Source organism: Crocodylus siamensis, chromosome 6, assembly GCF_052110815.1.
Source record: "Crocodylus siamensis isolate JL-2025a chromosome 6, ASM5211081v1, whole genome shotgun sequence".
Classification (NCBI taxonomy): Eukaryota; Metazoa; Chordata; order Crocodylia; family Crocodylidae; genus Crocodylus; species Crocodylus siamensis.
Genome location: NC_143400.1, coordinates 41385965 through 41514027, shown reverse-complemented (window position 1 = coordinate 41514027; position 128063 = coordinate 41385965). Strand labels below are relative to the sequence as shown.

The 128063-nt window shown below is 43.5% G+C and overlaps 2 protein-coding genes across 13 annotated transcripts; both read left to right on the top strand.

The window, feature by feature from the left end:
• The first annotated feature begins 8730 nt into the window (after positions 1-8730).
• SLC23A2 (solute carrier family 23 member 2) lies at positions 8731-83277 on the top strand. 5 transcript variants are annotated; one of them, XM_090054527.1, is made up of 17 exons: positions 8741-8829; positions 13422-13750; positions 38418-38700; positions 45407-45505; positions 51729-51845; positions 54634-54791; positions 60600-60688; positions 62534-62604; positions 63773-63954; positions 69534-69654; positions 70706-70862; positions 72565-72712; positions 73323-73428; positions 75469-75598; positions 75760-75897; positions 77068-77163; positions 77673-83277. In XM_090054527.1, the coding sequence occupies exons 3-17, from the start codon at positions 38596-38598 to the stop codon at positions 77903-77905; spliced, it is 1950 nt and encodes a 649-aa protein (XP_089910653.1). In that variant the 5' UTR covers positions 8741-8829; positions 13422-13750; positions 38418-38595; the 3' UTR covers positions 77906-83277. The 5 variants fall into 5 exon arrangements, with proteins under 5 accessions (XP_089910655.1, XP_089910652.1, XP_089910656.1 ...); XM_090054529.1 differs by lacking the exon at positions 13422-13750 and having other exon boundaries at positions 8731-8829; positions 62540-62604; XM_090054526.1 differs by lacking the exon at positions 13422-13750 and having other exon boundaries at positions 8731-8829.
• Positions 83278-90823: 7546 nt separating this feature from the next.
• Positions 90824-124409, top strand: RASSF2 (Ras association domain family member 2). 8 transcript variants are annotated; one of them, XM_090054534.1, is made up of 12 exons: positions 99560-101195; positions 103108-103347; positions 103496-103571; positions 105879-105954; positions 106813-106964; positions 110580-110668; positions 113138-113298; positions 113627-113728; positions 114272-114323; positions 114491-114612; positions 117978-118075; positions 119399-124409. In XM_090054534.1, the coding sequence occupies exons 3-12, from the start codon at positions 103528-103530 to the stop codon at positions 119466-119468; spliced, it is 966 nt and encodes a 321-aa protein (XP_089910660.1). In that variant the 5' UTR covers positions 99560-101195; positions 103108-103347; positions 103496-103527; the 3' UTR covers positions 119469-124409. The 8 variants fall into 8 exon arrangements, with proteins under 8 accessions (XP_089910663.1, XP_089910658.1, XP_089910664.1 ...); XM_090054537.1 differs by lacking the exons at positions 99560-101195; positions 103108-103347 and adding an exon at positions 90824-90967; XM_090054532.1 differs by lacking the exons at positions 99560-101195; positions 103108-103347 and adding an exon at positions 91007-91129.
• The last annotated feature ends 3654 nt before the right edge of the window (positions 124410-128063 follow it).

The following is a 128063-nucleotide window of genomic DNA, read 5'->3' as shown; positions in this document are numbered from 1 at the left end:
CTGGCTGCTATTCCAGTTAATGGGAAGTAGTTCTGTGAAAAACACTACTTCCCGCTGGGTCTTATACTGACAAGCATTCAGCAAGTTCAGTTCAGCAGAGCGTTTAAGCCCTGATTTGTTTGACTTGAAATGGGACCTAAGCTTATGCTTAAAAGTGAATAATGACACAGCCCATCCCTCTTCAGAAAGTGTGCATGTTTACAACAGAGGACAACCTGGGAAGGTTTCTTGTTTTTGTGCTTTAGATCATGTGTAAAAATTTGCGACTGATATTTTAAGGTATTTTCAGTATAGAGGGCTATGCAACTTTTCCATGAACTAGGAGAAGGAACTCGGCTTATAAATACAAGTCATTAGTTCTGAAGGTAGACAAGGTCCCCTTAGAGATTGGATCTGGGACCTGAATACAGGTCTCACTCCTCATTCAGCAAGTCAAATCCCAGATACCACTTGTAGCCTGGATATGACAGCGTCAAGAAAATCAGCTACTCCTCCAGAGCATGAGCTGTCCCATCTAATCAGGTTTACTGAAAATGTCCTCTATTACTGTTACCCTCTGTGTCTACTGGCTGTAGTTGGATCTGTGATACCTAGCCAGTGCTTTCTGAGAAGGCCTAAATTGGGAAGAGCAAACGGTTACTGATGGATTTTGAGCCAAAGCCACTGGCTGCGTCAGAAATCCATTTCCGTTTGCAGAATACAATGTGTGTACAAAGATGAAGAAATATCCTCTTGTCCTGACTTCATTTGTGTAGGTGGTAAAAGAAAAGACATAGTAGTCCCTGATGCTTTTTCTTTCTATTTCCTCTGCCACTAATTCAATGTGTGAATTTGAGAAATTGTCACTTAAGGAACACTTTGGTGTACCCCTTGATAAATTGGGCATAGCATAGTTTCATAGTTGCTAGGGTCAGAAGAGACCTCAATAGATCATCGAGTCTGACCCCCTGCCCTGGGCAGTTAGCTTTACTGATCGCTTTGTCATGTTGACGGCTCATAGTTGACTCCAAAATTAATATGATTCTGAGATCCCTTTCTGCTGCTGTGCTGCTGAGAAGGCCATTCCCTAGCCTATAGGTGTGTTGGTGATTCCTTCTTCCTAGATGCAGCACTTTGAACTTGTCTTTGTTGAACTGCATTTTATTCGTTTCTGGCCACTTTTCCAACCTGTCCAGGTCTGCCTGGATTCAATCCCTTCTCACTAGTGTGTTAATTTTACCCCATAAGGTTGTGTCATCCGCAAATCTAGACAGAGTGCTCTCCATGACCTCATCCAAGTCACTGGTGAAAACATTGAATAGCACAAGTCCAAGGACCGAGCCTTGGGGGACCCCACTGCCCACATCTTTCTAGGTCGATGCCGACCCATCCACCACCACACTCTGGGAGCGACCCTTAAGGCAATTTGCCACCCACCTGACCGTTTAGTCATCTGTCACAGCTGCTCAGTTTGTTTATGAGAATAAGATGAGAATGAGATACTGTATCGAAAGCCTTCTTAAAATCCAAGTAGATGACATCTACCTCAACTCCTGCATCTAAGCATTTTGTGACCTGGTCATAAAAAAAAAACAAGGTTAGTCAGGCAGGATTTACCTGCTATGCACCCCTGTTGGTTATCCTTTAGCATTATTTTTCCTGCTGGGCTCTCACAAACGTGATCCTTGATAATTTTTTCAGAGGTTTTCCCAAGGATAGTGGTGAAACTAACTGGCTTATAATTACCCGGATCCTTCTTCCTCCCCTTCTTGAAAATAGGGACCACATTGGCCCTTTTCCAGTCCTCAGGGACTTGACCTGAGCACCAAGAGTGCTCAAACAGCCGTGCCAACTGCTCTGCAATGACACTGGCCAGTTCCTTCAGCACCCTTGGATGAAGCACCTGCTGACTTAAAACACATTCAGCCCTTCCAAGTGTCCCTTTACTAAGTCGATGTTGATGGTTGGTAGGCTGGTGTTCCTTCTGTGTCTATCTCTAATGCAATTGGGAGATTTGTCTTGATCTGTGTTCAGGAATACGAAGGCAAAAAACTAATTGAAGAGTTCAACCTTGTCCATCCTATCTGTCACCAATTGCCCTAGCCTGTCGTGTAGGGGTTGTATGTTACCCTGCACCTTCTTTTTGCTCCTTATATACTTGAAGAAGGACTTTTGGTTGCCTTTAATTTTTGTCATCAGTCAAGTTCCATTGCAGCTTTGGCCTTTCTGATGGACTCTCTGCAAGTGCAAGCCAAGGAGGTATACTCCTCCTTGGTACCTACCCCCTGCTTCCACAGCCTGTATGCCTCTTTCTTTGCCCCTAGGCTTTCCTGGATTTCCCTGCTCAGCCAAGAGGGTTTATTGGCCCCTTTGCCCCCTTTTGTACGCAATGGGATTGTCTCCTTCTGTGCCCGAAGGATTGTTCCCTTGAGGAATTTACCAGCCTTCCTGGACTCCCATTTTGCCAGTGCTCTTGATCTTCAATGCCTCCCTAATTAATCTCCTGATCACATTGAAGTTAGCCTTTGTCAAGTCTAGCACTTCTGCGCTGCTGGTTACTTTACTTTTCCCACCCTACACCAGATATTGAATTCCACCAATCGATGGTCACCATCCCCTAGGTTACCTTGTACCTGCAGATCCCCCACCAGGTCATCCCCTGTAGGTAGCACCAAGTCCAGCACGGCATTTCCCCTAGTGGGACCGTATACCTCCTGCATTAGGTGGAGGTCCTGCATGCAGGTTAAGAGCTTACATGAGCGGTTAGATCTGGCTGACTACTTCTCCCAGCAGATGTCAGAGTAGTTTAAGTCACCTCTGACAACCATATCTCTTGACCGTACAGCCTTTGAGAGCTGCCTTGAGAATTCCAGATCTAGCTCATCCTCCTGGCACTATGTCTCCCTCTTGGTTAGCTCTGAGATCCCAATAACAAATGGTTTTAGACCCTTGTATAAAAGTGTTGTTGTTGGTGACAGCAATCTGCACTGACTTTAACTAATCAGACATTGCACCATTGTTAAGGGAATCCCGTTATCCCCATGTTACAGCTGGAAAAATGAGACTTGGATAACAACAAACACACTATATCACACACCAACTTGGTATTTTCACATGATATAACAGTCCAGCTCAGAATATCTCTTTCCTGTCTCATGAGTCACTCAGGGAATTTGGAACAAATGATTTTATCCATTTTCCACTAGGTGGTGTTATATGGCATCATTTAAATATAGGTTATTCATCTGAGGTTTTCTTTATGGCCTGCTGTCAGTCCAGTCTGGTCTGTCCAGTCCAGTAAGCTGTCCCAATCACTGGCTGCTACCATATGCTTTCTCCTCTAAGAGAGCGTGAAGCCAGGGAAGGTAAGTTATGGAATAACTTTCTCAGAGGAAAGGTTTTTTTCTAATACAAGCCAGCTGGTGCAACACCCAGATTCTAAACTCTTACCTGTCTCATGTAATTATACACGTTTGCATGTAAATGTATAATCCTTTCTTGAAACCTACTGAATTCTTGTCCTGAATAACATTGTGTGGATGCGAGTTGCACAGATTAATTATATTTAATGCAATTGTATTGTTTTACAGAACTCTTGGTAGAGGTGATATCTTTTATTCGATCAACTAAATAGTTGCCATTTTTAAAAATTTGACTATTGTTTTTTACTATGCTGACAGCATATAATTCAGGACGGGAATGAGCTAGAAAGCTGGGGGTTTAGAACCAACTTCTTTAAGTGTGTTCAGATCTGAGGCTTTGGTTTGGCCCTTTAGAGATCCCAGATCCAGACATTTTGGGTGTCCAGAGCTGGTGATTCAGTACTACTTTATATCTAATTTGAAAGAGCAAATAGAAATTCAGGTTCTCCCCAGTTCACTGTTTACCCAGACATTGGCTTCCCCTTACTGTAAGCATGAAACCAATGTAGTGTGCAGTTTGTTTCTGAACATCTGTTTTGAAACCACTCTGGTTTTTGACAATAAGGTCCATGCTTCTTCTCATTTATCCAAGGCTTTAATGCAACTCCAACCCAATTTTCACAACTGTCTCATTTATAACATGGTAAGGTGGACTTTTTTTTAATGTGCGTAAAAGCACCAAAGTCTTAACCTGACCAGTACAACAAACACCATCTTACAGAATTTCCTAGTCATGGGAAAAGATGCTTCCTGACTTTTTTCATGCCTTGATAGATCCAATTTGTTTTCTAATCAGGCGGTTAAGGTTGTTGCTTACAAACTGAAGGTTCCTTCTGATTTTCTGTGTTTATCCATTGTGTGGAGACCTGTGTTTGTTCCAAAAAAGAAGCAGTGCTTGAGCTTAAACTGGAAATAGTGAATAAACAGTGGAGATGTCTGCCAAAAAGACCTCAGCACTGAAATTTATGTTGGTAACATACTTGCCGTGTTGTAAGAAAATCCTGACCTTCCATAGCCATGCCCTTACCACTGTATGATTACAGCGGCCTGGAGAAACAAACAAGGTAATAATACTGGCATGCTTGGGAACGTGCTCATAGATGTTTCCTTCAAACTAATGCAGCAATATCACTTTCTTTGACTTGCATATGGAGTTGGTTGTGGGCGTTCTCTAATTATTGGCATCTCTTGCATTGATATTGCAGGGTTTTTGGTTGTAGCTGTGTTGGTCTAAGACATACAGGCAAGCGTTTTTGGGTTGATGTGATATCTTTTATTAGACCAGTGAGTAGTTGGAAAAAAGTTCTTTGCAAGCTTTCGGGCGCAAGCACCCTTCTTGGAAGAACTTTTTTCTAACTACTCAGTTGGTCTAATAAAAGAAGCTTGATTCACTTTGATCTTTACGTTGTAGATGTGGAGGGGCATATCAGGCAATTAGAAGAAAGGATGAAAGAAGGAACTGACTGTGGGCTTTGAGCATTCTGGGAGTCACTGGCTACAGCCTTGTCCAGCTAGAGATTTTTTGGTGGTCTGTGCTGTACAGGATGTGATTCTAGGCAAAAGCACCTTTCTCATGGGATTGCCATACTCCTGCGTGATCCACGCCATTGTGTTACAATATATTGTGTCCTGACCATGATTATAAGCTTATTACTGCCCTGTTCCTTAACAAGGCTAAAACTGGATTTGATTTGGTTTGCCCAGGCAAAAAGCACATCAATTGTGGCACGATTAGGAAATGTTGGACTATGGCACTAATAACAGCATAGATAAGGCCATAAGGCCTGAGACTCAGCATCCATCCGCATTCAGAAACTGGGGCAGAGCCACAGGGCAGGTTACATCCAGGTATAAATTCAAAGGACATATGGTGATCATGATAACATGATGACAAATTTGTAAGAAATGTTTACGCAAAGAAACAGATAGATTAGATGCACTTGCGTAAAAGCAAACTACGAAGGGATGCTCCGTCTCTCAGAATAGCAGATGTTTGCACACTGATTGACTAAGCACTGTTAAGTGGTACCAATACCCTCTAGACTTGTTTTAGTGGGATACGTGTATAGAAATATGTCTATGACTCTTCTAAGTCGTTTATCCAGTGATTCATATGGGCAGAAAAAAATACTGAAAATGTTTATAAATAAATCGTTCCTTGCTGCATGTTTCTACCAGTGTGGTTTCTGTTTTCAAAAACTATTGAGCAAGAGTTCATGCTTACATAATGTAGCAATGAGAAAGAGGATTTATGGCATTTTTAATCACTGAACAAACCCTAACTTTTTTTTTTTTAGAAGTATTGGGGTCATTTGGATAGGGATTCAACTTGTAGGGTCTTATCTGAAACATTGCAGTAGAGGAAGCCACCTGGAAAGCTGTTTGTTTATGTATGAAGGACAGAGGGCTGAGCAAAGCATAGGAGGATTTGAATCTGTGGTCTAGGGACTTGAGCTATGCCAAGTTCATTGTTTGGAGCAATTAACTAGCTGCTAAATAAATACATTCTCTTTCTTGCTCTAGCCCAAATTCTGGGGATCTTTAACCACCGTGTTTGGCTCTGACACATGCACTCCCATTCCCTTATACAAGTGGTTGAAGGATTAGACTTCAATCTGCTTTCTTACTTGCATTGAGTAGAACGTTATACCACAAACTAGAAGGATGACATTAGACCTTTTATTTGTAATTCTAATGCAGTTCTTGACCCACGTATCTCAAATTCAAACAATGCCGGAAAAAGAGAGGCATTTATCTGCCACCCATATTCAAACACAGGAAGTCAATATAGGAAATTTGAAGATTTGAATCAGTGAATGCACCCAATCAATCTTCCCACTGCAAACTTCTGCCATCTGCAGACCTGCCTAGATTTTAATCAATCAATCTTGCACTGGTAAAATGTCTCCTGCGTCAGGGCTCTGCACTAATTTACTGTAACAAGCAAAGGCCATTAACATTTAAAAAGCTGCATTTTTAAAAGAAATGACATAGGCTTGATTTAATACTGGGTGTGCTGTGAATCAATTTACATAGCTGGCAGCAGAGAGAGAGAGAGGTGCATCATGGACAACATGGAGAGGGTCTAGAGGAGGCCACTCACATGGTCAGGGGGCAGCAGGGCAGACCCTATGAGGAGAGGCTACGGGACCTGAACCTGTTCAGCCTCCACAAGAGTAGGCTGAGGGGGATCTAGTGGCATGTTACAAACTAGTCAGGGGGGACCAGCAGGCACTGGGGGAGTCCCTGTTCCCCCGAGCACTGCCAGGAGTGACCAGAAATAACAGTCACAAGCTGGCAGAGGATAGATTCAGACTAGATATCAGGAGGCGCGAGTTCACGGTCAGGGCGGCTAGGATCTGGAACCCACTTCCAGGCAAAGTGGTGCTGGCTCCTACCCTGGGGGTCTTTAAGACAAGACTTGACAATCACCTTGCTGGGGTCGTTTGACCCCAGTGCTCTTTCCTGCCATGGCAGGGGGTTGACTTGATGATCTACTCAGGTCCCTTCCAACCCTAGAAACTATGAAACTATGACTTATCCCTACCCTATAGTCTTTCCACATGGTTCAGTTGAAACCCATTTAGGGGTTTAACAATGTGAGTAAGACAGTGAACATGGAATTAAGTGCTGTAGAAAGATAAGATGCGCAAACCTGCCAAATGCTTCATAAAAGTTAGGATCATCTTAATTATCAGCTTGTGGTTTTAATTTGGGGCCAAGAGGTGGCAGGGGTTAGAAAGCTGGTCAGCAGTTTGGTAGCTGAACTCTGTGTAAACTGCAAGTGTTGAAGTGTAGGGGCCTGAAAGTCAACAAAGCTGCAGGTCTAAGTGAAATGATATAATGGATTACAGTTACTGTCATTGGCCTAGGAATGCAAGTTTTTCGTATTGACTCAAGTTCCTCAGATAGCAGCAAGGTACCCTAATCAAATAACCTGTGGGGAGGATTCACAAGAGAGGTCAGAATCAGTCAACGTGACCTCCAGGTTTATTGACGGTAAATTAGCATGCCTGCCCTGGGTAGCAGTTTCACTGCAGGAGAAAGGCCGTCACAATAATTATCTGAGGCTAAGCAAAGATGGTTTGGGCATGACTTCCCAGAAACACAGCAAACAGGGCTGGGAAGCTACCCTTTTTAATAACAGCTGAAATCCCGGTATAAGAAGGTGAGATCAGAAGCCAGGGCATTAGGAAATAGGGTGGTGTGGGAGCAATAAAATGACTTAACCTGGCAACTAAAGAGCTCCAGTTACTTACTCCAGTATCACTTGGGGCCTTGCTTCTGGAAATACTTTAAATGTGAAGAGTTGGTATTTCTAAACCCCAGTTCTCTCAAGATTTTGACGTTAAAGGTAAAATTGTAATAGGGTGTGTTGTGTTATTTTTTCTGTGGCTGGACCAGACCAAATCTAATTGTAACCAGATAAAGGGATAGTGCTGCAGCAGGCTGGTTTTACCACAGTCATAGTCCCACCTGGGTCCTTCCACCACGGTGTGGTTATGTCAGAAGGTTTAGAAATGGGGAAGGGAGAATCTGAGGTAAGGCGCTTTAAAAAAAAATGGCATCAGGCCACAGAGCAGCTTACAGAACAAAGTGATTTGAGCTTATTATCTGCCTTGTCTCCTACCGGGAAAGGTCCCTCTGGGGTATAGCTGTGCCCCAAACCGCTGTCCTCGCTGTGGGGTGCTGAGGGAGACGGTGCTCTTCATGCAGAGGCCAGTGCCCCGGGCACGACAGGGAAAGATGTGCGCGTGGGAGCCGGTGCAGCCACGGGGACAGAGCAAAGGCTGACATGAGCAGGCCGGACATCCCTTGTTTGTTGCAGGTATTTGCTCCCTGGTGCTGTGTGTGTGTTTCTCCACACCAGCATGCACGTGTGTGTGTGTTTCCCAACACCAGTGTCCCTAGGTGTGTTTCACACACCAGGATTTCCTCCCAGCGCTGTGTGTGTGCAAGTATTTCCCCACACCAGTATACATGTGTGTATTCAACACCTGCGTGTATGTGTTCCAGGCACCAGTGCATGTGTGTCTATTACCCAACACCACTACCTCCACCGGTGCGTGTGTGTATACACCGGTGGGGGTAGTACTAGACACACTGCATTATCCCAGCAGATGTGTACATTTCCCCCCACCAGTATGCATGCGCATATATTCCCCCCACCAGCGTGTGCTTGTACCTGTGTATTTCCCCACTTCAGTGTGTCTATATTTACCCCCGGGTGCAGACGCGCCCGCACACGAGCGTGCACGGCGCCTGGCGGGGACGGGGCGGTCCCCACGGGCCCCGCCGCCATGTTGGGGCGGGGCCCGCGCTGGCCCCGCCCCGCGCCCCGCGCCCCCCCTGCCCCGCGCCGCTCCGCACTCGCCGGGGCCGCCGGCGCCATTTGCAGCAGCCATCGCCATCGCCATCGCCATGGCAGGTGAGCGCCCCCGCCCCCCCCGACTCGAGCCGCCGCCCCCGGGGGGCCCGCTCCCGCTGCGGCTCCGCTCCCGCAAGGGCCGGGCCGGCGGTAGCTGGGGCAGGTGCTGTCGCCTCAGCCCCGGGGGTGGCCGGGGGCGCGGGGTGGCCAGCTCGGCCCGGCTCGTGGGACGGGGACGGGCCGCGCGTGCATCGCCCGGCATCACTGCGTGTGCGCGCGCGCGCGTGTCCGTGTCCGTGTTGTGCATGCGGCACGGGCATGGCCACATGCGGAGACCGCTGTCCGTGCCTGTGTTGTGTGGTGTGCGTGTGCCCGTGCGTGCATTGCAGACCCCAGCACGCGTCTTCCACCCGCGTGCCGGCCTGCAAGTGCCTCATCCTCCTCCCCTGGACCTTTCTTTTTGGAAGCGCCCCGTCACGTGGCGGGAGCAGGTCGGGTCCCGGCCGCACGGGGTTTGGCTTCACACGGAGCAGCAGGCTCCTGGGGTGCCTCCCCCCACCCCCGCCTTGCCGGAGCCGGAGCCGCCAGCAGAAGGTTCTGGCAGAAAGGGGGAATCCCTGAAGTAACTGAAACAGCCCAAGCATTGGATGCACTTCTCCTCTTCCCCCTCCTTTTTGTCACGTGATCACTTCTGTGAACTGGAGTGAGCAGGTCGAGGAACAAACCTCAGCTTGCCAGTCCGGTGCCTGTGTGGACTTCCACCTGCCGTGGGTGGAAGTGAGCATGGCCCTGGTTGTTCGTATCCCTGTCTTAAGGGGGCCGCTAGGTGTGGTAGGCACGCTGGGGCTTCAGGTCAGCTCCTTGGAGTGTTTGCAGTGGGGTAGACCTGGCTGCAGGCTGGAAAGCCCGCCTGAGAAGTGGGATAAATGCTTGGTCGGCCAGCACGTGCTGCCTTTGGTGCTGCGGCAAGATTGCTACTTGGGTTTTTAATGCGTAGCATGATGGTGGGAAGAAGCAGAGAGTTCACCCTGAGATGGGTGGGAAGATGGAGATGTTTTAAAAATATGCTGAGGTGTGTGTTTAGTAGTGGTGCACTGATATGTTGGTTGCTTGTCAGATCGGCACTGATAAAAAGGAAAATAACATTATTGGCTTTTTTTGGCCACTGTAGCTGATTATGTTTACCGATAGTTACACCTTCTGGCCAGGGTCCTGGACACCTGGGTTCTCACTCTTCCACAGGGCTGGGGCCCCTGGGTGCCTCGGTTCCCTTGGGAAACAGCGGGCCGCTTTCTAGCTTGCAAGGGGTCCTGCTTGGGGCTGTCATCCATGTGTGTGGCCACATACATACGTGTGGCTAGGAATATAGATGGGAAGCGTGGAGAGCAGCTCTCTGCAGGAAGTCTGTGGAGAGGAAGGGGCATGGAGGAGGGAAGGGGTGTGTGGGGGCGCAAATCAAGGCACCCATGGTGAGTGAGTGGGGCAGGGGCTATGGGTATTGCCCAACCAGGGTGGTGCATGGGGCCAAGGCGGGGAATGGGACAGAACCACCGGCTGGTCATCCAGGGGGTGCGGCTCCCCCTGGAGGAAGCATGGGAGGTGTATGTGCCCCTCTGGATTTGTGCGTGGGGCAGATGTGGGTTGCTTGCTCTGGGCTCTCAGCTCTGTTGCCTTTGCCCCAGGAGCCCACACACGCTGCATGCCTCTTGCCCACCTGGCAGCATTTGGGGGGGTGGCAAGTTGTGTCCCCCACTGCCAGCCATGTGGCTGGCACTGGGCTCCCGGGGCAAAGACAGCAGAGCAGAGAGCCCCAAGCCTATAGCAGGCAGCCAGCATCTGCCCTTGCCTTGCTTGGCTCTGTTCCACTTAAAAGCATCCCTATGCTTAAAAAATAGTGGTGGCAGCATGTGAACTAAAGCTCATTCAATGAGTTTTAGTCCAAGTGCCCTGCCACCATTTTTAAGCATTGGACATATACATGCGACTCAGGAGGCTGCTGGAGCACCCCAAAGAAAAAAAAAGGTTTATATATGTCAGTACTTTAAAATGTCTTGCATTTTAAAGTAAATCAGTTATTGGATCGGCATTCGCCAGTATGGTTGGTTAATAATCAGCTATCAGTATCAGCCCAGAAAATCTTTATCTGTGCACCCCTAGTGTTTATTTTTCCATCACACTTAATAACAGCATTAGCATTTAAGTAGTCTCTCCCACTGCTTGGAAGTTTACTGAAAATTGAATTCCAAGTGAGGAATAAAGGTCAACGCTTTGCAGTTGGTACAGTTGTCTTTTGGCTGGAGACTTTTCCTAGTGCAAGGGGAGTGTAACAGGACAAGAGCAGGTGAGAAGCTTTATGAAGGTTTATTTTTCATAATGGAAGATGATTTTTCCTCCTTGCGTTTCTACAAGGTTTTGTAGAAAAGGACAATAGCAGGAGATGCTGCAATTGCAGGGTTTCAGCATGTTAATGTTCAGTTTTCCAGTTCAAAGGGATATAATTAGATCAAGCCGATTTATTGCTTTTCTCTCTCCTTGTTTACATGAAGTCCCTCCCCCCCCCCTTAAATTGTATATTTGCATTCATATCATTATAGCAAAAATTCCCATACGGACGCTCTTATTCCAATATAAAATGGCTTTTCTTGGTTTAGGTTGTGTGTGTTGGGGAAGGGTTTAAATTGCCTGGTCACACTTTTTCCCTCCTTTTTGAGCATGGATTCCTGAAGAAGTGATGGCTAAACTGCCATAATGATTTCATCTGCATCACAGCATTATCTTCTCTTATACAAGGGGAAATGGAGTAGAACAGCTCTTGTGGAATAAGCTGTTCTGCAGTTGTTCCCTGCATGGACACGGTATGCTAAGACTTAAGTCCAAGTCTCTGTCCAGGGAGCTATTCTGGAATAGTTTATCTTACAATAGTTATTTCCCCTGTGTAGATAGCCCAAAGGAAAAAAGAATAATAATAACCAACCCCTTAGTTACTGTAACTGTGGAGCCTTTTTTTAAAAAATAATTTCACTTTCATATGTGTTTAATAATGCATTTATCTGTAAAGCTTTACGTATTCAGAAAAAGACTATTCAAGATGTTCTTAACCCTTCTGGAATCTTTCATGTAAATGAAATTCAGTCTATAGCTTGCACCAGTATGTGATGCGAAAATGAAATGCACTGAAATTTATTAGGAATATTTGGGCAATTGACAAAAGGAAATTTCCTTAAATAGGTGATAGTCCCTGTGCAGTTGGATCTGTAATTAATATCTGCTGCTCTCTCTAACGCCCAGAAGAATGAATGCTTATGAACTGTTTTAAGAATTCACAAAATATGTTTGTTATATTTAGAAGTTGCAGGAAGATGAGATTGAAAGGCAGGGTAAGTAAAGGGGTACACACCATGGTGTAGTGGAAGACAGGAAGTCCTTATGTCATTTAAACCAAAAGCTGTAGACCACATTCTTTTGCTGTTCCTAAAGCTGAGATGCATTAAAATGGCTTGTTCACTTACTGTATATTGCATATAATATTACTGTCATTATTGTGGGGTACTTTTCCTGTGGAAAGAGGAAAAGGGTGGTTAAAGGCTTATTACAACTCCAGCCTGACCCTGAGGAATAGGGTTGAAACCCTAGCATGATTACGTTATTTTCAGACTTAGGAGGGCAAACAAGTCAATTTAGATTTCTGCACACCTTCCATATCATGGCAAGGAGTTAATTAAGCATCTATCTTTAGACGTCCAGATGCTGTAGAAAAACAAATCACTCTGTAATTTCTTATATTGGCTACTTTTTTAAGGAATGAGTCTAAACTGTCAATTTACTGCCATGAGCAGTTGGCCAAAAGAAGAAGAAAAGCACATTGGAAGTGGGTTCAGGGTTTTAAAACCTCGCCTCTGCATGAGATTGCATTTTGCCACCGCAAACTTTATGGTTTTACTGACATGACACACAAATGGCTCTCATGCTCTAGTTTTATTCCATGTACTAAAACGTATTTTTCAGCTTCATTGTCAAATATGATATCAAAATGCACTCATCCCTTTGCAGGACGTGGCAGTCCCTTATTCTGTCCTTCAAAGCTTACCATCTAAATATGTGCTCTTAAAGAACTTGACTTGTTTTTCTTTGCTGAATTTTGTCATCTGTCTGGTTAATGTTGAGTCATTTTTTGTTCTGAGGTGAAAGTATATATAGAGTCTTGTCTGCTGCCTTGGCTGTGCATCATCACTGGGCCCAGGCTACCTTGGCTAAACAGATTGAAAAAATAGGGTTCAGCCTCATTTAGTCTTTGTGGTGGCTTAGTTGTCTTTAAATTTGCAGAGTGGTCACAGCCACACAGGGCTGGTGTTCAAAAATGCATAATCTGGTTTTGTCCACCTTGGCTGGCTAGATGATGTCAAGACCCTGTTTATTTTCAACTCGTTTTAAAACTTAATTTATACAGTAGTATCGGTGGCTGGGCCTGAGTTAACTGCAAAGCTTACGCCTTGTCAGGTTCATAGTTTTGAACTGATCAAAAAGATTCTGTCCTAATTCTTGGTTCCCAAGCTAGGGACTTAATCTGGAGAGCGTTGCTTTGCTTTGAAGGAAAAGTTGCTATCTAATAATTCTTTCCATCAAATAAAACTCTGTCATCTTTTGATTTTTAGTGTTCGGGGGATACCAGAGGTTCTCCCACTTGAGGCATCAAGACTGAAGTTTGTTCTCTAAGTCATACAGGTTAAATACAGAACAAGTCTGATGTTCCTGAGGACAGGCTGTACGTCCTTCAGTACCTTGGTATAATTAGGTACCTCCATGAAGATCTGGATCTTCTCTCACATTCCGTAGAGGACAATGTATCCTTGCTTTTCTATACAGAAGATGTTTTGATCCTGTGTTTGTGATGTCAGAGTGCTGGAGAAAATGATAATGGAAGCAGGATTTTAAATAGAGGGTAGAGGAAGATTAGCCCTGGTGGAATTGCATTTGAAGAACTGTAAGTAACAATACAGTCCTTATCTATATTCTTGGGCTTTTAGGCTCCATCTACTGTAAAATTGACGGTTTAATGATGATGTGTGTTGGGGGTGGCATTTATGCACATGCTAATCATTTTTTAGGTGTAAGAGAATGTTTGTTTATTATCTGTCTTGTGATTATGGAGGTGCGGTTTTAATTCAGTAAGATTCTGCTAACATTTTCAAAATGTGTTTGCTTTAGATTAAAATGGCCCTGAGTTCCCTGTCACATTGGTCTGAAAGTGGAGGGGAAAGTTGTTTAAGTTTTCCTGTTGGGTCAAATCAAGCACTGTTGAGAGGGTTGGTGGAATGTTCTGAGCGTTCCTGAAGGTCGTTGTCTGAATATGTCAGATGATCTTATTGCTGGAGTAATTTAAATAGACTGGAAACATTTCAAAATATATTGTAGAGAACTATTTTATATTGGCAGGCAAGTAAACTTGTTTGCCTAATGATTATTTCAAGCACTTCCAGATATTCTTATGGCTAGAGATACTTAAAAAGCTTGAGCCCTGTTAGTGCATCAAAGGCAGGAGTAGCACGTTCACTGTGGCTTTTGCTTGCCATTCCCAAATAACAGAGGTGGGTTGTTTGAAAGTATGTTCCCTAAAAGGGCCTTTAGTGTGGTGTTAATTCTTGCTGTAATATGGTGAAAACATTAACAGTGGGCAGTGGGAAGTGGTTTTGTAGAAATAAGTATATTGGGGAAGCCCTAGTATGAACTGTTTTGTTCCTGGTATGTTAAGCAGTACGTCCCCTAAACTTAATCTGGGCAATTTTTTTCCCCCTGACATGGTAGGTAAAGTGCTGCTGGCCAGACTACACTCAGTTTTCAATACTGCAAGCATCAGTGATGTTGAACTGGTATTAACATCCTACCATTGGTAGGCTATAGAGTCCTTTTGTGACGCTATCAGTATAGATGGCTGTTATTTTACTACTACCATTGTTCTTAGGTATTCTCTCTGGTATTATTAGCTTAGCAGTATTATCACTACCTGAGTTAAGTGTGTGGTTTGGAGATTTTCTATTTTGTGATCTTGATTAAATTTGAGGGTAAAAATGAGGTTGCACTATCTGTGGGCATGTAAATGCTTTCTTAAAAAGAATCTTGATGATTTTTTCATGATCTTGTTATTTGTCCCTTCGGAAGATAAAGGAGCTAGTGTAATTGGAATAAAATGTCACAAACCAAAGTGGTAATACTTCTGTGTTCCTTTAACATGTTTTTAAATACAGTTTTCCAGTGCCTCAAAATCAGATAGCAGTTGAGAGTTGATTGTGTTGTGATAAGATTTAAATCTGCCTAGACTTTCATCTTTCTAATGGGAAGATAAGCCTACTTTGGTGTGCAGTCTTAGTGTTTGAGTCCTGCTTGCAATAACAAATACAAATGATAAATGAGGCAGAAAGAAAGAAAGGGGTCCTTTATACAGAGATTCCAATATCTCATCCTGTCAGATGTGAGAAAGGAAACTTCCCTGTGTGGACTGTTAGAAAACTAGTTTCTTGTAATATTTCCTTTAACTATGCAACTGATGGTTATGTGATGAGAAAATAGGGCTGTGGTGACTTTTTTTTTTTCCTATTTTTTTGAAGCCAAAAACAGTTGTTTTTTGGAAAGTAATTTACTGATCCCTCATTCAGGAACCAGCTGCTTGCTCATTATTTAATCTACCAGGGGCTGAAAAGATCGGGTCTTTTGTGACTACATAGGGGAGCCAAAGGAAGAATTCATAAAATAGCAACCTGAGCAAATCCTTCATTGCCCCTCTCATCTAGTAACATTTACAAGAAACTGAGGCTGAATAGCTGGCTTGCATCCTTGCTTAGGTTACACTTACTGCTAATATTTAGCAGTGTAGAGGAGCTTAATGCAATGGAACTGACAGTGGCTACTTACAGCAAGATTTCATGACCACTGTGAGCCCATGTTTTAGACTCTAGTATACTATATTCAAGCTATTCCAGATCTCAGAGCTCTTCGGTTTTAGTAGTTAGAACAATGCACCCAGAATATTAAAGATGCATTTTATTCTGGAAGCTGTTGTGACAGATAATGACTTGTTGAATGGCATGTAATATATCTATTGTGGAGACAGTACAGCTTGTTGGTATCTTTAAGAATTGGAGTATCTGAATTGGTCTTCTACCTTAAATTAGTCAGATGAGAAATTGCATTGAAGGAAGAATGTGTGAACGAAGTGTGTTGCTCTAAGAAGGGACTAGGAGCAGAAGAAACTTTGCATATAAAACTATTCAAAGCATATGGCCAGTGAACGATGCAAGTTAAGTGAGGTTAGGTAGAATTTTAGCAGTGTCGCTAGTGATGTTACAGTAGAAGTCCTATATTAAAATGTTTCAAATCAAGTTATAGGCAGAAGCACAGTAAACGTATTTAAACTTAATCCACAATAATAAGTGAATAAATTGCTAGTCTACCAAACAATTTGAAAAAAATCAGAAAAAGTTTCTTTAGTATGTTGAGAAAAAGAAAGTTGTCATAAAGAGCTAGCCTAGTTTTAAAAAAGTGCTTCAAGGTTTTACTGTCCTTGGTGTCATTATAGGCAGTCTGAACACTGTCAAAATATTATAATTACCTTTGTGATATTTCTTGATGAGCCATCATGATACAAATAGAGTACTTCCATTTATCTATCTACTCAGTTACGTTGGTTGGAGGAAAATTGATGTAAGGCCATCCTCAAAAATCTCACTGCATGTTGGACTATTTAATGCGTTATAAATCTGAATTAGGGACTTACGTGCTACAGAAAATATTCAAGTCCATCTTGCACCTCTCATTATTCCATGTTAGACATTTTACTGGTTTTGCAGGCTATGTATCAGTCATGTTTAAACAACTTCTTGTTACTTTATGCTTTTTGCTTTCTACTTGTTCCTGCAGTGCAATAGCACTGCTAAATTTGTGATGACAAGTTAATTCCAAGACAGCAAACTCTTTAAGTTTGGCAGAAGACAGGGCAAAATGGCACCCTTTAGACCGGTGGTGGATAAAATATGGCCCACACACTGCATCTGGCCTGCAGAGAGATTTTGTCCATCCTACGGCAGGTCCCTCGTTCCTGCCTTGGCCAGGTGCTGTGATATTTCCCACTTGCCCCTGGACATGCGCGGGGCTAAGAAGCTCTATGCAGCCCAGGGAGTGATAGCTCCTTCTAGTTGCCACTGTGGCTGACCCCAGGCCTGTGGTGCCACTGGGGATCTGTGTGCACAGCCCTGACCCTGGCCCACCCCATGTCCACTCCAGACTCGGCCTGGCAGAGCGGACCAGCTGGAACCCATATGAACAGCCCCAACCTGGCCCATCCTGCACCTGCTCTAAAGTAAACAGTGGCGGAGGCCAAGCAGAAGCTGCTGCTTGGCATGGGTGGTGGTGGTGGTGGGGTAGCAGCCCATCCCCTTCGCTACTGCTGGGCTCTTTTTGTTGCAGCTGCCTGAAGCCTGCAGCTGGCTGCCCTGCAGCTCCTCCTCTGCGTTGCCACTGCTGCCGCACTGGGTAGCCTGGAGGCAGCAGTGGCGGAGAGGAGCTGCAGGGCGGCACAGGCCGTCCGGGCGGCTGCAGCAAGAAGGGCCCAGCAGTGGTCGGAGGGAGGGAGTGCTTTTCTCCTGTGCAGAGTATCAGCTTCTGCCCAGCCACTGCCGCTGCTCAGTGTGGGTGCACAGTCCGGAGTAGGTGTGGGGTGGGCTGGGGTTGGAGCCGCGTGCACAGTTTCAGGCTGTTCCGCTCTGGCTGGGGGGAGTGCAGAGCAGGTGCAGGGCGGGCCACGGTCAGAGCTGAGGCTGCGCGCTGTTGGCGGCGGTGGGGAGGAGCCGCAGGGTGCACAGGCTCCTGGCTGTAGTGGGGGCTGGGGTGCTGACCAGCCTGCGGTAGCTCCCCAGAACTGCCTATGTGGGTCACGGACCCAAATAATTGCCCACCGCTGTTTTAGACTAATTTTTTTAGGGAAGCATAAGATTTTGTAAGACTTCATGAGATGCTATGTATAACAGGGCAGATTGGAGGTTGTAGTGATGGGGTGGGGTGTGGGGGAAGCTGGACGATTGAGTAAAGGCCTTTATGTAAACATAGCTGAAATGGGAGTGAGAAGCAGGATTAGTTAAATAAGTGCCTGTCTTCATAAACAGTCTTTTATAACTTCTTCCAATGTACGGGAGATACCCTTGGGCTACAGAGTCATGCTCCTTCTCTTTAGTTCAGTAAAGTTTGTTCCATATTTAGCCCAGTAGAGCATGTTTCCTCCCTTTAGCTCAGAACCTCTCCCTAACTGAGATCTATTTCCACATCTGGACTGTTTTCAATTCCATCCTCCGGTAATAAGTAATTCATTGCCTTAGCACATTGAAATTGAAGCATAAACTTAGAAGTAAGTTTTTAGTACTTGGTTGGAGAGTATGTAGTGCTCATGTCATTGAAATTGGTTAGTGGCCTTCCATGGGATGGGAGAAGTGCCCAAAGCCGAGTTGTGACTCAATTAGCTGGCCATATTATTTGAAAAAAAAATGGGTCTGTCACAGGGATCAGTTAGAAGGCAGGGTAGATTTGCACCTTATGGTGCAGAATTTCTCAACCTGTTGGTCACAAGAAAGAGTCAAGAACCAATTTAAAAAATGGATCAACAAGCTTTAAAAATGGATTCTCCTTTAAAGGAGAAAAACAGGTGGATTTTCCCTTGCAGGCCAACAGAGTTCCAGCCTACTTGGGCTGCTTGGGACCCCCCCCTCCATTCGCTACACCCCCATCACTTCCTCCCCAGCACACTGCAGGGCTGGGGCCTGGGGTGGGGACATTAGGTCAAAAGTGAGGGACACTGGGTCAGGACTGACCACTGATGTTTATAAATGGGTCTTGGAACAAAAAAGGTTGACAGCCACTGTTATAGGCTAACCAAAGCAGATTATATATAGAGAGAGAGAGAGACGCGCGCGCACACACGTGCGCACACACCCCATGAGCTTTCCTGAACTGTGTAAAAAGCAGAGTATAAAGAGGAAGTAATTAGAATATGAAAGATGCAGAGAAAGGAAGGGACAGTGTTGGGAGAGATGAGCAAAAAAGGAACAAAAAGCATCACCACAGCTAACTTGAGTAATGTAATAAGAATCTATCCCTGGTTAAACCATACTCAACACGAATCCAGTCTGTGGATGATTTCTTGTCCTGTAATTTCTGGTTCAAATTGGTTTTTAGCTGTTCTCCGACACCAACATTTTAATGATCAGTTACCAGTATCCGAGGCACCAGGAAGATCATGTGTCCTTGGCTTCTTTTAGGGCTGGAACTCCCAACTGATTTAGATTTTCTAGCTTAGCACAAAAACTAACTTTTGGGGGTGTTGTTTTGGGAGTGTAATCCACAGCCCTGCATTGGGTACCTCGGCTCCCTTCACAATGCATGGGAAGAGCTGTGTGCTGGAGGATGGAACTGATGGCAGCGAGACTGTGGAACGGATCCCTGTCAGGGACAGCCTTACAGCTTGAAACCTTTTTTGGTGCAAAAAGGGAGCAAAAGTTGTTCCTTTCCTTTAAAGGAAAGTAGGAAGAGGAGATGGTGGTTTGTGTTCCTATTCTTATGCAACAGCTTATAAGAGTCCACTTACCTTGGTTATGGAAGACCTGAATTTGCTGCCTTACTTAGCTGGGGGCACTTAAAACCTACAACTCCTAGGGCACTTTATGAGCCACCCACATGTGGGTAGTTATTGTGTGAGGGCACTTTCCATTTCTCTCATTGAAGCTGTGCCACTCGGCCAAAAAAGAAGAATCCAGGATTGACTAAGCTAAAGAGAGGGAATATGACAGTAGCCCAAGTGTGTTAAACTCATTTGGCTCCCCAACTCCCAGGGGCAGCACTGGCAGTGATGGGGCTGGCAGCAGAAGAGGTGTAAACAGCAGCAGCAGAGGCTGCAATGGATTGAAAGAGTAACAGGGGCTAAAAGCGATGACAGTAGTGACAGCTGTGGATGTGGCAGCAGCAGGTGCAGTGGCGGTGGGGCTCTGGTTGGGTCAGCTAATTCAGGGGTGCAGCAAGTTACAGCAGGCCGAGCAGGGCTGTGCTGACACAGCCCACATTTGCTCCTCTGCTGCCAACAGCTATGCCCGACCCCTGAATTCGCTGGAGCCCCATGGGCCTGACGTTTACCCCTGCTGTAGCTCAGTAATCATGACATTCTTTTAGGAAGGGGAACATCAACTATGGTGAATCCCTAGTACAGAAACAATCCTGGCAAGAGAACCCAAGTGTCCCCTCTGTCAGGTGGGTGCCCTGAGTGCTGGGTTATGGAGTAGTGCTCCTTCTCTCTGGCCCAGTGAATCCTGTATCTTTCCACAGTAACCAAGTTTCAAAAGTAGGAGTGGAGAGTGCCCTTACTCCAGAATAGTCTATAGGCCTCGGGCTGAGGTGCACCTTTGGGCAAAGACCCCAGATCTCTCAAATTCGAAGTGAGTGCTCTGACCATTAGCCTGTTGTATAAAATTAGGGCACCAACTCCTTCTCTAGCTGTCTTCTGAATGAAGGTGACCATGACTTTCTGTGTCTTTGTGCAGAGTTCAGTTTAGGACGTGTGTTGCAGGCATGCTCAGAGATGTCTGCCATAAGGGGTCTAATCTAGTAGGCAAATGGAGCAGTTCTTGGCTCACAGATCCTCCGGCATGGCATAAATGTTGAGCTGCTCAGATTCATTGATTCGGATCACTGTCCCCGATTCGAATCGGCATCGGAAGATTCAGAGAATCAGTGATTTGAACATAGACACAGCTTTAAATGTTTTGTCAACATACCTCAAGGTAGCAGGTGGCTCGTGAAAGCTGTGATGGTAGGGCAGATGGAGCGTCCCACGGAGAGCGGAGGGCCCCCCACATGCTCAGTGGCGAACCCAGAAGTGGACCGGAAGTACTACCACTCTGGACGGCCTCCGGCACCCCCCTCCAGCTCGGTGATCAACTGCAGGCAGATCCCAGGGGCACCCCCAGACCCGGGAGGCATCAGTTGCTGAGCCGGGGGACCCCAGTGCACTCACCAGCAGACCTGGAAGTGGACCGGAAGTGCTTCTGGTCCACTTCTGGGTCTGCTGCAGAGTGTGCTGGGGAGCCCCCGTGCTCCTGTGGGACACTCCAACTGCCCCACCATCGCAGCATTCGCGAACCGCCTGCTACCCAGAGGTGTGTAGAAAAAACATTTAAAGCTGTGTCTATGTCTGAATCGCCAGATCTCTCTGAATCAGTTTGCAGGGTTCCAGTCCGATTTGGAAAGATTAAGGGGTCCTCTGATTTGATTCAGAGATTTGGCCACCAAATCAGGCTAAATCTCTGCTGAATCGAATCAGGGGCCGAAGCTTCACACAGCCTTACCAGGCAGCTCTGCCTGTCTTTGGCACATCCTTGGTTTCACTCGGTCAGCCCTGCTTTGTGTTCCTGGGCCCCCTGATCACCCTCCCAGCCCTTTCGTGACCTGGGGCTCATGGATCTCAGGATCCCTGCTCCCCAGGCCCCTGTACACCCTGCAGGGGCCCGCTCTCAGCCACTCTTGGGCTGTTGGCCCTCTGAGTAGGTCTTGCCTCCCCTTGCTAAATTTCTAGTACAACTTTATAATGAGCACCTTAAGCCTTCCCTAGGCTTAACATAAACCAGGGTCACCTACCTGTATAACTGAGTCCCTGTCTGCCCCAGGCACCTTCCCTTATTTCCTGGATTGTAAAGTGGCTTTCTTCCAGGATTCAGGAGCCCTAAGTTCCTCACTTCTTGGCTCCCAGAGCTGGATGGCTGACTGGCTCAGGTTTAGGGCTTATATAGCTCCAGCACAGCCTGCTGCTGGTCAGGTGAGTCCTTAATTGCCACCACCCCCCTTTTAGTACCCCCACTTTGCTGCCATTGAAGAGGGCACAACCCAGTGCCCTGCTACAGGTGGTCTTTTAAATAGTAAATTTTTCGTGACCAGCTCTAGTTTTGACTGATGAAGGTAAATGGTACCTTGTCCATTCACTTGTCATGACTTCCATTTTTGGATTCCTAGTTTGTTTGCAGGTTTCTGTCAAGGTGAGTGAATTGGCTCCCCACTTCATTTTCTTCACCTGCTAAATTAATGTGTGAGTTGGGAATTGCTGGTACTCTCTTTGGATCGGGGTGGGGGGATTGTTTTTTGTTGTTAAATAACAGTTAACTCTGTGTGTGTGTGTGTGTGTGTGTGTGTGTGTGTGTGTGTGGAAATCTATCAGTCACTTGCCATTGTTGTTGAACCATCACTAAGCAGAGCCCTGTCATCAATAAAATCTGTATCTTGTGTACTGTTTGGTAAGCTGCACAGTGTCTGTGTTTGGATCTGGCTGATTTTTGTCATAACTAAGTCAGCAGCAATACCAAACCACAATGAGAGTGTGTCCCTTGGATATTATCACCCGTTTAGGTAAATATTTGCACTTAAAGGATGCTCAAAGAAGCAGTAGTTCTAAATCTGTTCTAAACTATTAACTTTACAGGAGAATTGGAGCAGCATTAGACAATGTCAGTGAACAAAAGGAATGGTTTGTTAAAAATTGAAATGGTTATTTTCCTTTATTACACGTAGTTGCTACCCCCCCTTATTTAGGCTGTGAACTTCTGGCTGAATGTGGTTCTTGCTCTAGTCACTAATTTTCCTAAGTATATCATAAGAAGCCATCATTACTAGCTGCAAATGTCTTCAGCTTGGAGTCTTATGAAACTCAGTTATACATAAGTTGTCTTGAAACGACATCCACTTTTGCATCGCATTTTCAGAGATCATTTTGCTTTTCCTGCAGGCACATCAATGAGTCTGACACTTCTTCAGTTCCATCATTCTGTCAACCTGAGCAGGAAAAGTCAGAGTTGCCCTTCAGGAATTTCCTTACTTGCTTTGAAGTCATATCAGCAGCTTGTTGTGGCCAGCTACTTGAAGGCCTATTTGGATTAAGTTCTATAGGATGCCACCCTGTTTCAGTTCCCTTTGGGTAAAAACCTTGAAAGAAATTCAGAATTGAGGCTTAAGTTCTTATTAAATGTATACAGAGGGGAAAATTCATCGGCCGATCCCTTTTCAAAATTCAGCCTTAGTTATAGGATATGCTTAAGTTTTCTGGTCATAGCCATGGCCTTATTCCTTTATCAGTGCACTCAACTGGGAGCTGGGATGCTTGGGGTCTTGCTAGGCCATCCTCTCCTCTTCCAAATACACTGTTTCTCACTCCTCCAGTCTTTCCGGTAAACAGTTACGCAATTTGTCAGGTTCAAAATATGAAGACTTGCAACATTAAAACGATACCATGTCTTGTAGTATGGAAGGAAATTGTATTCCCTTATATCAAAGACCACAATAGTAATTTTCCCCACTAGTTTCCTATTTTAGTCTTAGTTTTTTTCAGTTTTGTATATTGCTGAGAGTGTTACCATTCTGGCTCTCTTCCCCGATGCTAAGAGACTTGGGTACATTTGCTCCCTGAAGTGAAGTGGCATCTCTGATGTACCTGCTTCCCTCCCCATCCCCCTTTTCCTCCCATGTTTTTTTGCTCTTCGTTTCCTCTTCCTCTCAAGGATTGTGGTGGGTTCTCCATTATTGTAAAATCAAGATTGGATATAAATTCTAAAGCTCCCATATCAAACGAGAATGAATTTAGACAGGTTTTGTGACTCCATGATGCATGAAAGCAGAGTGGTCCCTTGGTCTCTTGCCTCTCTTTCCTTTTGTTGCTCCTGCTTTCTTGTTGGGTTTATACTGTGCAGATAGCCAACATGGTAGTATTAAGATTTGACAGCTCATAGGTGTGTTAAGCTCTGCAGTCTAGAGGTGTGATGTTCTGTAGCATCCCCTGGAGAACTCTACAGTAGACTAAGAAGGAAGTGTAGTTAAAGAAAACTGAGAATCCTGTTTGATACAAAGCAATAATCCCTCTGCACAAGCAGCATAACTTGGACTATTTCTCAAGAAGCTTTCCTGAAATGATCTTGTGGGAATGAAAAGTCACTGAGTGAGGAAGGCATAAGTCTGCCAGGTGGATAATTGGAAAGAAAATGAGAAAGTGTGCTAAATTTTCAATTGACTTTTGGCTATTCTTTGAAGATTGAAGGGGCTTTTTAATTTCAAATGAAAGAGGGGTGCGTTACGGATGCTTTAGTGGTTAGCAGTATTGCAGCAAGTCCTGCTTCCTTATTGAACCTTGATCGAGGTAACGAGTTTGAGGAGATGATTCAGCTGAAGAGGACTCTATATTTATTTCCTTTGCTTCTAACACATCTTCAGAGTTGCAATGTTCTGTTCTGTGTGATGGGTCGGCATTTAGGTTTGGTGTTTTCTTTAAGCACCCATGTAAACAGCATGTTGATGTAAAGACTGTTAAGGCTTGGACTTGCATTTGCTCTTAGAAAATGAAAATAACAGTATACTATATTAAATATATTCTTAAAATATAAATATATATAACATACATTATTTTCCAGTTCTGTGCATGTTGCATTGTGTCATCTTCTTTCTTCACTAGAAGAGGTTTGAACCTCAGTGGAACCCTTGTAGCACGGACCCATTTTTACTGGCAAAGTTTTTTGTTGGTATAACTTACCCAGTTCCCTGACTGAAATAAGCAGTGCCAGCAAAACTACTTTTTGGCTGTTTTACCTATTTTTTGCCATCATAAAAAGTTACATCCCTAGCAGACAACATTATACTAGCAGAAGTTTCAAATGTAGACTTGTTCAAGTTTCTAAATGTTGCCAGCAATGTTGTCATCTCTGGCATTGGCCAATCTAATGGCAGACTAATTTGATGAAACCTAATGATAGACTTATTTGATTAAATAAATATGGGTTTTTTGCCTAGTATCTTTGGCAATAGATTGGCACATATATGCATCTTTGTGCTGCATCTCATCTGCAGCTTGATCCAGAAGGGTTTAAAATACTGGTAAATGTCAGGTGTTTGGGGAGTTCTTGATTTCCTTCTCGAGTAGGAGATGACTTTCACCACTAGATGAGTGGTGTTCCCAGTTCCAGCGATAAGTTTTCTTTGAGTACCATCTGTTCTGTTGTACATTTTTGTGTGGGTAGCAGATTTCATGGGACTGTTGAATCTCTCTTGCTTCGCTGAGACCAATGATGTCACTGAAACTTGAATGAAATAGTTAATCTTTAACCCAAGTGCAAAACCAGGAGTAATGGTCACAGACTCCTGGAAGATTGATTCAGGCTCAGCATTAGGAAAAACTTCTTCACAGTCAGGATGTCCAGGCTGTGCAATAAGCCCCCTCCAGAGGTGATGCATTCACCTACCCTGGAAATCTTCAAGAGGGGATTAGACAGTTGCCTTGCTGAGATCACCTGACCTCCAGTTGTCTTTCCTGCTTGATGCTGGGGGTTGGACCTGATGATCTTCTGAGGTCCCTTCAGCCCTTACGATCTATGAATGTTTACTTGTATGCTGCATCTAACAACAGCAGGCGAAGCCTTCTTAAAACATACCCTAGGGCAGGGGTGGGCAGAGTTTGGCCCATGGGCTAGATCAGGCCTGTGGTAAACTCCCATTTTCTAGTCTACCCTGTACCCACTGATGAGGGTGGGACCCATGAAGGCAGGATGTGCAGCCGGGCAGCTGGGATGGGCTGGGGCAGCACCCAGGAGAAAGATAGGCATGCAGGGAGACCTGGGATCTAATGGTGGGGACTGTGTAGGGCCAGGGGAGAGCTGCAGCATGCTGCCTGCAGACCCCTGCGACAAGCGCGGAGGGAGCAAGTAGTAGGTCTGCCCCGGCTCCGGCCCTGCGCTGTTACAGCCACAAGATCCTGAGTCTCCCTGGCCTCGGAGTAGCTCCCTGCCCATGCCGCTACCTGCCAGTCTCCATAGAGACCCCAAGAGTGCAGGTCTGGGGCCGGGCCCTGGCTCTACAGCCCTGGGCTGTCATGGCCCTGCTGCCCCTGGGGTCTCCACGGGGCTGCTGGGAAATGGAGTCTGACTGCCGGCCAGATCTACCATTTTACCCACCCCTGCCCTAGGGCCTGTTTCTGGAAGTAAGTGGAGATCCAGTAAATGTAGGGCATTACCTTTTCAGATATTTAGGTGCCATCTCACCTGTGATTTTTTTTTTTTTTTTTTTTTTTTCCGTATAAGTTGAGTCTGCGCCCTGCAGTGTTAGCCATCTTATCTGCACGAAGGCTGCTCTTCCCTCAAAGAAACTGAGGTTAAAAAAAAAGAAAAAAAGAAGAAAGTTGAAAAATAAATCAGATTTGAAATACGTATGCTTTCCCACCAAGAAGGAATCCAAGTTCTTCAGATGTATGAGGATGGATAGGGCCTCCGTTCTTTTGGAGAAGGAAGTGTCAGATGTGACTAATCAGGTTGTGTTGGGAGCAAATATTTATCAAGTATTAAGGATCACTTATTACAGTCATATGTTGCAGGCTTTCAGAATAATTCTGCTAATATAGTCCTCTGCTTATAATTTACCCACTGCCAAGCATAGGAGCCCTAAATGTTTTCATATTCACAAGTGCTTTTTAATTGAGATGACAAGACTAGATTTAAGGTCTTGGAGCATTTGCTTAGAAGTGAAATGACTTCTCTGAACAGACAGCTTTACTGTACTCGAAATTGTAATTAAAATTTCTCGAAATTGTAATTAAAATTTGAAGCCCCAAGGTTAGGTAAATGTCTGCAAGATCAGATTTAGGTTTTTTCTTCTAGGTCTTCAAAATTGTGAGGAGACTTGAATCGATTAGTGTAGTTAATAACATATAATGCTACCCTCCTGTTAAACTGCTTGCCCTCGTGAATCTGCCATCGTGATTTTGAGAGACTACTTGACATGGCAACCCTCTACTAGTATTAGAGACCCTCTGTTTGCCTTGATGAATCAGATTTTCCCCCGTGACTCCCTAGGCAAAAGGATATTTCTCTTTGTTAGAAGTTCTGCCTTGAATAAGAGCAGGCTGAAGCAGTTGAATGCTAGCTAATACACATGAAACTTGTGGGGTTTTTAAAGCAGGTTTTGCAGCTAAGTTTGAAACATCCTGAGAGAGAGAAGTCCATTAGCTAATTTTTGGTAATAACATTTTTCTTCACTTGTTATCCAAGACTTGATGGACGATCAAAGGAGTCATTTTGTAGGCAAGAGTTTGCATGCATTACCTCATTATCCTGCCTTATTGGTATTTGTGATAGCGTAGGCTGATCATTGTGCCACACCTGGTACAAGCTGTACGCAAACTTCTGTCGTACTTAAATAAAAAATACAGTAACGTTCTGTGGGAAAGTTCATGAGGAAGACGTTCCACAAAATGTGGGTGACTGAACTAGTACGGAGCCAATAAGTCAGCACTTCATATTGATTATGTAAAGAGTAGCAAACAGGCAGGGTTAAATGAACCTCTGTGTTCGAGCATGTAATGTGAAGGTGTGTCACTGAAGTGCATGTTGGCTTAAGACAAAGTAAAGCAAAGGGAGAAGATTCCCAGGGTTTGGAAATCGTTGTTAAAATTGAAAGTTGTTGCTTTCGTAACTGTGGCATTCACTTTTGGTCTTCAGTGGAAAAAATAGCTGTGCATTTGCGTAACATTTAAATTGCTTAGCAAGAGCTGGGAGCTAGGTGGCGCCATTGATTTGTCTTCTGCCACTAAAAATCTTGGTTCAAAATCACTTGAAATTGGAAGTAGGAGTGAGTACGTTGTTCAGTTAGCAGTATGCAATACTTGCCCATCTATCACCAATGCTAGATTCGCGGGGGTACTGCACATCTGTCAGAAGGAATCTATGGTTGGGTTCAACTTTCTTAATTGAGATTTACCACTCTATCAACTGAGTGCAGTGAAGGGTAGTTTTTATACAGGGGGCACGTTTACAAAATCCAGTGCATTTAGAGTGTTGTGCCAAACAACATCTACACTGTCGTGGTGGCTTCAGTGCTGATTGTAACTAACTAATGCGGGAAGGGTAATGCAGAGTATTTAGCAAATGATCATTGTAATTGAAAATTATTGTGGCATGGGTGCACTGTAGGGAGGGTTTGAAGAGTAAAAGACTTGGGTATGCACATCACCAAACTGCATGAGTGGAAAGGGCACGTGGGTGAGAGTGAGCAAAGGAGGTGGGGATCAGGGGTAGGAGTGACGTTTGGCTTTTTATCTGTGGTGAGAAGGGAGTATAGCCAGAAGTGAAGGCTGATGGGTAGTAGGCGACCGTTGACCTTCTGGATCATGGTGTACACATAAGAGGACTAGACAGGTGTTTGATGAATCATCTTATACAGAGTCCTGCAACTGTCACACCAAGACCTTCCACACGTACATCTAGACAAGAGTATGTAGGAGTGGAGGCCACCCGAGACCTAACCCCCCCGTCCCCCCAACACACACACACGCACACACACACTTTTAGACCATCGAGATAGAATTCAAAGGCCAGACCAAATTCCCATTGATGGTTGTATTTTCAGCCAGAAGTCAACAGATAAGAACTGCTGCTGTCTGCCTTGCACCTCAGTTTCTATCAGGGTGATGTCCCTCAGTCTTTCTGCAGCCCCAAGGCAGTAGGGGCTAGGGTTTGGGGTGGCCTATACTCCCCTTATTCTGGAGGTTATGACCTTGTGGTACTTCTTAGGAGCTACCCTGCCACACATAGCCCAACTGTGTTGTCACCAGGTCCTCCAGTCAGATGCAGTTTATGGTCGTACTCAGGACCCAGGTTCTCATTCATGGAGACGAGGGAAAAACCTTTTCATAACAATTTATATAATGTGGGTTTATGCAAGTACTGTGCATCATTTATAAGGGAAGTGGGAGGAGAAAGATACTGTCATTATAGTTATACAGGTTCAGGCACTGAAATATTTGCACACCTTGGTTTGTGTATTTTGGCTGTATTCTGCTTCTTCTCTGTAATTCCAGTATATTTAAGCTAGTTTATCATGCCTAAACCAGTGCCAGCAATTTAATGTGGTTTGTGTACATTTGGCTATTACTCAAAGCCCTTGTATGTTTGTATAATTTTTCTACTTGGGTTAGAGGCATGTAGTACCAGCTTGTGACCATGTGGTGTCTTTCTTTATTTTAGCTGTTGTGTAATGTACATAAAGATTCTGATTGGATAAAATAGTTACACAATGTGGGGATCCCATTCTGATTATAAAAATCCTTCGTCATTATGTCTACAACTCACAGTCTACACAGTTGCTGATTGCAGAGAACAGGAGAGACTGAATAGGCTAGCTGGTACAGAAGAGCTGCAGAGATTAGTACAGATTCTTTAAGGTAAGGTTAAAGAATCTCCTGAATTCCGTTCTAAATTTTGAAATGAATCAGTTGCAAAATCAGCTGCTTAAATCTAGGTACTTAACAGCATAGTAAATAAAAAGATCATAAGCTGTAAAACAAGACGCCCTTCAGATTTTAAGAAGTCACTGTCATTTGGATTTCAGGAATTTAACTAGTTTTATTTATTAGAAATGTAGAAAACTAGTTTTGTTTATTGTAGAAAATTTATTTACTGTTGAAAATTAATCAAGTTGGAGCTGCAAACAAATGTTCAGAAATGCCTAAGCTATTCTTAATCTGTAAACTCATTGTTCATAGCAGCATATACTTGCTTCTAAAATCATTTTTAAAGATTCTTGAAATTAGTGTGAGTGAAGATTGACATCTTAGTGTTTTTTCAGTTTTTTGAGTAAAGATCTTTGGATGTTTAACAAAGAAAGGAAACCCCCTGTTCCTCAAGAATCTGACCACTAAAACGTTCACAGACTGACGCTGGTTTTAGAAAAGAAATTAGAAAATATGAAGATATGTTAGGTATGAGCAGTTATTAGGGTTTTTTTGTGAAATTGACCTGACTGGATTAGGAAATAGTCTGTGGCTAGAAAGTGAACTCCAGCTTTTGGAGTATGTGTATTTTAATGGCTTGTTTAATAAAAGGGGATCCCCTCTTAGAAGGGAGTCATTTCATCAAGGGCGAAATGTGTCTAATCTTCTAGAATCAAGTAGCTTATGTTAATAAACTGTCAGGTAGAAATCTAGAGGGTGTTAAAAGGTGCAGTGTTTACTAAGGAGGTTTTCTGAGTGCATTAAAAAGGATTTAACGCCATGTGTAGCATCCAGGAGAATTTGGAGTTCTCTAAATTTCTGGGTAGTCAACCTTTGGGGACCAGATAGAACATGCAGTATATAAAATTATATGAATTGTGCCAGAACCTACCCTACAAGGAATACTAGGTGTCGTGCTTTCTCTCAGATAACGAGGTTTATCTAAAGGAAAGTCAGCAATTCAGTTAATTTTCAGATTTTGTACTGTTTAACTTAATTCAATTAAATGCTGATCTCCCAGATACTGTTTGCCGTCTTTGAAATCTACTTCTCGAGTTAGTTTTGTAGGCTTCCCACTTGATCTTTCATTAACGTCTCATCTGCAGGTGAATTTAATGCATAGTAGCTGCAAAGCAAAAAGGGATTGAACCAATCAAGGTTAATAAAGCGGTTTGGTGGGAGGGTAGTCGCATGTTGAAACAGTAAAGGATCAAAAGAAAGAAAGGATGAGAGATTCAGTTGTAGAGAACATCGTAGTGGAGACAAGTTGGTTCTTTGTAGAGCTGGGTGAATTTTTTGGTGAATAATTAATTTGCTGAGAGTGCTGATTGTTTAGTGAACTGCTTCCCAACCTTTTGCGACAGCGAACCACTGACACACCTCAAAATTTCTCGTGGCCCAGCATTCACTTTTAGCTTCAGATTTTGAAATGAAGAGGCAGTGGTGAGGATAGTATCATATGGCCTGTTAGCATGCCCCAGTAGAGGACAGCTTGGAAACAGTTGTTTCACTGGCAATTTTATTTTGCTTTTGCTAAGCAGTGCTTAAAAGCTTTGAAGTAAATATTATGGAAAACTGTTTTTGTTTTGAAAGGCATTGAAAGCAAACAAATTGTAACAATTCTTCTGACCAAAGAAGGTTTTGGGTTGAAAGCTAAGGCTGTGCAAAGCTTCAGTAGCTGATTCGATTTAGAGGAGATTTGGCCCGATTCGGGGATTGAATCTCCGAATCCGAATCAGGAGACCAATTAAACTCTCCAAATCAATTTGAAGCATCCCAGTCGATTCGGAAAAGTTTCAGAAAAGATTTGGCTGCTGCAGAGATTCGGCCATAATCTAAACAGGCAGCTGACACAGCTACCTCCAACTGGTAAGTCTGATGGGGAGGGAAGCGGCATGGGGGAGGGAGGGATTGGGGCTGGGGCAAGCTGCCCAGCCGAGGCACATTACTTAGGGAGGAGGGCAGGGGTGTGTGGCATGCAGGTGCAGCAGCGCTTGGAGCGGGGGCTATGCCCTGTTGCCGCTTGCTTAGCAGGGTGGGGCAGGGCGGGATGCAGGCACGGCTCCTTCCAGTTGGAAAGGGGCAAGCAGCAGCAGGGCATAGCCCCCACTCCCAGCACTGCTGCGCCCGCATCCCATTCCCTTCTGCGCTGGCTGGCAAGCGGCGGCAGGATAGAGCCCCCCACTCCCACCGTTCATGCAGGCATGGTAGCACTGGGAGTGGGGACTAGGCCTTGCTGCTGCCCAGGGGGAGCCATGCCTGCATCATGCCCCACCATGTGCTGGCCAGGCTCAGTTCCCCCTGCTGGTTTCAGCACCAGTGTTCCCTCTAAGCTGAGTGCTCATGCCGCACTGCCAGACACACCTGTGTGGCCATGCAGCTTAGAGGGAACGCTGATCAGCACGTCTGTAGAAAGCAGTTGTGGTCATATGTAGCCAGAGTACTATGTAAAAGGTGACTTGGATCAGGAAGACGGAGCATGTGTCACTATCTTGGAATGTATTTTTAAAAATCTGTGCTTAGGTTAGAGAAAAATAAATGCAGAAATTAGGTACGAGTGGTTCGATGGTTGTCTAAACCAGTAACAATCAGAAGGAAGTTGCCATTCCGTAATTAGCTAGGGCTTGCCTTGCTTTTTCATTTAATTGACTATCTGGAGGTGCCCTATGCTGTAAGTAAACCTGGCTAATTAGAGCCTCAATAAAATTTCATAGTTGTCGGCTTTACTAATTCAGGCAGTTCTAAAACCACTCTAATCAGTTTAGGTCAGTGTCTGTTGCAGGTGGAATCTCTTCCAGATTGTCCCTTAGCATCCACCCCAGCACCCGCTTGGATTTTCTCTGGCAACTCGTATGGCCCTTGTACACATGACGAATATCGCTGTCACTTGTTACATGGTAAACTAAAATACATCAGATGTGTTTTCCTTTGCTACGTAAAAAGGTCAGTTAAATTGAAATACTCTGACGAAGGTGTACACTGTTACGGAATTTAATCACAATATGCCCCCAAACGTGTACACTGTTATGCAATTAAATTGCTAAAAGGGGCAGTTAAACTTCTAAAAGGGATAATTTCATTATATGTACAAGGGCCCATAGGTCTTAGTCTGAGTTGCCTCCTACCCATCTCTTTGTAAATGTCTTTTGGCAGTCAAGTTGTTGGGGACCGTGTGTACGGTATTATGGAGCAGCATCATCTACTTGACCTAGTTACCTTTTGGATCACATGTAGCAGACTGTCCAGTGTTCTTGTTACTCGACCAAATTTTTTTTCAGCTAACTGCTAGATGTAGCAACATATGAAAGCATGTCCTTAGAGTCCATGATATATTCTTCTCTGAAACAATGGTGCCATCTTGTTAACGTGGAATATTGGCATGCTGACAATGAAAGATACCCAGTGACATTTTCTGCTTTCTGTCAGCTTTCAAACTATATAGTGCATACGAGCAGGTATTCTACTCTGCAAGTCCCTGAAGTCCATGCAGCAACGATTTATTTTCAAACTTTGTAGCCTAAGGTCAGTAGTGATGTAAATTTTCTGGAAGTTTTGAAGCCATGGGGAGAAAAAAATGAAATTTTGGAAAAAATTGAAATGTATGCAATACTTATTTGCTTAGCACCCTTTATAGATCTAACTTCGCTTTGTTACTATAAGAACATAAAGTATGATGTATTATGTATAACTTGGTTTGCTCGTAAAATTATCATGTTTGATATATTTATTAAAATTTAAAAGCATAGTTTATTCAGACAATAATTACAAATTTACTAACTGAATTTACTTTAAAATGTTTTTAACTTTTGTTACAAATAGAGCTACAAGATGCTGAACTCTAAGGAAGCTAGCATCTCTTAGTTTTTGCCAGTTTATGAGAAGCAGGCAAAAGTTAAAGTTGAAAATCGAAGAAATAATCAACATTATAGCAAAGCCAAGAAAGTTATTCTGGACTTAGTCTCCTCCAGTGTCAAGTAGATACAGAAAGCACTCTTTTTTTAGAAAAAGAGTTGAGGAAAAAGCCCCAAGACTCATCGAATACAAATTTTGCTACATGAAACTTTGTCTAATCAGTCTCAGTTTCTGAGCTGCCACGAGCAGCAGTTTCTGCTTCTTCTAATCCTTCATTCTTATCATCTTCATGGACTTCTGAAAACTCAAGGTTTTCCTGGATTGAGACTAGCTTCTCTACTCTTTCACAGGTTGGTTTATTCCTTGATTTGGTGTGAGTATTTCCAAACATAGACCAGTTTTTTTCACATGCTGCAGAAGATGGAGGCAAGAAGCAAGAGGAGTCAGAGGCTGTGTCATACAAAGGCCTTGCCACCATATTGCAGGAGGGATAGGCTTGGCAGTCCCAGACTGTGTTCCTGGACCAAATACCTGAAGACATTCTGTATTCTACAGTATTTGAAAGTACCTTTCCAACATCATGTCTGAAGTGTGTTGCTTGTTTTGTAATCCAGTCAAATGCAGTAGCAGTGCTGTCACCGCTAACGTTTCTGCCTTTGATCCAAGAGATTTGCAGCAGCATGAATTGGTTAGCAACAGAATTCTTCCTGTCTGTTAATAAAGTCTTTCACTTTTCTTTCTTCTGTACTTGTAAGCAGAGATGCACTTAGATTCTTAAAAACAGTTGATTTTATCTGGGCCATTTGGTAAGGAATGTCTGACAAAAGTGCACTGTCCAATTCGGATGCAGTGATTGCTGAAGAAATTGGCTTTAGAATCTTTGGGAAGTTCTGCAGCTGAACCCAGAAGACCTCCTCATCAAGTGCAGTGTTCCTTACACTTCTGGGTACTTTAAGATCCTCACTTATTACTGTTTCTTGAAGGGCTTCTTTGTTTTTTAGTAAACTTTCAAATGAGATCACCATTCCACCCCATCTAGTTTTACTATAGTTTGAGTGTCACTGTTTTACTCTTTGCATTCTTTTCTTCCTGCTTCTTCTTAAAGACTAAAGCTACAATATGAGTAGCTTTTATGTTTCATAACTTCTTTTGCATTGCTGTAGAGCTTTTGCAGAATGTCCGACTTCATGATGTCATTAAGAAGCAAGTTTAGCCCATGCGATGCACATTCTATTGCAGTAGTATGTGGATATTAGGGCTGTGTGAAGCTTCAGTCCCTGATTCAATTTGATGGAGATTCGGCCCAATTTGGTGGCCAAATCTCTGAATCCGAATCAAATCAGAGGACCCTTTAATCTCTCCCAATCAAATTGGAACATTCTGAATCGATTTGGAGATTTGGACATAGGCACAGTTTTAAATGTTTTTTCTGCATACCTCTAGGTACCAGGGGCACGTGAATGCTGTGATTCTGGGGCTCACAGAAGCATGGGGGGGCTCCCCAGCATGCTTGGCAGCAGACCTGGAAATGGACCAAAAGCACTTCCGGTCCGCTTCCAGGTCTGCTGGGGGCAGAAAATTATCTTGCTCTTGCATTTGAGAGTTGTACTGTACTGCTTCTCCTTGGTGTACAGGAATTATAATGATCTGATACTATAGTCTTACATAAAGGCTTCCTATTACATAGTTATTAGAAAACATTTTTGGAGAGTAAAGGGTAGCAATATATGAATACCTTGTCTTAAATTCTAAAAGAAAGTATTTCATAAGAGGTTTCTTTTAATTTTTTTAATTTCATTTTTTCCAATTTTTCAGAGAAAACTGGGGAAATGTTATTTTCCGATATTTTTTTCTTTTTTTTTTTCCAGGCCTTCACATCTCTAAAGGTCAGAAATGTCCAAATCCATATCTAGATACTTAATTACTGTACATTGGGATCTTCTAGCTGCTGAGCACTTGCAACACTGACATGATTTTAAAAGTCAGGCTGTTGTTACTTTAGGGTTCTGCATTTATTTATATTTGTATTAAGACCCAAGTGTTGCTACCCTGGATCGATCCAAGTTTTAATAGCTGATTGTAGAGCGGGCTGAGGTGTGTATCAGGTTTGTGCAGGGGTGGGCAACATGCTGCCTGCGGGCCAGATGCGGCCCGCCAGGCTATTCTATCCAGCCTGTGGGACCCCTAAAAATTTTAGAAAATTAACATTAATCTTCCCCAGGCTGCCTGTCATGTGGCCCTCGATGGCTTGCTAAAACTCAGTAGGCGGCCCTTGCACCCAAAATAATTGCCCGCCCCTGGGTTTGTGGGAGAAGTTAGCTAGTTAAAAAACAAAGGAAAAAGAAAATGTCAACTTGTGATGTGTAAATTAGATGTTCTGCTTGTCTCTGAAGAGGTTTCCCCTGATTCTGAGTTTCTTACTGTGCAACTGGTAGAACTTGAGGTTTCGTTGTTCCTTTAAGGTCAGCTTGTATTGAACCTAAGCTCTGTCTACTCCTCTCTCAGGGCAGCGGGCACAAGGGCCTTATAACCCATGTACATGACACCCAGTTCTTTAGGGTGTGTTGATACCTCGCTCCTCATTTTACATCGGCCAGCCCTAAAGCTTTAGTCTTCCACGTTCTATGTTCCCTTCACCAAGAGCAAAACCACTTTCTGTAGCAGTGGAGTATAGGACAGTCCCTCAACTTTCAACAATAAGATAGGATAAACCAAGAACAGCAGTGGCTATGGTACAGCCTACCTCTGGGATCACTTTGTCCTTTTGAGTCCTCCTCTGGTTCTCTTCCAGACCAACCCAGTGTAAGTCACAGTAAAAAAAATAAATAATTTCTAGAATGCCATGTGACAGGAGCTGGATACTACTTGAGAGATTTTTCAGAAATGCAACTTCCTGGGGTTCTAAACTGGAGTCTGTGATACTTAGCTTTTTTTCTAGTAAAGTTTCTTTTCAGAATTTAGTAAATATGTAAGTACCGTAAAGTTACTCTTCCTTTTAAAAGCTGTGAAAAAATTGCACTGGCTCCAGGTCCTACAACATGCTAATGCTCTCTGTTGTGAAAGCAAGAGCTTAACATTCGAAGCCAGCATGCTGCTGACTCCAAAATGGAATGAGTTTATGGTTTCATTCAGAAGTGGTACACAATTGGAAGTTATTTGAGAAGGCAGATCAAATGAGTTTGTGGGCCTTGAATTCCTAGCTAAGCATCTTTTAGATAAATTAATCTCTAGGTATGTTTGCTGAAAAGAAGTCAACAGATCAAACCCTTACAATATGTCCTGAACACAGTTTAGTCCTGGTTCCAGAGCAGTCTGCTAGTGGTGTCATTCTTATTGCTGTCAACGCTTCACTAGTTTTGAACTTGCAAAAGCTAATACCTTATTTATTAGGAGCTGACAGTAGTCAAGAAAGGTGCTATAATTGCTTCAAGGACGTTCTCATCTAGAGGACCCATTCATTCCATTTTTTTTTTAAGTCTGAGTTTTAATAAACTTTGTATTCAAAAGGTGATGAGCCTCTCTCCTTCTACACTTACCAATATTTCCTAAAAGGAGATTTGTTACTGTGATGAGAAACTTCCTAGAAAAGAAGGCAAATATTTTTAATTTTTAGTCTAATTTTCTTTTTCTCTAGTTTATAATGGGTTCTTTCAGTCAAGTGCGAAAAGCAAGAATGACATGTCTAGTATGTTTGTTCTAATTAATCATTCAAAGCAGAAATAAAGCAAGCTACAGTTGTCCTAAAGAATTCAATAAATGCAGTTTTTTCCTTTAATGCCACACAAAGCACAGTGGAAGATGAAACTATATGAATACCACAGAACTTAACTTGTAATGTGGTTCACTCTCCATTCTTCCACCACCCCCTCCAAACCTTTTATGCTCTTTCTGATTTTAGATATTTCTATTGAAAGATCTTCTGATTCATTTCAAATCAGCTCTTTGCACCTGTCTGGGCTGGGGTAAAACTGAAACTGCATATGCATCTTGAGCATAAAATCTAATTAGCCTAAAAGATTGAAGCCTTTCACAAGGCTTCTCTTTGTATCTGTTCCAGTACTTTTCTGTGAAAATTGGCTGTTAGTTATATTAATGAACATTTTACAGTGTGGCTTCTCAGTTCCCTACTGTTTTTAAAAAAAAAAAAAAAAAAGTTCAAAGTTCTGAAGTTTACATAGTGATAAAAATACAACTTTGTGCCTTCTCAAAAGGGTAGTCCATGTTTGACATCATTGCCTCACATCTCATTATTAGAGGTATTGAGCTGATGGCCAAGACAAGACATGAGAGAATGAATAACAGTATGTGGAGAAAGTCTGCGTGCAGTTTTTAACTCTACCTATGACATAAGTAACTTACTTTTTACTTCAAAGATACAGGTTGCACCTGTGTTAGTCTGCAGGCAAAAGTAATCGGAACTCTTGGGGAGGTAACATCTTTTATTAAACCAACTAGATTGCTGAAAAAAAAATTCCTTTTATTTGCAAGCTTTTGGGTATATGCATCCTTCCTCAGGCATAGGAGAGTGCAAAGACTAAAAATTTCTCTCAGGTGGAAGTGAAAATTCAGATCGCATAGAAGAGCAGAGGGTGTAAGATCTCCTGGTTGGAAAAGTTCATTTTATGCAAAATAGGCTCAGATAAAAGTTGGAGCAGGCTCCTCTGCAATTTGAATTTTCATTTCCACCTGGGAGAAGTGTTATAATCTTTGAACACTACTATGCCTGAGGAAGAGCATGTGTGTCCAAAAGCTTGCAAATAAAGACATTTTTTTGCAAGCATCTAGTTTGTCTAATAAAAAATATCACTTCCCTAAGACTTCTGATAACCTTTAAATGCAAGCAAAAAGTAATTCTGTATGGAAAATGGCCAGTTGCATATAGTTATTCACTATTTTGAACTGTAACTGGATTCTTACTCCTGTTGTGAATTATTATTGTTCTCTGGCTTGCTTTTAGCCAAGCTTGACTTCTCTTAGTTAAATTAAAAAAATATGTAAGTATTATCATAGATCAGGACAGCTTTCAGAATAAGGTCAGAAAATAGTACATTAACTATGGACAGTGAAGACAAAAGTGTTGACTGCTGCGTTGTGATAGCCTTTTCACTTCTAGTTCTTCTTTGATCCAAGGAAGCGGAATTGTAGAAGATCCTTGTTTGTTTGTGAGTTTGTTTGCCATTGTTGTTTGTTGTATCCTAGGTTGGGAGAAAATTAACAACTTGGAGGGTGTTGTCTGGAAGGACCCAGCGCTGGAAGATTTTAAATTGCTAGCTAACAGAGAAGGAACTCTGAGGTTGCCGTTCTCCGACCCTTTAGAGGAAATCCTGATGATAAATAATATCAGTGTTTTGTGTGTGGTATTGTATAACAGAGCTGCTGAGATGCACTTGCAGTGTCCATGACTCTTCATAACAGATTATGTTAGTATCTTACAGTGTCATTCTTTAAAGACATTTAACTAGTTTCGCTTCTTCGTTTCTAGGTGCAAGAGACGCCATCGGCGCTCGTAGAACCTAATGTTCCAGCAGGACTACTTGGTGCTTTCCTAATTTCCAGAGGTGCTGCCCTCTCTATCAGAAATAGTCCTGTTGCTGTACAGCTTCAAATTCCATAAATTTCAGTTTAACTACTATATAAAAGTCATTAACAATCTGGAAGCAATGGGGATTGGTAAGAACACTACGTCTAAAGCAGTGGAGACTGGAAGCTCAACAGAAGGCAAATATGAAGATGAGTCTAAACATCCGGCTTTTTTCACTCTCCCTGTAAGTAAAAGTTTCAAGAACTTTATTTTGTTATAAAACATTTCTGTCATCTTCAGGTATCTGGATTAGCAGAAGCTTAAGCACAGTGTCAGGATATTCACAGGAGCCTTGTAGATGTTGAAATACTGAGTGGTACAGGACTAGAAAGGGCCTCTGGGGCCATAGTCTACTCTCATGGAATCTCTGCTCTCTGTTTCACTTCCATGCAATGTTGTCAGTCCTTTGCATGCAAAGTTCCTCAGTCCAGCAGTACAAGTCTCTTTGGGAAAAGACCCGTCCGATGGGTCACTTCAGTCCTTGCAAAGTGTCTCTCAGGCAGTGCTGGTAAAGATAATCTCTCCATTAGTCTGTTGCTGTCTTGAATTATCTTCCCAATTATTTGCTTAATTCTTCAGTTGAAGCTTTTCCAAAAAAACATTCATAACAAAGGAAAATGTCTAGTATCGCATTTGTCTAATACTTGCTTTGTACGTAAAGGGTTATAATACAAAAACTAATCCAATTTAATTGCAACTGGACAATTGACGTCTTTGCTTTTCTGAGGTTTACTAAAGAATGATATGGCATACTTGTTACAGTTCTTGCAGTCCTAGGGAATTTGACTTTGTGTGTGCTGCGTGCAACTTTTATTTTTGCTAAACTGTGCACCTATTAAACCTAAATGACCATTGCTCCAATTAGTGTTCCCTTTCAAAACCTGGATATCCAGATCAGAGTTAGTAGAATTCACATGTCTAGTAAGCTTGGTCCAAATCGTTCTTAAGTTTGAGTTGTGTTATGGGAAGGGGCACAAAAATGTAATATGGCACCTTCTAAAAAAAATAAGCTGCTTAGAAGGGCGAAGTGTTAGGAAACCGGCTGGCTGCATATTGAGTTTGGCCTGTCTTGGCAATACAACTGGGATTTGAATGTATGCACTCTTTTCTTCTCTTGTGATTTGAAAACAAGAATATATAATTGCATTTGCAAAAGTAGCCTTTGAATAGAAAGAAAACTTAGCTCCAACCAGTGGACATTCCTAACTGAGAATTTACTGACAGTCAGTTAATACATAAGATAGCGTCTGGTAATTCTCATGAATACACAAAACTAAATTTGAACCATTTCCCATATCGCAGCTTACTGTAATGACAGCAAGGTGTACATACCACTTGAGCAAGTAAAACAATGCAAATGCTTCAGCTGGGCACATTCAGGTGCCAAGTAGGAGATGGGAATTGTCCTAATGCATTTAAAACATCTGTGTGTCTCCAATATAGGTTATGTGATATGAATGACAAAATTAAGCACAAATAAATTGTTTGGCATAAGAGATTTGTGAAGGAAGTAAGACCTTAGTGCTAAAACTGTGATTTTATTATAGGAGTTTGTTTTTCCCTTTCCAGTTGGAGGAATCTTTGAAACAGTGGGGGCCAGCCTTTTTTTGGCTAGCATGCACCCTCCCAGATGCCATTCCAATCCCCTTCTCCTGCCTGATCAGCTGCTCTGCCTTCTGCTTCCTGTCCTACCTCCCCTCCCCAGTGTATCACATACCACACATAGCCAAAGGTTGGCCACCTCTGGTTTAAAATATCACTTAAAGTTTTCAGATGGAAGGAACGACTTGGTCCAAGAATGAGTAGAACTGGAACCTATGAAATATGGAAGGAAAAATATTAGAGAATTCCTTTGTTGTCCCCTTGTTATTTTTCCACTTGGTAAAATGTTTCCTAGAATAAAGCAACGCTGAAAATATGTTATTGGCTTGTTGTCATGGTTCACCTGTCTCTTATTCCCATACAACTACCTATATAAAGCAAGATGATGACACCTAATGATTACTTTCAACACTGCGAAGCTGGAGTATCGCTCGAGATGTACAGTTTTTCAGAAGTCAGGATACTAACTTTCAGAAGTCAGTCATTACAGCCTCATTTAAAAATAGGCCAAAAGTTATATAGTTAATATAGTCAGTGCCATGAGGATACGAGCTTTTTGAAAATAAACCATAATACTATTTTTAAGGTCTGTTATAAAATATCAGCCTTGTAGAAAACAGAAGGGTGTCATACTTCTGTTTTTCTAAAACAAATGCTTGGAATTAATGAATGAGTCTTTCATAATTGGTCTTGAGTTACTAGTTATTATCTTTGCACGGTTGGTGTGAAATCCTGTCACAAGGCTTGATGGAATAATTAATGCACAAATGTGAAAGGTTATCCTGAGAGAGATTATTTCTTGCTTTAGAATCATAAAATAGCCTCTTAATATTTGTAGGTTCACCATGTGCGTCCTGTAGCTATCTGAGCAACAGGACGTTAAATAGATGGTAATGCAGTTCCCCAACACCACTGTATAACCAAAGATGCTTGAAAGAGCAGGTATCCCTAGCTGTGTCAGACATAGTAAAAACAAGTCCTTAATAGGACGTGCAAGTACATTACAGTTCCTAAGAACTGCTCGGACAAAGTGGATGCCAAAACTTGATACCAAACCCCAGGAATATGTAGTGTGTTCTACTTTTGTGTCTGTTTTCAGGATTAAGATAATTAAACAAAAGCTTTTGTTCCTTCCTTTTTGTTCTTAATTTCATCTTGATTGCCTACCTAATGCAGGGGCAGTGATGAGCTGGAATATCAACAGATGGCTCAGTGCTGCATAAAATGGAGAAAGATTATCTCTGCTTTTTAGAGATCATAGTAGCCAGTAAGTCTTAGTTTTAGGGTCAAGGGCTGATTTTGATCAGTCTGAGAAGGAAGGAGTGCGTGGTGTCCAGAGCTGTACACACTTCGTCTTTATTACTATCTAGTACCATCTTCCAACTCTGCCTGACATTCTGGCATTTTTAGTTGGCTCTTTTTTTTGTCGCTGCCCCTGGATTAGGTAGGGGCAAGATGAAGGTTTTATTTTGACAGAATTATGCAGTATTGGATTAATTTAATTCTGTCTTCATCCTTTCCTGCAACTTTGGTCTTTCCCGTCTCATAATTCCTTCACTCATGTTCTAAAGACTTGTATTGCAGACACTATCTTCCCAAGTGAAAAATGGTAGATAGTGTATCCAAGATATATATTGCTATATCTAAGATCGATTTATCTATCCCAAAAATATAATTTATTTATTTTTAATTGTTAAAATCTTGCAGCCACCCTTGCGGGCACTCCCCCTTGAAGGTGCCAGCACAGTAGTCAGCTTTGCTGTCGCATTGTGCTGGAAACAGGAATTCTCATGTACATCCCCTTCAGAATATGACTGCTCTTCATTAGCAGGACAGCTGATTTATTAAAATAACAACTTGGTTGAAGAAGCATGGTATGTTTTGCATATTTCCACTGTTTTGGTTTGTTTTACCCCTGGGTTCTGACACTACTGTTGAAGTTGTTGTACCTTGGTACTTGACAATACCTTTGTAGCACCCTGGTTGCCTACAAATATTATGTTTTTGAATGGTCTTGAAGTGTAGACCGTATTGAACTGGATTAGTGCGTTATGCTAGAATCCTACTAAGGTACCAATCTATATGCTAACACAAGGCTACAGTTCAGGTTTGCACTTAGTATTATTTGTTAATTCTTCTTTTCAGCCTAATCCTGAAGTTCCTGCACAGACAAAACATCCGTTAGTTTTAACTTGGAATATGTATTTTTGTTAATGTGGCAAACGTGTTCAGCCCCAAATGCCACACATCATGTTTGTTTGGGCCTAAGGCAGATCATGGTGCTCTTCCATGCATCTAAAAGCATGTTTGTTAAAACATAAATGTTGATTGCTGGATATTGTAATGGATATCTTATTTTGGTTTTAAAGTCTTTAAATTGTTGTAAAATAAACCTCGTTCCTTTAAAATTCGATCATGTTCAGGCCAAGAAAAGGATTTGTATGTGACTTTTTTTCTAATCTTGCATAACTGTTCTGACAAACCGCGGATCATTTTAACCCAGAACCTCAAAAGAAATTAACTTTCCAAATCGTTGTGGGTTACAGTTCAGTTGTCTGCCAGCTTGTACACACAGTTGAGAGGTGAACTCCTCTTTCATCATCACAGATTGAGTTCTGTCTGCTGCTTCTAGCTAGAGTAAGAATTGGGTTCTCAGTGTTCAGTAATGTTTTCTCACCTGTGGAAACTGTTAACACAGAAGCTAAAATCTCCTGTGACTTCCTACCTAGTTGGTTTTCAACTTAAAACATTAGGTTGTACTTAAAACATTAGGTTCAACTTAAAACATTAGGCTTCAAAGTAGCTATAAAATGATGTTGGTTCACTTTTGCTTTACCAGTCCATGAGCAGAAGATTATAACAGTCTGAGGCAGTGCCTTCCTGAACAAGCAAGCTGGGTTATAATAGGATCCTCTGAAATGGCAAGCCTTTTTATCCAAAAAAATTTCCAGTGAGGAGAAAAGGAGTTAACATATCTTTTCAGCATATGCAGTGCTGGTTAAAGTCCTGAAGCTGGATTAGTAAACAAAAATCAATCAATTTTTGCCTGCAGTTCAACCCTTCCTGGGCTCTGTTTTTTTTTAATGATTGTTTTGTTTCTAATCAAACCCCTGATTGATTTGCTAGAATCCCATAACCTGACAGTATCAGTTTGGAAAGTCTGTGGAGTTAAATATTAAATGAAAACATGGGGAGAAAGCAGAAATAGAATGGTCTTTATGGAGCCAAATAACAAGTATAAAAACAAATTGATAAAGGGCCCTTTGGCTTAATCTTACTGTTCATAGGGCCTTAATAGTTTTCTTTCTGTGTTTCTGTTTTGTCTTTCTAATTTGCAGATGTAGTATCAAACCCATAAGCTGGGGCATTTTTATATATTTATTTTTCTGCAGGAATTTTGGCAACACTGGAAATGCTGAACACTGCAGTTCATGTTGTATACATGTAATTTCAAGCATGAAGTAAGGATTGGTTTATTCAGAAACTCAATTGATTATCACAATATACACTTAAGTTAAAGTAGTCTCCTGCTGCTTACATGCCTATAAAAAGACCAGTGTTTTATATTATTCAGATAATTAGTATTTGTTCCATAACTAGAAGCCTGGAATTCAATAACAGATTGAAATGCTTGGCATCCTGTTTCTGGTTTATTAAAGGTTTTAAGGGAAAAGCAAGTAATCCTCTGCACAAGTCAGACTGGAAAATGTTTCCCATGTGCTTTGACATTTTATTGAATAAGCTATCTAAAACGAGATGGATGGGGCTCAGGAAAATTCACACCATTGACTTCACGGTGGTATATTAAAATATTCCATAATAAAGGGAGACTTAATTTTCAAAGACTTACTTTGCTCCTCCTGAAGACTGTATTAGAACTTAACCAAATCTTTCCCTTTCCTTCTTTCGAGGAAGCCAACAATTCTCTATATTCACTGAAGTTCAGCTAAAGCTGTTTTTGAATTCATGATCACAGACCCAGTTTAGTAAAACTTTCTTATGTTTAGCTACTGCATTACATAGGTTTGAGAGAGACTGATATTTAAGATCAGTCTTCTCTTAGCCAAATAATTTGGTGATATGTCACATACTTTGAGGATGTTCTTTTAAAAAATGGTGGGCATTGGTGCAACTGTATTCACAGGGATAGGCAGTGGGGGATCTTGGTACAGTACATCTTGTACATTGCTGTTCAGTGTACTCTTCCCTTTGAACAAGACTTTTTCTGTAGGACTTTTTTGTATATCCCCCTTCAGTTTTTTTCTTGTGTAATTGAGCATTACAGCTGAGTTGTCTCATATGGCACAGAGATTCTGTACAGATAGGTGCCATGTTGTTGCATTTCTGGGTGAAATCCTGGCCTCAACTTGAAATCTTGAAGCCAGTAACTTTGCCAATGGGGTCATGTTTTTATGAATCTATTTTATTGCATCCTAATGTGAAATAGCTGGCGTAGAATTTTTAGTTTAAAAATGTAATTTTTAATATATTATGGAGAGTTAATGTCTTCCATAGAGAGAATAGCAAATTAGCTCCCATCCTTATTGCTTTTCAGTATTGTCTCTGCTATTTTCTGTCCCCAGTGCTAACTTGATAATTCTGTACGTGTTATCTTTGTTCTGCTGTGGAAGATTAATAGTGAGCTCTGTATTGATTGCAGTTTGGGCTTCAGTTTGCATGTGAACTTCAATTGACTAGGACTTGATATCCTTGATAGTGGAAGAGGGGCTCTTTTTTATATACTTACACACTGTTCACAGGATAAGAAGAATAAATAATTCCAGTAACAAAAGTGGAGGCACTGTAGGGGGTTTTAACAGGATATTGCAGCAGTCTCCACATACCTTTACACTGAGACAAAGATATTTAAAAGCAGGAGACTTGTACTTGGATTTTTTCTTTTTTTTTTTTTTTGTTGTTGTTGCTAATCAACTGATGAAGATTGAAATGTGAGTGTGACAGACTGTGTTTATCTGTGTTTTCTCATTGGTTTTGGAAACTGTTTCTTTGATTCACCACTCCTCCTTGTCTCCATATCCTAACTACAGTTTGGGTATAAGTGAAGAGCAATCTTAATGCCACAGTCGCATTTTATTATCCAGGATAATGTAGAGCTTATGTAAATTCTACGATGCTCATTACTTGATATTTTGTTCTGAAGTTGATTTCATTCTTAATGTTGATTAACTCGGCATATTTTCAGCATTGCTTGACATCAAACAGGTCTGCGCAGAAATCTTCATCTTTACCAAGCTAAAATAGTTGTGTGGGGTTTTTTTCTTTTTAAGGTTGTGATAAACGGTGGAGCAACATCCAGTGGTGATCAGGATACAGAGGACACAGAGCTCATGGCAATTTACACCACAGAAAATGGCATAGCTGAAAAGGTACATATGTAAATTTTAAATACATTATACAGCTAGTACTGCTATGCTGTTCAGACAGACTCCCATCTGTTGTTTCTCTGTCTCATGGTGTTGTCATTAGTTCTCATGATGGCGGTGCTGAAGTACATTGACTTGGATTAACGTGGGAGTTTACCTTCAGGTGGAGTCCGACTCTAGGTTATGGGAATTCAAAAGCTGAGGTGCAAAAACATTAGGGTGCACAGACAGCTTTCTTAATGCCTAATATGCTGTTTTTAGTAGCTTTCAGCAATGTGTGGCCTTTTTATGTGATCTGTACATCCAGAAATTTATATCCTCTCATACACCTCTTCTATTTTGAAAGCATTTAGGACTGATAAAATGGATTGGCTCAAAGAAAAAGAAACACAAGACCATAGGCTTTTCCCCTCTGTGCAAAGCCCAAGTTCCTGTGGGTCCTGAGGTTACAAGATCTTGCTGCCAGTAAACTACAGAGCTGCAGCAGAACCAGTCCCTTGTTGCATGCAACCAGACTAAACTGGAACAATATCTGCAACCCTTATGCTTTTTCTAAAGTGCATTTTGGCAAGCAAGGTGGTATGGTTGAATGTCTACCAAAGAGTTGTTTAAAGGGACTGGTCGTACATCGAGTCTAGTTTTTTGCCTAGTTTCTGTATGCAAAGCTATGCTAATTCCAGTAGGTTGGATTTCTTAGCTGTGCTCTCATATTGAGGATGTGGGTAATTTTGAATCTTTACATGAGTCTGTAGTAAGGTAACGATTCTTCTGATTATTGATGAAAGGTATTCAGACACCTTTGGGACATGGCAGTTTTGGGTCATTTTCTTTCTTTCTAGAACGTTGTGGAAATGAGAATTATAGGAAACAAATACTTTCTAGCATATATGTCCATATTAAGGCTGTAGTGACGTGTCATCCTCTTCATGTTTCTCATATGGCCAAGTGTCTGATCCTTCCTCTGAGTAGAGGACATTTTTATTATTTTCTCAAAGCATTATGAGTAAGGTTCAGGTCCTTCATATGATCCATTTAATGTTTTCTCAGTCTTCTGCTGGTAGACTATTAACTGTTCAGACAGACTCCCATCAAAAGGACACCGATTGGCTTGGTTTTGATTTTCCAGCATTTATCTAAATTGTCTCATTCCACTATCTGCTTATCTGTACATTCATTGACAGAGACAGACAAAAGGTCTTCCAATCAAATGAGCTCTGAGTTAGGCTTTGTCTAAACAAACTTTTGCTCTAATTTAACGTGAATAGCTCAGACTGAAAATGTTAAACCAGTATGAGTCTTTGCTGATTCTGTTACTTTGGACTGTAAACAGTTGATTTCAGTTCATCATATATATATTTCACATAAATTCAAATCATAGTTCAGGAAGCCTGCATTAAGTTCCAGACAGTGCATCAGCACAGCTTCTTGTTCCAATGTTATGATATCTCTTTAAAATTGCACCTTTAGATTAAAACCTTCTCATCTTTAACCAGCTAAATACTTGGCTCTTATGTGGAGCGTGGCAACAACTATAATAACTAGCCAGGAGCTTCAAGAGATGATGGTTTTCTTTTGCTCTTCCAGGAAGGAAAGAAATACGTTGGGCAAATCACTCTCTTAATCGATTGAGGGAAGTTGAGGACATTCACATAACAGGCTTTCTTGAACTTGCTCCTTGCATTAGGGATGCACATCATCACCATACCATCCATATACAATGTAATGATTGCACTATGCCTCCATGAGAGGGAGAAGTGGTGGGCAGTAGCAACCTTTGCACGGTCCATGCTGTCAGGCATGCCACAAAGTTGGGTGCTGCTTGTCAAGTGGCCCATGAGAATAGCAGCTCAGTTCTGAGCTTGTAGATGAGCCTAACAAACTTCTGCAGTACCCATAGAGATTCAGTTCCATACCTTGAAGATTACTTGAGCTGATTATGTTAAAGGTGTTAGATTATAGCTACGTGGGTCATGTGGGTAGTGGACGGTGTGGTTGTGTTTGGGTGAATTGGTTCTGTCAGGAACTGAGTTAAAAGAGTGATCAGGCTTTTTGTTCTGGTAGACATGCTTTGAGAGGGATGCTCATTTATAAGGACTTAAATGTTCTACACAGTTTGCATAGGGTAGTTTGTGCAGAGGAAACATTAAGAATTTATCACGCTCCTTGAGAATGGTCCCCAGTGTTTATTCAGCTGCACAACGTGAATTTCTAATATGGGTGAGATCTTCCTATGGTTAATGGTGTTATTTCCCTGCCTGCCCCTTCCAAGAAGCCATGAGTTGGATAGCACAGGATGATGAGCAGCAATTCAGTAAACGTGATATTCTAGCAAAATGATTAATAAGGTGATGGCAAATATTAGCAGTGTTTTCTATTTTCATTTTATAAAAGGACTACAAACACTGGTGATGTTGTCACTATCTGTCCTTGAAAGTCTCCCCCATCACCAGCAAAACAACTTCAAAAGTCATAAATGGGAGTTAGACATCCACATCCAAGTGACTTCCTTTACCATCTTGGCCTCTTCCTCAGGTTTACCACTGCCTGTTTTTAACCTAAATTCCAAACAAGACTTGCAGTCTTATTTCATGATCAGCGTTGGATTTGAAATGTGCTTTTTTATTAGGAAGGCCATAATTAACATTTTTGGAAGGGTGCTTTGTTAACTATTAGGGGCATATCTAAAGTAGTTAGAGCTGTGTAGTTCTGCTTCTGTAACACTACCTGGTTTGCTTTTTGAAGTTCTGAGGTGTCATTAGTAATAGCTTTGAAAGGCTAATTACCAGTATCATTTTGAATTGCAATCTATTTCAGAAGAATGTTATCATTGCTGACAAAAACGTCTAAAACACCAGCCCCCCACAAAGACCTAGGGGTTTGGATATAGAAAATCTGGTGGCTTTCTGCTGTGGAGGCTGAGTTAATTGGGAAGAGTGCCACTGTGATTTTTATCATTCCTCCTATCACTTAAGTTGGTTAATAGAGTAACTTGTTAAATATGGTTCAGTAAAGGGGTATTTTGACAACTGGCAAGTTGCAGGTTTTATCTGGTGTTGATATTGGATGCTATAGACCATGGCCAAGGTGAAGTCTACCGGTGGTAGCAGTTAAAACCTGATAAACAGATTTATTGAAAATTGAGAATTGAATTGCACAACTAAATTAGAGGTCTTCAGATTTCAAAGCATGTATTTGTCTGTCTTAATTATATTTTTATCTCTCTTCCATGGTTCTCATGCATTGCCCCTTCTTACTCAGTATGAAGCCAAGATAATCATGTGTAGCAACAATAATATTACACTTGACATTCATTGTTCAGCTAGCCCTGTGCCGTTCTGGATATTTCTCTGGTTTTTGTACTGTGTACTTTATTCATTAAAGCCTGCTCAAATTTAGACCATTTACTATGACTTGAAACACACAAACTGAAAGGAAAGGACTTTATCAATTATCCATTTACTGTTAGACGCAACTGTTGCCGTGTACAATATCCTGTACTGTAAGCATATATTGTGTTCTGCTGGTGGTATTTAGGATTCTGTGGGTAGCACTTAAATGGTCACATCCTGCTGTACTCATGACTGAATGGATTTCTCAAGCCCGGTGACTCAGAATTAAGGAGTCAGGTGATTTTCACCAGGCCATTGCTTAGCAAAGAGCCAAGGAGCAGCAAAGATGTTGGCTCCCTGCAGATTTAAGATGATAACAATTGTTTTCCCTTGGTGCATATTAGATAGGGCTTTACACTAATTATGGGTCTAGCCCATTCACTTTCTTTAAGAATGAAAGCTTAGGTTATGTAAAAGTTGATGATACATGCCCTATGACAACTTCATGCATCATGTACTCGTGACTGAATGGATTTCTCAAGCCCGGTGACTCAGCTGTCATTTGCAGACAAAACAGACAGGATTATAACAATAGTTGAAGACTCCTTCAAAAATAAAATAATCTCTGCAAGTATGCCAAGTATGAATTTAGAGGATGGAAAATATTTTTGGTTTACTAGTGATATAGAATGATTAAGACTTGTACTTGTCACAAAAGATATTGGATCAGATAAAATGCTGCAAGTTTTCTGATCACTTTGCTTAGGCTTGGTAAAGCTTAGACACAAAAAGACTGTGTGAGCAAACCCGTGGCACATAGATCTCTGAAATGGTAAGTTGGGATAAACCACTCGGAGTTTTTCATGTATAGTACATGCTATGTCACCTACCCTTGCTTGACCTCTTTTGGTTTGCCACTCAGTAAATCTAAAGTGCTTGTCTCCATTGTGTTTTCATAATGGAGTGTCTATTGCACAGCAGCTATCCTGCTGTAAAAACACACCATGTTTTCATCGGTGAAAACATCACCTTAATGGTGCTGCTGGTCTGTTAACTGGAAGAAAAAAGGAACCATTCTTCCTTGGTGACCCTAAGCTGTGCCTTTTGCTTTAATAAAACAGAAGTGCTCGCTTAAACAACTGCTTTGAGTTGGCCTCTAGGCTAGTTGTATCATTTTACTCTATCCATACCCCTGAAGTCTCCATTCTTCCACAAGCTGATGTGCAACTTCCCTGAGAAGTGAAAATGTGGCCCAAGCAGTTGTGTGTTCTATTAAATCACCCTGGTGTGGAAAGCTAATGTCATGGATCAGTTGATTCCCATAAGCTGTTAGAGGATAAATTAAATGGTGGTTATTTGAGAGTCATACTTAGGTGCATTGCAGTAAAAGTGAAAAGGGGAGAACGCTTAACCTGAAGTCACGGGTCTGGCAGAGTTCCCAACTTGGTTGTAGGCTTCCTCACATGAGTTTGTTCAGTCCAAATGGGAATTGGGGCAAGGTAGTGTTGCATAAGTTATCATCCAGGGCTTAAAATGATAAAAATCAAATTTCTTCCTCCTGCTGTTGGCACTAAAAAGCACCAAGGTGTTTTGTTCTCAGCTTTAAGTCTTCCGTGTGGAAACTAATCTTTTTTTACGCTATTTACTAAGAAGTATTTTGAAAACAACTGTGTTGCTTTTGGAAGCTTAGCAGAATATGTGGGCAGGCTGGAAGGTATGTCAGGACATGTAGTTCAGTGTTCAGTCATTTACCCACCTCCTCCAAACTAGGACATATTCGAGTATGTAGGCCAGATTTGGATCTCAATTATTATGTAAATCCAGAGTAATTTGGTTGGGCTGTGGTAAATCTACCACCAACTTGCTCTGATATAACTATATCGGTATGTTTTTCATTAAGCATGTAGGAGTTATGACTTATGAGAAAAGGCTGAAAAAACTAGGGTTGTTTAGCCTGCAGAAGAGAAGACTGAGGGGGGGAGTTGCTAACAATCTTCAAATACCTAAAGAGTGATTATAGAGAGGAGGAAGATGGGCTTTTCTCTGTGGCTGTAGGGGACAAGACTAGGTGCAATGGCCTCAAGCTGTAGCCAGGGAAATGAAAGCTGGAGATTAGAATGAGCTTTGTGACTTCTAAGGTGTCTGAGCATTGGAACGAGCTACCTGGAGAAATTGTGGAATCTCCATCCTTGTGGGTTTTTGAGAGTAGGTTAAACAAATGCTTGGATGGGATAGGATGAGATGACTCTGCCTTGAGCAAGGAGCTGGACTAGTTGGCCTTGTGAGGTCACTTCCACCCTACTTCACTAAGATCCTGTGGGGTAAAAAGCAAAACTCTGGTAGATAAAAATGGATTGAGACAACTCAAAGTAGGCTTAGGAAGTAATTGTTACAACAAGGAACTAGTCCCTTGTCCTCAGTTAAGAACTATTATGTAAGTAAAGCCATTTTATGTTGAAACATCCGTTGTTGATTGTTTTTCTACATACTCATTTTTCACGCTCTCCTTTTTTATATGTATATACACAAACAAGTCTATCATGATAATCTCCATTTGCTTTGGCATAATTTGCTGCCAGATTAGTTATATCACAAGTGAACATTATACTATGTCAGTATGAATAGGCAGGGGATAGGTTATGAGAGAGATTGAGAGAGCGCATCTTTTATACACAGATGCAGTAGCTGTAGAACTGAGGATATCAACTGGTCATCTCAAAGGTATGATTTGTTTTTTAAGCTGTAATGAGAATTAATGTTGTTTGGGAAATAATACAGGTATGTTTTTCTGAGCGCCTTTTAAGTACCCTAATATTTCCAGTTCAGTTTATTCTTCTGTAATATTCACTGCAGCTGTCTTTTAATTTTTTCCCCTCCCCCATCTTTCAATTTGACAGAGCTCTCTGGCGGAGACGTTGGACAGCAGTGGAAGTTTAGACGCACAGAGAACTGACATGATATACACAATTGAGGATGTTCCCCCTTGGTACCTCTGCATATTCTTAGGGTTACAGGTATTTTTCAAGATGTGGAGATTTTTTTCTTTGGTGTTGTTTACAATCTTTAAAAAAATTTCTGTGTATTTATTCATAGATGTTAGGGTCAGAAGGGACCTCAGTAGGTCATCGAGTCCAACCCCCTGCTCTGGGCAGGAAAGAGCACTGGGTTCAGATGACACCACCTAGATTAATTTAATAGATTTAATATTAATTTAATTTCATAGAGTGAATATAATAAAGATGATGAGCAGTTGCTTATAATTTACCTTCAAGGTTTTGTGTCCCTCTGATTTATTAAAGGTAGCTGGAAAGCTTGAAGCCCATTCTTACTCCATTTCCTTGAGTGTAATGTGGCAATGGACTGGGAGTAAAGCAGAACAGATAAAGTGTTAATGCGGGAGACTGTGAAAACCATTGGGAGTGTCTTTAAATATCTGCGTCTATTCAGTTTCTCCTTCAATACTGCCCAATTTTAATTCTTACTTTTAAATGCAAATAAGCCTCTCATGGCAGGGTATTCATCCTGTTGTTTCCTACTCTCCATTTCCCTCTTCACTACACTGATATTCCAGGTCGGCTATTGCATTTCAGGAATTTCAGAAGATTCATTTAAGAAATAATTACTTGGGCTGCTATGTAATGCTTGTTGTTTTATTTCATAGTTTGTAGGGTTGGAAGGGACCTGAGCAGATCATCAAGTCCGACCCCCTGCCATGGCAGGAAAGGATGCTGGGGTCAGACAACCCCGGCTAGGTGTTCATCCAGCCTCCTCTTAAAGACCTCCAGGGTAGAAGCCAGCACCACTTCGCTTGGAAGCTGGTTCCAGACCCTAGCCGCCCTGACCGTGAAGTCGTGCCTCCTGATATCTAGCCTAAACCTACCCTCTGCCGGCTTGTGACCATTATTCCTGGTCACTCCTGGTCGTGCTCAGGGGAACAGGGACTCCCCCAGTGCCTGCTGGTCCCCTCTGACTAGTTTGTAACAGGCCACTAGATCCCCCTCAGCCTACTCTTGTGGAGGCTGAACAGGTTCAGGTCCTGTCACCTCTCCTCGTAGGGCCTGCCCTGCTGCCCCCTGATCATGCGAGTGGCCTCCTCTGGACCCTCTCCATGCTGTCCACATCCCTCCTGAAGTGCGGCGCCCAGACCTGGACGCAGTACTCCAGCTGCGGCCTGACCAGTACCGCATAGAGGGGGAGGATCACCTCCTCGGACCTGCTCGTGATACATTAATAGATGCATAACAAGGTACAGTTGGCCTTCCTGACTGCATCCCTACACTGTCAGCCCATGTTCATTTTGGCATCAATAATGATTTCAAGATCCTTTTCTGCCTCTGTGCTGACAAGAAGGGAGTTCCCCAGCCTGTGGGTATGGTGCTGGTTCTTCCTCCCCAGGTGCAGCACTTTGCGCTTGTCTGTGTTGAATCCCATCCTGTTCTCATCCGCCCACCCCTGTAACCTGTCTAGGTCCGATTGTAGCCTATTCCTTTCTTCTAGCTTTCCCACTTCTCCCCACATCTTAGTGTCGTCTGCAAATTTGAACAGGTGCTTTTTACCCCCTTGTCCAAGTCACTGATGAAGATGTTGAGCAGTGCAGGCCCGAGGACTGAGCCCTGCGGGACCCCACTGCCCACATCCCTCCAGGTGGAAAAAGACCCATCCACCACCACTCTCTGGGTATTTAACTAAGTGTTAAAAATCATTCATTGATAGAACAAGAAGTCATCTCTTGAATTTAGGTGAGGGGAAAGCAGTGAGGGATGCAGTACAGGTGCTAAAATCTCTTCAAAGTGTTAATTCTGGGAATGACTAGCAAGTTCATTGGAATGACTAGCAGCTCTATCATTGGAAGGATGTTGAGATATGAAAAAGAGCACCTGTAGCCTGCTGAACTTGCTGGACATCTTTTAGGCATTTGAATATAGTGTACATTTGCTAGTTAGTACAGCCTAATGGATAGCAAAAGTAGCTGGATTATCATACCGACTGTCATGGACTTGATAAGAGGTTGGATGAGTCCTTGTCACTTATGTCTTTCCAAACGAGTAACAAAGCCTCTGATGAAGCCCCGAGCTCTCATTCACAAAAGCTTACGCTCTTTATATGCCTTAGTTTGTCTACAGGGTGCACATCTACCCTGCCTTGTTCCTGACTTTAGGCAAAAACAGCTAACTCTGTGTCTCTGCTAATAAAACCTCTCCCACAGGAATGTTGAGCTTTTGTTTAATAGTACTTTGAGATCCTCAAACAAATTACTCCTTAGAAAATAAAGGCATCTACTTTTACTTTGGCATTTATTCAAGTTCAGCCAACTCCACAGGAATTCTTCTAGGTTTTTGTTGTTTGTTTTTTTTTGAGAGGGGTTGGGTTTTTTGAATTCTTTTTTAAACAAACCTAAACAGAGTACTCTTTTTATTAAACTACATGGCTCCAAGCAGAATAAATGCACAATTTGCCCTGTTTTTATCAGTTGAGATCCTATCTACAACATAATATTCTTGCTCAATAACTTCTTAAATGTATTCTGAATTCATGTGTAAGCATGTTGAAAGGTGGAGAGAGTGGTGTGTCTGTTTAAATCTCTAAACTGCTTCAGCTCGGTTATCTAAATACTCACTCTAGATACTCGCTTGTCAAGAATGAGAACAGTAACCAGTTAGCGGTGTAATTTGTTGTCCAGAAGTAGGAGTCATTAGTAGCTGGCTAGAATTAGCTGAACACACAAGAAAACATAATGATTTGTTTATATTTTATATGTACTTTTAGGTGTATTAATGAGGCATGCCTTCTTGCTTTTCACAGCACTACCTGACATGTTTTAGTGGAACCATAGCAGTACCCTTTTTGCTAGCTGATGCCATGTGTGTTGGGTTTGACCAGTGGGCTACCAGCCAACTGATTGGGACCATTTTCTTCTGCGTGGGAATCACTACTTTATTACAAACAACTTTTGGGTGCAGGTGAGATCAGAACTCTCTTTTTTTTGTTACTGTTGTTGTTAAGATGTGGGTTGTCATAGTACATATCTGTAAATGTATGTAACTTTATCAGGATGAGGGCAAAATACCAGGTAATGGTTCAAATGCAAGATGACTGGGGAATGCACCTGTCATCCCAATTGGGAAAAGTTTCGCAACAAAGTGGCAGTAAAGACACAAAGGCTACATGGGGGACACGTGAGTCTAATGGATGGAAGGCACCAGGCAGAACAAAAAAAAAACAGGAGAGAAAAGATGGAGAAGCTCTGAAAAAAAATCACACCTCCCTGTGTAAAGGGTGATTCTTTAGCACGTTTATACTAGGAACCAAAATAACTTCCAGTTATTTTCAAAGGTGGAAGCTGTGCTGCTTCTGTCATGTTCTGATATGACAGTTTTAGTAATATGATTGGCAAAGTGTGGTGAGATAGTAGGATCTCTGGAGTTCAACATGTATAGACTAATATGCCAGTGTACATCTCTGCCACTTCAAGAGTCTAGAGGGAAAGAAGTGGGTGAACTGCATAGTTAATCCTGTAGTTGGAATGAAAGGTGAGATGCAGATGAAGACATTTCTGTTCTTTCAGGATTCTTGACTTTGGCTACTTCACTTATGAAGTGATTCACAATATAACAGCCAGTAAGAAAAGGGAAAGGTGACTTGGTCCCTGACCTTAGTTTCTGCCACTAACCTACATATTTCAGTAGATTCTGTGTATGGAGGAGCGAAACAATGTTTATATTCCTTAGCTGCCCAGAGCTGCTGGTATTCTTTGCCTGGGATGGAGCATCACCATTAAACTAGCTTGCTGGGGTTCTGACTCCTTTTAGTCTGCAGTTTTAATAAGCTGTATCAAAGACTGACTGGCTTTCATGGATGTGCTGCATTTCCCAAAACAGAGGAAATTACTAGGAGTCAGCTGTAAAATATCAAAATTGTTAAAACTGTACATGGAGTACTGCAGAAAGACTTTCAAAGAAATATTTGCCTAAACTTTTGACCCTGTATGTGAAAAGGAAAGGATGGAGGAAACGCACAAGGCTATGTCTGCGTTCTTTCGAATGTAGCCAAGGAAAAAGTCTAGAAGATTGCTCATTGTATTAACATGTTCCATTATTATGAGTTTTGCTCTTCAAACATCTCTTTTTTCAGTCCAAAAATGATACAAGATGAAATCTGACAGAAAGCGGACAACATAGTCCAAACATAAAAGATTTACTCGAGAAACAGAATCCATGGGTGGAGGAGACCTACTCAGCAGGGCGAGAAAGGCAAGCCCTTTAAACAAATCCTTTAGAATAGCAGGGGAAGGTGATCAGCTCAGAAAACCCAACCCTTTCCAAACAATTCAGGTTTCCTGAATTGAACATTTTTGTTGTTGGTTCATTTTCAAGTCTTGAGAAGGCATGCAGCTAATGTGTTTTCTCATTTCCCTTCCATCTCCTTAGAAAACATTTTTTTTCTTTTCCTCCCCTTAGTTTTCTTGAAAGCTGCTTTGATATTTCATTCATCAACTGCAGACTACAGAAAGGTGTAGATGACACATTTAGAAAGAAGAGTAAAAAATGTGCCACTTTTTTTCTCAGAAGATTTTTTTCCTTGCAGATGTTTATCAGCTTCTGTCCTGCAGATTTTAGTTCTTATTTGTTTTGTTTTGTATCCCCATTGACTGACTCACTTGTTACATTCAGTCAAAATATACTAAATTCTAAAATAGACCTACTCCTAGCTGTTAGCAACTGCTTATTAAGGAGACAGGAGAACAGTAAAACATGGAAGTCTCCTCATTGTCTTCATTCTAATCCCAGTTAAAGTGAGCATCTCTGCTGGAGTTTATAGCCACTCCAGTGCTTTTTGCAAATGTTGCTGAATTCCTGATCTTGCACCTTTATTCGGACCTTCATTTACAGTCAAAGAACAGCTTGCATACATCGCAGACCAGTAGTTTGGGTTAATTTCAGAAGTATTTATTAAACTGCCTAAGAGTCACCATCCTGCCTTGCCGAAATTCTCTAAGTGTTGTGGGTCTGGGCTGTTTTGTTTTTTATTTGCTTGTCTTATTCTTGGGTGCTCTGTGAAGGACACTTGTCTAAAAAAACACTTTTGTGCTTGGGGTTAAAACAAAGTTTTAGTGGCTGAGCGTCTAGTAACTGATAGCACGTGATTTCTGTCAGTTATATTTGGATGAGACTTGAATATAGCCACTGTATTCTACATGCAGTTCTTAAAGGTTTACTGGCAATCCTGTCGACTGAGAAGTATTTAGCAAGTAAAGCCATTGTGATTTCAAAATGTCAAATTCCGCTCCCTTAAAAGTCCTTTAGAAATTGATTTAACTTGGCATCTGGAGTCATTTGTAGTTAATCTGGAATCCATACTAATTTTAGGAATTGAAGCTATTGAATAAAGTATGCATTAATTCAAAAAGTTGGATGGGATCCAAAGTAACCATTATGGTCTGGTAGGTTAAATCTGTACAAGAAACATACCTCTGTGTTAGGTTTTTTGACAGTCCCGTTACCATAACATCAGAGCATAGTTGCATTTAAAATAATTAATTTATTTCTAAAACAACTCTTTAATTGCATTCAAAAGTTCTGTGTTGAGTAGAGTTGCTGCAAAAATCTCAGTGAAATAGGAAGTTCAGAGTTGATGTTGAAACTACCTCGGGCCTGTTCTAGGTTTGGTTAATGCATGCGCTTAATGCATTTGTGTGGTCTTAATTATGTACTTGGTTGCTGTTTTGCAATATAGTACCTTCGGGGCATAGTTTCAGCACTAATGTCAAGGCTGTGATGCAGATCAGGTGAATTTTAAGACATGCAACAATGTCTTTAAATAAAAGCTGGGATTATACTGATTTCTTCCTTATGATCCTTGCCCTTTCCCCCTCCAACACTGTCTTTAAGGTATTTAGCATTTTTCAGGGGGCTTCAGTATGCACTGTTTGTCCAGTGAACATCAAAGGGATAAGGTAAATTATTCACTCATAGCTACTACCATTTCCTCTCATCAAAGGTAATGTTTAGCTTTTTGCCCAAAGAAGAAGCCCACATAGGAAATATTAGCCAATATTTAGAGGACAGTGCGAGCAAGGTGTTTATAGATACCCCATGCACTGCATGTACTTACACTTTTATGCAACTGGGTTTTCTCAGTTCTCAGTGGGAGTGGAGCACCTTCTCTGAGAGAAGACCTTACCTGTCATAATTGAGTTCTGAACTCACTTCCCAACTGCACATGTAGACTTTATAGCACATGTTTCATCTCCCCTTGTTTCCCTGAACCCATGTGTCTTGGTTTTATTCTGCCTGGCACCTCTTCACCTCCCGTAACTGAAGTGCATTTCCTATAGGTTGTGGAGCCTTTCATGTTTCTGCTTCCACAGCTTTTCTTTCTGTTGTTCTGCACTGTTCATTAGGGGTGTGCGAACGGGCCCCATTTGATTCGGATTCAGCCCGAATCAGGGACAGTCATTCAATTAGTTGATTCAGATCACTGTCCCTGATTTGATTCGGCCAAATCCAAATCTGAAGATTCGATGCTGATTCATAGACACAGCTTTAAAAAAAAAATTTTCTTGCATACATTGAGGTACCAGTGTGGCTCGTGACTGCTGCAATGCTGGGGTGCATGAGGCCCTCCATATCCTCAGCGGCAAACCTGGAAGTGGACCAGAAGTAGTTCTAGTCTACTTCCAGGTCTGCTGGGGAGCACCCTGGGGCCGCCCTCCCACACACCCCCTGCTCAGCAGTTGGCCACAAGAGCCCCCCGCACTCCTGTGGGGCACTCCATCTGCCCCAGTATCGCAGCATTCATGGTACCTAGAGGTATGTAGAAAAAGCATTTAAAGCTGTTTCTGTCTGAATCTTTCCAAATCTCTCCAAGTCAATTCAGAGAGATTAAAGGGTCCTCTGATTCTATTTGGATTCAGAGATTTGGCCACTGAGTAGGGCTGAATCTCTGCCAAATCAGATCAGGGACTGAAGCTTTGCACAGCCCTCCTGGTTCATGCTGTTTAGCTGAGCCTGCTAAGTTTGCATTTTCCCTGGACTATTGCTTCTGCAGATATCAGGATTTTTAATTGTGGCTGTAAAAGCAACCATAAAGTAGAAACAGTAGCCAACGCCTGACTTGAACTGTAAGTGCCCAGTGTACCAAGGTTCAGTATCAGCTTTTGAAAAAGGGCTGTATGATTTTTTTTTCCCCCCTCACTCTGCCTGCACCCCTTCAAAACCTGTGTTTAAAAGAACAGTTTAAATGCTGCTTTTTAGCAGCGTATCTTAATGTGTCTGACGGCTCTGCACGCTGCAGCTTGTAGAATAAATACGGAATTATGACTGTTTGTGAAAGTACTTTGTGTTTTCAAAATAACTTTGTTTAAAAGGTCTTAAAATCATTGCAGGTTTCAAATTTTACTACATGGAATGGCTTATCAGTTCTTATCTACTTAATTATTTATGCATTCGCTTAATGACCAATTTATAGTTTCATAGTTTCTAGGGTGGGAAGAGACCTGAGCAGATCATCAAGTCCGACCCCCTGCCATGGCAAGAAAGAGCACTGGGGTCAAACGACCCCAGCAAGGTGTACATCTAACCTCCTCTTAAAGCCCCCCAAGGTAGGAGCCAGCACCACTTCTCTTGGAAGTTGGTTCCAGATCCTAGCTGCCCTAACCATGAAGTCGCGCCTCCTGATATCTAGCCTAAATCTACCCTCTGCCAGCTTGTGACCATTATTCCTGGTCACTCCTGGTCGTGCTCGGAGGAACAGGGACTCCCCCAATGCCTGCTGGTCCCCCCTGACTAGTTTGTAATAGGCCACTAGATCCCCCTCAGCCTTCTCTTGTGGAGGCTGAACAGGTTCAGGTCCCATCGCCTCTCCTCGTATGGCCTACCCTGCTGCCCCCTGACCATGCGATTGCCTTCCTCTGGACCCTCTCCATGTTATCCACATCCCTCCTGAAGTGCGGTGCCCAGACCTGGATGCAGTACTCCAGCTGCGGCTTGACCAGTGCTGCATAGAGGGGGAGGATCACCTCCCTGGACCTGCTTGAGATGCATCTGTGGGTGCATGACAAGGTGCGGTTGGCCTTCCTGACTGCATCCCTACACTGCCAGCCCATGTTCATCTTGGCATCAATAATGACTCCAAGATCCTTTTCTGCCTCTGCACTAACAAGGAGGGAGTCCCCCAGCCTGTGGGTATGGTGCTGGTTCTTCTTCCCCAGGTGCAGCACCTTGCACTTGTCAGTGTTGAATCCCATCCTATTGTCATCCACCCACCCCTGTAACCTGTCTAGGTCTGACTGCAGCCATTATGAATGCTTTTAATACAAGTCATGCAGTTAAGGTGAGTTATTCTTCTTGGAGTTTGCATGAACAACTTGCCTCTCTCAGGAAAATGTTTTAAACAGTTAGATACTGTAATTCTGCATGGTGGGCACCTAAGCAGGCAAACTCATGGTGTTTTATACCCTTTGTGCCCTGCTGCTTTTCCCATGGAGCAGGTTTTGTTGGACCAGCACACAGTAGCTCTGTCCCAGATAGCATACTGGCTGTTCCTTTTCATTTGTTTTAGTCTGTGAGCTCTTACAGCTCTTTGTGATGGTTCGTGAGCTACAATTTGCCCTCCTGCTCCTTTTAAAAAAGAAATGTCTAATTCAAGAATCTAATAACCACCGGGGAAAAAGAGTTAATAAGGAAAGGTTAACTAAGAACATCTGTGGGCTAAATGTTATGAAATGGCAAATTATGAGAGTCTCCATCTTATCTTTATATTTCCTTCAGGTTACCCTTATTTCAAGCCAGTGCTTTCGCTTTCTTAGCACCTGCCCGAGCTATTCTCTCTTTGGAGAAGTGGAAATGTAATAACACAGGTAAATGCAAGTCATGTATGGTAGTTCTGTACTAACTTGTCAGTAAGTGATCGATGTTACCCAGAATGAAGCATCTGATTTGTTGCTAACATATCCCTTGATGCATCAGTGACCACTCTCTCTGAGATGAGTGGAGACTAGGAATAACATACCGTAGTTCATGACATTTAAACTTTGAAAGAAATGAGCAACCATTTTTAAAGTGTCTTAAGAACAGGGGAAATACTAGCAGTGGCTTCGGCCCGGCATTAAACGGAAATGACAAAAATACTTGATGCAGAAAAGATAGAAGGACTTGGTAAATATTTTATACCTTATTCAGAAAGAAGCAGGATGAGGAGGTAGTTTGTCTTCCATTAGGAACTAGGAAGAATGTTGAGCGATACCAGCAAGAGATGGGCAGTTCTGTATTGCTCCCACCTGGGTGCTGTAAGAGATGACTGCAGAACTCACCAGTGTCAATATTCACAGAAATCATCGATGGTTAGACAAGTTCTAATGTTGGGACAGTGTTTAAAGAGAATGAGCGGGATAAATCCCTAATTACCTGGCCAATTAGTCTGTCGTTAATCCTGGGCAAGATATGGCAAAAACAGATACAGGGCTCGCTTAAAAAGAATGAAAGGATAGAAATAAAATTAATGCCCATGAGAGTTTTTCTATGGAAAATGTCAAAAAAAACCCTCAGTTTACCAGCCTATGCATTAATTACATTGATTAAGACTGAGCTAATTGGCAGACCTTTGAAGTAGGCACTTTGTTTTAATTCCTCTTTCCTCATAATCGGCAGGGAACTGAAGTACTCAGCCTGGGTGGCTTCTACCTCATGTACCATTGCCAGTTAAAAATAAATAAATATATAAAATAAAAGAATTAGGCCACATTAGTCCTTGCACCATTTCTGCACCAACTCTGGTGTCTTGAGTGTTTTTAGCTCCAGTGCATAGTCACATTTTAGATGAAGAATGTGTTTTAAACTTCACTGTCTGGACTGTCTTGAAATGTGTTTCAGTTAAAAGACTGGCACGGAAGTAATTTCAGTGCTCTTAATTCACTTTGTGCTGAATTCTGTTGTATTTCCCATAGTCTCTTAACTTTCCCTTTTGCCCTTTTAGGAGAAAGCTATCAAATATGTAAATATGTTTGTGAAGTAAAGTTGCTAGTGCAGGAAAACAAGCCATGGGTGTTAGAAAACTTAACCCAATAAGGTGCCAGAGGTGGTGAGCCATATAAGAGGTGCATATTGGCAGTTTATGCGGCTGCTGAATATATTCCCAAAATGATTTATCCATAGTGCCCTGTTAACAGCCAACCTGTACGTATCCTGCTATTGCTTATTGCTCTGTTGAAAATCAAGTAAGCTGTTGGTTAATAAAAGTTACTGTGTCTAGTAATGTTGGTCATCTTCAGTTTGTGTTTGAAAATAACCATTGTCTGCTTCTAACTCTCAAAACAGGAGTTCTTTAGTGTTCCCCTAGTTAGCTGAATTTTAAACAGTTTGGGACTGTTTGAGATGCGTTATGCACTCAAGTAATTCTCACTATGAAAACTTTCCCAATTCAGTTCTGCACTAGAATAAAGAGAGTCCTCCTTGGACACTTTCCACTCTAGTAAAGTGGGCTGAGTTAATGGCTAGCCTTTGGGAATTGCACATTTTGTAGGAAGATGCTATTCTGTGGGTTCGACATGGGGAATTTCTTACTTTGAGAGTAAGTAGTCATGAACAGGGAATGCTCGAAAACAACAAAATTTGCTATCGTGTTAGGTTAGATTTTACCTTGCTCGGTAATAACAAACCAAAGTGTGGCGTGGCAATGAAAAACATTTATTTTTTGTTTTTATAAGCAATAGCGGTTACTAATGGAACAGCAGAGCTGCTTCACACCGAACATATCTGGTATCCCAGGATACGAGAGGTAACGTGGAATTGACCTTTCACTATTGATCATGCCATTTCAGTTGAGAATTCTCATCCAAGCATCTTCATATTCTTGTTTTTCTGTTAAGTTGATCACTTCTTCTTCCGCTATCATTTGATTTGGATATTTCCCTTTATTCGCTTCATGCAAATATGAATATTTCCAACTTGTTTGTTCGTTGCTGAAAAGCAAATGCAACGAGTTAGTTACCACATTCAAAATTATATCCAGTCAAATACACGAGAGGCTAGTATTCTGCTGCTTTTATCATTTTTCAATTTGTGCTCACCTGTAAGTGTTAAACAAGGCATTAGCTGCTATCAAATGACTTGCCTACTCTTGCTGAGTAATTCAGTAGGCTGCTTCCTACAGAAAATTTCCTGCTGTTTAGAAACCTCACTAAAAAGAGATTTTCTAAAGTTGGATACAGTTCTGATAGGACGTTGATTCTCCCAAGAGACTTGCTGAGTGTCCAAGCCCTTCTCCACTCCCACCATTTAAGTGTGAACTTCCTCATCCTTTACAGAGTCTCAGATGAGTGCTGAGCCCAGGCATCACACTATCGAGTGATAGATAGCGTAGTCCAAATCAAGGCGTGTCTCATGGAATTTATCTCCCATCCCGTTGCTTTGGGCTGCAAACTTTCTTAATTAAAAACAACCCCTCTCTCTTCCCCATGTTCAAACCATAGCTCCATCCTGCCAAGAGCCCTGCAGCCAAGAGGGCTGACAGTCTCCTGAGACCACAACGCTGCTCTATACCAGCTTCTAAGGAGCACTTGTGAACAATGCAGCATACACTGCCCCTAGGAGCTAAGAGCATCACCTCCGTGGCGCCACCAGCCCTTGCCGGTTCGATCTGAGAGCTTAAAGGTTAGCCTGGAACCCAGGTCTCCTGTATGACAGTGTGATGTGCTATCCACACAACTACCAGACTGGCCCACTGGTCTGTTGTGTAATAGTTTTGTGCAGAAAAACATAAGTGTTATGCTTAAGCAATAAGTCACTTAATCATAATGAGCTGTTGTATGACAAAAACAATTGGCTGTCTTCTTCTTTGTCACTGAATTCTTTAATTGCAGTTTATAATCCAGAGCAGAAAAAATAAATGTTTTGTATCCTCAGTGTCATTAAACTCTGTCTTTTCCTATTCTCTGTGTGTTCAGATTCAAGGTGCTATTATCATGTCCTCCTTGATAGAAGTGGTGATTGGTTTCCTTGGGCTTCCTGGAGCTCTGCTGAGATATATTGGACCTCTGACCATTACACCGACGGTGGCCCTCATTGGTCTCTCTGGTTTCCAGGCAGCTGGGGAGAGAGCAGGCAAACACTGGGGTATAGCTATGTTGTAAGTACCTTTGGGTATTGTTGACTTTGACTGACTGTTACTGCTTTGGTACAATTCATGGACCCTCTAAAGAAAAAAACAGTTTTAAAAAAGGAGTTACACTGCAAACATTCAATTTGCTACTTCTTTTGAACAGCCTGTCATTGTTATTTGGTGGCGTGGGCACAAACCTACAGTGTGAAGAGTTGTATTTGCATATTGTTAATTGTGATCTCTCATCCCTTGGTAATGGTGAACTGGCCTGCATACTGCTCTCTGCTGTAGTTCCCTACACATGTTGAGAGCTTTTTCCAAAGACCAAAAAAAAAAAACACATGCTTTTTTGTTCGGTCACTGTCCTGTTTGCATTCTGTTTATCGCCATACATGTTATAGGTTGATGTTTAGTGTCAGTCACTGAGGAAATACCTTGTTTTTCAAACTTTATTACTGGCTTCTGGTCTTTATTTCTACGTTCTTCTTTGACTTAGTAAGTCTCCTTTCCTTTTTGTGTGTTAATTTGTACAGCAAGTCGCAAATTGACTGAGGTCTTTGCTGCAGCTCTTTACCTCTTCCTAATTGCTGTCAGTGCACAACAATGAAATAATTAATTTTAATAGCACCAGAATCTAACCATGTTACTTCAGCGTGATAAGTGAGATCAATGAGGTCATCAAAGTGCTGGTACTTCTGAGTCAGTGCTGTCATTGCAGTGTTGTTTTCCTGCATTGGGATCAGTTTGTCATTGGGTTACAAAGGTAATCGTCTATTAGGGTTAGGTACTTGGTGTGGCAGAAAGCCACCTTGTTTCTCCCCAAAATCTGCCCTGTGACACTGTGACTAAAATCTCTGAGCAGCAACCATTTGATTAGGGTGGGTCAGCACGGAGGGGACCACACCCTGGCCCGTCTCTTTAGGTAACTTGAACTGGCTGCATTCCTGAGGGAGGGGGAAAACCTGCTCCCTCTGCCTACGTGACTTGCATCAGTTACCTGGGTGGGGGGTTTCTACCTGGGGAGCTGGAATCTGCCTGCTAACAGGTGATGTATTTCGAATTGGTTGGCTGACAGCCAACTGGGGCTGACCTCCACTGGACCAGGTGAATGAGGTCACAGGGACTATATAGGTTGGGAGGGGGAGGAGGCTAGCTCTTCTCTCTTCGGCCATGAGGTGAAGCAGCAGCAAAGCAGGGGAGCCTTGCCATCGGGACCTAGCTCTCTCTCTCACCCCAAGACTCCAGAGGGGAAACAGAAGAACTCTGGAAGATCCTTGTGAGTAAGCTACTCAATCGGATTAGATATTTAGCTGGCAGTAACACAGATGCGTAATCAAAAGGCTACCTCAGCCACACTGTTTGCTCTCTAGGATTTCTAAGATATTGCTCAACCCTGTACCCTAGTTTCCCCTACCCCCTGTAATCAATAAAGTTCTCCTTTTTGACCGGTGTGGGAGACTTATTGAGGGGTGGGTCTAAATTACGCCAGAGAGACCCCTTAGGTCTGCAGACTAAGGGAGACTTTACTTTTTGCCCCCTTGACTTGGGGACGTGCCCCAAGTGCCTGTACCGGGTCAAGTACCCGTCGGACTGTTAGGCCTGTGTTTCCCCGAGGACACAGGGCCGAGAGTCCCTTCTCGGGGTGGTGGCGGCACATTACCCCCAGACTAGCGAGTGTGCTCCGGGAGAGGGGTCGGCCAAGCATAAGGCGCCCCTAGGGAGGCATTCGGAGTCTGGGAGGTGGTCGGGCGCAGGGAGGTGGGCAGCTCAACACAGGAGTGCCCCCTACTGGCCCGCCACACGTGGTGGGAGCGGTGGGATACGAATACCCAGCTGTTTTACCTAGGTGAGATCCCTGCACCCGCCACGCTTGGTTGTTGTTAAACAAGTGTAAACTTATTTTTTTTGCAAAAAGCTAAAATGTCAGTCAGACCACTTGAACACCCCACACTTAATGTTTCTGGTCTGCGAGCCTGCCTGCTGGACTTGCTTCACTCATTATGAATTCCCAGATGGGATTGGACAATTATCTAGTCTGGTACCTTGAGAACATGTTGGGAAAAATAAAAATTCCCTTATGTGTTTGCTCAAGCAGCTGACACTGAATATGAGAGGGGGAATTAATTCCTTATTTCAAACAGTCCAGGCTCTGAAGGAGGAGACTTGTTTGCTCTGCTCTGACCTCAGTTTTTCATAACTGCTTATCAGCTCCTGAGTTTCATTGCTTTAGAGCCTTACTTAATCACTTGTTAAAGAATTACACAGTCACTTGTTGATCAAGTTTTACTGTGTAGTCTGTATAAACTTGAATAGCACAGTTAAGCTGCCTCTGACTTGTGATTTCCATGGCCTCTTACCCTCCAAGTGCAACAGTACCTCTAATTATCCTGGACAGATAGGCTGCTTTGGACTGTTTCAAAGACTTGAGTGTTTTTTTATGGGATCAGGTAAAAATAATAAGTCCCTGGTCACTACTGGAGTTTAGGAAAGATAGCATTGGTAGTCCTGCCTGGCATACTTTCTGCTGGCCAGCTGAATGCTTCCCGGTCCTTTGACAGAATAGATTTTCAGAATTTTTGTACTACTGATGCATAACAAGACTGGAACTGTCCTCTGATTGTGAAAGAACTTCTTTGACTGCGTTTTGGGCAAGGTCTGTTGATGTAAATGCCAAAAACAAGTGAGTAGATAGGATCGAGCAGTAGGATTGTTGGGATGGAAGTAAGATGGGGAAAGATTTTTTGGTTTTGTTTTGTTTGGTTTTTTTTTTTTTTTTTTTTTTTTTTTTTTTTACAGAGTAGTCTGCCAAAACAGTGATGGAAGCCCCATTGGTCAGGATGCTTAAAATAAGTTTGGGCAAAGCGTTGTTGTAGGATGAAATTTGCACTGGCCCTTGGGTGGGTAGATGTCCTAGAATTAGTGCAGACCAAGATCTGTTTAGTCTGCCTGTCCAGTACTTGGGATAGGTAAAGAATTATGTGTATGGTTAATATATCAGAGGGGTCATGTAGATTTTTGTTTAAATTTCAAATATTACTTCTGTGTAGTTTCTCTTTTCGTTAGAAAGCTGTGATGTCAAGTAAACGACTTGCTGTCTACAAAAATTTGAACTACTATTACACTAAACTACTAGAGCTTTGTTAAACATGGCATGGAAACCTGGAATTTAAGTTGTGGTTTTGCAAATGCGAAAAATTAATCCACACACTCAGTTGAATACATTTTTGTTGATGTTTTGATGGAATGCATAAATATATCCAAAATGATGGAAAATACCTCTCTAGCCAATTCAGTGCAATGAACACTAGCTGACTTGCAGAATGAGTCACATGTAGGATTACTTCAGTGTGCTGCAAAGAAGGACATTGCTGCCTTGTGATACAGAGATGGGCCTGTGAAAGAACTGCTAATCCTGTTTTTCACAATATTTTTAAATTTCCTGAGCAATTTACAGAAGCAACAGGATGATGTGACTTAATTTTATGTTGCATGTGTCACACATTTCATAGACTGCCAGTAAAACTAAAAGGTCGGCTTTAAAGCCAAAGTTGTGCTTATTAAATGAAAACACTGAGGGAGAGAGATGAAGTCTGTTAATTGCTGGTCATGCTAGAATTAAAGCTGTGACTCTGCTTTAACCACTCAGGGCTGAGTAGGAAGCTTATAGTAGGTTTCTCCTTTGGGCAATCCCATTGAATAGTAGTAAATACAAGTACCAGGAAGAATTTCTTGAAAACATTAGAATTGTAGCAGTGATAAGCGGATTACTCTTACAGACACTCTAGAGCACATCTGTCATTCAGGTGTTTCTCAGATAGATGAAAAAATCTAACCTATGCAAAGAACAGGTACCTTTTATCATTCAGACTTCAATCAGGGGTCAAGGCAGTCAGTGACACCCCTCCTGTGAAGAACTCTTTGTACCTGGCATTTTGGAGAGAACAAAAGCCTCTCTTGTTTCTCCTGGACAGAAGTTGGATCTTGAGCAGGAAAAAGGAAGGGGCAAAGTTTACAGATCTTTAAAATGATGATGTAACCTACTCCTAGTGTTTCATAAAAGCTGTTATATTTAGGACAACTTAACTGTAGTTCTGTATCTCATTTGACTTCCAGGTGCTGGACTGGCTCAGTCTCAGGGCAAGTATGTTGTTTAGGGCCTGCATAATATAAAGTAATAGTTCATAGTAGCATAGACCATGCTTCTTCTTGAGATTCAGACTATGGCCTTATCAGCAGTTGGGGTGGTTAAGAACATAGCCAAATAATTTCATTAAAACTGTTCTCAGCTCTTCAGAAGTTGAGTAGAATATAATGTTTATTCCTTTCAGAGCATGAGCAACAGTGACTTGAAGTGTGTGCTCTGCAGTAAGATTTTATTATTTTAAAACCCTGCTAAGCGCATTAGCATTTTATGACCAAAAGAAAATCTCTGAAATACCAGTCAGAGTTTAGCCTCAAGAAAAAAAGTCTTTGTGTTTTCCTAAAGCAGCTTACTTGTCAGTGAGAGTTGGAATGGATTTTGCATACAGCTCTGTGCTGCCTGTCATTCAGGTAAGGGAAGGAGACAGGGTTTTTCTCTTAGTCTTTTCCCTGTGAAAGTCTGTTGAGCAAAACAGATTGTGAACTCACATTGCCTTGTGTCTCTTAATTGTCCAAGCTGTATTTTCCCCAGCTAGGTATGGTCTTGTGTGGCATTGATGCATATTGGTTTCACTTGGGCAGATGTATTTGTTCTGTTTGGTTTGGTTAATTGAATAATCTCTGTTCTGAGGTGGGGGGGGGGAAGACCTTACTGTAAAGATTTTAACAATGGAATGGCAAGGGGGATTCAGGATCTGAGCATCACAAACGGAGCGTGCAGCTTTCCTGCATTTAACCTTAAGAAATATCTTCTCTGACTAAGTGACACTCACATGGCAGAGAGCCTGCACGCACTCCAAGTACCACTTAAACCCTGTTTCAGGAACTGAAGTGGTGCAGAAGCGGTAAGCTGCCAGGCTGTACCAAGGTACATTTCACCCTGCACTCATGCATAGGTTGTTAAATGTTACTTTTACGTGCTGCGAGGCAAATGCATTGAAAAAATGAAGTCCTTAACAGTTGAGTCAACATCTAGCAGCTGGTGATTTTAATTTGACTAAAGCTGTAAAGTGATTTGGAGGTGGTGGGCTTTATATAAATACCAGCTTGGTTAAGCTCTGTTTGTGTGCTGGTCTGACCTCTGAGTTCCCTCCGCTGCCTGTTCAGGAGGGCCAGACTTGGTGCTTCTTGTAGACCTGGCCCTGGATAGTGACAGAACAAGCTGGAGGAGTTGTGAAGAATGGCGTCTGCCCCATCCATCTCTGAAAATCTTATGGCCTAAATTTGACTCCCTGCCCTGTTATCTTTTTCCCCTCTGTTATGATACTCTAAAGCACAATGGCTTCATAATTAGAGCATCCTTCTCCATATATATATTTTGTCTTGTTTTCAGCACCAAATTTTTGAAGTGTACCTTGGGACTGGAGTGTTCACAAGAGATTACAGTACCCTGCATTTGCGTGTGTGAGATAAGTCTTCAACATATCAATGCTAACAATTCCTGTTCATTTCTCCTTTCCCCACAGAACTATTTTCCTAGTACTGCTGTTTTCTCAGTATGCCAGGAATGTCAAATTTCCTTTACCGATTTACAAATCCAAAAAAGGATGGACAGCTTACAGGCTGCAGCTCTTCAAAATGTTTCCTGTAAGTCATTGCATATGTTTGTTCACTTAACAATAAGATAACAGGTCGCTGGGGAAATGAAATCTGAGGAAGGCCTTTTTTGTTTTTGTTTTTTAAACTTACAACAGTTTTGATTTTCTTTTGTATAAGCCATTCAGCAGATCTCACTTGCACATAAGATGAAATTATAGGCACTCTTTTAACACATCTATCTAAAGAATGTGGACACAACCCTTTTAGCTCTGCGTAATCTATCTTGGATTTTATAACTAGATTGGTGTCTGGAGTAGACATGTACAGCCAGGTGGCTGTCTTGCATGGATGCTATTACAGGTCCTCACCGCGAGGTGGCAGGGGAGCCAGTAATTGCTTATTTGCAATTAGTAAAAAGCTGCCCCAGGATGAAATCACCTAACACTGCAGTCACATGACTGGTAGCTTGTTGTCTAGTTACTCTTTGTTTTCTGAGGAGCAACCTTTCTCTGGAGTAGAAAGTCTTATAGTGGTTCTGGCTGTACATTGTCTGTCTACTCCACTTGTACTCCGGAGTAAAGAGGTTGTGCGAATCCACCCTCACTCTGTCATTTAGAAGAAAAAATGTCAGTGAACTCTAGCAACATAGTTCCCAATCCTGCACCTGGTTTCATGTGGGCAGACCCCTTCCCCTATGCATAGCCAGTTATAGAGCCATGACTGTGGAGTGTGTGCCTCATAGCTTAATTTAATTCCTCTAAGCAGGTGGTGGTTTTTTGTAAGAGCCCATTTGACTTTTCCTTGATGAAAGGATTCCCTTTTTTTCTGTTAACCTAAAAACTAGTTCAGTAGTCCCATAACTGCTTATTTGGCCACATTCCTATTTTTACGGAGGAGAGAAAATCTACTTTGCATGAACAAAAGCTTAGTTTTATTAAAGGAAAAACTACCTAACTACCCAGTTTTAGCATTTATCTCGTCAACCTTGAAATGCATATAATACGTAGGTAATAGATACCCTGTGCTCAACATTTCTTTGTTGATGATTGGTAACTAGCTTGTGTACCTGAGAAGGATTTCTTTTTTCCTTCTACTACAGATTATTCTAGCTATCCTGGTGTCATGGTTGCTTTGCTTCATCTTTACTGTGACTGACGTCTTTCCCCCCGACAGCGCAAAGTATGGCTTCTATGCTCGCACAGATGCAAGACGAGGAGTGCTGTTAGTGGCACCGTGGTTTAAGGTCCCTTATCCTTGTAAGTGTGTTTCATATACATTTGCCTGGGCTTGGAACAGACTTGTCGAAATGAGGAGTTTTAAATGTTGCTGTAGAGCCCCACCTTGGATAAAAACAAAGTAGGTCTCAGCAGCTCTCTGGAATGAGACTCTCGCAGCACTTACACGCATGCGAGGAGCCTGCTCTGACACTAGAAATCCAGTGCATCAGAGCAGACTCAATTAATTGAGTCTCCTGGAGCACGTAAATTGATGTGCTGTAACAGCCTCGTGTGTAGCACATCAGTGATTCAGTGCATCTCTGTGCTGAGCAAATGGCAGCAGTGCGCTTTGAACTAAAACACTTTCGACGTGCTTTAGTTCAGAGCACACCACCACCATTTTCTCAACACAGAGGTACACTGTGTCACTGATGCACGTGATGTGCGGGCACTTTTAATTAGTGCAGCTCGCTAATTAGAAGTGCCTGGCGCTGCATTGGAAGCACATGTAAACATGTCCTCTGCCCACAATTTAATTTGTGGGAATGGGAGTGGAGGATGCCCAGAACCTTGTAAAATAGACATACATATCTACAAGTTTTAATAACTGCCATCCATTTTTGCTAACAAAGGGACTCACATACTAGTAGGTATGGCAAAAAAACCTGCTGGGATGACAGCATAGGATTGGTTTCATTCTCCTTGCTGTTACTGCAGTGTGTTGGCCAGCAGCCTCGCACTTGAATATACACTATTGCTAATGCATGATACTGTTGATATGACAAGTATATGCAGCTTCTGTAAAAGCGGCCTAAATAGCTGCTTTTTATGTTACTTACACAAATCGGGAGTAGGCACAGGGTTCAAACAGAGTGCCTTGTTTTCTCATACATTTTGAATTGTGCAAGCAATTTCCAAACTTCAGAAGTTAACGATGGGCAAGAAAAATAGCAGCTTCTTGACTTACAAGAAGTGCCAGTGGCTCATTGATTTCTACTGCCATCTGGGTTACAGAGCAAATCTGAGAACTATTTCTCCTTTTATTTTTGAAAGAAAAGCATGGCCTGTAAAATGTTAAAATGAGGCGAATTAATATTTTTTGCAAGTGAGGAAGAGAGTAGAGGCTTTCTTTCTTGAATAGTACTCGGGTTATTTTTAAGGTCTAACTTTGTTCACTCATTAATGTCTGCCTGACTTACTGCTTTCAAGGGAAGAGAGGGTCTCACTTTTCCAAGAGATGAAAGCGTCAAGGCATGTACCATGTAAACAATACCAACACTTTCCTTTTGGCTTAAAATGGGTTTTAATTTACTTGTGTAAAGGTTTGGGAAAAGGGAAGTGTTGGCTTTGGGGAATCACAGCTGCCAGCTTTTGTGTTTTATAGAATGTTAACCCTTCAAGGTAGAGATCAAATGTTCAAACAAATCATTTTGATGTGGATGAGGCCTCACTAATCTGACTTTCAAGCTGCAGCTGAAATACTGGATTTCTCATGATTGTAAGCAGTCCATTCTTTAAAAATATGCCAGACCATTTTGTTAAAGCTGTTAGGCTTGCCAAAAAGCTGTAGCGGTTAATAAGCAAGATTTTTGACCCCTTCTATCTAGTTGAGCTAGCTATCCTTTAATAAAGGGTCTTCACAGTTGCACAGTTTAAAATGCAGCCAGCCATCGACTTCACTTTTTGATGCTGAAATTGTTTTGAACGGAACGCAAGATTTTTGCTTTCCTTGTTTTCACAGTTCAGTGGGGATTGCCAACAATTTCAGCTGCAGGAGTAATAGGGATGCTTAGCGCAGTTGTTGCTAGCATTATTGAATCAATTGGAGATTACTACGCCTGTGCGAGGCTGTCTTGTGCTCCTCCTCCACCTATTCATGCAATAAATAGGTAAGTTTCTTGGAAAAGAGGAAACAGCAGTGCTTTCTATGCTGCCATAAGGGCTTTTCATTCTTGACAAAACCAGTACAAATGTTGGTATCAGAGTGAGTCTAGAACCTTCTGATCCGAAAGCTAAGATTTTGCTGTAGTTGATCTGTTGCAGTGGAAAAACTTAAATGTTTTAAATCTCAGTTCTACTCCTGCTGAAGTCAGTAAAGTTAGATTTGCAGGCACTTGAAATTCCTAAAGTTTTGGGATTTCTCTCTCTTTTAGTCGTATTGAATTATTCCAACTTTCTAAATTCACTTTCTGGAATACAAAGTCTAGAATCCAAGTCTGCAAAGTGTTGAACTGAGGTGACAAATAAAATGTTAGGAGTAGAGAATAATTCTGAACTCCAACATCTCTACTGCAGTATGTTTTTCTGAGTGATTTCAGGTCCATAAATGTCTGTGAGGGGATAAAGAGAGCCTGTTACAGTGGTTCACTCATTCTAGTTTTAGAAAGTTCTGTGGATCAGCTCTTTTGGGCAGAGACACAACATGTAATCACTTCATGAATCTTGATGGGTGAATGTTTTTAATCTGCTTTTTAATGTTTTCCCTTTCGTGGATTACAGAGGGATTTTCATTGAGGGTCTTTCCTGTGTTCTGGATGGAGTATTTGGCACTGGAAATGGATCCACCTCTTCTAGCCCCAACATTGGAGTTCTGGGCATCACTAAGGTATATGTTCTATTCTTTATATGACTGGACAGTTGTTCCTGGGTATCATTTAGTCCTGTGGCGTTAGCCTCATTCAATTTGCATGGTTCATGGTATAATTCTGTACAGAGAAATAATGTGATCTATATTGTTCTGCATATGGTAGTCTGAACTTCCTTGATTTGTCTCCACTGCCAGCCACTACCTTTAGAAAGGTGCCTTGCAGAAAAGGATCCTAAAAGCTTTCCTTTATTTCTTTAAAAAAAATGTTAAACAAATTTCAGGAGAGTGACTGGAAAGAAACTGCAAGCAAAGTTCTTTTTACCCTTCTCAAAGACTGGACAGACTAGACAAATGTCAGGGCTCTACAGTAGATAAGAATCGATGTCCTTTTGTGTCTCTGTTCTCTGAAAGAAGCAATAACAAAGACCTGAATATTTTTAACCCTTCCTTTTGATACCCACGTTAATACAATTCAGAGGCTAACGCCTTGTCTAGCCTTTGTTGATTTTTCAGCCTTGAGTGTAGTAATGCTCACTAAACACCAGCAGTGTCCGTACCCGGTACTGTTGTAGCATATGCATACCAGAGGTGTGCACTGGTCTACTTCAGTCAAAGAAGCTACGGTATATGTAAAAACTCGATTAAGATGAGAATAAAGGTGACCTTCCAACAGCTGCTTGTTCTTAACTGCTTACAGGTTTGTATTGTGCTAGGCATCCTTTGGCTCTGAGTTCTGGATTATAGATTCCTGTTCAGGAGCTGAGTTAAATAATGTGTGCAACTTGGCCTTTTGGCTAGGATCAGGTATGACTGGGGGCTTCCAAACCCCAAGGCCTCTGCACTTGGGACTTGCATGTGGGATGCCCACCTGGACAGAGTGGCTGAACTCTCAGGCCTGTGGGTATGGGTGATAGAGTAGTGGCCTGGTTAATGTTATGTGGTCCATGGATGTTTATAGATGCAGTTATTTGATTTGGATATTGGAAATCTTTAAAATAAGGAGAACTTTGAGCACATGAGCAGGCCTTTTTGTATATTGAGACTGTTGGTATGCTGAGTTAGGCAGCAGCTGAAGTCCCTTATTGATTTGGAAAGGACCTTAGAGCACCCCTTAAGATTTGCTTGTATTCCATATTTTTAAACATGTTGATTTAATCAAATCAATGTAAGTTATGCCATGACTATAGATGCTTTTTGTTAAATATTTTGCAGAAAAGATGAACACAGAATAAACTGGGTTTGTGATTACCAAGGTCAGAAACTATGCACTCCACTTACTGTCATGAAGCTTTTAAAATTAAATTCAGTATCTAGTTTAAGGCAAGAGAGCAAGAGGAAGGTTTTATTTTTGGACACATCTGTTGAATTTTCTGGATTTTCTTCAGCCATTTTTCTTACAAGTATACACAGATGACAGTATAAACGCTAACAATACCATCTAGTGATTCTCTGTCTTCCTTCTGATTGGGCATTTCCTACAGAAACGCTAATTATGAAAAGCATTAAATATGAAAATACAAATGAATATGACAGGTCAAAATAATTTTGTTTATTTTCATTAGAAGTCTGTATCCTAAAGTCAGGGTGCAAATGAGCACAGTTGGTAAGACCGTTACGTTTTAAGAGGTTAATGGTTCTGTTAATGTGACCAACTGTGTTTTTAAAACTGGGAAGGCCAAGATGCTTGTAATAGCAGTGCAAGCTATATATTAACAGGGGAAAATTCCAAGTGAAAGAAGCAGGTCATAAAATTTAAGAGCTCTGAAACTGAGAGATTTTATTTCTGTAATGACTCCCAGTTCCCACAGGGTATATGTTTAGGGACTTTGTGTGTTTCTCTGGGGAGTACAGAGTCTTCCTCAGCAAACTGTCTCAGCCAAAATAGCAAGTGCAGTGCATGGTGATGCCATAAAAGAGGACAGGCATTCAGTAGGCTCTGTTGGAAGATGAGCTCAAGAGAGAATAGAAAATACCATTTCAGGCTTTCCTGGTTGGAAAAAGCTGGACTGCATGTGTATTTCCTTTGCAGAACTCTACCTTTCCCTTTGTTTTCCATAGGTTGGAAGCCGCCGAGTTATTCAGTATGGTGCAGCCTTCATGCTCCTACTTGGAATGGTTGGGAAGTTCAGTGCACTGTTTGCATCCCTGCCTGACCCAGTGCTTGGTGCCCTCTTCTGCACTCTTTTTGGTAGGTAGTACAGTTCTTAGCTGCTCTTCATTCATCTGACTGTTTTTCCAGCCTGCGGCTTTGGGGGGGTGTATGTCTTCATATTAACTGACCGTAAACAAACAGGTAGGACTTCTGCAAGCTAAGACTTTGGTTTTCTGTTTTTGTTTTTTTCAATTTAGGAATGATTACAGCTGTGGGGCTGTCCAACCTCCAGTTCATAGACTTAAATTCTTCCCGTAACCTCTTTGTACTTGGATTTTCCATCTTCTTTGGACTTGTCCTTCCAAGTTACCTCAAACAAAATCCACTGGTTACAGGTATGAACTTCTATTCTTTCATGTGCAATGCATCTTTTCTTTGCACTGTACATAAAATTCTCTCCCACCATGATTTATAGGCTAAAACAAGAGCAAGGGAAAACTGTAATAAATAAGAAACTAAGAGCCATCGTAAAAGCAGAAGGTGGATGAACAGTAAGTGAGGGGATGAAACTCGTGCTGATTGTTCCCGAGGGGTAAAGGTGAGGATTTCTGTGTTTGAGATTGGACAGACAGACCACTGCTAGTTGGGCAGGGCGAATAATGCATTAGATAAAAAAGTTAAATCTTAAAATGTGGGAGTTAGTGTTAAGCTCTGAGAGCCCTGTGGTGCTGTTTTCTCTTGCCACTGCAGTTGGTGAAAGAAACAGTCTCTTGAATTACAGACATTTTATTGGGCAAGTGATTTGTTTGTTGAAACCCATGGAGAAGCTTCTTTAATTTCTGCCACCAATGGGATTAATTTCAGTGTGTTATAAAGACATGGAAACAGCAACTCAGATATGCTGTTGCAGACTAACTTTTTAACTGTGCTGCTGCAAAACCATATTCAGGGACTAATTTAGCCAGTCATTTGAGAGTTGGTTTTAAGGAAGGTTATTTAAATAAATAAAATAACAAATTAAAAACCATAGTACAGTAACCCTTAGTGAATTAACCTTATACACTACTTGCCATTTCAGGAATGGAAAGTTAAAAAATAAAGCTGTTTTAGTCATCGTGTTAAATTATGAAAATAATCTCTTATTTGTCATTTTGACATTTTCCATAGAACCTTTCCTCTTACGTTAATAAAGGTCTCTCTAATATAGATAACGGTACTTTATTTCTTCCTTATAATCTATCCGGAATGAATTCTGTAAGGCTGAGCATTCCATCAGATTTAAATCTAAAAGGGCAGACTGTAAAATGAGTATGTAAAGCGCACACACTGGGCTCGGTTGTGGAGAGGTTTCTCTAAACTGTTTTCATTCGGGTTGGAAGGGGCGTATGGTGAGGTCACTAAAGTTGTTGGTGGAGATAGGGGCACAAGAGCGGGTGTGCAGATAATGAAAATTTGCCTTTGGATCTAATTCTCTTCTCTTCTCTCTCTCTCTCTCTCTCTCTCTCTCTCTCTCTCCCCCTCCCTTCCCTTTTTTTTTTTTTCCTGCTCCCCCCTCCCCACCCCAGGAATAGCAGGCATTGACCAAGTGTTAAATGTTCTTCTGACTACAGCCATGTTTGTTGGAGGTTGTGTGGCCTTTATTTTGGATAATACCATTCCAGGTCAGCTGGTCAAGTAGTAATAATACTGTAATAATAACTCTTTGACCTCTCAATCTGAATGAGTTGTTTTACTGTTAACTGGGATGTCCATCCCTGAACATGGTTCAGGGATAGGGACTTGGAACTGTGTACAGGACAAGACCAACAATGATTGACTGGGGGAAGTCCCTAAATATCTGTATCTCAGTTATAACCCCACTAGCAGATCTTTGAGTTTACATATTTCATTTTGTGCAAAGATGCATTAATGATTAAAAATAACACTAGGAAAGAACAGATCGATTTAAGTCATTTCCTTTGTAGGCAATCATATAAGCCTGATCTTCTTTGCGTTCAAGTCGGTTGTAAAGCTCCTATTGATCAAGTCCCATATTACAGGGGCTTTTCCTTGGTAACAGCAATTCCCTTCTTCCCTTTGTGGATGCTGTATGCTTTTCTAGGCTGATTGCTTATGGAACCAAATGCCTTGGAAATAAATGTTTTCCGTATCTATATATTTTTCAACTCAGGAAGTCCAGAGGAGAGAGGAATCCGGAAGTGGAAGAAAGGAGTGGGTAAAGGAAGCAAGTCCCTGGATGGCATGGAAACTTACGATTTGCCCTTTGGCATGAACTTTATCAAAAAGTACAGATGCTTCAGCTTCTTGCCCGTCAGCCCTACCTTCATGGGTTACACATGGAAAGGCTTCAGGAAAAGCAGTAACTGCAGGAGTTCAGATGAAGACTCTGCAGCTACCGTATAGCCTTAGTTGAAATGATATTATCTAGTTGTAGTAAGAGGTGTATTTGCAGTTTCTTGCTGATTAAGAAGCATTAAAATATATGTTTTGTATATTTGCATTTAAATTCTGGAACCAGAGCTGAGACGGATTTAAAAAAAAAAAAAAAAAAGCTTTCCTGTTGTGGATGGTGATAGCTAGATACAGTGTCTCTGGGTGAAATGTCTAAAAGCTTTTTACTTTCTGTTTTAAAAGAGATTCGGGTTCCTAAGTGTCTGTGTCTTTTCTGAACATTGAACTTGGGTTCCTGAGTCATTGAGGTGCTTTTGAAAAAGTGTAATGATTGCTTTATTATGGTTTTATTTAAATCCATTGATGCTGGCATTTTTGGCGCATTCATTGCTGGCAATGTTAGTTACGCCAGAACATTTTTGAATCCTCATGTGAAAAGAGTAAATTTAAATTCATTCATAATCACAGATGTCAAGATCAGATATGTTGTATTTTTTTTCCAGCTCTAGCTCATACATTCCATATTTTGCTCCACAGATACCTGTGGATTGGACTTGATATTATTCTGGCAACCGACTGGAATACCTTTCCAGTTACAGATAGTGCAGTACAGATAGAGATTTCCAGTAGTAAAATAACTATTTCCTTACTCAATTACCCTAAATGAAAGCACTGGCTTATCTATAGAAGTGACTACTTGACAAGAACCACTTGTATCCTGAGCGTGTGGGGCTTTATTTTTTTTTTTAATGTTTCCTTCTTTCTGACTGGCAACTAATGACCTGACTAGTGCCTGAGTACAAGCTCTCTCTCAAAGGAAATGCCAGCTTCATTCTTACATGTCTGTGAAAGGGGATGACTTCTAGGACTGACACTTTGCTAGCAGAACAAGGCACATAGCTGTGTTGATCACAGATGCCTACCAAATGAAATGGTGAATTTGTCTAAGCATTTCATGTTTGTTCTCACATGTGAGCCTTTACCTATAGAATCAGGTGGTGGGATACTGTCAGCATTTGCTTATTCTGACCCAAACTAAATTATTTTTATCCCACTCTAACTATAAAGGGGTCTATGTTTATGTATCCTGTTGTCTTGCTATGGGGACCCTTGATTTTTATAGCCAGTCTTTCTAATGGCAGAGACGCTACATCAGACATCATCATCCACTGGATGGTTTAACGGGTACTGGGCCAGACAAAGGCACCATTCAGATTTTTTTCCTGAAATAGTCTCAGCTCTGCTGTTATGTGGATGGTTAATGCTCATCATGCATCCATGCTTACAAGGTTTTATTCATGTTTAATGTTCTTACTATTGCAAGTTAGTTTTAGACATCAGTGTTTCAGTGTGGCCCCAAAAAGCATTTTTAAGCTGTGGAGATCATCAGGGAGGCATAGTGTAATGTACTCTAAAGGCCAGTATGCTCTACAGTGCTTGCGTTTTGTATCTGGATAAAAATAATGGTAGATACTGTAATTCACTAATATTTATCAAAGCTGACTACTGGACAAGCGCACAGGAACTCTGTTGTTTCCTGAGTCTACTTCTAGGTAAAACTTGTTGTTGGTTATTGAAGCATGGAAGGGTTTGCGGGTGGGGGAGGGGAAAAAAGGAACTTTATGGATCAGTATTGCTTAGTGCAGAATGGGAATGTTTCCATTGATATAATTTTCAGCATGTCACAGCTGTTTCTGTAACATCTCTTACACAGCTGTTTCCATATCAGAACATGTTTGTGCCTGCTTCGAGGAACTTTCAGTAGTTTGCAGCCTGGGTGTCAGTAGGACTTTCTTGAAAGCCTGTGAGAAGAATCACTGCATAATAGACGAGGTGATATCTGTTACAGGGCAGACTATTCGTATGTTTTATATTTTGCTTTTTGAGCAATGAGACATTAGGAAATTTCCCCTTCCCCCAAGGAACACTGTTTGCTGAGAGCTCTGAACAGCAACACTAAGCTTCTAAACTTTCCACCTCTTTATTTTATATGCAACCAAAGATGGGGCAGGTGGAGGGATTAAAAAATAATCACCTCTTTAGATTGGTTCTGATCATGTCAAATGCCAAAGTTGGTTATCTTTTAAATGCAAGAGGAGGAAGGTAATATCGAGAGTGACACCACTAGTTTAAAAACACACATCTAGATGCTCAGAATCTGAAAGAACAATTTACACAGGGGCCACGACAGTAAAACTTGTGGTTGAGGCCAGCTGATCATTTTGCAGTAGTCTCATGGTAGCATTCATGGATGGTGTGGTAGCAGACAGCATCGAAAAAGCCAGACGTTGGCAAGAACTAGCATTTTTTTAGGAGATACTTTTTTTTGAATGAAGCAACCTCTGTAAACTCTAAATCAGTTGCCTTTTCTTTAATATGCTCTAAAGGATGATCACATTGTATGCTTTTAAGATCATGTACTACTTCAATTAAACCACAGCTCAAACATTATGATTCTGAAAACTTGTCTTTTTTCAATGCAGAATGTTCTTTCACTTCCTTCCATGATGGAAGAAGTTATCTCGGACTAGGAAACACCAGAAATATTTTGTGTGTGATAGAAAATTATGATTTGATTTAATTATTTGCCTTGCTTTCTGGTTCTACCACACTGATTCTGGTGACTAACAGAAGTTTGGTAAAATGTATATTGGAAGATTACTGTGTTGAGCCAGCATGCCTTGGCTTGCTAGCCATTGAACATGGCAACCCTAAAACAAGCATTTAATATAGCCAAATCGGGCATTTTGTAACCATAACCCTTTAATATTAAACATTTGTGAAGGTGACTCCTTGAAATCTTTCTTTAAGGAAGTTAATTGGGTAGAGATGAGCCTTAATGTTTGCAAGGACAATGAAAGGAGATCAGATGAAACCTCACTTATGGCCAAGGTGTATAACAATCTTCCCTAGCAGACAAGTGACACACAGATAATGTTTGGGCTGTGACTGCGGAACCGAAAAGAATATGTATGTCTTTTTTTAATCTTTGCAGGTAAAAATAGGTTAGAGCTCATGTGCACAGTTTTGCCTTGCAAAGGGAAATTCCCCTTTCTTCAAGTTTTTTGCTGTTCCTGAGAACAAGTTAGAGCTGCCAATCAAAGAATATGAAGTGCAGCTCTTTCCTTTTCTTCATAAGGGAGGTGTTCAGAGTGCCCTCAGGTTGTTTTGGGGTCTTTTTGTTTGTTTGTTTTGGTTTTGGTTTGGTTTTTTTGGGGGGGGGGGTTAATACTGTTATGGTAGAGGAGTCCTCCCACTCACCCTTCAGATCTGAATTATAGTCAGAGTGGCATCTGCAAATTGTATTGATGCCATTTCAGTGAGAGAGACAGTTTACAATGTAAGATGCTGTGGTATCAGCTGCTCAGAGGTAGATGTATTGCAGACTTTGACTCTGCAGTTCTGAAAAGTTGAATACTTAATGTTTCTTGTTTATGTATGTGCTAGGTGTGTAAGCCGGGAGGAGAGGGGGATAGAAATACGGCTGTTAATGCAATACTATGTCTTTGCTGTGTTTGTCATTGCCTGGATTTTGAACTGCTAAATTAAACAGTACCTTGTAAAGAAGATGATGCTGAATAGATGGGCTAGAAGGAAATATCTTTGAACCAAATTTAAGTATAGAAAGGCAAATATTCATGGCAAAAAGATCATTTTGTCATATCAAAGGTGGTATAAATCTCTTGAGAGCAAACTTGGGACTTTTGTAGCCAATATCCTATTGTAGTATTCTTTGGTTAAATTAAGAACTCCTGCTAACCTATTTAAGTGCATTTTCTGAATAGCACACTTTAAAAATATGCCTTTAACTTTTAATAGCATATTTATCTGTGGTTGTCTAATGGCATTAGGATGTGCTTGATGGACTAGCCAGATCAGTAACCTATTGCAGAAAGCATGGTTTGTTTGTTTGTTTGTTTGTTTTCCATTTAAACCCAGGAGTTACTTTATACTTTCAATACTGACTTTCAATATGACAACTTGGTTCATACATGAATATTGCAGTATTTTATTTCCATATATTAAAAATAACATTTCCACTCAGGATAGTTATCACATTTCCTGGGAGGGAGTGGTATGATAGTCATGACAATGTCATGTGATGATAGAATTTCTTCATTGACGAATCTATAGTAGTTGTGTATACTTTGTTTACCCACATTTATGTTATTACTGAAAACTAAAGAGCTTCTTATGGTTCACCTCCCTACTGAAATACTGATACTCACAGAGTTGATTAAACTCCTTCAAAATTAAATCCTCAGTACTCCTTAATACCACAAAAGACATCATTTAAGAAAGACCAATCAACTGTAGTAATGCCTCCATACCAAAACTATTAAAATGTTCTTGGTTAGTACCATGTGTGGTATAACCAGCACTATGAACACATACAGTTAAAACAGCTGCCTTCTGATGATTTAAGTTACATGTTGAATATTGTACACAATTCAAAAATAGCTTGTGCTAGCATAATTTATACGAATGCGCGGCAGACCAGCACAACCTGACGTCTTTTTTTTTTTAGTGGCCTTCTTAAACCAAACGTTTTTGTGTTTCATGCGGGGGGGTGGGAGGGAAATGGGATTGCTAAAAAGGGTTACTGTTTACAGAAGATGAATGAGTGATTGGTTTCCCTCTTGTTCCACAGGCCATAGTACTTCTCTGTAAGGATTATTATCTTTCGTAGACATGGGATAGTATATGTTCCATGCTTTCACATTTATCTAGCTGTAAAGTAGGTCATTACAGTATTGGAAAGAGGCCACAGGTTTGCCAGTATTGAGCTTCTGCCCATGAGTCCATACAGCTTAGTGCTGGGCTGCTTTCAGTATTGGGGATACATATTCAGCAACATCCAAAACATTCCTGTCCAGTTATAATTTTCTTGTGACTGTGCATTGTCATCTGTACATATTACTATCAGAGACGTATTTAGAATTTGCCTTGTGTATTATCTGGCATTTATTACAACATCTTTCCAGGTAAGCCATCTTACTGCCAGTCCAAAATATTGTACTTTTGTCTGTTTATAACAACCTTTGGCGTAACAAACTATTGACTGTTCTTAGACAGTGGGGATAAATATTTTTTTCATGAGTTTTTTGTGACTGACTTGGGCTGTAAACCTTTTATTTTTTTGTTACATAACAAATGGGGGTTTTTGTTGTTCTTGTTTTGAGATGTGTAATTCTTTTATGGAGTTTTTAAAAAAAATAAATCATATTTTGTTTTTTCTAACATGGCTTCTTTAAACGTTTAAATATTTAAAAATATGTAATATTTGGACCAGATGTTGTGAATAATAGTAGATAAAGCTATTTTATTCTGTATTTTTAAAGCTGTTCAGTATAAATAAACATGGGCATAGCTGCAACCTAGTAGTTTGGGTGTAGTGTTCATTTTTTAAGAAATATTAGACCTGTACAAGGAAGAGCAATGTGTTACCATTCTAGCAAGCTGTAGAAACTTCAGTGCAGATTGTTTGCGCACCTGCTCTGCAAATAACATGGGATCTGTAGCTGCACTGTGCTGTATGTGTTCATGAGGAATTGCTTGGGGAATGTCTACACTGCCAAGTTACCATATGAAGCAGTCAGTGTCCTCCAAAAAGCTGTGCTGCCCCTTGTGTAGTCCTTCCCCAAGTTAGCTATCCTAGTTGTTGAGAACTGGGGCAAAAAGACCCCTTGCCTTGAAGCTTCTGAACTTCTGCTTCATTTCTGTCAGCATCCTATGTCACAGACTGGTTGTCCACATGCACGTTTCTCCATAGCGTGATTCTAATGCGAGAATCTGTCATTTGCAGGACCTTGGACAGCTACTAATTGAGAAGGTGGGTCCAGATGGATTCCTAGCCCCCAGACTTCCTAACTCCTGCTGCAGAAACTTGTGATGCTTGACAAGTTAGTTCCGTTAAGCTGGAGAATTTCTCTGTAACACACTTGTGTAGCTTCACAACTTCCCACATAAGCAATGGTAACATTTGCTTTGGCATGTTGTCAAAAAAGCCTGGTCTTGAGGACAGCAGGATAACAAAACAGCTCCCTTTTATAGACTGTGCTACAAGTGCCCTATCCATCAATTGAGACGTGACTGAATAGGTGGGCTCAACAAGCCTATGAATGCAAGTGAACAGCAATAAATTATGAAGCTTGATTCAAGCTCAAGAGTTGAGGCAGGAGCCTGGGGGTGCTATTGTTCACTTGGTAGCCCTAGTAGAGCCTGTTAGCAAGGGCTTCTGAACACCCACACTTCCAGCAGATGAGGAAGGGAGAGAGGCTTCTGCTTTTCTGAGGATAATTGATCTACCATCTTCACTGTCTTCTCTGCAAGAAAAGGAGAGGACTTCTAGAAATGTGCAATGAATGGGCTCTGGCTCTCATGCTGTCTGGTAAACATCACCCAGGCTAGTGGTAGAGCCAGGAATGTAACCCATGTCCCTGAAGTCCTAGTGTTTTTCCTAGGGCACACTAATTCTGCTACATTCCTATTCATTTTAACTTCTGCTTCATTTTTAACCCTCATCTTTGCCTCCCCAGTCTTACACCTATAGTTCAGCTGGTTAAAAATTGCCTCGTGAAGATGAACCAGTATGTAAAAACAGAATTTCTCTTTCTTTGTTCAAACACTTGCAAAATAGCTTCCTGGAACTGTGAATTAAGGCACTTCAAGGTGTCATTATTTGAGAAGTGTGCCAGCTTCTGAACGCAGATTTGTTGATAGAGGTGTGCTAGTCAAGTATCTGTGAGTCCAGTGCATGGTTTTGCTTTGCCCTCCACTCCAAAGGTATGGAGTAATGCAAGGGAAATTAAGTTATGAAGGTTAAAAGCCTAGTAGCAACTTGCATTGTTCATAAGTTAATCAGCTCTTATGTTCATACTTAGAACTGTATTAGTAGAACCCTGATGTACAAATAGAGCAATTACTTTGGTGTCCTCTACAGCTAGAGTATTGACTTAAATATATTGAGACATCAGCCCCTGGGACTGGGGCACAAAAAGGGTATGATAGAAGTTAATTTTCTAGAAATATGGTGATGACTTTCAGTATATTAAGGATCATGAATTCTTGGCACATAAGTATCAGCTGTCTTGTGAGGATTAAGTCTGTGTTGCAAACAGTAAGCCATTAAGCCCTTGCATTATGGTGCCATTATTACAGATTAAGGAATGAAAACACAGGTTTAAAGCTAAGACTTTTTTTCAATCTTAGGTTGCCCAAAGGTGCTGGCTGCTCTATTCGGGTACGTACCTGTCTTGCTTTGGAAAGCCCGGCTATTTAGTCCAAATTAACCTGTGCAAAAGAAGGGCAGAACTGAGAATAGAGCCCAAGGATCCTGTCTGCTTGTTCCAGGCTGTCTCTTGTAGTAGCACGTGTTACAGGGAGCTTAGGAGCTTATGTGCATTTCTACAGCACTTCTGAATTGACTTTTTTTGTCTTCAGGAAGGTGTAAAGGATTTGGGGGTGGAGGGGTTGTTTTTAATAGTGATAACTTTCCTTCCCTGCCTTTCCAGTCACTTATGGTCACTGATGACTAGCTTTGGGTCAAATGGCCATGCTGATGCTTCTTTAAATTTATATGCAACTCTAAGCCCACTGTAAGCTTCATTAGCAAGATGGTTCCCTTAAAAACTTCTCTCAATACCTTTAGGCAGTGTGCCTTGCATTGCATTTGCCACCAGAGCCATGGAATGAGCTCCAAAGGGTGGGAGAAGAAATAAGGGATGTTGGAGCCAAAGGGTCCAGTATAAGCAGGTCAGCAGCAAGAGTTGAGCTGATGTCTCCTGGTTCCAAGTACGGTAGCTCCCTGCCACGGCAGGAGGCTCAGCGACTACAGTGGGGCCTTGGGAAGTCTGAAGTGTTTGGCCCCTGCCTCTTTCTGTGCCATTTTCAAGGGTTCGCTTATAGCTGGACATAGACTTGTTTGCCCCTTATTAGACATTCAAGATGAAGAGAAACACTACCCTTCAGACACCTTTTGATGAGGCAGTTACTGAGGGGAATGCATTAAAGTTTGGGAGGGGCTCAGACACTGCAGTAGTGGGGACAAGAGTACCGTAAAGAGAAGTTTGTTCTATTCCCAAATGGTAACAAATAATCCCTACCTGAAAGCACATAGAGGGACTGCGGTAGAAAAAGTGCTAAAGCAAAATAAGGGGTTGTGAGTGGTGTGTTCTTTCTTGTACAGCAGCATCTCGCAGCTGCAATGAAGATCGCACTCATGGTGCAAGGGTGCTGTACAAACACACCCAGGGACAGACAGCCCCTGGTTGGGAGAATGTGCAGCCAAAATAACCAGTGGGTGGGAAGACGAGGCAAAGGGAGTTAGTTGCAACAGCAGGCTGGTGGCAGAGCTAAGAATAGCTCAGTCTCAGAACAGGGCATATGTGGAGCACCTTGCACTGGCAGCGCTCTTTCCACAGCAAGAGTTTGAACCACTCCTGATATGGAACAGGTGCAAATTCATTATGTGCAATATAGCACTGGGCGCTAAATACTTTCACCTACCTGCACGTGGAACTGCCCTGATGCCTGGTGTGCTGAGTGTGAAAACAAAATGAAAAATTCACTAAGAACTAAAATGAAATGTTCCTTCCTCCCCCCCTCCCCCCCCCCCACACACATTTTACGCAATGAAAAAGTATTTGAAGACTACCTTTTAAATGTAGTCTTTTGAACACAGAACCCTTGGAAGACTGCATTTAAAATAGAATTTTGGCAATTTTGCCATAGAGTTTTTTCTTTAAATTGTTTCCTTTACTTCCTTCCTTTGTTTTTTTTTTGTCTGTGTTGCACCTGTTTGCTGACCTCAGCCTGAATACACAAGTATTTTCAGTTCCCCAAGGTCTTCATTTTAGAGAATTAAGTCTTTGCTGAAAGGCTTCACCTCACATGGTGCAGCAACTGTGTCTTTAAAGAATACACATTAGGTACAAGCCTTTTGCATTTTAAAAAAATGTATCACTATTATTACCATCTGGTTCCTGTAGACAATGTAACAAGTAACACATGCGCCTAAATAACAACTCTCCTGGAGCTGAAAACTTGCTTCTTACTTAAGGAAAATTAGTTTTTGGTTCTGAAAGTCCTAAATGAACAGCCTTTGCCAGGAGGCTCTGAAATACGCTTGTTTGGATCCTGGCTCAATCTAAGAAAAAGCCCTTGAGTTTTCAACTCCCGTACCAGGGACCAGGGTTTCTTAAGTGTGTAGTCGGTCACTTGGCAGGCAGCCTAATGCTCGAGCCGTGGAACAAAGCAGCCGTGTCTCCCGCAGGAAGAGAAGACTTCCAGAAGCTCGCCTTGATTTTCTTCTGCATCTGGACACCAGCTGTGCAAAGGGATTGTTCCCTCCTCCCATCCCCATCCCCCCCACATGCACACATTTGATCCCAGAAAATCTTTCCTATTGCTGAGTCTGAGGTGACAGCAAATCGCTCCCTAGACAGCATAAGCCAGATTAAAGCAGTCTAGGGCCTTAACCTGGGTCCTAGGCAGATCAGTCCCCACACCAGGGCTCAAGAGGCACGGGCAGTTTCATAGACATCCTTTCTCTTCTTAGGAGTGGCATCGGAGGTCTTCCTTCTGGGAGTCTGGCAATCGGGGGCCTGCTGGATATGCAGACTGTTAACACAGAGAGGTAGGCTGGATGGGTTGCACTTCTTGTCCCTGTTACACACAGGGCCTTTAGATGGGGTAGTGTTGTCAGAGCTGCCCAGGGCAAAGGGTCTTGGAATTAACATCCCTCTAATACAGAAGAGGCAGTTCACCCCTCAGAGCTGCTGTTTCAGGCTCTCAGCCAACTCAGGCAGGCATCTGCATTTTTCTTAAGCAGCACCTGAGTGTCCAAGTTCCCTTTGTGCTGAGATTCTGGTGCGTTTATGAGATGCCAGGAAACAGAGTCCTAAGCATGGAGCTAGAGTACTTGTGGCTTAATTTGGTGGCACTGCAGCTTCTGAACCCGTATGGGCAGAATCCAGGGACATCCTGATAGAGCAGGAAACGGTGATGTCATGGGTGTCTCGAGATGTTGATGGGTGGCTCTTCCCTTGAGAGCTGTGACTGTGACTGTGACAGGTGTGCTCAGCAGGAAGTGGTTTCTCGGTCACGGTGTTGATTTCCGGCTTGGAGAAATGTTATCAAGATGACTTAAGTAGCAGCTCACAGGTTTCTGCTACCCGACTTCTGGTCTGAGCCCACTTCTGTGGGGGTTGTCACCTCTCCCTTTTTGGTGCTGCTTCCCTAACTCATTTAGTGCTGCTTCCCTTTGGGGACCACTGCTTTAGACTCCAGCGAGTGCGTGATTTCTTTGGGACATCTCTGTGTACATGTCCAGTGCCTAACACAATGAGCTGCTGCTCCAGGACTGGGTGCTCCTCTGTGCAACTGCAATACGATGATGAAGACAAGAATACAGCACTTCCACCCAAGTTTTCACTGCAGGCAGGTGCGAGTGAGAGATTCACCTTGGTGGGAAAGGCTGTGGCCAGGGGACACGGATGTTACAGGAGCCTGATTCCCTTTCTACAGATGGCAGTGGAGCCAAAGATCAAAGGCAGTTATGCCACGTTAAGGAGAGCAGAGTGGGGCCCTTTGGTGTTGATCAGGTCACTTCATGGCTTGCTCTGTGAAGAGGCCTGCCAGCTTTGTTGTAAGGCCTAGTTCAGGTTCATAGCGTGTTTTGTGCTGAGTGCCTAGACTGACTGTGGGGTGCCATTGCCACCCCAAACCACAGGAAAGCCAACATCTTGCACAGGATGCAGAACCACATGCTCAGCTGTAGGCGAAGTTGGTCAGGTCAGGCCTAACCTGTGAGCTTTTCTGGCACTGGAACCACAAGTGAGTGGGCTGCCTAGATCTCCCAGAAGCCCTTCGGACCCATTTTGGCTGCTGTTTCTGAGCAGAGCATGTTTAGTACCTCTTCACATGGGCTTGGTTGCTGTTGGGCTGGACTGTGTGTTTGTTGTTCAAGGAGGGAGGAGGAGCAGCTGGCAGAGTCTCAGGGCGTTGTGGTTTGGACAGTATTTGTGTGCAGAGGGAATCGTGTTTCTTCACTTCAGTAAAACATTTGGGCCTTTGCTTTTTCCTTCTGCTGCTGAAATGGGCACAAACATGGTGTAAAAGGTTTAGCAGTGCCTCTGGCTCATGTTTCTCATTGCATTTCACACACACATCCTTTTCACTAGAGAATTGGACTCTCCTCTCCTGGTGTTCGTCAAGCATCCCAACGTTGCTGGAGCATAGGAACATTTTTTTTCTTATTTCCAGGAAAACGTAGGCACAAAGGGCTCTAAGTCCATAGCAGCGCTGGGAATAAAAGCTAGGAATCCTGACTTTTAAGTCTTTCACCCACCCAGTAACCACCTTAGCAAGAGCAAGAGGATCATGTGGCACTGACTACATTTAAGGAGCTTGGACTTTATACCTTCACTCTGCCATTGATCCTTTTGTGTGACCTTGAGCAAGTCACTTAACTTGGCTGTGCCAGATGGGGATAGTGATGGTGTTTCTTTTTTCGTGCCACTTGGTCCTGTCTATTAAGACTCCTGAGGCTTTTGTTGCACCTCTGTCTCACCATTACCTATACGTGCAGCACTCGGCACCACGTGGCTCTGACCTCAGTAAGGTTCCCTAAATGCTGCTAAGTTTGTTTCTCTTCATTAAAGCCCCCGAGATTTTGAAACAAAATTCTGTGCTTTTAAAATCCTGTGATTACAGGCCCTTTCCTGACCTTGCTCACAGCTGTGGGTTAAGAATTGTCAAAGGCTCCTCCCACTGTCCAGGCCTCTGTGGTGGAGATGTTTCCTTGTTTTGACAAACCAGATGTTTAGATTATGATTTTTTTGCCTGTTCTTGTGGGTTGTTTCTGGTTATGCTTCTTTAAAAGAGCCAAGAGAATCTGAGGAGGAATGGGAAAGGTCAGGACCGGACAAAGGGAGAGGATGGATGTGTGGGCAAGCCTTTGCGTTGGTTGCATCCTCAATAATTCAGCAGCACTTGGATCACTGACTTTCCCAAACTCAGCCCTTTCAAAACACAAAGGGCGCTGGAATTGGCTGATGGTACCCTGTGTTTCTTAGGCCCTGGTTTGAATGCACAGATGAGCTCCGGTCTTGGGAAAAGCAGGTTTCGTACAGTCACAGTGACTCCAGGAACTCTGCCTATGCACTGGTCGTTGCCAGGGCAGGTCTCAGCTCAGTAAGGATGTCAAGCTGTTCAGCGGCCCACGTCTGAAATAGTGTGACAAACCTCCAGCAATCTTTAGCGAACAAACGGCCCCGCAACAACCATGCAGCCCAATTGCACTGCGTAGTCTTGTTAGCAGCTGCAGCAGAGAAGCCAGGAGAGGGTGCCTAGACTTGGAGACAGAGCCCTATCTCAGCCCGGGGGGAAGCTCACGTTACTGGGGCCTGGTATGGAGTGGACTTGGTGGTCTGTTCAGGTCAGACCAGAACACAGGATCACAACCTTGTTAGCTTTACCTGCCTTGAGCTCAGGGCAAATCTTCCTTCATGCACCAGCATGGGTTAAACTATTGGGGGCCGGCCGGACTGGGACACAGGAGGCACAAATGTTGTTCCTAGCTCTCCTGGAGCCCTGCCAGATGGTCTTGGGCAAGGCACATCACTGCCCCGAACCTCAATCTCTCCATGTGAAAAGTGGGGCCTTTCTTTAGCTAGCACTTCAGAGACCTACTGAGGGCCACTGTGATGGAGGAGCCGGGGCTCCTTGGTCGCCGCAGTAGCCCGCACGGCCCGTGACGGCACCACCACAACCCACGAGGGACCCACAAGCCGCTGGGGAAGCATTTCCATGTCTGCCGGCAGCTCGCTGGCTGGCGTGCCGAGCGGCCGCTGCGCACAGGCCCGCCCGGAGCAGCGGCTGTCACGTGACTCCCGGGGCAACGCCCGGCGGCCGCGGGGCGCCTCCCCTGCCCTCAGACCCGCCGAGGCGGCGGAGCTCTAGCGTCGGGCCCCTCCGCCAGAGACCGTGACGACAGCGGCGAGGCCGACGATGACACCCGTCTCGGGCCCCTCCTGTGCCCGGCTCCAGGCGCCGAGTTCAAATCTCCCCGGGGCACGTCTCCTGTCTGGCCCGACTGGCGGGGCGGGGCGGGGCGGCCTGTATCCCGCGGGCGGCGGCCAATGGGGCAGCGGGGGCGGGGCCGGGGCCGGGGCCGGGCGGCTCCGCCTGTTCCCGCGGCGGCGGACGGCTGCGGCGGCGGCAGCTCTCGTGCAGGTACCGGCTCCGCGGCGTCGTCTCCGCCCGGGACCCGCTCCCAGGCCCGCGACTGCGGCCGCGGCCGCTCCCGCTCCTCGGCGCCGCGCCGCGTCGGGCCGGGCCGTGGGAGAGGTGCGGGGCTCGCAGGCGGACAGTTGCTCTGCTGCTTGCCTGGGCCCAGAGGGGCCCCAGCGAGCCTCGGAGGCGGAGACCCGCTGAACTGGGACAGCCCCGCTTTGCTTCGGGCTCAGATGTCCAGCAGAAAGGGTCCTGGTCACGAAGGAGGAAGGACCTGGTTGCGGGGTTTCAAGGCGTCCCCGGGTCTGGGCGCTGGGGTGTCCCCGACGCCCGCCCGGGGCTGCTTGCGCCCAACCGCCTCCAAGTTTCCCCGGAGGAAATGGAGTCGCAGGCGGGCGGGCTTTCGCGCGCTGTTCCTGACAGGTGGGGATCTCGGCAATTATTCGCGCGAACAATAGGGGCATTGAGAACAGCAGAACAGCTGCACTTCGGCGCTGCGCGACGGGGATGGGACACTGGCGCGAACGGTTCGATATTTATCAAAGACGAGCCCGGGGAGCTCGCGTGCACTGTCCGTGTCCAAGTTCCTCCCGGCCGTCCCTGGAAACAGTTTGCGTGTTTCTGCGCGGGAGCGTGTGCCTTTGCTGGAGGCAGGGAAGGAAGGGCTTTTAAAAAGGAAGTTGGCTACTGATAAAAAGGCTTCTTTTTTTTTAAGTTCACATAGCTGAATTATTCAGATTTCTTTTAAGGCTGGAAGTGAGCATTAGAGCCATCCCAAGCTCTGGGCTTTAGTGTGACTTCATTTTAAAGCAGTAACTTACCCTCAAACCTGCTCACATGCATCGAGTGCAACTCATCTGGGCCCTTGCACCGCTAGACGAGTGTAAGTAATGCGGAGGCCAGGGTGGGAGGCCAGTACTTCACCCAAAGCGCCTTGAGTAAGCCATCTCTTCTCTCTCGGCTAAAGCCGGATCTCATGCTCGTGAAAAGGGCCGTCTGACTGTCCTGTGAACCAGTTCCCTGTGCTGAGCATCTCCAGAGCCCAAATTGCATGGGGACGGCCATGCTGCAGCTTCCCTTGCCCCGTCTCTTCAGGGCATCTCCGTCCCACCCTGAGGGACTCGGTCTCTGCAGCATGTGGAGCCCTTGGCAGAGGGCCACAAAGGTGCCAGTTGTGCTGTTAGCTGAAGGTGGAGGGGGGGCCGGACTATAACCTACCAGCTTATTTCCCGTAGGCCACAAAGAGCCATTTGATTGATGGCCACTATTTCGAGTTTGGCGGGGTTCGAATCAGTGATCTCCAGGGGTGAAAAGTTTCGTGCATCTCATTGCTTTGGGCTGTGCAGTCCTTGGGCCTTCATTTTCCTGTCTACATCGGCTTGCGTTTGACTGCTCGACTCCCTGTGCTCACAGTTTCATAGTTGTCAGGGCCTGGAAGGGACCTTATAGGCCATCAGGTCCAGCCCCCGGCACTTGGGTAGGAAAGACTGCTGGGATTACGGTTGCTGCTTGGCTTTCTTCCACCCCTCCTCAGCAGGAGGGGTTTTAAACAATGGTTTGGGCCAACATTAGGTTTTTAGACGACAGTAAAAGCTGCACATTCACACTGCCAAGGGGACAGAATAACGAGTCTGAATTATGCAGTGTTTTGTTTTTAATAGAAAAGAAGTGGTGGCGGGATCTTTGTTTTCTGGGATACCAGGTTTGTGTGAAACCTGGGAATCAGACCCAAGGCCTAGGCCAGGGATGAGTGGTCATTAGTGCCCAGCTTCATAACTGGCTGCATTTTTCCCCCTTTCTAGCCACTGGCTCTAGGCTCCTCTAGCTGACAGGCACCCAGTGCCCGTGCTTACAGCAGCTGCCCTGTGGACATGGGTCAGTAATGAAGGCAATGATGGAGACAATGCTGTGGCTGTTCCCTAGGGCATGTGAGAATTGTCCCTGTTTATGAGCAAAGCAGCTTTATTTAGGTTGAAGAGGGGTTCATGTGACAGTAGTGCTGGAGACACCTCTCAGTAGCTGGGGAGAGACCGTTTAGGCAAATGACTCTAACTCTGTTGTGGGTTACTAGGTATTGAGGGTTGGGGGAAGTTGGTTCTTCTCAGCAGGCTCAAAGTACTTCTTGAATGCGATAAGGAGACCTGGGGCTTATAAATGCTGAGCTGTAAGTGCCTGGATATGCTGTTTCCAATGAACTGGAATCAATAAGCCACAGACATTCGTCTTAAAACCCTGCCACAGAACAGCATGCACACAGCTAATGCTCCTGTGCTGGGAGGAGGGAGGTGCTTTTGACCCTCACCTGAAACGAGGCGCTGTAGTAATGGCCTTTACATTTGCTTTTGCCCGACCACCTGGGTTCTCCGTATTCATGCTCGGAGTCTTTTTTTTTTTTTTTTTTTTCCCCCCCTTCTCTCGATCCCCTTAATTTTAGTTCGGGGCCATTCTTATGATGTCACTAGTCAAGTTGCCAATAATTCTTTTCCCCTGACTTCAGAACAGTTGCAAAGAAAGGAAAATCTGGCTCCCTCATGTTATGTGCGTTGAGATTTCTGGTTATTTCTGCACCTCCTGCATGACAAGTTTGCATTAACAAATTCCTTTTTCTCTGGCGCGTGCCAAAGGGGTGAACACCCTGTTACTGTGACATTTAAAACTTGCACTGCAGCCTGAGTCTTGGTGGGGAAAGCTGAAGTAGGTGAGCAAATGGTCTCCTCTGCTTTTTCTCTCTCTCATCTGTAAGTGAGATTTTTCATACAGTGAGAACGTGGCACATTGTGACTCCTCCACAGGGAGTTGCCACCACGAGCATTCGGTGTCAGGTGGACCCGGATTCTTTTTCCATAACTCACCAGAATTACTTCTGTCCTCACTATAATTAAATCATGATGTCCTGTCTACAGCCTGCTGCAGTAAAAGGCTGGCTTTGTATAACTAAAGTCCACTCATCCCTAAAATTGGAGCTTCTGGGATTATACCAAAAAAGACTAGTTTATGACACTGTTTTTTAGATTGCCTTAAGGGTACGGACTTGTAGGGAAGTGCTGTTTGCTTCCGGGACTGCCCTGCCGTTTGGTGGACAACATTATTTGCACGGTGACATCTGTAAAGGCCTCATCTTCCAAGGGCTTAGGCAGGCAAAATCTCTTCCCAATTTCTCCAGGAGCTCTGTCAGATCAGACCTCTCTATATGAACAACACATAGCCGCTTGTTTTAATAACAACAGCAGAAGTTTCTCAGCAAAGGTGCCCAGTTCCTCTCCCCCTAGGAAATGCTTGCAGTCTCTTTTGATTAATGGGGAAGCTTGTTGCCTGTCAGAGGTATCTGAAGCGAGACAAGTACTGAATCTGTGTTTGCTCACAGCTCTATATTTAGGCTGTAATGACATTGTGGCCTTTAAATTATAGGCTTTGCGTGGGTACGTGTTTCTGGTGCAACTGCCTACAAGTGCTGCTGGGCCTTCAGAGGCATCTGGCCAAGGGCTTACAAGCATCCTAAGCCCAGCCCCACCATTCAGAAAGGGTGGATGAAACACTGTAGATTGGGTATGGAAGCTTCCTGGAAAGTCTGGATGGAGCAGCTCTTACAGGGTACCGCTGGCCACAAAAGCCTTGATGTTCACCCACCAGATGCACTTGTCATTCATTGTATGTATTGTGCTGGGACCTACTGACCCCAGCCCAGCTGTCCTGGACATCTCCCCAACATAGTCACTGCCCCAAAGAGCCTGTCCAGAGGTTGCCTCTCTCTTGGAGGAGAATGGCCAGTGGCTGTGGAGGGCTCCTCTGCAGTGGAAATGGCAAAGACAGTGGCAGCAGGTAGGGGCTTCCTAATGGGCCCCGGCCACAGGAGAAAGTCCCTCTTCAAGAGAGATTTGTCCCCAAGTCTCATGAGTATGTTGTCTCCTGATGTTCTCTACAGCACAGAGACTGCTCCCATCCTGCTCAGAGTTACCTGAGCCCTAAAGCATAGGGGTGAGGGAGGCTGGCTGTAGGAGTCTCTCTTCAGTCCAGCTGTGCCCTGGGACCATGTTTTTCGTACTGGAACAGTTTCCAGCCCTATTGTTTCAGGCTGTTTGCAGACGTAGGAGCACAACCTGAACTCTGCTACGTTGGGTTCATTTTGGAGGTTTTTCATGTTACGCCTGAGGGCTAGAAAACTAATTTAAAACATGAGCTTTTCGGTGTGCGCATGGGCCTTGCTCCATTGTGGCCAGCGGTGCCCAGTGCCTTGTGTAAAACCCTCCTGGGGCCGAATTGGAAGGGAGGGTGAGGACCCGCATGGCTGGCTCAGGTGCTGCAATTTACAGCGACACCAATTTCTTTCGCTTAATGAAGCCTTGCTCTTGCAGGGCCTCTGTCTGCAGGGAGTGATGGGGAGCCTCCCATGTGCAGAGCTAACCCTTTCTTTCCTGTCTGCGTCTCTTCTTCGGCCCCGCCTGTCCCTGGACCTGCTGCAGCATGGCAGACCCAGCAAGAGAGCGTGAGTCCATTGTTCCACCTCTGTGCTCTGCTCGTGAACCCTCGTGCTGCAAAGGGAGGAGGGGAAGCAGGTCCCCTCTGGACACTGTTGTCTGAGGGCATCTGATGCCTTTTTGTAGTTGTCTGGGTTGGAGTGGGGGTGCTGTTTCAGCTGTGCTGCCACTGGGGCTTTGTGGTGCAGGGGAGTTTGCCACGATCTGGAAAAAGTTATTTTTAGGGGAGGTGGCATTTTGGTTCAGTCAACCCTGAAAGTGACTCTAGAAGCCATCGATGTGCAATGTTTATGACCAGGGCTGCTGAATCTGCAGTGTCCCAGCTCTCTGTGTATGGAGCTCCCTCATATAATTTCTCCCATGTGCACAGATTAAGGCTTTGGAAGGGCATTGCAAAAAGGAATGAGCTTGCATGCCGTGCCTTGGTGCTGATGCTAATTAAACATTGTCTGTTTTGAATGAGTAAATGGGGCTTGTTGGCTCACCTGAAGCCACACACAGACTTGTGCCAACTGTAGCTGGTGAAGCTCTGACTGGAAGTAATATTCACATCTCTGATTTGGTGGGTTAACCAGTGACTGGAAGAGATTAACAAGGCACCTGGTAAGGACTCCAAATCATGGAGAGTTTAAGTCAAGATACCGTGTGGCTGACCCGCAGGAATGGCTGGGTGAAATTCTCCAGCCTGGTGGAAATGGGAGGTCTAACAAGAGTTTGTGGTGGTCTTCCTGGGTCTTAAGAAATCTGGGAGTCCTGACCCTGCCTCATGTACTAAATCCTCATCCATCCCACATAGGGCTATGGTTCTTTGCCATATCTTTCCTTTAGACTGGAGGCCTTTTATTTAGCTAGGACCTAAGAAAATAAAGGAACTGCTACAGGAAGTATAACCATACTGTGAATGTGCATGCACCACAGCCTCCAGCATCCTTAGCCAGCTTATCTCTCTTATGTTGGCCCTTGCCTGGTCAAAGTAAATATCCATTCAAAGCTTTAACTGTTGAATCTGTCTGCTCAGCAAACTGGGGTCTCATTCCAGGGGCTGCTCTGATGCACATAGCTATTAAATCAACTTTTGGGTGAGATGACAAAGGAACTGACTCCTTTACTTTAAGGGTTTCCCTCTTGAAATTCTGTGATCCTAAAGCATCAGCAGGACAGGAGAGAAGTGTATTATTTTTCACTTGAGATGTTATAGCCATACTGTATCTGCTGATGAAACTCTTCAGCTGGTGCTTTAGGCATCGAACACGAGGTCCTACAGGTGTAGGTGTCCTGAAGAAATGGGTGATAATATTTTATTGCAGGGAAGTGAATGTGTCTCAGAAGGTTGTTTGGTTTTTTTCTTAGCAGTTCCTTGCTTGTTAAAAGCTGGTGTTTGTTGAGCTCTTCACGCGGTCTCTTGCTGGCAGAGATGGTGGTATCTGTGTGATCTTAGGCCTGTATTTTTGGCACCGGAAATGTTCTCTGTGTGTTATAGGAGGCCACGCTGTCCTAGCACATGAAGACGAGGAGCGTGCTTTCTGTGTGAGCGTGGCTCTGCTCGTGGTGTCTGGCTGCTTTCTGAATTTTTGTTGGGGAGTGGAGAAATGCTGAATCTGTACAGCAGACCCAAAAAAGGAAGAACACGAAGCTTTTCTCGTTGCTTAGGAAGTGGACGTGATGAAAGAGCTGGGGGTGTGAGAGGAGTCGGAGCAGCCTGTCGCTGCAGATCTAGCAGCAAGTCAATAAACAGGAAGCTGGGGTTCCTTCAGAAGCGGGTATTTAGTTTCGGGAGCTGGAGGCATGGTTGCACAGCTCTGCACCGACTCTGACATTGTTTTCGGGAAAGAGGAGTCTGTTCCAAAACATTAACTCTTTTGCTTCAACTACAGACATGCTTTTAAAGCTGCAAGAAGCCTCAGTGCATTGAGCCTTGGGCATTTTACCCTTCACATGATCTCGAAGGAGACCCAGAGGTTTGGGTTCTTACATAAATAACCGTCATGTAGTTTCATTTGGGGACCAGTTTGTCTGCACGGCAGAGATGAGTGAACATCCTGTAACAGGAGTTTTAACCCAGCTGTCTTGGACCCAAACTTCTCTTCCTTCACACAGACATCTGTGCTGCACCCCAGACATGGCTGCATTTTATTATAAACCCAGTTCAGGATCAGCATGAATAACAGGGCAGGTCCTCAATTGGAGCAAAGTGGTGCTCATAGCTCTGGAGTCTCTAAGTAAACTTGAAGTTGCCCTGGCATTAAAGAAGCAGGTACCGAGGGCCCAGTAGGCTTGCTGTCTCCATGCGAGGCTCTATGAACAGAAATGTGAGTCTGTGTCTGCATTCTTCACTGCTGTTTGCTACTGCTTCTTCATAGCTTTTGGTTAACTCCTGATTATAAGGGAAAGCTCCAACAAACACAGCACGCTGTGTGTTTGTGTGTCTGAGGCAGCAAAGGAGTCCGGTAAAGGCCCAAAGAAGAAATATGGATGCTGTCCATCTGCAGTGTGACTTTGGTGGTATTTTTGGTAACACTCTTGCAAGGGACAAGTGTCATTTCTTCTCCCCTTGCATGGTGATTACCCGGAGGTAACTTCCCCTGACATGCTGCCACAGTTTCAGAATAAAATAGCTGCGCAAGCCCTGTGCTCGGTTCCTTGCTTTACTTCCCTGTAGTAGTTAGGATAGATAAGTTTGTCATATCCTTGTTTCTGTTCCTGTAGCAGCTAAGGGCCTCAGCCTGGACTCGAGCCTCATAGTGACAGGTGTTTGTGGCTGCTTAGTAGACAGTTCCTGTAGCAAAGAACTTGGTGTATAAGTTTTCAGACATGCCTGAGGAAGTTAAGTGCTGAACTCTGAGGAGGTTAAGTGCTTTAGAAAGCAACACCCTGAGAATCTAAATGTCTCAGACTGAGGAGAAGGAAAAGAAGCAAAGCACAAAGCAGTTTATGCTGATTCCCCCTCAAGTCCCAGTTAATAACATGGCTCTCCTCCCTTCCTTTTAATAAATCAAACAAACAAGGTGTAGCTCAAACTGAGGTGGCTGGAAGGTCCCTGGCCCATGCATCCAATGGAAATCATTGCCCTTGGCCATACAAAGCGGTTGTTTGCATCTGAAACACACGGACCAATGCTGAAGCGCTTACAGTGTTGTCACCCTTTCCTCGCTCACCAATCAGTCGCCCATCCATGCATCCCTCCCCTGTCTGTAGTTGCTGCTGCTTGTCGGGGAGATGGATAGCTCCTCCAGCATGGCTCAATTCTTCCCTCGCGCATGGAAGTGAGACATAATTTCCTTATTTGCAGTCGGGAGGGTGGGGGTGGGATTTACCACTCTCCGTACTTCGTGCCAAGCATCTCTCAGCTTTCTGTTCTGCTCAGATACCCCGCTGTCCGTCTGGCCCTATTACTCCTGTCACCTTTTCTCTGTGGTTTGTGCCTTTTCCCCTCGCAAGCAGGGCATGAAGAGCTGATTTTGGTTGCATTCCTGCAGCTGCACTGGGTGCTCGGGCAGCATCCTCTGTAGAAGTACGTTGCAAAAGCCCGTCCTGGGTGTATGATTACTTGCTTCTATATTAGTAATGCTGTCTGCTTGGTAGTTAAGAGTTTTAAATCTCTGTTCAGCCATAGATTGCACAGTCTTTGTACAAAGATCAGTGTTATCCCTGTTCTACAGCTGGAGAAAGAAATAACACCCAGAGAAGTGAAGTCACTTGCCCAAGAAAAGGGGTTGGTAGCAGAGCTGAGACTGAAGCCTAATCCCTCCCCCACCAGATCTCAGCCTTGCCTAACAGAAAACACGCTGCTCATGGTCTCGTGGTAGTGGCTTTCCTCTTCCTTCCAGCTGCTGTGATAGGTTTCCTGACTCCTCATTGCAAAGAAATGACCAACAGTCTGCAGTAGCACCTGGGGGCGAGAGCGAGTAGAACTGCCTTTACCAGAAAACAGTATGTGATTGGGGACGGGAGACAAATTGGTTTTTGTAAGAAAACGTCTATCGTCATGGGGTCAGCAATGGGCAGCCTTTGGACTGAGGCTGTCTTAACACACATCCAGCTTTTCAGCACCAGTAGTAGGGAGAGCAGGGTTGTTTCTGATTTTTCCCTGGAGCCCAGGATCAATCTGGATTTTTCTCTTTGTTTCTGAGTTCCTATTGTTATGACGTGCAATCGGATTCCCTGGCCCCATTTCCCATGTTTCTGCTGAACCAAATGGGCACCTTTTTGAAACTCAAATCTTGCGTGGTGGCAGGGAGAGGAGGGAAGTATGAAATGCTCCAGGGAATATAACAGGAATAGATGGACACTGCAAGGCCATGTACTTTCAGGCTTTGGCTCTTGGGAGTTAGGAGACCTGCTAAGGATTTATGGGAAATCACGTTACCCCTCTGGGCTAGTTTTCCCTGTGTCTTGCCTATTTTAACTGAAAGGGTACATCTGCATTGCTGTAACAGCTCACGCACCTTTGCATAAGCTGTTATCTCAAAACTAACTTTATATTGCTAGCAGCACTGGCTAGACCAGGGGTGGGCAAGTAGTTGGGCTGGAGGGCCACTTAAAAACTTGTGCAGAGCTCTTGAGGGCCACAGGGCTGGGGGGGCAGGGTGCTGACCCGGTCTCGGCCCCCTGTCACAGCTGTTAATACCCCACGGGGCGGTGGGTGGGGGGAGAGATCCCAATTTATTCTAGCCAGAAAGAGCAAGTAGGCAGGGAGACTGGCCCAGGACCGCCGCAGGCAGGCACGCTTGACTGGGCAGGTGGAACGGGGTTACGGGTGGGTGGAGAACTACATCCGGGAGAGGGACAGTCAGGTGGGGCCAGGATCGACAAGGGGAATCTGCAGTCAGTTCCTGGCTCTGCCACAGATTTCCTGTGTGACCGTAATCTTCTGGGACCTAAACTTCATGTCTGCAACTTGAGGATAGTACTGCTTTTCCCCAGCAATGTACAAGTTTTTTGGGACAAGGGCTGGCTCATATTAGGTGTGGGTGTGCTGCATTTACTGTGTGACTTGATTTCCCACGGGGCTTGTAGGCGCTTCGGTTGGAACAGAGAAGTGCACTGAGTTAGTAGCAGGGCAAGCTGAAGATCAGTTCTGAACTCCAGGTGAATGATGATGTGTTTTTGAGCCTCTAATTAAAAAAAAATCATTTGCTTAAGTGAACCTCTCCCCCCACCAAACACTGGTCCATTCAGTGTGTCCTCAGCTATTTCACCATCTTGGAGGTGATTGTGAAACTCAGTGGCATATATACTAGGAAACGCAAAGCGAAGTCAGCCTTTCTGTTGCAAGTTGTACTAATCATCATTAAGCTTCTGTTCTGCTTTTTTGAGCCCGTGCACTATAGAGGCACTGTTTAGCTGTTGCACTGAATTTCCTGCCCTTTATTGGCTTGTATCTCATGCTTGCTTATGCCTGTGCTTAAATACAGGCCTTTGTGTTTGGACGCCTCTTGGCTTCAGAAGCATGAAACAGAGTGTTGTTTTATTTTTATTTAGGCTTATGGTGATCCTGGTACTGAGCTACAAGATTGGATCCTGTATTATTTCTTAAATTGTGGCCCATGATGGTCCTTTTCCTGGGAGTGCCGGGCAGTGAAGACGGCTGAGTAATTTCCTGAAGGCATGAATAAATGTGTGCGCCTACATTTGCATGTTGCATGTAATAGTGGAATATATATATATTTGCATGGAAACTCCTATTTAAGCAATTGGGTATTGCAGCAATACTCTGATTTTTATTGCAGCAACATGTGCGGGTTCCTTTGTGCTGCATGTTTCCAAAACGTGGAAGGAAGAAATGTGTCCGGAAGAGCTAACATCATTATAAGCAATCTAAGCATTTCCCATTAGTTATAAACAATTTTGAAGTGGGATTCTTGGGGTCTCATGCATGACGTTTTCTTAAGCACCTGTGTGCTTCTGGGCATTTAATGTACTGTCTCAAGCTGGCTGAACTTCATGCCTCAGAAATAAAGTTGAATTCTAGGTCACTTCCAAGGTCAAATGTTTAGGCGTTTTTTTAATTTTGGCGGGGCAGGTTTGGGCATGTTTGCATGAGAGAAATTTAGTAAATTATCTGTCTCCATGTCAAAATGCACAGAACCGCAGAAAGTCGGTGGCCTCAAAGTAAAATGGAACCGACTTTCCTTGCAAGGGCTGTCTGCCCTTGCAAGTGGAGAAAATGTCACGAGGTTTTTGATTCGGGAGGGGTGGGGAGGTCGAAATGAGACTGAGTGAATTTCTTAAGCGAGGATGGGCCTGTAAAATGGCAGTTGGCCTTTTGTGTATGGGAAGCGGGTGGTTCTCATGACACTAGAACAATATGCCGGACCCTGAAACGTGGAGGGGTTCAGTTGTCCTTTGTGAATATTTTGCATGCCATTCAGTAAACGCACAATATAACTCAGCTGGCAAGTTCAAACTAGCCCTTTCCTTATTGATCACGGCTGATTTAATTAGGAGCAAATATTGTTGGCCAGGGGTGTCTGTTGTCGATACTTATGAAAATGCACGGCACCTCTGGGTGCTGGCACGCTGCCAGAGGAGCACAGCTTGTGCAGGCCCAACTGTCCTCGTATTTATTTTTAAGCCAGCTGTTTCTTGTTTTCCCTGCTTATTTCCCCCTCTCTTTCCCCTCCTGCAAAACCCCAAACCTTTTCTGTCCGTGCAGTGGAGCCGAAGAGCGCAGTTCATGTGGTCTCCTCTCGCTGCACCTCTGCGCGCGTTTCGGTAGCATCGAGTGTGTGCCACCGTCCTCCCCTTCAGCAGCTCGGCCAGGCTCAGTGGAGAGTTGCAGTGTCTGTCACAGCCGTTCTCCAGACAATGGAGCGAGGGACCTGATGGGGAGAGGTGACGGGGGCCCGTGGAGTTGCAAGGGAGAGTGGGAGAGGATTGAATCAAAGCGATAAACAGGCCTCCTGTCCTCCACTCCCTTCCTGTGGGAGTCCCAAGAGTGGACGTGCTAAAACACTTCCAGAGATGTGTCTCTGATATTTCTGGCCTGGAAGATCACCAGGAACTGTGGGAGTCCGGATTTCAGATCACGAGTCCCAAATTTGGCCCTAGGAAGGGAAGTCACTGACCTCACCTTTCACTGGGACCTTCCCAGGATTCATAGATGTTAGTGGCTGGAAGGGACCTTACAAGATCATCGGGTCCAGCCCCCTGCACTTGGGCAGGAAAGACTGCTGGGGTCAGATGATAACCTATCTGTGGTTCCCATTGACTGCTTTTTTTTTTTTCTCCCTATTACTCCTGTCACCTTTTCTCTGTGGTTTGTGCCTTTTCCCCTCGCAAGCAGGGCATGAAGAGCTGATTTTGGTTGCATTCCTGCAGCTGCACTGGGTGCTCGGGCAGCATCCTCTGTAGAAGTACATTGCAAAAGCCCGTCCTGGGTGTATGATTACTTGCTTCTATATTAGTAATGCTGTCTGCTTGGTAGTTAAGAGTTTTAAATCTCTGTTCAGCCATAGACTGCACAGTCTTTGTACAAAGATCAGTGTTATCCCTGTTCTACAGCTGGAGAAAGAAATAACACCCAGAGAAGTGAAGTCACTTGCCCAAGAAAAGGGGTTGGTAGCAGAGCTGAGACTGAAGCCTAATCCCTCCCCCACCAGATCTCAGCCTTGCCTAACAGAAAACACGCTGCTCATGGTCTCGTGGTAGTGGCTTTCCTCTTCCTTCCAGCTGCTGTGATAGGTTTCCTGACTCCTCATTGCGAAGAAATGACCAACAGTCTCCCTGTGACGTTGTGGTGAGGTGAATCTAAGCACTTTCACACTGATGGGAGTTGGAGCACTGGCATCTGTGAGGCCTGGGTCAGGCCCAGTCAGCAAGCAATAAGAGACGAATAAAAGAGTCACTAATACACCTTTCTCTTCTTTCCTTTTCCTCCTAAACAATTCAGATCTCTGCTCCTCATGAAAGAAGAGCGTGAGGATGGATTCCCTCATCCCCTGCGGAAAAGACAGATACATTTCCATGTAAGATTTCTGCTGTGGCTTCAGTGCAGAAATATTTTCCGTGTTCGTCCTGGTGATTTATTTGCAAAGTTCCCTGGGGGTGCTGGGGGAGGGGCAGACTCAGTTGCACAAAGGTCTGGAGGCTGTGGACAAAGGTAGAGGGTGGTGATAGATCTAGCAAATGTTAATATAAAGCATGGAAAAATCCATAGAAGAGGTGTGGGGCTGATGATTGATTTATTCATTCGCTGAGAAAGTATTGAACAATTGAAAATAAGGATAAGGTGCCTATGGTTTTGCAGACACATCCTTACGTTGTCAAAGCATTCTCGACCAGCTCTGACGTCTGCAAGGAAGCAAAAGTATTCCCAGGCTTTAAACATGCCTCGAAAGGCAGTAAAATAATGCACCTGAGTTTTTTTTCTTTTCACCCTAACAGCAAATCCATGAGTGTGATTAAAGCCAAAGCAGCCTGAAATCTAGTCAGACAATTAAACAGGGTTAATGACTGCTTGAGGTTGCCATAAAACAGCCCAAATCACCTGGAGATTTGTACACTCAGTACCTCTGCTTGGCCATCTTATTTTTCCTGGAGTAACTACAGCTGTGGCATATTTTGAACTTGGATGAAAGCTTTTAGATCAGTGACACGAACAGTGAACAGAGAGGGCTGAACTTGTTGTGATGGGGGCTGCTTTATTTGCCTGAGCACCAAGTCAAGTGACTGTGTATTTCTTCTATCTTGCAGCCTTGAAACCTACTGCCTCAAGGTCTGCCTGTTTTTATTATGGTTATAGCTCTTTGGTCAGTAGGGGAAGGGCCTGTTGCAAGCCCCAGGCAATATTCCTCTGGGAACAATAGTGGAAAGCAGGTCCTGGTGCTTTTAGTAATGTAATCTGTACTCTGGACCAGAAGAAGCAATGAAGATGCGTTTGTAGCATCCAGCACCAAAGTGTTTGGAAGCTGCTCACTACTTAAACCAGTGCAAAAGCTTTGCCTGTCTGGATCATCTTGAAAACCTCCAAAGATGGTGGTGGAATCTCCATCTCCAGAGGCTTTCAAGACCCAGTGAGCTGAAGCTTTGGCTGGGATGATCTAGTTGGGGCTGATCCTGCTCTGAGCAGGGGGTTGGACTAGGTGATCTCCGGAGGCCCCTTCCAGCCCCAATTGTCTATGATTCTGTCTCTCGGGCTTGGGTATTGATGCTTCTGGTACACTGTTTTTGAAAGGCTGCTGAGAATGAGAATGGATGGATGGGGTCAGAGGAATACCTTGGCTTTGGAGGAAGAGATTCTGCTTCTCTTGGTATCGGTGCCTCTGCTGCTATAGATGCACAGCTGATGTCATACAGATATGCCATGAATTATTTGTCTGAAACAGAGAGCAAAAGGCAGATATGTCAATCTTGCGATCAGGGCACTGTGTGGGGCCTGTATTAGAGCTGTCCAGAGCCTAACTGACTAGCTTGCTGACTGAACTGGAAACTGGGGGTGGAAAAAAAGACTTCTGTTTGGGGTTAAGCAGACAATTCATTTGTGGGGCGGGGGGAGCATTATAATTTTTTAATTAAACCCAAATAAACTGTAAAATGCAGCATCATTTTGCAAAACAAAAAACCTGAGAAAAAGAAATGGCTGGGGTTTTTTTGCAAGGGCAAGGACCCAAAAAAGATTGAAATTTGACACATGTTCACAAAGAGCTGATCCAAAGAGTTGGCTTAAGGAAGCAACTCTGGGGCAGGGAATGACTGACCACTAATCTCATTGTCCTAAGTTTCTAAATGGAAGCTCTGGCCATGGCTGGGTTTTTGCTGGAGGTTGTATAGCATCCTGGCTCTCGGAGCTCGTGGTCACAAGAGATGCTCAGCTTTTATATAAAAAGGGAATCTGTTTCTATCCTTTGTGGTTGCAAAAAAAAAAAAGCTTGAAATGGTGACCATAGGTGTAACTCCTGCCCTGACATTTTCCTAAATGCCGATGCCCCCCTGAGCCCCAGTCTGGAGAAGGGAGGGAGCTTGATCTTGGCCAAAGAGGACCAGTGGCAGCTCCTTCCACAATGGACTGGATGGTTCATGTGTCAGGGACACGCTTTTGTCATAGCTAACTTGTGTAGTGGCAGAGTCATCGGGGCATGCCCAGGGATCCTGGTTGGCTTTAATTCAGCCTGACTCTGGAAGGTAACTCCTTGGCTTCCCCTCACTTAACTGTCTTTGGTTTGGTCGCCTGAGGGTTACCATTTTAGGTGCTTGGATGCCAAAGGGATGGGTTTCACAAGTACATAGTATCATCTTTCCTTAGCATCTTTCTCTCCTTTCTTTCATGCTTCCAGAAATGAACTGATGTTGCATTTGAAGACGTACAACTTATATTATGAAGGTCAGAACTTGCAGCTCCGGCACAGAGAGGTAAGAAATCCAATGAGCAAATGAGTTATGTGACTTAGATGGAAATGCTAAAATGAAAAATGAGAAGGGCTGGCTTGATGTAGGCCAGAGAGGTCAAAAATTGACTATTAACAGCCCTGTTGATTGTTTTGGAGTAGGAGTGCTCCTAGAAATGCACACTATTATAAGCCTCAAGGCGATCACAATCAGCTAGACTTGCTCTTTTATTGTATATCTTTTTAATTTCCTAAATTGTAGTTATTTAGGCCCAATTCATGTTCTTTGAATGTTCCGTGGGATCCTCATGGTATTTAGTGACATCAACCACAGGAGAGAAAATGGAGGCTTGCCTGCACTAGTAAGATGCATTGTTTTTACCTGACTTGGAGGAGGTAATGGGATACAACCCTTCCCAGTGTGCACAGGTAATGTGATACAACCCTTCCCCATGTGCACACTGGATGTACACAGCATGTACCTGTGTAAAGGGCTTTTCGCAAGTCCGACTGTTTCAATATGGCAAGGCGAATAAATTTATGTTATGACAACCATGTCCATAAGACGGCTTCCTTCAGTGTTGTTTGGATTTTAAAAAAATGCTCAACCTAAAATCATTTTATAAGTAAAGCCTCAAGGGTAGGCCAGGACTCCTGGGCCCATGCCTGGTGCAACCCAGCCAGTAAATTTCGTTCCTTTCTGTGTCCTCTTTCCTCCTTCCCAGTGGAGGTTAGTGTACATGTGTCCCAAAGAGCAGGAGCTGTGAGGCTTTGTTAATGATGATGGATTGGATCTGGGCTTGGGGAACCTTGGAGGAGGAGGAGGTCTGTGTACTGTAAATATGACTTGAGACATTCCCACGTGTCTCTGTTTGCTGTGCAGGAGGAAGGCGAGTTTATCGTCGAGGGTTTGCTGAACATCTCCTGGGGCTTGCGCCGGCCTATCCGTTTGCAGATGCAGGATGACAACCAGCGAATCCGGCCCCCTCCATCCTCTTCCTCTTGGCACTCTGGCTGCAATCTGGGAGCACATGGGTCAGTTTGTGGCCCTCCTCTTTAGGGCAGATGCTGTTGTAAGAGTTTGTCTGCATGGACTCATCCTGTTTGTACGTTCACTGGATTCTACTGAATCACTGGGGACAGAACGTACCATTAGGGGAGCAGGCTAAGAGGGGGTGTGTGCTGCGCCACTGGTTCCCAAACTTTTTTTTTATACTGTGGACTGGCACGGGAGTGGAACAGGGTGCACAGAGCAGGCCGCCTTCCTCCTGGGGCTGCCCCGCCACCCAACTTTAACCCTGCGCATGACTGCTGGTGGTGGAAGCCGCTCGCCCAGACACACTGACAGGTCCATGTGGGGGGCTCGTGCCACAACTCAGCACCCAACCCTTCATGGCCTGGTGGTTGGGAACCTCTGTTCTACACTGTATTTGTCATGGGGCCAGTGCACTCAGAGGAGGACAGGTGCATGCTTGTTGAGCTGGCCTGCTCTCTTTAGTGAGGTGTTTGGATTATTGGTATCACGGTAGACCCAACCAAGTTCACAACCATACTTTTCTGGATGTTGTACAAAGATGAAGTAAAGAAACACTCATCTAACTGGAGAAGCCAGGCAAAATGAGGGGTGGGGAACTGAAGCACGGGGAGGTGAAATGACTCACCCCTGCATCACTCAGAACCTGTTGTATAGACGTTGGAGATCAGGGATGGAAAGCCCTCTGTGTACCTGCTGGTTGGTGATACTTTATTCTTTGCTGTCAGTTGGCAAACATACATTAGACACCAGTGCTATTAACCTTGTGAATTCCCATCTTGCAGCACTTGTTTGGTTTTTTTATTGAATACCAAATAAAGTCCACGACTAAATCTACTGTGGGAGGCAAACCCATGAAGATTTATGGCTGAGTGAACTTCCCCAATTTCATTTACAGCCAGTGTGTTTTACTGACCCCATATTTTATCTGCTCCCTAAAGAGGTCTTTAACTTCTCAGTTTGCCAACAGAATTATTTTCCTAGCTTGGCTCTCGCAGTTTCCATGTGAAGTGTATGTTACATCAGTGCAGTTTTCCTCTCACTCGGCCAGTGATGAAACGGCATATTTTCCCACCACCAGATTTGGCTGTTGCCTCAGTTTCCCTGTAGGTTGAGTGAAAAGGTTGCCTTCTGGCCAAACTGAAATCTCCCCTTTCCAAAGTCAACAAACGAAGCCAAAAAGTGGGGAAAATAAGACTCCATAGGCACAGCTGCTAATGTTTGCCTTGGCGTATTGATGCATGTTGGAAAACTACCTTGTCCACTTCAGGATTTAACAATGCACTAACTAATTTGTTGTGTGGTTTTTGTTTGTTTGCTTTTTAAAGAAAACCACGTGTTTTCCTAGGGGAGATGAGACTGTAGGGTATAGATTTACCTGCTTTTTGTATCTCAAGTTAATGGATTGCCAAGTAATTTTAGAGTACTTATCAACATGTCTGCAATGAACACTCTCCATATCTGTGTTGCAGGCTACAAGTGTTTGTGCCTTTAGCCTTTCTAGAAGATGCATAGTACTCAAAGAAAACTGATGTGGGGTAATTCAGTGAAATGCATTGGATTGTATTATACAAGAGGTCAGAGTAGGCGATGTAATGGTCCTATCTGGCCTCAAAAACCATGAATGACTTAATAAATGTCACAGGGAGAGAGAAAAGTATAAATCAGGGAGGGAGGTTCCCAGCACCCCTTTACATATGTTCTTCACATGATTCTGGCATGACCACTCTATCTGTCATGCGTGTCCTGGGGCTGAGGAAAGCCCCTGCAGATTTCACATAGGATAACCTGCTGCGGGTGCTATCTTTAAGTGAGACATCTGCCCTCCCTTTTTGACGAATGAGATAATTCTGTATTTGTTGCAAACTACGCAAACTTACCCAAGAAAGAAAGAAGCCCAGCAAAAGCTTCTTGTTCAAAACATTCCCCTTGGTTCAAATCATCTGAAAAATCAAAAAAGGGAGGGAAGGACATTTTAGGGAAACATTATCAAGTTTACCCCTGGTCCCTATAAAAGAAACAGAGATGTGATGAAAAAATCATGGCTGAAAAACGCCAAATCCAGCCCGCTTCACCTGACTGACTAGTTTGATACTGAGACGTGAGGTGACGATAGCAATTTCCAAAGCAAAACCAAGGGCCATGTGAAAAGGTACTTTTGACTGAAGTTGAATAGGCTGCCTCCCATAATTCTTTGGAAAATGGAAAAACAGGCTTTAGAAATCCCCCTCATTTTTCTGTGAAGTGACTGTAGAGGCCTGCTTCCCCACACTCTCTAGACAGGACTAGAGGGCAATACTAGGGGGGACAATAAGAAATGCCAGACAGCCCTGGCTGAGGAGCTGGATTACAATGCACATGATGTGTCTGCATGTCTCTCTCTCTCTCTCCCCTTTTCACATCCAATTAAAAACATTACAATATACTAATAAACAGCTGATGAATTTCCCTAGCTATTGGACTTGTTAAAATGATAGGATTTGACTGAGCTGGTAGATTGAGTGACTTGTTATTGACTCTCTTAGTCTAACCATGAACAAACTGTTCCTTTTGGCTGTGCGTTAAGATACAAGGTGCTTGTATTGAAAAACCATGCTAAAGATCTCTGAACACTGATTTCTGTGTTAACTGGACACATTGCTGTGTGGCTTGCAGTAGTACCTAGAGGCACCAACCGATCTTCACTGAGCACTTGACAGTCTTCTAGCAAGGGACAGTCCGTGCTCCAAAGTGTTTACAGTTTGACTAGACAAAGCTGGCAAAGGGCGATAGCAGGGACCGACAGAAGAGCCTATTCAGCATTGCAGTCCACATCAGTGGTAGAGCCAAAAGTAGGACTCAGGTCTCCCCACTCCCAGTCTGGTGCCCTATCTACTGGACACTGTGACTGCTCCATGTATGTCTGACAGCATTTGACCTGTCACATTCAATGTAAATACAGTCTGTTATGACTCCCGTGTTAGCAGGGACTGAAGTTGTTCGTAGGCATTATCTGCCTACGCACAGAGGTGACTTAAATAGCTGTGTTAAACCTAAGGGGAGATTTCAACTTTCTTCTCGTGTTATATTTTATAGGATTAAAAGCCTGACATTTCTTCATACTGCAGTTCCAGGCCAAGGAGCCAGAAGTTCTGTCTCCTCTGCCCAGTAGCTGACAAAAGCTTTGAACAGCTTTCCAGATTAATCTGAGTCTAGTTGAAACTTAACCAACTTGTCAGATATAAAGCTAACTTGTGCCTTTGATCCAAAAGTTCAGCCATGGTCTTCCTGGCACCAAATGTATTTATTGCTCAGTCCTGTACAAAGCTGAAAATTAGTGGGGAGAGAATTCCCCGGGATGTGGAGAGCCAGCAGAAGGCCTGTGGCTTTTGCGCAAGGCGAATTGCCACCTCGCTTATGTTTGTGCAAGCTTATCTCTTTCTAAATGTATGCCTTGATTAGTTACGAGAATGATTTTTAACAGAGGGGCCTGCTGGATAGGATGGCTGCTTCTATGAGTCTCCATAACGTATGAGAAAATAAACCCACTGTATCAGTTTGTAAAAGTCTTAAGAAAAAATAGTAGTTTCAAGCTACTTTCCACCTCTACATAATAACAGTACATCTGTCTCTATTAGGTCGGTAGTGAAGCCAAGTACCTTACCGGATATTCAGATAACAGATGTAGATGCCATGGCAGATGCTGAGGATCCTGAAAGTGGAGCAGGTAAGATGGGGAAAGTGGACTGGCTACTTGGCTTGATTGCCCATCTCAGGATGGGGAATGGCTCATGCTCGCAAGTTTTGCCTTTTAATTTCTTCCAAAAAATGTCCAGTGGATTCAGGCACTGCCTTTGGCTTGTCCTATATGAAGCTATTCATCTGTCTGTATTGCAGGCTGTGCAGGTTGGGAAGCTGACAGTCAAGGTTGCCAAGCCACTCCTAAGTGGTGTGTACATAATAAGAGCTGGAGCTGCACGTGAAAGGATGAGGATAACAGAACATATTCTGCTACAGCTTCCCCTGGCTCCCTCAACTTCCAGTGCCCCTGAATCTGTGGCTATCCTGTATTCCTTCCTAGTTGTTGTAAAGTCCTAACCCTAATTGCCTGCTGTAAACATCCCAATGAGCATGCTGCTGCCAATTGATGCACTCCTCCCATTTCCCACCCCCCCTTGAGACCCAGGATTGTCTCACTTCATCCAAGTGCCTCAGAAAAGCTCAGAGCAAAACCCCAGAGGAAAACGATGAAAACAAGAGCCATTGAGTAACATTCTCCATTCGTCCTGGTGCTTCCCTTTCCTTTGGCAGCTCCCACCCACCCCTCGTGTGTCCCTCACTCCCTGCTTGAAAGAGGAATAATAGGAACCATTGTTAAATGCCGTTACCATGGGGAAATAAACATTTCTAAGGAGGGCTTTTCTCTTCCCATCCGTCTGTGTGTGTGTGTGCACGCCTGGAGTTCAGCCTGAAGGGCCTTTCCTGTTTAAAGAGGAGCAGGAGATCTGTCTCTGCTTTAGGCATGCTTTTTAACCCCTAGCATGCTTGGTTTCGCTGCCTGCCTTCCTCCTGCTGTGGCCTACGAGTTGTCCTCAACCAAGCATGGCAAGGCTGGGCCATTATTGGGATGGGAGGCTGCCCAGATGCTGTCAGAAGCAGTTTTTGTGCCGTGGTGAAGTTATTGGTCTTCCCACGGAGACTGAGAAGCCCCATGGTCAGGCTCAGTGCAGACATCTAGTGAGGGAGACTCTTCTTGGAATAGAGGCACAGAAGGGGAAAGAGACTTGCCGAGGGTCTCTCCCAACAGCTCAGTGACAGAGCCAGGAACAGAGTCCAAGTTTCATGCTTGTCCATTCCCAGTAGTGTTTGTCCTGGTGTTGAACTGATGGTGCCCCTGTGTGGGGTTAGCTAGGAAGGGGGATGCTGAAGGTGCCCTTTGAGGCAGACAAGCTGATGCCTGGGTCTCTGGGGGCTGATATGGAGCCCAGAGTAGTTCTTGACAGTGCTGTCAACATTAAGCCACTTGTGTAGGCCTCAAGTCTGTCTGGGTGATTGTTATGCCTTTTTAGGCCTTTCTGGTGCTCTGCTTAAATCCTGACTCATGCTCAGTCATTCTCTGGCTTTGGGCACATTGCTTCTCAGAATGACTGAATACCTGCAGCTCATGTTCACTTTAAATTGCAGGTGGTCAAATTGCAAATTCTAGGTGGCCCTGCAGACAGGGCTCTCAACCTCTCTGCCTTGTTTCCCCACCTGTCCAAGTGCACAGTACTTCCCTTTCTTTCCTGGGGCACTGGGAGTCTGTCTGAGCCTATTGCAGAGCCAGCTTTTAGAAACTGCCCATATGATTAACTGTTACTAGTTTGTAAAACACTTTGCACGCCACGTTATTGTATTAGCTTGCAAATATAACAGCCTTGCTTTAAGTGGCCACGCATGCCCCTAAAAATGACTATGTAGTGAAAATGCAAGGCTTCTTCTGAATGCCTCGTCCCTGTGCCGTGCAGCATGAGTCTGGAATGGAGCATGATGGAGATTTGGTGGTACAGGCGTGCTTTGAATGAAAAAAAAAATCTAAGTTCTAGTTCAAATGGTTCATTAAAAATAGATGAACAGGCAAGTTATTATCATTTGGGTCTGGTCCAGTTGTCATGCAGAGATCTGAAGCACTGGTCTGGTTTTCCTGATCTCATTAAAAAAGGGCAAGGGGAGGGGGAGGGGCGGAGGTAAATTATAAAAAAGCAAATAAGGTGCTTAACTTCATAAGAAAGGAGGCCTTGATTTTGTATGGATTGACGCAGTAATTCTGACTTATTAGGCCCCATCAGTGCATCAGAGAGTGGGGTTGCAGGTTAGTAGTTGAATCAGTGTAAATTAGGATCTTGGCACACTAATTTCAGTTGGTCTTAGAGTAAAAAAATGTGCATCTTGCTAGACATTGTTAAAAACAGTTTTCTAAGACTGTCACATTTTACTTTGGTACATGGGCATTGACTAGCTCATAATGTTGCATGCAGGGTGCAGTTGCGGACCAGTGCCCTGTTGTGCTGGGTGCTGTGCAAACAAAGGACCAAGAGAGAGCTATTGTCCCCACACCTTTGCAGTCGAAGAAGCGATGTGTTTGTTTCTATGGGTGTCTCTTTCCTGTGCATGACTGTCCTGTGTGACAAAACATCCTTGCTCCTGTCCTCTCCAGATGTCAGTGACTTAAAATCCCAGCCAGAGGAGACGCCGCAGCTGATGAGGACCAGAAGCGACGTGGGTGTGCGCCGCAGGGGAAATCTTCGCACCCCGAGTGAGCAGCGACGGATCAAGCGCCATCGCTTTTCCATCAACGGGCACTTCTACAACCACAAAGTGAGGGCCTTGCACTGTGGCATGGGGCCTGGGAGAGGCCAGGAGTCATTTGGGTCACAGAATAGAGAGCAGAGTAGTCACGATTCGAATGTCAGCCCTGAGTGCCAGGCTGGATAGCAGCTCTGCAGAGTGCTCCTCCTTGTGGGCATCTTGCAAGAGTAGAGGGTAGCAAGCCTGTGCATCACTGAAAGCCTTCAAAGCGAGACTAACAAAGGGCCTAGAATATCTATAGGGGGAACCAGGTACAGATTTTACTCTGGCAGAAGAAATGCTGGAGGGAGGCAGGGAAGTGTAATCTGAATATTCTAAATTTTCTTTCCCAATTTAGACCTCTGTGTTCACGCCAGCCTATGGCTCCATTACCAACGTCAGGATAAACAGCACAATGACAACTCCTCAAGTCCTCAAACTGCTGTTGAACAAATTTAAGGCAAGTCGAGCTCTGTCCCAAGTTATTTTTTCTGCTAAATTTTCTCATCTGACCAGTCTCATTTTGGCTCCTTTCACTTACTGATTCATTTTGAGAGAGCTGCTGCATGCCAAGCTAAGCACAGCTCCTTGGGAGAGGAGCGTGTTTAGTGTTTAAAGCAGGAGGCTGGCACCTACCCCTGAAGCCTGGAAGGAACCATGAAAAGGGTCAGGGTGCCCGAATGATCATTAGAGCTGAATGCTCTGCGTGGCTTGCTGAGTGACCTTGGGCAAATTGCTGCATCTCTTGTTGCCCCTTGTATTGGGCCTAATGCAATGAAACCATTCTTAGTTGAGGGTGGTGGATGCTACTATAATACATGTCAATTAAAGGGCTAATTGACTCTGCCTCTCTCTGTTCTCTGTTTACCTATCTCTTAAATGGACAGAGTTCTTGTCTACAAGAATCCTTAGAATGATTCCAGATGCTCTGAAATTGCTTTTCTTGACTATAATCCAGCCGCATATTAACCCCTATTTTGTTGCTGTTGTTGTCTTTGTTCAGATTGAAAACTCTGCTGAAGAATTTGCATTGTATATTGTCCACACCAGTGGAGGTAAGTCTGCAAGAAATCCTCTGCTTACAGCAGCTCACTAAAACAGGGTTTAGCTTATGTCCTGCTATGATCTTTAAGGGGAGCTGTCAGTATTAAAAATGGCACCTTCTCTGTTTTCCATGTAATCTGCATACTAATTGCTCTTTTTTATTATTGGGCTCTGGCAGAAAAGCAGAAGCTGAAGGCTACAGACTACCCCTTGATTGCCCGCATCCTACAGGGGCCATGTGAACAAGTCTCCAAAGTTTTCCTGATGGAGAAGGACCAAGTCGAAGAAGTCACGTATGATGTGAGTACCAGATCACATGTCTGTTAGCTTTAGAAGCCGGTGTGAAGAAGCAGACCTTTGTCTGCCTGCTACAGTGAACTAGCAAAAAGATGGGGACCTTACAACTTTTAGCTCAGGGACAGAAAAGCTGGGGTTGGCTGGAAAGTTGTGCAGAGAATAAAACAGTTGGGATGAGGATAGGTGTGGAAGACAAAAGAAGCAAAAAGTTATCACTTGTGGGGGAGTCTAGCCAAAATGCCACCCAAAGTGTCTCTGTCTTTGCAAAAAATAGTTTTTTGGTGGCTAAAAGTGCTCAGGGCTCCAACAGCTGCTCTAATTAAAGTACCTAGAGCATCTCGTGTATCAGTATCCCTGTGCTTCAAAATGGCAGCTGGCATGTTTTATCTAAAGCTTATCAAACGAGTTTTAGAGAAAGCGCCCCACCACCATTTTGAAGCATGGGGTCAGTGATACACGAGACCCAGAGGCTGGCTGGAGCATGGTAATTACCACGCTGCAGCAGACTCAGTTAAGCCTCTGGCCTCGTGTACGAGTACCCTAAGCGTTAAGAGATCAGCTTTAAAAACAGAGCAAACACATTTTGTTGGCAAAATCTCTGGTTACTTTTACACATGGGCCAATGGGTCCTGATTAATCGAGTCTGCTGGAGCTTTCTAATCAAAACACTCCAGCGTGCTGCAGCGACTCATGTATTCAGCACTTTCATGTTTCAAAATGGTGGCGGGGGTGCTTTATTAAAGCTTGCCAAATGAGCTTTAGTTAAAGCACCCCCACTGCTATTTCGAAGTGTGGGGCGCTGAATACACAAGATGCTGCAGGCATTTTAATTAGAGTGGCTCCTGAGAGCCATTCTAATATTAAAATGCTCCACTGCACCCCAGAGCATGTGTATAAGTGCCTTATAGGACTTTTTAGAGTTGTTTCTGTCTAGCCTCATTTTTGTTTGATTGGCCTTTTACTCTGACTGCTAACGCAGTGCACCTTGATATTGGGTACTGAACCTGAACATGTAATTATAGCACCTGCAGGGTGTGAGGTGGTATTTTCAAAGAATTTTGGGGAGTTAGGTCCTCTCCTTTCCCAAACGGTGTGCTAAATTACACAATTTCAATACGACTTTCAGTGGAATTTAGGTACCTAGCTCCCATTTAGATGCTGTAGAAAATTCTACCCAAGTCACTTTTGGGTACTCTGAAAATACCAATCTTAACTTCCTATACAAGTCTACAGGCCTTTCCTGCACCAGGGTGAATTTATGCTTCCCTAGCACTTGGCAAAAGGCAGTCAGATCTGCTGGATTCAGATAGATTAGCAAAGTGAATGATGGCAGAGCCCTGCAGTCTACCACCTGCCTGTGCAGAAGTGTTTCTTTTTTGGATTTCCTTGCAGACGCAATGTTTGATTAGTATTCAGGCTTATATGTTGTTAGGGAAGTAGAGGGAAAGGATTTTCGTTGAAAATGCTTACGTTGCTGTTCTCTGAAAAGGCTTGGCTTTCAAAAGTTCCCCATTTTGAAGAACTAGGAACAACTTTCATAATTGTCCAAACATGGTATTTGCAAAATGGAAAAGGTCTTCTCTGGTGGAAATAACCTTTTGTTTTGAGATTCTGAGAGCTGAGAGATTCTGAGAGCTACCTGAAACTTTAAAGGAAAGGAAAGAAAACATGGATACACCGATGAGTTTTGCTCTAATTGGAATGGTCTTGGCTCCCTGAAGTTTTTGAGATTTGATCTTTTGTTCTCATTCAGGGTAGAACATTTTTCAAAATCTCACCCTGAGGAAAATCTGTCTAGCTGGTTAAAAATAGATATATCCTCTGGATAAGTGAATCACCAGTACCTACTGCCTACGCCATGACTTCTGCTATGTGTCTCAAAACATCATGTTGACCATCTGATTTTCTGGACTTGATCAGAGTTCTTTATATGCACTCGTCTATAATGTGTTCTTTGACACAATTGATGCTTCATAATGTGGAAAATACTGCTGGTGAAAAATAGCTTTTGTCTGCCCTCTGGTGGACGCATGGTAATCCTACTGCAACCGGAGTCCCTGTTGGCACTTACAGTAACTCTTTTATTAAAGTAGGTAGGAAATGGCAGAGTTTAGGGTAGAGGAAGGGTAGGTGCTCTGTTTGCACCTGATGCTCCATATCGGTCTGTGAAGGATAGAAGATGTGAGCACATATCTTCACCATGCCTGGAAAGCCAGCACGACGCCAGTCATGGTGGAGCTGACCTCCACGCAAAAAAAATGTTCACATGTCCATGAAGTTAAATACACCCATATAGAGTTGAGACCACCCCAGATTTGAGACAAATTAGTGAAATGTAACAATTTTAGAGAGATTTTCTTAGAAAGTGATTTCCAGTTATGTGCAACAACAGGATGTAAATGGCACGGCCAGAAAAGAGACTTTGCTTTAGAATGGCAGGGGGGACTTCTGCTTTACTTAACTAGTTTAAGGGTGGAATAAATGGACTGATTATTTTTATGAAGTTGTTCTGGTTTTAGAAGGGTGTAACGGAGAATAGGAGATATATTAAATTACATTTTGCTTTCAGTTTCAGTAACTTGTGCAAAATGCATCTAATTGTCTTTCTTAAGGAAACTGGCTTTATTTGCCTTGTTGTCCCACTTCCCAATTCCCCAGGCAATAGGATTGTTTTCCTGAAATGATTTGCAAAGACCTTTAAGTCATGGATTTCAAATGTCAGCGTTCTCCCAGAGTTGTGCTTGGTGTCTTCCTTGCAAATGAAGACAGCTGTTTCACTGAGCTGTTTCACTGAGTTCCAGTGGATAAAAAGGAACAAAAGTCAAATCATAAGACAGCCTCATGTGATACCAGTGCAGTGAAGTATGTTGCAAAACAGTGAGATGTGCTTCCAAAGAGACATGACAAACTTGTTGGAGGGTTTTTGTTGAAAAACAAAATGAAGCGGTTGGCAAATGGTATTTCCTAACGGACTGGGAGGTCCATTCTGAGCCTGGCTCGACCACAGATGGGGTTTATGGCCTTTGCCTGAATCGCTCAGGGTGGAGCTTTCAGAAACTGTTAGCATTGGTCTAATTCTGCTCCTATGGAAGTTTGAGCAAATATAAAGATAATCATTCTGGGACAGAAGTCACCTCCATGTTTAGCCCTAGTGTTGGAGCTAAGCACTACCTTTTAAAGGTGTGTATGGTAAGCTTCATGCTGGTCGTCAGGGTGGGAACATTAGAACAAACCTTTTTCAGATCTGTCATGTGAGGAATAAAACCTTTAGGAGCCCAGGACTGTAACCGTTTAGGAATACGTTTGTCCAGGTTCCTCCACTGTTTTTTTTTTTTTTTTTTCCTGACTTGCATTTCCTTTCAACACAGGTTGCTCAGTATATCAAATTTGAAATGCCAGTTCTCAAAAGCTTCATCCAGAAGCTCAGAGAAGAAGAAGATCGTGAAGTGAAGAAGCTCATGCACAAGTAAGTTTTCCTTTCCAAATGATCTGATGTTTTTCCATTACTGCACTTCATTGAGACTTGCCTGAGTAGGTGCCTCTAGTTTTGCAGAGATCCCAGCAGCACTACTGAACTACTGAGTTGCTGGTGGTTGAGTCCTTTTTGGAAAAGCATGCCACACATTTAGGCGCCTGAATATGGCTAAGAAGCTTAACTTCAATCGCCTGCAGGTGAAAAGCGTGATCCTCAATATCCAACTTGTTCAAGCATGGAGGAGGAATGCAGAGACAAGACACAAGAGTATAAAGTTTGATCTGACAAGGTCTTGTGTTCTTGGGTATCTTTATTTTACAATACCCATGAGCTTTCTGTCTGCTTCAGGACTTATATCTGCACCAGACAAAGACAAAATATGAGTGTTCCCCTTTCTTTGGTTGATTTTCAGGCTTTCGACACACTTCATTGTTAGCTGCAGGCTTAGCATGTCTAGGGCCAAGCTGCCTAGGGTAGATGCTAAGCTGTTTTTGACATGCCATTTGGCTCCCTGTAATCCTGTTTTTGGCTCATTGCACCTGTTGTTTAGCTTATTCCACCATGGGACTGAGCCCTCATTATATCTCTAATATCACATACTTTGGAGAGTTAGCCTTAGAGCCAGAGTGCTGACCCATGATGATCTGGCAGCTGGAGTGGATTCCAGATTTTTCCTTGCAGAGATATTTCCACAAAGCGAGGGACAGTGTTCCTGGCAGTATGCTTTAAGCAGTATAGTTTATTCCCATAAACAGTGCTTGATAGGTATAGAATGGGAAATGCTCCCTTTTCCATGTGAACAACAAGGCTGAATGTGAAGGAATGCATGTGTTAATAATCCTTGGCAAATTTAAATCTTTCTAGTATCCATCAGCTAAACAGATGGGGCCTTGAGAGGTATTTGGCTGCCTAAATATTGAAGTGGAGAGTGCTGTTCACTGGGAAATGCCAACCAAGTTGGTTTGAGGTGCCCAAACCTGTTTGTGGTGTACAAGCCTGGTCCTCACATTGGGGTGGTTTGGAGCTCTGGCCATCTCCAAGGCACATACCTCTTGTCATGGCCTTCTCCAACAATTGAGATGTTCAAAGGCTGATGGCCCATAGAAGATGCGTATCTGGGAGTAGGGTATTCTTAGTGAAAGGGAACTTTACATCTAAGGAAGTCTGAGCTCAGTGATTTCCAGCGGCTTGCAAATGTCATGCTCAGGATTCCCGCTAGAAGGTGAATTGTGGGCGAAAGCATTTTTTTAAAATATTTTCAAATTTTTCTTTGGACTCAGATCTTGCTTATTTTCTTCTCCTTGGTTTTTTAAGGTACACTCACCTCCGAGTAATGATAGAACAAAGACTAGAAGAGATTTCTGAGAGCCCAGCAACGATCTAAAGTTCTTTTCAGCACTGTGCCACGGGCCTGACTTGGCAACAGATTCTCTTTTAAGGATAGTTGTTTACATGAAGAACATGCTGTAATGAGAGAAGATGCACTTCCTTCTGGGAATCGAACCTGACCACACACAACCCTGCTGAGACTGAGGTGTGCCCTGTATCTGCTCAGCAGACTTCCATGTGGATGAGCCAATGGACTTGTTCCACAGAAGGAACATCTTCCAGTAGTTACCCCTCCCCAAGTCCACCCAAGGAAGTAATTTGCTGAATGCAAATATGTGTCTTGTGTGTGGGGGGGGAAATACCCCTCAGAAGTGATTTTGGAACTACCATGCTTGGTATTTGCTAAGAGGGGAGCTACTTTACTAGTGTGCTGAAGGGAAAGACCTTGGGATATTTCTACCAAGGTTATGGTGCCATGCCCAACTGCTTTAACCTGCGGAGTCTAGACTGAAGAGTCAATTCAAGAGGAGTAGGTCATATTCTTTTGCCTTTTGCCTAATCCAGTCTGAGAAATTTAACTGTGCTAAATTCTGACATTACTATGCATATATTTTCATGTCTGTATGAAAAAGAAAGTAGACAAAATGCAAGTCCATTGAAACCAGCATTTGCCATGCCAGCACACTTGAGACATGACCAGTCCTGGTCAGTGCACCAAACTGGTCCAAGGTTATGGTAACTACAGTAACTGCAATAATTGCTTCCGACTCCAGATTATGTTGAGTTGCAATGCATTAGGAAATGCATTTTGATTGCAAAGGTGAATGTATTGGGTAGCTTTGTTCTACGTGGGATCCTTTGCCTTGTACTTTTTCCTGCTCAGAAGGTTCTGCCAGAATGTAGCCAGAGGGAGCTTTTGTTTTACTTGCACTGGTGAAAGACAGGTTTTGCTTCTCTCCTGCTTGGATTTCTCCCCTTCTTTCTTGTCAGGAAAACTCCCCCATGCTCAGCCATTCTTGACCTGGTTTTTAGTTTATTTCTCATTAGGGACTTTCTGTCCACATGCAAATAGTCTTGGCTTTCCCCCTGTTTTGTTGCCATTGAGCCAGAGACACTCAACCATAGTGGCAAGTTGAGCACTGGTCCTCAAAGAGCTAGCCCATGACACACAGCAAGCAGTCTGCTCTGGCCCTTGCCTGGTGTGCCCTTTTCATCTGTTTATCACGAAGCTAGGAGAAGGCAGGTATTGTCTGAGCAGGAAGTGGGAGTTCGACCAGACTGATGGGAGATAAGCTTGGATGGGGACACCCTGACAGCCCTGACTACATTCTGACCCAAGATGTGTCGGGAGAGCTGCAGGGGTAAGGGTGGGGCAGAAGGTCTTGAAGCCCTGTAATTGTAACCTTTACTTTTTTGTGGCTTAAGTGTGTTAGGAGAGTAGCTCTGCTTCTTGAGCCATCTTGCTTTTAATGCCTTTCTCAAGCAGGGATAAAAGACTCTCATCTTTGTCCAGACTTATACCAGGCAATTCCGCCCATGATAGCATGCCTTGGGTTTGCAGTCTTAAATGAAGCATGTCATGCCATTAACTGAGGTTTTAAAGTCCTGAAAACAGCACACCCATCCCTCTGCTCTGTGAATAATACTTTTCAGCTTCACACTTACCCAGTTGCATAGTGATCTCCCTGGGGGAGAGCTAACTAGCCCTTGGAAATCTGATGTCTTAAATCTGTCTCTAAGCATCTACCTCTGAATCTGCATGGCATGATGGATATAGAAGCACAGCGGGAGTTTGCAAGGCATTTATTTGGTGTGGATAGAGGCTTGCTTCTTGACTCAACACTTCCTTTGGAATGGAAGCCTAACTGTGGCAATATGAGGATTTTGCTCTCTTGTTCCAATCATTAATTTGCTATTTTAAACCATGTATACTTACCTGGGGCACAGACCAAGCTTCAAATAAGAAGGTCTGCTTTTTAGATGATGACTTGAAAGGTTGGTTTAATGCAGAGCTTAAATAAATAGAAAACCTGACAGTGAAGTGATCTAATGTTAAGCCCTCTTCATTCATTTGGAGAGTTCTGGACCAGGGAAGAAAAACATGAGTTGTTATCCAACCTGTGATGTGAGGGAATATATTGCTGCATGTGTAGAAAATATTGCTGGATAAGGTAGCAGGTTTGCAGCACACAGTTGACAGGTTTCAGATGACTCTTGAGCTGTGAGGTTCTCTGTCTTCAGTGAATACCTTGGGGAAATTATCTATGCAATGTCATTTAATTTGAGACGGGATTTGGATGATTCAGGGGCTGCATCTTTATTTTCTTTGCTCTTTGGGCTACTGGTTGTGGTGGGGCTTAGAGGACTCCTTTAACCCTCCAGTCCCTCTTTCCACATTATATCAGACCCACTGGCAAACAAGGTAAATTACACAAAGTTGCATTTTCAACTGACTAACAGAATCACTAGCTCTGCATTGCTGTGATGAGTTGTCTAGTGGGGATTTCACCGTTTTGTATCTTAGTATAGATCAGGCTTCAGTCTGTGGACAAGGAGTTGATGTGCTCTAGAGCTCCTGGTGCAAGAGATGCTCACGGTCTGTATATTGCACAGCATGAACTATGACTGGCTTTATCCCTTCACCTCTGGACTGCTTTTATTTTGTTTAAGTAACTCCGGTCAAACCTCGTCCAGTTCCAGCTGGAAGAGGCTATAAGCCACTTTGTCTTGTTGGCTGTTCAGTGGTCTTCTCAGGAAGCAAGTGTTGGGCATGACTTTCCCAATGAACTGGTCCTAGTGGCATGACACTTCATGCCAGAATTGGTGGTAGGTAGCCTTTTCTCAGTGGCCAAATTAACAGAGTCTCAGCATTGAGTAGTCCATGCAGATAGTGCAGGCACATTGGGCACAGAAGTGTTGGGGATGTTTCTATGGCCATTACTCATGCCATGCCTGTTTATGTAGGTAACCAAGGCTTTCAGGGCTGTGGTTCAACAGGTAGTTTAAGCATAGGTTGGACTGCCAGTGACTCCATTGTTTCAAGTTAAGCACACACTTGGCTCAGATGGAGGTACCTAGCCTTGTTCACCAGCACTAACTTCACATGCATGGTTTGAAGAGGAAACCCTACCCATTCCTACACAACATCACAACAGAGTAACCTACAGCAAAGGTGATGTATTGAAAGAAGAAAAAATTGATTGCAATAATTGAAAGGAGAGGGGGAGCTTTTACTATAGGATTAAATAACCTGGGAAATATTTTCCTTAGTTGGTGGCTTCTGCTGAAAGGAAAAGTTACAGTTGAATGTTGTTGGACTTTCCTGTGGGCGAATTCCCTCCTGGTGTGTGTGTTTCTCTCTTTAATGTTTGCATCTGATCATATAACCCTTTCCCCCGACCCCTGCTATCTGATTTGCACTACTTCTATGGTGGAATTAAAACAAAAATAAGATACAGGCTCTGGTAGACAAAACATGCCAAATCTCTCTCGCAAAAAAGAGTTTATAGTAATGAGCTTCTCTTGAATGATGTTGCAATGAAACTCGACCAGCACAAGGACAATATGAAGAGTTGCACCCTGAGTTTCCAAGTAGAATGGATCCTGGAGATGACTCCAGACCTGTTTTAGGGCTCAAAAAGCACAAAAGAAAGAACCTGTGAATTCCTTCTTGTCTCCTTATTTTGGAGTCCAAGTGTCATTTTTGTTGTTGTTGTTGTTGTTCATGAAATGGATGAAGTTAAGTTTGCTCTTGTCCATGGGGAGCCAGTGGGGAGAGAGACCTCTTAAGGCGCACGGCTAGTGTATATGGGGCTCGCCTGCATTAGTGTCATTTTTCTCTGATTTAGGTGTTCCCTCCTATATCAGAAAATAGGGACTTGTCCTTATCCAGTATGAGCTCCATTTTGCACTGCTGCAGCAAGCCTATTAAAAGGCAAGTTTCCCTAATGTAGATGGACCTTCACCTGGGCATTGTAGCGAGGGCTCTGTTGAGGTAGTTAGTTAGCAAGCATTAGGACTTCAAGCCAAAGGAAGTAGTGGGCACAGCATGCCCTCAAAGATTTGTTTCTTGCTGCCCCTGAAGTAATACATAGAGGAAGCCCAGTTAAAGCAGGCTTTAACTGCTTTATGGGACAGTCTGGGAATTAAGCTCTGGTGACAGAACAAGTGCTTCAGGGAGATGGTTGCAGTTATCAGTATTATTCCCCTTGGGGTCTAGCAAAGCTTTTTCATGGGGTAGAAAGTGGAGCTAAAAGAAGGTTTCAAGGTCAGCATAATAACTGTCTCCAAGCTGAATATGCTTTGATCTCGTGTCGTCGGGGGTCTCTTTTGAGACTTGCTGCCTCATGGGCTGGCTTTGGATACTGTCTCCTTTGCAAAGAGAAATGCATGGAGCAATGCTGCATCACTGTTTCTGAAGGGAATGGGCAGCAGCCAGAATGACAGACCGGAGCCATGCCAGAACCACTTCGCACCCCTCGCTCCCCAAGCGGACATCTGAGATTCTTGTGATTTCAAACCCAGATCTGTAACTAAAACCACTACTGGGTTAATCCCAGTTTCTCCTTTCTGCTGCAGTTTGAGCCTCAGCTACCACCTGCAGTATCTGCTCCAGGATATCTGTGTACATCTATCTATACTAGGACATTTGTATGCATCTAACTGTGGAGCTAAACTAGCAATACCTTTTTGTAAGTCAATGCTAACTGAAAAAACATGATGACTTCCTTCCTTCTTTTAGTTTTTTTTCAACGTACCTCTGTAAGCTTTTTTTTTTTTTTTTTTTAATGGTACCTTTTACAGCGACCTGACCAACATTTGTATTACTGAGAGTATTGTAAAGTGACAGATGCTTTTTATGTATTTTGACCATGACTTTGACATTGCCTCATTTATTAACAAGAACATTTTTATGTAATTATTCAATACATTCTGAAAGCACATAACTTAGATCCTGTTTTGTTTTAAATAAAGCACTTTGCAGATAGAAATGCTACTGAGAAAACTGACTACCTGTGTATTTTTGGGGGCTGAGGATCAGGGCAAAAAGAGACAAAACCAAGGATCTAACGAGTATACACTTGCACACATATACACTGACATGGGAGACGTTTCTGTCTGAGTCTCAGTCAGTGCCCTGGAGCCTGAAGATGGCTTTGCTTTTATAATCTTGCCCTGCCTTTGTATCAATTCAGACACCGTTCTTGACCTGACAAATGGACTAGCTGGTCAAATTGTCTTCTGCAATGTACCTCGGTGCTTTTCAGAGTGGACAAGTGGCTGCCTTGAAGCTTTCCTGTCCATCTGAGCTGAGCGAGAACAACACAAGTAGTAACCGCTTCCCTTTTTGCTGATACCAGACCACTGGAGAGCAATGCCAATTGTAATGCTTCATGTAAAGCCAGCTAAAGAATGACTGAATTCCCCAGCAGGGAATTTCTATAGCATGCCTCTAACAGTGTCTATTGCAGAGACCTCACCCGGATCTAAAATAATCCACTGTCATTGGGCAGGAGGTGAAAAGGGTGATGTCAGCTCCACCTGTCATTCAAATGACAACAAGGTGGGAGGCTTTGTTAACTGATAGGGAATCGTAGACCTCCATCAGCAACCCATCCAGCATGCAGCACACTGGAAGTCCTCCCTAGACAAAGGCAGGAAACAGGAAACTCTCCCAAAACCCAAGCAACACAAGTAAGTGAAGGTAATTTCTTCAGGGGAGAGAGGGCAGGGGTTCATCCTGTTCATGTTCTCCTGGTTTGATTACATCAGCAGGGTAGAGAGTATTCTGGGTATTAAAAACTTATAAAAGTCCAGAACATCCTTTTGTAACTGTTGTCTGGCCTGCAGCCATGAAAATGGGTTACTTGTACCTTTAAGCTATAGAAAGTATAGCCTTCTGCTGCTTGGAAAGCTAAAGACCTTGAAGGAAAATGTAATGTGTACCCGACTGTAATGGATCTAATAAGCTGCTGGGGAAGGGTGGGGAGTGGAGGGGGAGCTGGGGTTTTGTCACGCAATGTGCCAGATGAGCGAAAGTGAGTGTGGGAGTTGTGCCAGGAGCATCTGGCAAGACCCGTACCAGAGATCCAGGAGCTGCAGTGGGACTGATCCTGAGGCGGCAGCTGGCGAGATGCAAGTAGAGGTCTAGGACCTCCAGCAGGACTGATCCTAAAAGCCAGCAGCTGGTGAGATGCATGGTGGAGACCCAGGAGCTGTGGTGGGGTGATCCTAAGAGGCTGCAGCTGGTGAGATGTGTGGTGGGTAGCTGCAGTGGGGTTGACTTGGTGAACCACAGCTGCGGGGCCCGAGTGTATAGCAGAGTACCTGGGTGCATGGTAACTGTGCTTGGATGCCTATCTTGCTGGGAACATTTGACCCCAGCTGATTTCCTGCCCCTTGGGCAGGGGGCTGGACCTGATGATCTTGCAAGGTCCCTTCCAGCCCTAATGTCTATGAAACTAGGCATACCGTGGGACCAGAGACTGGTTTGAGGGTCCTCTGGAGTTGAGAGAGAGCTCAAGGCCCTCAGTGTTAGTGTTTCCTATTGGTCAGAGGTACTAAGCATGTAGGGGCCCAAGGGTCCTGGCCCTTTGGGAAGAGGGCTGTCACCTGAAATGCTTAAAACTTTCCCCATGTCCATCATCTTTGGCCCCCTCCAGCAAAAAATTAAAGTTGGTGTCTATGCTATTGGTTACCTTGTTACCTGCTGCTGAAAGGTTTTACCACTGGGGACTGGCTGTTGCCTATTATGTTTATTCTCAGTGTATGTACCTTAATGCTAATGTATTCACCCATGTGTTCCCAGTCTCCTAAGCCCATTGGCGCTCAGTAACCCTATATAAATTTGTAAGAAAACCCCATTGGTTTCTGTGCAGTTTCTAGAGTTCAGTACAAGGATTATAGATGCTTTAAAATACCAGGAAAAAAGGGCATTGGGAATGCTGGAATACAAGAGCTGGGTTAGCTAAAGTGAAGATTTCTAGAAAGTAAAGTCCAAAAATTAACTGGTAAGTGGTAGAGTTGGGAGGAACTCCAAGGATCATCTAGTCCAGCCCATGGCAATGGTGGATTCTGCTGCAGCTCAAGCATCTGGGACAGATGTTTCCCCAGTTTTGCCTTAAAAACTTCCCAAGAAGGAGACTGTGAATCTTAATGAATCAGTTCCAACCTCTAGCTGCTCTTTCCTTAGGTATAACCTGAATCATGCCTATATTTGGGGCTACCCGTGCTATGAGCAAAATGTCTTTTCAGAGGCACCGATCTGTGTGTACCCTTTACTGATGGTCTGCTTCTTTCCACCCATCCCAGGACCGAGCTGTTTTTATTCTGTACAACAAAACTGGGAAGCAGTGTCTGGAATTAAAAATCTGGGAAGGGGGGAGTTTGTGTTGGAAAGGGAAACCCTGCCTCCACTGATGCAGCCCCTCTTTCTCCCCTTCAAATGCTACTGGGAAGTTGCAGCATGGAGGGCAGGGTGGAATCTGTGCTCTGGTCCTCTATTTTGTGAGAAGGGCTTGGGTGCAGGGACTCATCGTATCCTTGGTACTATCCTAGAAAAATCTGCTGGGGCACATGTTACAGAATCAGGTCCTGTGATGGTTCCCAAATAAGGCAGCTTTTCCCAAAAAACTGCACAGAATGAGTTTTGTTCTAATCTAACCCCTCCCTCCCACTGTGTGCTTGTTAAAGGGGTACTTTATGGCTCTCATCCATTAATTATTTGTACCCGCTGGCACCAAAGAGAAATGCTGACTTAGAGAGGACAGCTCTTCTGTTTCATTTCAATGGGACAACTCGCTCTGGAACCGTGCACGCATGTGGCTTTTCAAAAGGCTTTTGCAGAGCCAGGGCCTGGCTCTGCTAATGTGCAGGGTTGGGGGTGGTGTTTGGGCAGCGATGGCTCAGCAGGTCAAACACAATGCGTTTGTTGGCTCAGCTCCTGGACAGAAGATTCAGTTGCGCTGCTTGCTTTAACAGCCCTTGTGAACTGTTCCTAGCTCTGGAGATAATTATGCCCTCGGGATTTGGTTTGCAGTCAGTGGAAATCTTTCTAGTGACTTTGATGATCTTTCCATTGAGCTCCTTAGACCAACTGGCTTAGCCCTGGTGAGCTATAGCCAGTACTCCCCTTTAAATCATTGTAGATACAGCTATTTGCTCTGAAAATTTCATGATACTTATGCTTGAGCACAGCACCATGTGAATGTCATAGAATGGATTTGACTTTTGTATCCTATCTCCTTTTTTAGCTTAGCCATAAGTAGTAAACCTACTAATTCTTTTTATCAAGGTTAGTGCCTAGAGACCTCGACATAACTGGCTCTCTACTGTGCAAGGCACTTTATATGCATATCTATAAAGGAGCCCCTCTCTGGAAGCCTTTACAATGCAAACCTTCCAGGTAGAAACAGGGTTGCAGAGAGAGGAAGGGACTGGAGTGAAGTCTGCAAGAGGCCTGGGGTAGAGCTGGGAGTTAAATCCAGGGGTTCAGAGTCCCAGCTAAGTCACCCAGCCCACTGGACCTTGCTGCCACATGCTGCTTCTTCACACATGGGAAGACTGACAGGCTGGGCATAAACGCTTCTGTTGTTTGTATAGCTTCCTGTGTGCAGTACAAAGCTCGCTGTCCTCTCTTTTTGTACCTGCT

Excerpts from the sequence above, each read along its gene's own strand:
- SLC23A2 (XM_090054526.1), top strand. The coding sequence starts at position 38,596 with ATGGGGATTGGTAAGAACACTACGTCTAAAGCAGTGGAGACTGGAAGC. Across the intron at positions 62,605-63,772 it reads GGTATCCCAGGATACGAGAG|ATTCAAGGTGCTATTATCAT; the intron begins GTAACGTGGAAT and ends CTGTGTGTTCAG. Across the intron at positions 70,863-72,564 it reads GTTTAAGGTCCCTTATCCTT|TTCAGTGGGGATTGCCAACA; the intron begins GTAAGTGTGTTT and ends TTGTTTTCACAG.
- RASSF2 (XM_090054537.1), top strand. The coding sequence starts at position 103,528 with ATGGATTCCCTCATCCCCTGCGGAAAAGACAGATACATTTCCAT. Across the intron at positions 105,955-106,812 it reads TGCAGCTCCGGCACAGAGAG|GAGGAAGGCGAGTTTATCGT; the intron begins GTAAGAAATCCA and ends TTTGCTGTGCAG. Across the intron at positions 114,613-117,977 it reads TCGAAGAAGTCACGTATGAT|GTTGCTCAGTATATCAAATT; the intron begins GTGAGTACCAGA and ends CTTTCAACACAG.